Raw genomic sequence first — 131,013 nt, forward strand, 5'->3', positions numbered from 1 at the left:
AAAATAGTATGGATGCACAAACACCCAACAAAACAGCTTTGAGAATGGAGAAGTGGGATGTGGGTGTGTGTGCTTCATAAGCCAGGAAGGGAAATGCAAACGCTGGTTGTTGGCATGACTATGGTCTCCATCTGGTTTGGATATGGGGTCAGCATGGAGAGAAGTACAAATCATAAGCCAGTTACTTTGCTAGGGACCCTGGATGTGTCAGGCATGGTATGTGTGTGTGGAGGAGGGGCCAGGCTCTGTGAAAGGCATCAGCCACCGAGAGCAACATAACTGTAATGGCTTCCATTATGGAGCCCCTATTGGGTGCCAGGCATTACTTTGAGCCCTCATAACAACCCTGATATGATTGTTTTTTTGATGAAGTGACTAGCTCAGAGAGGGAAAGTAGTGGTCCAAGGTCACACAGCTAATGAAGGCTGAAGCTAAGACTCAAACCGAGGCTGGGTGAACTCCAAGGCTCATGCCCTTAGCACTCCCTCCTCCTACGTCTCTCTCTATTTTCAGATCTTGTGCTCCTCAAACCTTCCTCAGGGCACCTTGGGTTTACACAGGATAGGGGCAGATCCCAGCACTGTTCCAACTCCGTCAACAGAGGCAGCAACATGGCCCTGAAATCAAACGGGTTCCCTGGATATTCACTGGGCAGGCTGGAGCTCCCAAGTGAGAAGTAACCATCCATGCTTGATGTTACCCCAAAGCGCCTGTTCCTCATTTGGGGCATTAGTGGTTGTAACAGAAGTAGTAATATTTCAACAACACTGGTGATTAGTTACAGAAGGAGCCAAGTGGCAGCTCATCTCCATGTAAAAAGTGCTGCGGGCCTGTGAGGGCCCCTAGCCTGTGCTCCCCGTGTCAACAGGGTGCATATTCCCTGCCTGGTGCCCAGCTGGCAGAGCAGAGCCTCGTGACACAGACCCCTTCTAACTCACAGAGTTCCTAATGAGCCTTCAGGACAGAAGAAAAATGGAAGAAAGAAACAGGAAAACAGCAGCAAGCAAACCAGGGGGGTGTAGAATTCCAGCCCCCCAACCCCCCCGCAAGAGGGGAGTAACCCTTTGTGCATGCAGGGACGGTCCCAGCTCACCATCTCCCCACAGAGAAGAGTGTGGCGATGGAGTCGGAAGGAGACAAACAAGCCTGAAGGTCCAAACACCTATTTTTAAATTCTGGGGTCTTAGTCCAGCCTTAATTGGATGTCACTTGCTTGTTAATGCAGGTGCTGGGCTGGGCGTGTGTGACTTGGGAAGAGGAATGGGGGGCGATCTGTTTCCATCACATAATCCTTCATCCACAGGAAATGGAGGGACTGCTGGCTTCCTCCCGAGGCCTCTTGGACCAGAAGGCTGGCTTTGGAGGCGTGCACTTTCACACCCTAGGCGTCTACCATCAGGGAACCGTGGGGCAGACGGGAAGGAAAACATCCCGCCAGTGGCTGGGCTTGCCTCCTGCTCTGTGGGAGGGGTGGGATCAGAGGCCTGGCCAGGACACGGAGGGGTGTTACTGTGTGGCAGAGCCAGGAACATATGTGGGTGAAGTGGACGCAGTTTAATTTAGCAAAGGAAGTGTCATAACTGTCTCTTTAGTAACCACAAGGTACAAACTCTGGGAAAAATGACTGCACGTCTTATTTAAAGATATATATATACACACACACACACATACCCATGAGTATGAATAATGCAAACAAGATTCTTTTTTTGCTTCATGCTTAGATTTTTGACCTACAAATCACTGTTCGTGTTTAAGTTTCTTTTGAAGGCACCCATTTAACCTCAAGATTAAAACAATATTCTGCCTTTATTTCCCCAATTTTGAAGCTCCCTAGGTCAAGGCTATGGTTTTTCCAGTGGTCATGTATGGGTGTGAGAGTTGGACTGTGAGGAAAGCTGAGCACCAAAAAATTGATGCTTTTGAACTGTGGTGTTGGAGAAGACTCTTGAGAGCCCCTTGGACTGCAAGGAGATGCAACCAGTCCATCCTAAAGGAGATCAGTCCTGGGTGTTCATTGGAAGGACTGATGCTGAAGCTGAAACTCCAATACTTTGGCCACCTAATGCGAAGAGTTGACTCATTGGAAAAGACCCTGATGCTGGGAGGGATTGGGGGCAGGAGGAGAAGGGGGCGACAGAAGATGAGATGGCTGGATGGTATCACCGACTCGACGGACTTGGGTTTGAGTAAACTCCGGGAGTTAGTGATGGACAGGGAGGCCTGGCGAGCTGCGATTCATGGGGTCGCAAAGAGTCGGACACGACTGAGCGACTGAACTGAACTGAATTGATCTCTTCTCTTAAACCTTGATCATGTCCGGGCTACAGTTTCTGTACATTTCTGCCTGTGGAGAAAGATCTCAGATCAACCAAGTGACTTTATTGATCTAATAGACACTATCAGGTCTACGACCTGTCCGTGAAGAAGGATGCCTGTATTATAATAAGGTGTTCCCTATGCTCCTAGTAAAAAGATAAAGTGCCCGAAGTCAACGCTGAGATGGCCAGAAGTCTGGGAAGATCTGAGCTTCCTTCTCTCAACCAGGGTGCTTGCTCTATGTCATTCTTAGAGACTACCTACATTTAACCTCTTTTCTGTTCTTGTATATTATATCATTAATGCCAATTGCTAACATTATTGAGTGTTTTCCTGAGCTAGGCACTGTGATAAATTGATAACATTTCCCCTATATGTCTTCCTGTTAAGCTGGTATTCTTCTCCCATTTTTCAGATGAGGAAATAGGGGCTCAGAGGCACTGACTGCCTCAGAGGCCCATAGCTCATAGTTGGTGAGGCCTGTGCTTGAGCCTCCACAGCTCTTTTCTTCAAATCCTATGCACTTTTTACTGCGTAAATAACTGTCTTCAGCAACCTGTAAAACAGGTATGGTCATGGAACTCAGCTCAATGTTATGTGGTAGGCTGGATGGGAGGGGAGTTTGGGGGAGAATGAATACATGTATATGTATGGCTGAGTGCCTTTAAGTTCACCTGAAACTATCACAACATTGTTAATTGGCTATACTCAATATAAAATAAAAAGTAAAAAAAAACCCAAAACAGATGTTATCATCCTGTTGCCAACAGAGAAATTGAGGCTGACGGAATGCAAGCGATTTGCCACTTTCCCAAAGTTTTGCCACTGGGAAATAGCAAAGCTGGAACTTGAGTGTTTCGACTCCAAATTCAGGGCTTTTCCTCTGACCCTTGCAGCAGCCCTGGGTTGCTGGTAAATTCAGAAAGGACAGAAAGCCGAGTTCCTGGTTCCTCCAGGGTCCCTTGCCTCAGCCTGTCACTATCTAAAAGCTCTGGATTCAGGTGTTTAGGTCTTCTTAGGCCTTGGGCTGAGCAAGCTAAGTCATGTGACCCTCCAAGGCCTCTTTCATCAAAACCACTTTCCAGTGCAATTTAACCAAAAGCGTCCTCACCTGGGTTTGGCTACATTATTTCTCAGGGTCCCTCTTGGGTTCTTCCCATGAAGATCCCCCTTCAAAGTCTCACTTCTACAGGAGGCCTTCTTTCTGTCTCTGGCTCAGGTTACTCTACTTATGGGCTTCCATGGTGTCTCAGTGGTAAAGACTCTGCCTGCAATGCAGGAGACTATGCAGGTTCCCTGGGTTGGGAAGATCCTCTGGAGAAGGGACCAGCAAACCACTCCAGCATTCTTTCTTTTTTTTAGCTGCAAAAAGCTTTATTGTTTCCATTTGGTCCAAGGCTTGAGAGAGGGCTCCAGGATGTTAAAAAAGCTGCCTAGTGGCTGCAGAGAGGGGCTTCAGGCAGCCCTGATGTTCGGTGGGTTCTTCAAAGGCCACTGGTCTCCAGAAGCTCCTAGTCCTGCTTGAGGGTGAGCCTCTGGAAGAGATACTCGCCCAACCCAGCCTGGGGACCAGCCAGCCTGCGGAGGTTGGTCAGGTGGTCACCCATCTTCTTGATGAGTTTCACTTCCTCATCTAGGAAGTGGTTCTCCAGGAAATCACAGATGTGGGGGTCTCCGCGGGCAGAAGCCAGGCCATGCAGATCCAACAGGGCTTGATTCAGGTTCTTCTCTATGAGAAGGGCGGCTTCCATACCGTCCTGGGTTTTACCCCACTCATCTTGAGATGGCTTCTGCACGTCCAGGAAGAGGGCGCGGCTGCCACGCTGGTTTTTCAGTTTCAAGAAAAGCTCCGCGCCCTCGCGCTTCTCCTTGGCCAACTCGCGAAAAAAGTGACCCACACCCTCCAGAGCCACATCATCGCGGTCGAAATAGAAGCCCAGAGAGAGGAAGGTGTAGGAGGCCCGCAGTTGCATGTTAACCAGGCGGTTGACGGCGGCCTCCACATCGGTAGAATAATTCTGACGAATCTGGGAGCTCATGATTGGTCGGTAATAAGGAGTTAAAAAATGGTGGCTGGTCCCGGTGATCGCGGACAGCTGAGTGGCTGACTCCGGAGGTTGCGACTGGAAAAAAGGTTGGAGGGTAGTCGGAGGCTGGAGCAAGGGGCGTCCCTGGGTCTGTTCCGTCCAAGCACTGTTGAAGCAAGAGACAGATCCGCGGGGTTGCGGAGCGCACTTCCCACTCCAGTATTCTTGCCTGGAAAATCCCGTGGACAGAGGAGCCTGGTGGGCTACAGTCTATAGCAAAGAGTCGGACACAGCTGAAGTGACTGAGCACACACGCTACTTAAAACCTTCTTGTCTGTTGAATTGACTGTTTTCTCCTTCACTTTTCTGCCCTGGGTCCATGAGAAGAATGCTAGAATCCAGATGTGGCTTCTCTAGATTATGAAAACTCCCAGCACTCCTGGGAGGCTCCCCCATCAATGAGGAAGTTGAACACCCAATAGATCCTTCCCCTGCTTCAGGCCCAGCCCCCACTCCTGTTGCTCCCACTTTGGGTTCAGCATCCTGGAAAAGGTTCAGGGTGGTGATGGAGTTAATGCAATCCCATCGGAACCTGTGAGGAAGAGCTTGGCACTAGTATAAACCTCCCCACTGCCAGGGCGGCCCTGTTCTCCATCATCTTCTGCTCCCTCTTCCCAATAAAATGACCCATTTAAACCAGGTTTTTCTTATTAACAAGCTTCCTACTAAATGGCTTCAGCTGTGCTTGCTGATTTATAGGGCTTAGGAAGGCCTGCTCAGCTGTGCCCCTCCCTGTTGGTCAAGGGCCTGAATCATCTTGTCCTGGTGACACGGGGAGGGCAGAAGCCGCCTTCCAAGTGGCAACTCCAGAAAGGGCTTCTTTCCATCTTAATATTTTAATTTTGGAAATGCTGAACACACGAGATTAGAGAAAATAATATAATGGAACCCCTTGAACCATCAGCTTGCCAATCTTGTTTGATTTGCTTCTCCCTGCTTCCCAAACTAACCCCACCAGCTAGATTATTTTAACTTGAATCCCAAACATTTTATCATTCCACTCATTTCAGTATATTTTCTAAGAGATAAAGACTCTCTGTCCTTTTAACATAACCACAATGCCATGAACACATCTAAAAATATTAACAATACATTTTTATTTTTTCCCTTCATTTATTTTTAATTGAAGGATAGTTAGAATATTGTGCTGGTTTCTGCCATACGTCACCATGAATCAGCCACAGGTATACACATATCCCCTCCCTCCTCAGCGTCCCTCCCACCTCCCTCCCCATCCCACCCCCCTCTAGGTTGTCACAGAGCCCTGGTCTGGGTGCCCTGAGTCAAACAGGGCACTCTATTTTAGATATGTTGGTGTATATGTTTCCATGCGACTCTCTGCATTCATTTCACTTTCTCCTTCCAACCCCTGCCCCCATGTCCATAAGTCTGTTCTCTATAACAATCTGTTTTTAATATTATCTAATATCCATTCAATGTTCATATTTTCTTGGTTGTCTCATAATTTTTGAATACTTGATCCATTTAAATCAGGATCTAATCAATGCTCCCAAGTTCATTTGATTTACTATAACTCAAGTTTGTTTTTAATCTGCAATGGTTCCTCTCTTATTTTTCAGAGACATCTTGATGTAGACAAGTTCCCAAAACATATGTACACTGCGCCATCACCAACATGGATATGCTGAAACACCCTTGTCAGCACAGACCTTTCCTATAACAAGGGTTATTTATGTCCTTGGGTATGGCCCTAACCCACAAACCTCTGCCCGCTGTCTCTCAGAGTATCTTAAAAAGGCTGAATTGCACGTGAAAAGATGATCAATGTTGCTAATCATCAGGGAAATACAATGAGATATCACCTTACACCTGTCAGAATAGCCATCACCGAAAAGGACACAAATAACAAACGTGGACAAGGTATGGAGAAAAGGGGACTCTTCTACACTGTTGGTAGGAATGTGAACTGGTGCAGCCACTGTGGGAAAATGTATGGAGGTTTCTCACAAAACTAAAAATAGACCTACCATATGACCCAGAAATTACACTGCTGGGTATATATCTGAAAAACAGAAGCACTAACTTAAAAAGATAAATGTATCCGAGTGTTCATAGCAGCATTATTTACAGTGCCAAGATATGGAAGCAACATAAGTGTCCATCAACAGAGGAAAGGATAAAGATGACATGACATATATATATTTGTACACACACACACACACAAATATATATACAGTGGAATATTACCTGCCCATAAAAAAGAACAAAATTTTGCCATTTGCAGCAACATGGATAGACTTGGAGGGCATTATGCTAAGTGAAATAAGTCAGGGAAAGACAAATACTATGTATCACATATAGATAGTGGTAGATAGATAGATCTATAGATCGATAAATCTATCGATAGCTATATTTATCTATCGATAGATCTATAGTGATAGTGATAGATAGATAAATATAACAAACTAGTGAATAAAGCAAAAAAAAAGAAGCAGAATCACAGAAACAGAGAAGAGACTAATGGTCACCAGCAGTTGGGGGTGGGGGGAGGAGAGGCCATATAGGGATAGGAGATTATACAGCTATAAAAAGGGTTATTATGGCATTATATGAAATCATGTGTGTGAAGCTTTTGAAAATTGTAAAGCACTGCAGAATTGAACAAATCTTTCATTCAATGAAAAAGGAAGGTTAAATCATCTTACCCCAACACTGGTTGCAACAATAGGATTCTACAGTGCTGATTAATACCGACCCATAAACCCCGATAACTCATTTATTAGTACATCGCGACTGAACAACAATAAAGCATTTACCACGGCTCACCAGGGTTGGTCCTCTACCATCTCTGTTTTCCCAGATGAGGAAATAAATAGAGGGATAGAAGAATCTGGTCTACTCTTTCTGATTAGTGGATGTGGGCTTTGATATCAAATTATCTGATGGATGCACCCACTTCTTAACCTCCGAAGGGCCCTGTCTCATGGCACAAGATCTCAGGGCCTTTGTTGAGCTTCCAAGGTCCTCAAGCTGGGCCAGAGGGGAGGGTGAGAAACTGGATCACGAATGTGTCTGCAGTCCTGGGGAGAGGGGAGGACAAGGAGGCGGCAGAGAGGCACAGAGCTGCGGATCTGCTGCGGATGGATTCCCTTTGTCCGACCTGGGCTTGTGCCCAGCCCCACCAACTCCCCAGGGAGGCTGCGAACAGGCCTCCCCACCTCCTCTCTTTCACAAGTCCACACAAACCATCATTACCACATCTCTCAAGCCCACACAAATACCACATCCACATGCCCTCAGATCCACACTACTCAGCTCACAGGCCAGCCCCAACACAGCTCAGGCCTGCAAGCACATACTTGCCCCCGCTCCACACACACACACACACACACACTTCACTGTGCGGAATAAACACAGACCCTGTAGGCGCCGGGTGGGGGCGGTGGGGGACGGGGGGCGCTGGTGTTTTCGCTATGGCTGCCTGACTTCAGATAGAAAGATTGTTTATCATCTATCTATCCATCCATCTATCTGTCTATGTTTAATGAAAAAGAAAGTGAAAGTCTCTCAGTTGTGTCCAACTCTTTGCGACCCCATGGACTGTAGCCCACCAGTCTCCTCTGTCCATGGAATTCTCCAGGCAAGAGCACTGGAGTGGGTAGCCATTCCATTGTCCAGGGGATCTTCCGGACCCAGGGATGGAACCTGTGTCTCCTACATTGCAGGCGGTTCCTTTACCTTCTGAGCCACCAGGGAAGCCCATCTATGTTTAATAGGTCTTTTTTAGTTCTGGAAAAGGCAAAAGCTTTGGAGCTCCTGGTCTCTGTAGGTCCAGGGAGTCTAGAAGGAGCTTGAGAGTGGCCAGGGTGGAAGGGTTACAAACAGGTGAGCAGCCGGCTGGATAAATAGGGCTAAATGGAATCTCTCCCCACCCTCCCCAACCATCTGAAGGAGGGGAGCACTAATCTGTGGTTCTAAGAGATAGAAAAACACCAACTGCTAGCAAGATAATCCAATTTCCTTTTTCCCTCGCTCTGAAGGGGACTGCCCCAGCCCTCCTGCTCCAACTTCATGCTGAGTTTCAGTCTGGCTAGAACTCTTTACCCCTGCAGCAGAATTCATATCAAAGCCTCAGCCCCCCAGGGTTCATTAGGAGGCATTTATTTCTGCATATTCTTGGAGAGCAGGAGGGAGGATAACTTATTCGCAATGCAAATTTCAACTTTCCCTCCCTTCTCACAGGGAGATTTTGCAGGTCATTAAAAATATATGATTGCCTCCAAAATAGCAGGGAGAGCCGCTCTGCTGGGCAGGATCAGGTGCTGGTGCTGGAAGGCCCCTGAATGATGTGGCATGGATGCCAGGCCCTAGCTCCTGTTCCAGCCTCTAGGCCCCAGATCACAGCGATGGAGGTGCAGATGGGACATAGACCCACTCTGTCTTCATTTCTGTCTTGCCTTTTAACTGCTGTGGGGCATCTGAGCTCTCAGTTTCCTCCTTTATAGAAGGAGGAATAAATAAGCAGCTGGACCCAGAGCACATGGTTCAGAGGAGCTCTTCCGGCTAGGCCCTTCCCTACCCCGCTGCTGTCAGGCTCAGTGACCCCTTTGTTCATTCCATTGCTTTCCCCAATGTGGGTTCCTGGGACCCAGGAAAGGAGGTGTTGCTTGGATCTTCTGGGCATGATGAGGGTTTCACTTGATGTTTACAGAGTTGCTGTGGGAATTCAAAAGCCCCAGAAGTCTCTAGGCCTTTGCCTTCGACCTAATTGATCCCATAGACTTTGGTCAGTTACAGGGGGAGGGAGAATCTAAGAGTTACGAGCGTTGCTCAAAGCCATTGTCTCTGTATAAAAGCAAGAGGTTTTAGCCAGGCAGGCAGGAAGCCACTCCTGCCCGAGTCTGAGGCACGGACCTGCGATCTCCTGGCAGGATGGAGATCTCTTTAGGCCTAGTCCCCCTGAGTCTCATTTGCTCTAGCCCTGAACTGCAGGCCTATGAGATGCCCTGCTTGGGACTTCCTGGTCCAGTGGGTAAGAATTTGCCTTGCAATGCAGGGGTCACTGGTTCATTCTCTGGTCTGGCAACTAAGATCCCAAATGCCTTAGAGCAACTGAGCCCACACGCCCCAACTAGAGAGTCTGTGCGCCACCAATGAAGACCCCGCACGAAGCAACTAAGACTCGACACAGCCAAATCAATAATAATAAATATTTTTAAATGTCCTGCTTGTGCATGCATGCTAAGTCACTTCAGTTGTGTCCTGCTCTTTGTGACCCTACGGACCATAGCACGCCAGGCTCCTTTGTCCATGGAATTATCCAGGCAAGAATACTGGAGTGGGTTCCCATGTCTTCCTCCAGGAGATCTTTCCAACCCAGGGATTGAACCCGCTTCTCTTAATATCTCCCTTGTCTTATGTCTCCTGCATTAGCAGGTGGGTTCTTTACCCCTAGCGCCACTTGGGAAGCCCCATCCTTCTTAAGTAATGATAAAGTTAGTTCATAGATCTGGACTCACAGAATGGAGGCTGACCCAGGGCCTAGCTCAAGCCAGGAGTTTCAACCTAAATCAACCTGCACTTAACAGGAAACACCTCTCCATCAAAGCAAGCTGTCGCCAATCACAACCCCCATTTCAGCTTCAGCTGGCTCACCTTAACCTGGAAAATCGGGCCTGAGCCTTATAAGGAAATCCCCCAACCTCCCAGCCAGTCATGCCCTATTTCCAAGTTGCTCCTTTGTTGCCTCTAATAGACTAAAGCCTCACTCTTGACCAAAATCCCTTGAGAAGAGCACTGTATTCCTCCAAGGCGTGGGTCGTTGTCCCTTGAATAAAGGACATCAAACTCAGTACTAAATTGTTTTAGTTTTGTCATTTGACAATAATATGCACATAATCCTTGAGAAGCACGGCTGTATAATTGTTAGAGGAAAGTCATATATTTCGAAAGTTTTAAATTATCTTTTAAATTCAGATTTAAAAGATATCTGGGAAAACAGTTTGGCAATTTCTCAAAATGTCGGTTGATTTGACCCAGTATTTCCACTCCTACCTCTATAACTTAAGGAAATGAAAACACAGGACCCCCTGAAAACTTGCACATGAATGTTCATGGTGGCATTACTCATAATTGCCAGAAAAGGGAAAACAATCCAAATGTCCATCAAAGAATGAATGGATAAATAAAACATGAGTCTCTCTCCTCTCTAGACTCTCACATACACACCTGCCTGCATTCAGGATTTAATTTCAACCATTTGATGAAAAAATCAGTCTTCTCCACATTAAGGGTTGGAGCCAGGTTCTCTCCAGGAGCCTGAGAGGAGAGGTCACCTTCCCAGCGTCACCTCCTGCTGCTCCTCTGAAGTCCTCCCTCCTCCACATACATCTTCTGCTTTAGCATCTTCAGCCTTTTGCATTTCTGGAAGCCTTCCATGGCTTGTGCATCCTCATCGTGGAATACTTTCTCCTGCATCTCTGCCCATGGACCACCTACTGGGCTTCCAGAGCCTTTCCCTGGAAGCAGTTGGTTACTGCCTCCTCATGGGCTGGGAAGCAGCACAGGGCCCCTGGGACTGAGCTCTTCAGGTGCAGAGACTGTGGCTCACTCCCCTGAATCCTGGTGGGATGCAGGACATATGGTGGGTCTCTGGTGATGATGGGCAGAGAAGCCAATAGCACCCCACTCCAGTACTCTTGCCTGGAGAATCCCAGGGACGGGGGAGCCTGGTGGGCTGCCATCTATGGGGTCGCACAGAGTCGGACTTAGCAGCAGCAGCAGCAGCAATGATGGGAAGAAAAGGGAAGAAAGAGGTAGAGGGACAGAAGGAAAAGGAAGATCATTTTGTATTATATCTGTTTTTATATAATGAGATTTAAAAAGAAAAGAAATTAGTTACAAAAGGTCTCTGATTTCTTCCATGTAATTTTTTGTTGGTATCTAATTTAATTCATTAATAAGGTGGAAAAGGAGAAAGGCATATTTTACACCCTAATGAAGTGAACAGTTTTGAGGATTTTAAAAACAGTTATATTTTATAGATAATATTCATTTCTTCCCTATAAAAAAATCATATTTTCTCCCTTAGAATCACCTTGACCCTTACTGAATAAGGGCTGAATATGGAGCTCCTTTCTCTTTGTTCAAGTGGAAAGCGCACACACAGTTGTTGCCTTTCAAATCAGAAGAGGTTTAACTTCTTTGTTTTGGTCCAAACCCATCCCCCTCAACACTCCCTGTGTACAAATGCATCAAGTTTGTGGACTTCAAAGGGCGTTCCACGTGAGTGCTGGAGATATGGGGGTTCCCGAGGTGGGTATGGCCCCTCTTTATTAGTTAGCATTTACTAAGCCTTTATAATCATTAACTAGTTCGAGTGTTGGAGTAGTTCTTTTTTAAATTTTATTGTAATTGATTTACTATGTTGTGTTAATTTCTGCTGTACCGCAGTGACTCACTTATACATATATTATCCTTTTTCCTATTGACGGACTCATTCTTGAAGGCATTGTTGAGAACTGTCTGAACATAGCAGGGGGGAAACTGATCTGCTGGCTGGTAGATGTGGCCCTGTTCCTACGCAGGTTCCTTTATGAGACATGTTTCAGAACTGGGGGCTGTATGGCTCAGAGGAAAAAAACGTTGAAATGATTTCTTGCCCTGACTCTGTCATTAACCAGCTGTGTGACCTTGGCTGCAGCCTCAGCTGTGCTGTGGCTGGCTTCAATCAGAGAAAGCAAATAGGTAGCACATGTGCCATGGCTGGTGCCCTCCTGTCACCAGGGCAGACATCGTTAATCAATCCCAGCCTCTCTCCTGAGCCTGGGCAGGCTTCATAATCCCATGTGCCTACAATTGAGCTGACTGCTGCAGCTTATTTACCATGCCTGGACTAAATGATCTCTTGCCTGTCCCTTCCAAGGCTAACATTCAATAATGTTAAGTATTACAGCTATTCCTTTTGTTGTGGCAACCACCACCAACAGACTCTACAAAATTGTGCTATTCCATTCCAAGGATCACAAAGAATTTCCCTCCTCAAAATACTCCTGAGAAACAGGAAAATAAGCATTCCATCCTAACCGTCCCAGAGGTTGAGTCTGCGTGAAGCCAAGGGGATACTCTAAAATAAGTTCCAAGCAGGGCTGAAAGCAAAGGCAGCCACAGCAGATACCTCTTCCTTTAGCACTGAGGGCCGGGAGCCAGTCCTTCTATCCAAAGGGAATTCCTATAGGAGTTAATGAGAATTTGGTATTAAAATGAATAGGTTGCTCTCATTCACTGCTGGTGGAAATGTAAAATGGTGCTTGCTACTGCTTTGGAAAACAGTCTGGCAGTTCCTCAAAATGTTAAATACAGAGTTACCACATGACCCAGCAATTCTACTCCTAGGTATATACCCAAGAGAAATAGACACATATGTCCACATAAAAACTTGTACATGAATGTTCATAGTACCACTGTTGATAATAGCTAAAAAGTAGAAGCAATCAAAATGTCCATCAACTGATGAATGCATAAATACAAAATGTGCTATATCCATAGATGGAATATTATTCAACTATAAAATAAAATTAAGTATGTATATGCATGAACCTTGAAAACCTCATACTAAGTGAAAGAAGCTAGTCACGCAACACCACAAACTGTGTGATTTCATTTATATGAAATATCTAGAATAGATAGATCTACAAAGAAAGATTAGTGGTTGCCTACGGTTGAGGGGGCTGGAGGGTTTGGGGGTGATGGTTAAGGGCTACAAGGTTTTGGGGTGATGAAAATGTTCTAAAATTGACTGTGGTGTTGGTTGTCCAACACTGTCAGTATGTCAAAAGCCATTGAATTGTATGATTTAAATGAGTGGATTGTATGGTATGTGGATTATATCCAAAAAAGCTGTTAAAAAGCAAAGCTGTCATATTAAAAAAATTTTTTAAATAAAATTAGCAGTTTCCAGTTTTGAGGAATCTTCATGTGGCAAGTTAAAGGTTGTGTTTGTGCGTTGATGTGTTTATGTGTCCTAACAGTGACAACAGAATGAAGTGAAGTGAAAGTCGCTCACTCATGTCTGACTCTTTGAGACCCCATGGACTATACAGTCCATGGAATTCTCCTGGTCAGAATACTGGAGAGGGTAGCCTTTCCCTTCTCCAGGGGTTCTTTCTTTTTTTTTTTTTTTCCAGGGGTTCTTTCTAACCCAGGGACTGAACCCAGATCTGCCGCATTGCAGGCAGATTCTTCACCAGCTGAGCCACAAGGGAAGCCCAAGAATACTGGAGTGGGTAGCCTATCCCTTCTCCAGCAGATCTTCCTGACCCAGGAATCGAACCGGGGTCATCTGCATTGCAGGAGGATTCTTTACCAACTGAGCCACCAGGGAAGCCCAATAATAGAATAGCATCCTACAAAATGTCCTATGGTCTTCCAGTAATTAACATGGCTAGGTACTATTCTGATTTTTTAAGGATTGACTAATGGGTCCCAATCCATACCCAATGCCTTTCATTTATTGACAAGAAATGGGAAATATATATATTTAACCCCCAACATCATGCCTGTCTCCTCCTTATAAGACTTTAATCCCTCTCCTTGGCTTGTAAGATAAAGTCAGAACATATGCAGCTCTCAACAAGCTGCCCTTACTCAACTTAGTAGGGCATCTCCTGACGCCTTCCCTAACACCCTCTGTTCTCTCGTCATTCAGAATGGCGCGCCCTTGCTCTGCAGTCCACCTGAGCAATTCTACACCTTTGTACCTTCAGAGATGAGGTTCCCCCGTCCTTTACACCTTGCTCCATCCACTCTGTTGTTCCTTATCTGGTAAAATGCAACTCACTTCTTAGGAAACAAAGCCTTCTCTGGATCTCTAGACAACCGACTTACACCTATAACTCTGTACAGATCTCATCGTTGACACATTCTTTATGGACTTGTCTGCCTCCTCCCCATCAAGGGCAGGGGTGATGTTGCAGAGACTTATGAAATCCCAGGGCTTAGCAGCATGCCTGACACAGAGTGGGCCTTCAGAGCACAGACAGACTGATAACACTTGATGGCCCTGGGCTCGTGACAGTGAAAGTGCATTATCTGAGTAGATGATGTGCTGGGTTTTTTCTTTTGGAATGGAGGAGAGGCAACGTAATTCAAGCATCAACAGAACCTTTGAGAGTTCGTTTTTGTTCCAGTGATCTCTGATGACTTTTTTTCTGCAAAAATCCAATTGTGTGAAATTATAGACACATTACCTACCCTGACAGCTCAGTTGGTAAAGTGTCTGTCTTCAACGCAGGAGACCCCGGTTTGATTCCTGGGTCAGGAAGATCCCCTGGAGAAGGAATAGGCTACCCACTCCAGTATTCTTGGGCTTCCCTTGTAGCTCAGCTGGTAACGAATCCGCCTGCAATGTGGGAGACCTGGGTTTGATTCCTGGGTTGGGAAGATCCCCTTGGAGAAGGGAAAGGCTACCCACTCCAGTATTCTGGCCTGGAGAATTCCATGGACTGTATAGTCCATGGGGTCCCAAAGAGTTGAACACGACTAAGATTTTCACTTTCACATACCTAGTTAAGGTTGTGTCCTCCTTTTGACACAGTTTGTGGAAGGTGGAGAAGACAGTGGAAAGTCCAGCTTCTCTGGGCCGAATTCTGACCAATGAGGAGGAAGTGGTTGGAGAAGTGATGGAAACGTGAGAGAAAACCCCCATATGGACCTTGACTCACCACCACGGTGGGCAGTGAAAGTGTCCTGCCACATCTGTGCCGTGTGGCCGCCCTGGCAGCTAACCCCAGGGCGTGTATAGTGGTAAGTTTTGTGTGTACTGCTGTGCTAATTGCATATGTGTGAAATCACTTGAGGGTTTTATACACACACATTTATATGTTTTATATACATACACACACACAATATCTATATAGCCCTTGTGTGATTTTAAATTCATCTCCAGGCAACAACACTGGAGTGGGTAGCCATTCCCTCCTCTAGGGGATCTTCCCAACCCAGGGATTGAACATGGGTCTCCTGCATTGCAGGCAGTTTTTTTTTTTTACCATCTGAGCCACCAGGGAAGCCCAATAAATATTTATATTTATTAACATGTATATAATCATATAGTAATGTTACATAAATGTAATAACATTATTGTACATTTAAATTTTTTCCCCAACAGTCTATTGGAGTATAGTTGCTTTACAGTGCTGTGTACAATGAGCTGAATCAGTTACACATATACGTATATTGACTCTTTTTTTCAGTTTCTTTCCCCACATAGGTCATTTCAGAGCATTTTTATAGAGTTGCTTGTGCTATACTGTAGGTTTTATTAGTTTTCTGTTTTGTATATAGTATAGGAGTGTGTGCATGCACTCCAGTGTTCCTGCCTGGAGAATCCCAGGGATGGGGGAGCCTGGTGGGCTGCCGTCTGTGGGGTCGCACAGGGTCGGACACGACTGAAGCGACTTAGCAGCAGCAGCAGCGTGTACATGTCAACCCCAGTCTCCCAGTTTATCCTCCCCGTCTCCCCTCCTCTCTCCATAACCGTTAAGTTTGTTTTTTAAATTAGTGACTCTATTTCTTCCCAGCAGTTTAAAGAGCCTTTCTCTGTGTTGCTACTCCCTTCCCAATCTGCTCTCCAATTTGGGGACAACTGATCTAACGAAGGACAATTCCAGGAAGCAGAGTTTCCTTCTCCCAACCTGAGCATGAGAAGAATAAGTCTCAGTGAGTTGAAGGAATCGCCCAAGCCCCACAGCTGGGGGATGACAGACCCATTCCCCCAACCCCTCCTAGATAAAGTCTCCTGCTCACTCTGCTTACCCTGGCTGCAGGGGAGGGCGCTGGGACAGGGGCAAGAGGTGGGTGAGAAGAGTCTGAGAAATCAGAAGGACACCTATAGTTGTCCAGAGCCAGAGATGCCATGTAAATAATTTAGGAACAAATAGGAACTGATCCTCATCCCCCTTTTAAAATATTAGAACATGCAAGAATAAGTTTTTTTTTCATGAAGCCTCTCTGCTTCATACAGTTCCAGGGATTGAAACCTTATACACAGCCAGCAAGGTCTGATGGAAAAGCTGCCTTCTGTGGTGTATATACAGAATAAGTGATGGCCCCATAAAACATGGATTTCTTTAATCTGTTGAGGGAGCAGCCCGACAAGACACCATGAGGGCACAGCTGTGTTTACTCCAGGGTCACCTAGTGTTATTTATAATAAATGCTTTCGCTTTTGCTCTCTGGTGACCACCTTCCCCTTCCCAGGATATGAAGTACGTTACTGCAGAACCAGACGCTGTTAATGGGCCCACACGGCTATGAACACACCAGCCGGTCCAAACTTTATAGCATCCATCACGGGACACCGGGCTCCTTATTAAAGAGAGAGCTTTTACAGCATTTTCCAGAGCACCATATTTTCTAGACCCAACCCGCAGGGAGACCTCTACAGGGAGTGGTATTGCATTAGAGGCCGTTAGATGGGGTCTGGGCCTCGGCAGTGAGGCAAGAAAATCATCGAATGGTATTTATGATGTGCGGTCCTGTGTTGACACGGTGCTAGGGGCCATATGAGGAAAGGTAGACCATCTTGAGACTTTTCCCTTAGGAGCTTCCATTTGGAAAGTGAACACTGAAGCATACGTAAAAATTATGACCCAATTCACCATGTGCAGTGTGGAGCAAAAATGTAATTAACTTTGATTTATTGCGTGTAGTACAAACCTCGATCTACTCAACCTTTCTGGGCCACCAGAAGTTCTTTTTTGTTTCAGTCATTTAATATCTTATAGATCGGTCTTGGGCCCCCTTTCCTATTTAGGAAGCAGAGTTTACCAATTATAATCTTATCTTTCTTTGATGGCCGAGGATCTTGCGGTGTCAGACTGATGTTTGTAAATGTTCTTTTGCTCCTTGAACTCCGTGGTGGACTGGGGATTAAGGCGACTGGCTTTGATGTCAAAACCTGGCTCCGTTGCTTATGGCTCCGTTGCTTAACTTAACAAACTGGGTGGCCTGGGGCAAGCTGTGGCACCAGGCTGAGCTTCTGAGCCTTAGTGTTCTCATCTGTGAAATGGAACGGATAGTAGTTCCTTGGCTAGGATTAGAGATGATGAGTGTAGATCCTTAATCATAGTATCTGCTACATTTGTTGTTCACTCACTAAGTTGTGTCCAATTCTTTCTGGCCCCATGGACTCCAGCACGCCAGGCTCCCCTGTCCTTCACTGTCTCCCAGAGGTTGCTCAAATTCATGTTCACTGGGTCGGTGCTGCTATCTAACCATCTCATCCTCTGCTGACCTCTTCTCTTTATGCCTTCAAGCACCAAACCAATAAGAGTTCTTATCCATTGCGTCAAGATAGGATGGGATGCGAGTAGAGCTCAGATAGATCTCTCCTACCCTAGAAATATTGACTGCTGGTAATGAGTACTATTATGCCTGCCCAGATCCCCTCCTCAGGGTTTAGCCACCTGTCCTTAGCAGCTGGAAACATCAGCTGCTGACCATTCACAGCTGTGTTCCTAGCTGGGTATGGCCCATAGCCATCAGACACCGTCTGGCCCAAGGTTATACTCCCTCCCAGGCTGGATGACCTAGAGACAAAAATTCAGTCCCATTGCCTCAGTTTGGTACAATTTTGAAGGGCTGCCCCGGCTCCTGAGTTGCCTGTCGGATCAGCTAAGGCCTCAGATGCAGGCCAGTGTCTCCTGCTGTGAGTTTACTCCTCACGGGTGCACTTGCTGAGTGCTCTCCCCAGGAAACCTGCGGCCCCCAACGTTTCCAGTTGAGAGTCTATCTCAATCTAAGATCTTGCTTGAAAGTACATTGTTGATTTAAATTTTTCTTGAGATTTGTATGTCTCTCTTAAAAGTAGAGAAAAATATTAGTAAATTGTATTTTCTGGTTATTTAGGTCTCAGTTATCTGTATTTGTTTCCTATTGCTACCGTAACAAATCATATCACCCTCAATTTAGTGGCTTAAGACAGCACACATTTATTACCTTAAATTGTATAGTCTGTAAGTCTGAAGCGGGTCTCGCCAGGCTAAAATCAAGGTCTCTGTAGGACTCTGCTCTTTTTCAGAGGCTCTAGGGGAGAATCTATCTCCTTGATCTTTCCAGTTTCTAGCAGCTGCCCAGGCTCCTTAGCTCTTGGCCTTCTTCCTCTATTTTCAGGGCCAGCAGTAGTGGATCTACTTAAATTTGACATCACTCTGAACTCCTCTTCTGCCTGTCTTACACTTTTAAGGACCTTGGGATAACATTTAGGCCTACCTGGTTAATCCAGGATTATCTCCCCGTTTTAAAGCCAACTGATTAGCAACCTTAATTCCATCCGAAACGTTAATTCCCGTTTGTCATGTAGTGTAACATATTCACAGGTTCCTGGGTTAGGATGTGGACATCTTTAGAGGGTCATTATTCTGTCTACCACACCAATCAAAGTTTTACTGTTTAACTTGATAAGACAAATGGGAAGCAGAGCAAAGTAAGCCAAGATGGACTTACTTGGGCAATTACAATGTGTATACATTTTGTTGTCTGGGATGTTTCAAGGTTACGAACATCTGGGAAGCAGAGTCTGGTGAGAGGGGGAGCTTTGGGAGGAAGTGGGCAGTAGCATAGGCAAAACTAAAAGTGACAAAAGCTTGACGGTACCTAACTTATGCAATGCAAAAAACTAGAAGGTTGTGCTTTGAATATATTTGAAAGGAGAGTCTGATGTAATGGCTAAGCCCAGTTATGTCTTTGGGCTATGTTAGCTATCCTGACTTATCAAAACTTGGAGGCCAAGAAAGGCTATGGAAGGATGGTACCCTTTGTCTGACATGAAACTGATTGTCATATGGCCAGCCACATGAAAATCACATGAAGAAATTTTGTCTAAATTTAACCAGCACTGTTTGGGATCAAATGCAACACCAGATTTCCAGCAATTGGGAGGCATTTAAATTCAAGGTAGCTCCATCAGTGAGAGAATTGCTGACTTCCAACACTCTTATTTGTGTCTTTAGAGCCCAAGACTCTCTAGTTACTATTAGTAACTGCCATCTCTGGCTTGTTGTTGTTCAGTTGCTTAGTCATGTCCTACTCTTTGTGACCCCACGGACTGCAGCATGCCAGGCTTCCCTGTCCTTCACCATCTCCTGGAGTTTGTTCAAACTCATGTCCATTGAGTCAGTGATGCCATCCAACCATCTCATCCTCTGTCATCCCCTTCTCCTCCTGCCTTCAATCTTCAACCACCTTCAACAGCATCAGGATCTTTTCTAATGAGTCAGCTCTTGGCATCAAGTGGCCAAAGTATTGGAGCTTCAGCTTCAGCATCAGTCCTTCCAATGAATATTCAGGCTTGATTTCCTTTAGGATGGACAGGTTTGATCTCCTTGTAGTCCAAGGACTCTCAAGTGTCTTCTCCAACACCACAGTTCAGAAGCATGAATTCTTCGGCACTCAGCTTTCTTTATGGTCCAACTCTCATATCCATACATGACTACTGGAAAAACCATAGCTTTGACTAGAAGAACCTTGGTTGGCAAATTAATGTCTTTTTTAATATGCTATCTAGGTTTGTCATAGCTTTTCTTTCAAGGAGCAAGCATCTTTTATTTTCATGGCACAGTCACCATCTGCAGTGATTTTGGAGCCCAAGAAAATAAAACCTGTCACTGTTTCCATTGTTTCCCCATCTATTAGGGCTCAGCATCGCAGGACAGAGAGTGGGTTTGAGGTGCATATGAGGATGGTGACCCTTTCCTCAGTTAACTCTTTTGTTCACATTTATAATCCACTAAATAAGAGCTTAAAAGTCCAGGCAAGATGCAGTTGAAAAAGGCTGGATGATCTGATCAGTTTCCTCTGCCTTAGCAGAGCTGAATGTCTGGGGCTTCCAGGCAAGTTACTTGTGAATATATATAAGGAAATCTAAGGTATGTTTTAAATAAACATACCAGAGCATATGTATCCCACATGACTCTCCCCTTTAACACAGTCCCCTTGGAAGATGAATCACTTATTCCAAAGATACTGTTAAATACAATCTGGATCATTTCTTTTTAGACACTTAAGTGCGTACTTTGGAGTATCTTGATGGAGGCAAATGCTTATCCTTTAAAGGTAGATTTGATTTTTACCAACAGTCAAAACTCATTTGTGTCAAAGTCTGGGAAATCAGGTGGATAATCAAATGAAGTTATACCATTTTAGATTAAAGATGAGTCTGATATAATTGAATGAGACTAGTTTTCTCCTGAGGATTGTAGATGGCTCTGAATAAGAACAATGGCCTCATTGATGGGGTTATTTGGCACCTTTCAAAGTGATTTCCTTAAGACATTGTGCACAGTTGAGAGTGGTAACTTCTAGACTTTGTCTTAACGTTTATTACTTCAAAGAGACATTGTTTCTTAGTGCGTAAAAGCACAGATTCTGAAGACAATCCTGGAACCAAAGTTCAGCTCCATAATTTTTCAGCTGTATGACCTCAAGCAAGTCACTTATCCTCTCTGGGCTTCATTTTCTTCATCTGAATAGGAGGCTACCCTCAAGATACACATAGCTTCCAGGGAGAGAGCAGTGTCGCTGCTCTGAAAGCCTCTGGTGATAGCCTAAGTATGGAAAACAGCCTCACTGATAGTGGGAAATTCTCCTGAAAGTGGGCAAAGTGTTTCCATCAGATTGTGGCCAAATTCCAGCGGGGGTGGAGGAGGTGACAGACAGAACCACTTAGTGTTCCTTCTCGGCCCACAAGTTGACACTCTGATCGAGCACTTTTCCTAACACATGTTCCTGGAGAGCAGTTTGTTATCTGGGGTGGAGGAGGCTGCTGGCTGCCCACCCCCATTCCTGCCTGGAACTGCCCCCCACCTCCTCATGTAGCCCCTTCTCACACGGTGACTTCAGAAAAACCCTGAGTGGCCAGAGGAAACACAGCATTGGTCGCAGCTTATGGTCCCGCTGGTCTTCATTTGTTCATTCATTCATTCATCTTATGCGGGAGAGAAGTCAGCAAACAATCTTGCAGCTAAAAGGCCTATGATGGACTGAACTGTGTCTCCCCCAAATTCACAAGTTGAAGTCCTAACTCTCGATATGTCAGAATGTATGTGTATTCGGGGAGATGAGACCTTTGAAGAGGTAGTTAAGGTAAAGTGAAGTCATATAGGTAGGTCCTAATCCACTATGACTGGTGTCCTTATAAGCAAAGGGAATTAGGACACAGATAACAGGCTGAGGAGACAGTGAGAAGGTATCTTCTGGAAGCCAAGGAGTGGCCTCAGAAGAAACCAACCTTGCAGATGCCTTGATCTTGGGTTACTAGCCTCTAGAACTGTTGAGAAAATAAATTCCTATGTTTGTGCTACCCAGTCTGTGATATTTTGTTAGGGCATCCTGAGCAAATGAATACAAGGCCTAAGCTTCATTTTCGGGCCTGAACACAAGGGTCGGGGAGGGTGTGGAGGCCTCCCAGAAGAGTCCTGCACAGGGATGCTTCCAGGAGGTCTGGGTGCCAAGGCCGAGTGGTGCTGGGTATTTGGTACGAAGGGCCTCCTGGGTTTTCCATCCGCACATCTGTGACCAATGCCCTGGCTGTTCCGTCTGTACCCCCTGAGCAGCCTTCTTGACATGCAAGCCAGTCCAAGGCGGCTCACCCAGCTAACTCCACGCTAGACTGACCTGAAAACTAAAAGTGGCTTTCAGACTTCCTGGGAGTGACTCAGACCAGGAGGATGCTCTACTGAAGTGATTAATTATTATTATTATTATTTTTAACAAAAAGAGGCTTATTTACATGATCCTATCTGCTAACTGCTTTTATCCATTCTTTGTTGTTGCTTGAATAAGAACCTGTTAAATGACCCAAATTGGACCGTCTACCTGCCTTTTGAAAGGACAGAGTCACAAACTATTGAGTAAATGTGCTTTATTTTCCAAGAGAGCAACTATATGATCTGGAACTGACCATCCTCGGAGGTGCCACCCGTGATTTTTTTTCTGAAATTCTCCGTCTGTCAGTTTCTCACTTCATGGAAAGTCAGGAGCTGTGCTAGTCATGGTGCTCCCTCAACAAGTCACTGTGAGCACCAACTTTTATGAATACAGACATATTCCTACGTGGTCAGCATCAATTTGTAACCCAGGACGTCTTTGTTAAATATTGAAATGACAATGGCTTCCCTGTGGTGTTATTTCCATTTCCTCATCTGTAAATAAGGAGCTTTAAAGTGATTTCTAAGATACCTTCCCTCTGCCAAGATTGTGATTCTGTTCTATAAGATGGGCAAATGTGTGAGTCTTCTCTGCCCTCACACAGCAAGCCATCATTCTAACCCAAATACCATTTATTGCATTCATTAGCTTAATAAATGCTGTTGAGTGAGGGACTGAATTAATTAATGAATGCCTACTGAGTTCGCAGCCCCAGGGAACACACAGATAAATAAGACAGTTTCTGCCTGTCAGGAGGAGTTCATGCTCTGAAGGGGGAGACAGATGTGTAAACAGATGTGCTGCTCAGTTCGACTTTCTTTTCAGTTAGTTTTACTTATTATGATAATAAACACTTTAATTTATTTCATGCCTTCTCTGCATCAAGCAATCTGACGGGTGTTGTACAATGAGTCCTCATACTCACTTTCAAAGTATTATTATTAAAGGTTAGAAAACAAAGGTCAAGAACCTGTCCACAGATGTGATAAGAGCTATATGAGCTTTCCTGATTCTGGAAAGAAGAGCCAAATGATACCATAACTCCATCTCAGTGAAAGGCAGCAAGCGTGGTTGATTTTATTTTCAATTCATTCGCTTAATCAATGTTTATTGAGCATCTTCTTAGTGTCTGTAAAATTTTAAAACTAAGTAATCTTCTCTCCTGCTCCTGATGCAGATGGTTTTAGCAAAGGAGAAAAAGAAATGTCAGCTAGTGATTACACCAAAATGGAACAGAGTGCTCTGGGATCCCAGAGGAGAGAGCAGCAACTAACTCAGGGCTGGAGTAGTCAGGGAAGGTGACCTTTGAGCTGAGTTTTGAAGGATAGATAGGAATTCATTAGGCAGAAGGAAGAGGTGGGATGCTTCAAGCAGAGGAAACAGAAAATAGAAAGCCTAGTGATGTGAACAGAACTCGGCATCTGGGGAACGATGAGCAACTCTGTTTGGCTGAGCATAGAGGGACTGAATGGGCCTTGAGGATGGAGGAGCCAGATGGATACGTCGGAAGGGTTGGTGTTGAAGGGTCCCGTTCAGAATTTATCTTTTGACTGATGGAGTCTTTCCCCGGGGGGATGGTGACATCATTGGATTTGCTTCAGTGCAGAGCAGGGTTTATCAGTCCTGGCTGCACATCAGAATAACATGGGGAGCTTTAAAAAAAAAAAAAAAATCCTGATGCCAAATGCTGCACATCAGTTCAATTAAACAAGAATTCCCAGAAGTAGGATTCAGGCATTTGGTAGTTTTAAAAGGCTCTCCAGGCGATTCCAATGAGCAGCCAAGGCTGAAAACCACTGGTGTGGAGAATGACTCCAAAGAAGACAGATGTTGTGACCAGAAGGCCAGTTAGGGGACTGCTGGAGGCCTGGAGAACTGCTCCAGGGCCATGGTCTTCCAACTTCAGTGCATCAGGATCACCTGGAAGCCTTGTGAACTTGCTGAGCCCCAGCCTCAAGCTTCAGGAGGTCTAGGGTGAGACCAGAGAACTTACACTTCTAGCCATTTCCCAGGTGGCGCCAAAGCTGCTGGTGCAGGGACCTCACTTTTGAGAACCACAGGTCTGTGGCCAGGCTGTGGGATGGAGAGGAGCAAAAGGGCTGGGAGGTATTTTGGAGGCAGGGAGTGGGGGATCTGGCAACCCGCTGAATGGTGAGGCACTGATACTGACCAAAATGGGAGCGGAGAAGGCATTTTTGTTCTGTTTATGATATGGGGGAGAAGATGATTGGACATGGAGGACTAGACTTATTTGTTGGGAAGATCTAGGCAAAGGCAACCAGGCAGCGGCTGGGAATACTTCTCTAGCTATCTGGAAGAAGTGAGGCAAATTCTGGGACAAATCAGGACCTCAGATTTAACCTAATTCAAGATAGTTATGAACTGTTGACTCTATATTGCTTGAGAGTATATACTACTTCTATTGGAGCCACTTTTTTCTGGTTATGTTTAATCAATAAGAGACTGCGGTGATGTCTTTGGAGCCACTCTATAAAAACAAAGATCCACATTACACAAAACCCATTAAACCTGGTAGTTAAATATACATGTCAAAAGTTAAAACCACCTCCCTCAATTTTTTGGCATTTATCTTCACACATGAATGTGAAAAGTCAAAAAAGCCCCCCAAAACCCTTTATTTCTCTATTATACTGGTAATTTTATGTTTTCCTCTCATTTGCGAGCAGAATCCAGGGCCCTTGGCTGAGCCTCAGTTCTTCAGCGGGTTGGATTTATTGGAGTGGGTTGCCATGCCCTTCTCCAGGGGATCTTCCTGCCCCAGGGATCAAACACATGTCTCATGTCTCCTGCATTGGCAGGCATGAGCTTTACCACTAGCGCCACCTGGGAAGCCCAGCAATGGCCAAGGATGCTTTCCAACTCCAGTGTTCCTCCAGTTTTCCTTTGCATCAGTGTCAGTTTTACCAGAAGGATCTCCAGGAGCTGGTAACACTGGTAAAGTTTTTTTTTTTTTTTTTTCCCATTTGAATTTAACTTTTTCAGAGTACATTTCTATCGAAAAATAGTAAGGCCCTATTGTCAGAGCTCTGTCCTTAAAGGTATTTCCAAACTTGTTTCTTATTCCTTACTTGACAAGTGCTGTCACAGAGCTCCATCACTCCTGGCCTAACAGCTACCAATAAACAGAAAATTATTTCCAACCAGCGAACATGCTGTTTACTTTCCAGAGAAATTGCACTTTCCAATCTGACAGTTGATCAAGGGGTATCCCGCTGCTGTCAGCAGGGAGAATGTTTAAACACAGAGATGGGAGTTTAAACATTTTCTCATTATCACAGAATAAGGGGGGAAAAAACACAAATAAATAAATAAGTAAAAATGGCAACCAGACTCTCTAACCCCCCGCTGGGAGCGTAATGAAGCTGCGTCATGTGACCAAGAGGAGTGGGCTTTTATCTCTGGCCCCAGTACCGCTACTCAAGTGACACCTGTCACATGACCCAACTTCCGTCTTTTATCTGCCTTCCCCAGCCACCCTCGTGGGGAATTGTCTTTTCCAGAGATGTGTGGCCTGTGGTGGCCATTGTAGTGGGTTCTGTCAGTGCTATCAGCCTGGCCTTTTGCATTTCCTGCCTTGAATCCCCTAGATGTCTCCTCAAACCTTATTTAAATATGATAAATCACAAAAACCCTCCAAACCTAAAAGACCAAAAAAAAAAAAAAAAAAAAAATCTCAGGGAGGGCAAAACACATCAGTGATGTTATTATATTTCATACAAGTTTGCAGGGTTTGGAATTTGGAGAGAAACAAATTGTAGAACACTAATCTTCATTTCTGAATGTTTATCAGAGCAGGGGGTTAATAAAACCCAAGTGCACTTTGTTTATGGGCTTCCCTGGTGGTTCAGATGGTAAAGAATCTGCCTGCAGCGTGGGAGACCTGGGTTCGATCCCTGGGTTGGGAAGATCCCCTGGAGAAGGGAATGGCTGTCCACTCCAGTATTCTTGTCTGTAGAATTCCATGGACAGAGGAACCTGGCAGGCTGCAGTCCATGGGGTCACAAAGAGTTGGACACGACTGAGCAACTCACACACACACACACTTATAAGAATGCCTGCAACTTTAACTAGCAAGGCTCACCACAGAGAACCGCAGTCACAACCAACCAGCGCTGGGTGTTGTGGCTTTTCCTCCCCCAGCTTCATTCTAAATCCCAATTTAACTCTTTTACTTTTTTACTTGATTTCTTTTAAAAAATATTTATTAATTATTTATGTATTTGACTGCACCTGGTCTTCATTGTAGCATGTGGGGTCTTTTAGTTGCTGCATGTAGGACCTAGTTCCCTGATCAGGGATCGAACCCGGCCCTTCTGCATTAGAAGCTCGGAGTCTTAGCCACTGGACCTTCAGGGAAGAGGAATAAGCAACCTCTTTTACCTGGTTTCTTCCTGTCCTTCTGGCCTCCTGCATCACCTTGCTGGCTAGAACCCTACAGCTTTGAACCTTTCGTTTCCCTGGTCCTTTTATCTTCCACTTTCTTATGACCATGATGGCAACCAGCCTGACATCCATCACAGCCACCATCCCTCAACAGCAGCAGCACCAGTTAGCTGATTTTTATAGTGCTTACTGTCTGCCAGGCACTGTTTAAAATACTTTAAATGTATCAACTCATTTGATCCTCACAAGCAACGTTGTCACATAGACATTATCATTATCCCCTTTTACAAAGGAGGAAATGAGAGCATAGCAAAGTGTAGTAACTTGTCCAAGGTCACACAGCCAGATCCAAAAGCAGTCTGGCTCTTAATCCTGCTGCACATGGAGGAGTCTTCAGTCTTTCCTCAGTCTTTACCCACGCACTTTTCTTTTTCCCTGTCATAGTGGATACATGTCTCTTATCCTCTTCCAGGCAAACGTAAGCTCTTAATCTCATTTCCTTCAATCTCTGATTCTTCACTGATTCATTCATTATATATTCCACAAATATTTATTAAACACAGATTTTGTGTCACGCACAATTCTAGATGCTTGTGATACATCAGTGAACAAAACATTAAAATCCTTGCTCCTGCGGGACTCATTTTCTAGTAGGGGGAGAGAGAAAATAGAGTTGACCCTTGAACAACCTGAGTTCGAAGCTGGGTCCACTTATATGCAGATTGTTTTTTTTTCAGTAGTAAATAGTTCAGTGCTATAAGATCTGTGGTTTGTTGAATCCATGGATATGGAGGAACAACCAATACAGAGGACTGACTATAGTTTTATTCAAATTTTTGACTGTGTGGGGGGTCAGTGCCCCTAACCTCTGAGTTGTTCAAGGGTCACTTGTAAACAATAAATATAAAACATCAATATGTCATATATAAGGAAAAAACCCAGAGTCAAAGGGGTAAAGAAGGGTGGGGTCACAAGTAAACAAGTGGCTGAGGAGTTCATACATGCAAAAGATATTTATCAAGGACCTACTATGTACAAGGGGCTATTCAAGGTGATCAGAATACATCAGTGAATAAAGCAAAGTCTCCTGTCCTCATGAAGCTTACATTTTAGCAGTAGTGAAAAAAACAATGAACACCATAAACAAGTAAACCATAAATTATAGAGTGTGAAATCCTGTGATAACTTGCTTTAGGAAAACTGGATGGGGTCAGAGGGATTTGTTTGCAGGCGGCTTGGGTGTTGAACAGGGTGGCTGGGGTAGGCTTCACTGACAGAGGGCATTGGAGCAAAGGCTTGAAACTGATAAGAACACTGACTATGCGGATAATTGCGGGAAAGAGTGCCAGACAGAGGAGCCAGGCAGAAGCCTAAGCAGGGAGCACGTCTGTGTATTTAGACTAGCTGCTGATTCTCCCAACTTTTTTCTTTTTCCTTCACTTCACAAAGTGCATAGATCTCTGCTGTGCTTAGAAAAAAAAAGGACCCTCTCAGAGCTTCCGTATTCTACCTAGTACTCCATCTTATTTATCTTTTCATGACGGAGTTTCTGAAAGATATGTCCTGCTGCTACTTTCTTATCACTTCTTCTTTAATCCATCGTATTTTTCTATGACCACAATTCCATGGAAACCGCCCCCCCCCCACCCTTTGAGGTAACCTATGACCAGTAGCCATAAAATCCATGGACTGCCTTGGATTACACCCTCCTGATATTTTCTCTGTAGGCCCCACAGTCTACAGAGAAACTACACTGAAACAGTCTTCTTGACTCGTCACTCGGAATGATTCTAATTGCCTGCCCCGCCCCTCCAGTTTCTAGCCATTACTACCCTGTCTCTTTTGCAGATTCTTCCTTCTCCCACCCTTGTGCTTCTTCTCTTTGTATATGTTCTTTGGGGTACTCATATCTTTGGGACTTCAGGGACATGCATGTAGCCACATGTACACATGTAGCCACTCTTCATTTCGTTAGTCCCAGGTCAGCAGTTCCAATTATCTGATGCACACCTACAACTCAAGATGTCCAGAAATGAGCTCATAGCCTCTTCTGCTGAACTAACTGCTTGACTTAAGATGATATAACAAGTCATCCAGGTTCCCAGACTGGAAGCCTTACAATCATTCTTCCTCTCCTACTGCTGCCTGCACCACTAGACCCCATAGACAATCAGCTGCTGTGGCAGCTTCTTTGGTTGACTGTCCAACAGCCATTCTCCCCTCCTCTCCAGTTAAAAGAAAACTGATTATTCAGGAACTTGCCTCTCAGGAAAGGTGATTTGCTGCTTCAGATGAGTAGCAAATCCTGACAATTGTAAAGCCGTCATCTAATCTCTGTTGCTAGCAGTTTAGGAGTGGGTATGTGACAGTTTGGTCAGTAAGATGTGAAGAGAGTTCTGCTTTCTCTGAAAAAGAAGCAGAGAGGAAGAGGCACCCTCTCTTCAGCTGGGCATTGCCAAATCTACATATGATCCCTGGCGAGCGTGGCAGAATCTTGAAACCATGATAGGAACCAGCCCGAGAATTACGGCAACAAAGGACATGAAGAGAATTAATGAAAGATGGAAGGAAACTGGGTTGTTGATAATGTCATTGACCCATCAATTAACCAATCATTAACCATATACTTCCGGACATCTTATGTGAACTAATATTCTCATGGATTAAGCCATTGAATGGGGTTTTTCTATTCCTTATAGCCCAAACCATCTGTCCCATCTTCTTTTCACCCTTACTCCCAATTGCCTGCCTGGCCAACTTTTATTTGAAGACAAAGATTAACTGTCATCTCCTTTATGACAGGGAAGACTGAAATGTCATTGGACCTTGTATTTATTTCCAGCTAATGTCCCATTCGACTACAAGATCCTTGGGGGAACTTTAGTTTTTATATTTCTATTGTCCAGATGTTTGTGGGATAAATCAATGAATAGATGGTTCAGTTTTATATTTTGGTTCAGTCTGGGGCTCCCACAAGATTTTCTTGTAATACCCAATGAAAATTCTTTCAAAAGAAACAATTGTTTACAAGGATGCTCATAAACTTGGATGAAGTCATTATCTAGTATGTCAGATCACATACCAGGTGCCCATGAACCTACTTAGGGATGGAGAGGAGTTAGAAGTAGAAAATATGAATAGGTTTAGAGAAGAGAACTAAAATAAAACTGCTGTGGGAATTTATTTATGAAAGGCATTGAGAATAACAAAAATGTGTCAGTCAACAGAACCTTCAGGAAAGTCTGAGCACTTCGGTTCTAAGAAATGTACCTTCTCAGAGTAATTTATTTTCTTTCAGGAGGTAACCTCTATTGGATGTTCCCAGATATTTTGTTATAAAAAAGGCAAAAATTTTTGAGAATAACTCTAAGGTGGTATTAGATGTGCACTAAAAATACCAAGAAATGTTAGAAGACAACATTACCGACTCTCATGAAAATTCTACCACCCTATGTCCCGCATGATGCAACGACGCCCTATGTGCCACACTAAATAAAACTCAAGGCAGCCAAATTAATATTTTTTTAAAAGTGTGATGGATAGAGTTAAATTGAACAATAATTTAGATGTGATCTGACTAATTCCCTTCTCTGGGACACCATCCTGTTCCTTCATTTATATCACGTACAAAAGTAAAAGAGAAGTTGCTTAGTTGTGTCCAACTCTTCGCGACCCCATGGACTGTAGCCTACCAGGATCCTCTGTCCAAGGGACTTTCCAGGCAAGAGTACTGGAGTGGGTTGCCATTTCCTTCTCCAATCACCTACAAGTATTAGCATTATTTTTGGGGTCAGTCAAACCTACTACTGGGGCTTCCCAGGTGGCGCAGTGGTAAAGAATACACTGCAATGCAGGAGACAGAGGAGACATGGGTTTGATCCCTGGGTTGGGAAGATCCTCAGGAATAGGAGTGTCAACCCACTCCTGTATTCTTGCCTGGAAAATCCCATGGACAGAGGATCCTGGTGGGTTACAGTCCATACGGTCACAAAGAGTCAGACACAACTGAGCTCACAAACACACAAACATACTATTAATTCATATTGTACTTTAAATATGAATATCCACTAGCCCAATGTCCACTATCCAATATCCACTAAGTCACAACTTTATTTAACTTGTTGACATTTTAAACCTAAAGTGTAAGAAATTAAACCATGAAATTTGGTAGAAATGTATTGGCTTGCTGTTCATTAGCTTTTATTTTCTGTTTAAAAAATTTTTTTTTAATATTTATTCTTCAGAGCAACTTTAGGCTTGGAGGAATAGTCAACAGAAGTTACAGATTTCCTGTATACACCCTGCCCCCACACATGCACAGCCTCCCCCATTATCAACATCCCCCACAGAATGCTACATATGTCACACTGTATGAACCCACACAGACTCATCATTGTCATCTAAAGTCTGTTTCACATTAGCATTCAGTCTTGGTGATATTCTATGGGTTTGGACAAATTTATAATGAATGACATGTATCCACCATTATGGTATCATATGTAGTTACGTGGTCCTAAAAATTCTCTGTGCTCCGCCTCTTCATCACTCCCTTCCTCCTAACCCCTGGCAACCACCAATCTTTTTACTGTCTCTATATAGTTAGTTTTGCCTTCTTCAGATTGTCAGTTGTAATCATGTACTATGTAGCCTTTTCAGATTGGCTTCTTTCACTTAGTAATATTCATTTAAGCTTCTTCCATGTCTTTTCATGACTTGACAGCTCCATTTCTTTTTCCTGTTGAATAATATTCGATTGTCTGGATGTACCACGGTCTGCTCATTCATGTGTTGTGACTGAATGGCATATGGCCTTCTAAAGGCCATATAGAGGTCTTTGGTTTCTAGGCTACTACATTTGCTGAGTAGATGATCCTCAACTGGAATGACATCTTGGTTGTTTCAAAGGTTTAGTGATTATGAATAAAGCTGCTATAAATATCTGTGTGCAGGTTTTTTGTGGACATAATTTTTCAACTCCTTTGGGTAAATAGCAAGGAGCATGATTGCTGATCTAAGAGTGTGGTTAGTTTTGTAAGAAACTGCCAAACAGTCTTCTAAAGTGGCCTCTACCATTTCGCATTCCCACCAATAATTAGAGTTCCTGTTGCTCCACATCCCTGGCAGCATTGGGTGCTGTCGGTGTTCTGGAATTTGATCATTCTCATTCCAGAATGAATGTGTAGTGTACACATCAGCTTTTAGCAATATCTCAGGCTTTTGAATCATAATCCAATGCTAAACATCAGCTGCTTCTTCGAGAGTTGTGTGTTCTACAGATTTGATAGGTATATGATGACTGGAAAGATCATAGACCTTGGAGAGAGCCAAGCCTAAGATCTGTACCTTAACTCTGGTGTACTACTATGGAGGAGTTAGTTAACTTCTCTGAGCCTCAGTTTCCTTCTTCTGTAAAATGGAAGTAATAAATGAATGACAAAAGTACTTACTTTAATGAGTTGTATGAATAAGTTGCGTGCCTTCTCTGATTTTATTATTAATTATTAATAAAAACATTTGAACAGAACAGAACTCAGGGCTGAACCTCACACCACACCGCTGCCAGCCTTTCTCCAACAAGGCCAGTGTTCTTTGAGTACACACACCCCATCATCCAGCCCTCGTCCAGCCCTCAATACAGTTCCTTCTTTCAGGTATATCTGAACAGGCTTTGCCAAATGTCTTACTAAAATCGAATACTCAGTAAGGAAGATTTCTTTGGACTATCTGTATGTAGTTTCATCTCAGACTTTGAGTGCATAGGTACTATTTTTAAATTCTCTCTTAATTAGTTCCTCCTTGTTCTTCTAAAGGCCATATAGAGGTCTTTGGTTTCTAGGCTACTACATTTCCTGAGTAGATGATCCTCAGATGAAGTCATTTGAGTTTCCCCAGCTTCTTTCAGAAGGACCCATTGTAGAAAATGGAACAAGTGTTAGCTGAGACAGATCTCTCATTTTATTTGAGGCTTATGTGTGTGCAGACATGCATGTGTGTCTGATGGTGCAATAGGACTTGAATTACTACTTTGGAACTCTTGGCCTTTATCTATCTATTCAGTATCTCTGCCATCAAATCAGAGCTGAGATTCCTCATCACTTTTGCTATCATCACAGACAATAGAGTTCAGTAGAAGAGGACAGCCTGAAATTTAATTCTAACCAGCAGCTCAATCCAAACTCCTACTGAAGTCTGGCTGGGATGGAGGGGTAATGTGTTTTGATAATCCAGTTAGCGGAGGAAGAGGCGACCCCTAGGAAATCATAACAAAGAGTCTTAAGCAAGTCCTTTTGTTGACAACTATATCCAAGAAACCACCTTCCCTGGAGGCTTTTTTAAACTTTAGCCTAATCCTCTCCTTGGCCACAGAAGTCCTTTTGTTGGGGAAAATCGTAAGTGAACACAGGAGTGACAGGCCTCTGTTAAGCATGAGCTCTGTCTCCAAAGTCTTTCAATTGTTGTCTCCATCTGTCCTGTTCTCCTTCTGGCCCACGGATCTCTCTATCAAATAATGAAATGGATGAAATTATTCAGAAGTCCTCTTCTCAGATGATTTCCGTCTATGTCTAATTTTTGAGCCAATCACTGTTAAATTCTAGGCAAATGACGATAGCAATAACTGTTTACTGCTTTTTCTTCAAGGACTATGTGCTGTTGCCTTGGACATAGTATTTAAAATGTTCCACATCACAGGTGATGGTATAAAACCCTTGGTCCAGTGTGGAGTTAGATTTGAAGCTTCTTAGTAAGCTGAAGCAAATTAAAACTGAAGCAACAGTAAACTAGCCCTGGAAGTGAATGAAGAATAAAAAAATGAAAATAATGAGTAATATCTTACAGATTGAGTGGGGAAATTCTGTGCAATATTATTGCAAAGTTGATGGAATTACATAGATATTGCTAGAAAGCTTGATAATAGATATGAACAGAGGTAGCATCTTATCCTAGTAATAAGAACTAAGAAAGCTTTCCCTAAGAAAGCTGTAAAAATAATCAAAATTTATCTCCAAATGTACCAACTATAGTTACACCTCACCACACCCTAACTGTTCAAAACACACCAAGCTTTGAAACACTATTTGTAAAGTGCTTGGCACATGTTATGTACCCAGTAAATTTTAGTCCCATTTCTCTATTGTAGATGTTAGTGTACATTTTTTCCATACCTGAAACTGACATTTTGAGGATCTTTTCAGAGTCTTAATTTTCAGGCATTGCTGCTAGTTATAAGTCCTAATATCCCAATTTACATTTTGAATCTCCTGAAAAGTGAATATTTTAACATAAATTCAATTTAGTGGAAAAGATTTACAGGCCCCAAGTGTCCATGTGATAACCACTTTTAGTCCCCCACTCTGGCACTCCCAGATTTTGATCATCCCAAGCCATTTATTAAGCAGCTTAATTGCTGCAGCTTTTCCTCACTGTGGTTCATCTCCTGCGGGTTTATCTCCTTACATTAGTACCGAAGGCCCAGGGACATCAGATTACTCCAGTGCACACTCGCTGTGCCTTCTCCCTTCTTCAATTGTTGGCATAGGCATCACGTTTGTCATGCTGCTTTTAATTGATTTTCTATTGTGACCAATTTACACCTACAGGTAACGATTCTCTGACTGTAGTTCAGAGAGGCGGGTAGTCTCCCTACCTTCTGGCTGCTTAGTAAAACAAAATAACAACTCAATAGAGATAATTATTAATTCTTATGCAGCACTACCATCCAAGACCGTTTCCATCAATGCCTTCGATAATTTTGTCAAGGGCAAATCGTTCATGCTATAGAATGTAGCTAAAGAATGTCCTACTCTCATAACTAGTGGGTTTAAAAATGGCATAATTACATAGTAAAATCTCTGCTCTGAAAAATATTTTACTTGGGAAATACCATATTACTATTGTATTGCCCATTGTAATTCCAGTTGTATATTGTCAAAATATAAACTTCAGAATTATAGCTGAGGAAGAACTATAATTCTAAACTTCCTTAATCTCCCCAAAGTTCTAAACACAATGATCTTAGAAAATCTGAAAGGCAGACGTTCTTGATGTGTATATGTCTTTCACAGGAGAAACTGGCAAAGAACTGAATCCTGCTATGTGAATGATGTTGGGGAGAGGGTGGTGCGGGGAGCGTGCCAGTCATTGCCATCTAGACCCCAAAAGTTCTGCTGGGAAGCATGACAAGCTGTAGTTGCCTGAAGTATGACCAACCCTTAGGTGTGTTTGTGGTCTGGGGTATAGCCAGAGTCACCTACAGGGATGGCTGGCTCTGCGCGTGGGTCTCACCTTGACTCCTCTGGATGACTGTCCCCTCTACTCACCATGGAAATGCTCTTATAAGATCTACGAATGCTGGACTATGCTGGCTCTAGGAGTTGTCCCTCCTGGCTTCCTGTGCCTGCCAGCAGAACGCTAGGGTTTGGAAGCTTTGGGAAAAACCTCCACGGCACCCTTCCCCCTCAGGATTGCCTTGGAAGCCTGGGCTGCCCTGGGCTGATGGAGGAGACTCCTGAGAGCAGCCGAGTCGGTGATGTTCGTGGATGGCTCCTGTCTCCCAGGACCATCAGGTCCTGGTGGTTCCCAGAGTGCACCCTGGAGAGGACACTCTGTAACCAATGGTGCAAAAGCCCGTAGCGGTGATGACTGGGTTTTCACAATCCTCCAAAACCACCTCCTAGGTGGGGCTAGACTCTGAGTCAGGTCTTCTCTGGCAGCTGGGGGCAAGCCAGGTGGTAATTTGCACCGACCAACCATCCTGGTTTGTCCAGGACTGTGTCAGTTTTAGCACGGAACATCCCACATCCTGGGGCACCCCTTTGTCTCGAGCAAATGGGGACAGCTGGTCACCCTGACCTCTGATTTTTGTCTTGTCGGCTGACAGTGAGAATCACATAGTTAAGGGAACGTCACATGCCAGTGGAGTCCTGTGTTCCAGTGCATCTGCTCAAGGCCTTGCAATGACATGTAAGGGTCATCTTAGGAGTCTTGTCCCTTCCCTGGGAGGGGGAGCTGATGCACGCTGATGCCACCTCCTCTCACGGCCTGTGGAGCCTAGGCCTCTGTGCCCAGAGGGAGAATGAAGAGCCAGGCACAGGACAGAGGTCTCTGAACCCAGGAACCAGGGCTTCACTGGATAGTGAGTAACTTTCAGTTCCATCCATAAGGACCCACACTGTTGGAACCACTTACCTGGAAGATCTTGGTAATCTCACCCTTTCTTTTTACCAGCATTTGCTAAACCCGGCTGGGTGGTGACCTTTCCGGTAGGAGGCCAAAAGGTCACACATCTCTGGCTTCAGCCTCACTCCTGAAACTGTAAACAAAGATTCCTCTGTAGGGAACAAAAGAGAACAGCACCAACATATTATTTCCTGGGATCTTTCACGGTGTGTTTTTTTATGTCTGTTGTAATATTTGTCACTCAAAGAGATGTCAAAATGTGAGCCCGATTTATCCACCAATAGCTTATACTGACTCACGGATAACTCACTTTACTGAATAGCTGTTAAGTGCCTTATGTTCGATTCAATTCATTTCAATGCATGTTTACCAAACGAACACTTGGGTAAGGCATTAGGCCTGGTGTTGAAGGTGGTAAAAATAGGACTAAAACTGGGAGGCACACACACATTAACAACAAGGGCCAAAATCAAGCCGGGGAGGCCCAGTGACAACAGGCAGTGAGTGTAGTGCTAGGTCAGATACATTTTGGAAAGTTTCAAATTTCTGTTACATTAGATTCATTTGGCAATCTATTTAAGTAGACTCTAAAGTCCAACTTTTGTAAATTAAAAAATGGGGGGGGAGCGGAATATATGTATATTATCCGTTTGGTTAGCTCAGAATGCTGGCAGTTTGCATTTTTATAAATGGGTTAAATGGGTATTATTTGTTTGTTTGTTAAATGGGTATTATTCCTGGGTGCTTATTATGCTAAAGATATGGGCCAAATTCTCTAAAAGTTAACATTTTAAGGGGCTCACCTGCAAAATGGGGATAATAAAACTTCTGAGCAGATTGCTATAAGTTTAAAGAAGATAATACATGCCAAACATCTTGGGTTGTTCTGATACTATATGTGTGTGTGTGTGTACGCTAAGTCACTTCAGTCATGTCCAATTCTTTGTGACCCTAAGTACTGTAGCCCACCAGTCTCCTCCATCCACAGGATTCTCCAGGCATGAATACTGCCCTCCTCCAGCGAGTCTTCCTAACCCAGGGATTGAACCCACGTCTCCTGCGTCTTTCTGCATTGGCAGGTGGGTCCTTTACCACTAGGACCACTGGGAAGCCCATTTATATATATATATAATTTAATTAAATTCCTTTATTATAGTTTTTATTGGGGTTTCCAGAGTAGTGAAATAAGATACACATGCTATACCTTGCTGCTTGTGGCATCTTAGCTCCCTGACCAGGGGTGAAACCTGGGCTCCCTGCAGTGGAAGCATGGAGTCTTAATCACTGGACAACAAGTAAGTCACACACCATATATTTTTAATAACTAGTAGCCACTGTTATTAACTAGTTAACTAGCCACTGTTATTAGCTAATGGCATCAGCACAGATACCATCTGAGAAAAACATCCAGGAACAACAGCCGCATTGTCACAAAAGCACATCGATAAAACCTGCTCAGGACATCTTTCTACCTCGGCACCACTTTTTCAAGGCTCACAAGCTGCACAAACCGGTTGCTCTAAATACTGCACAATTTCACAAAAAGAGAAGCCCCAGCTTTGCTGCACCACAAGCATAAAATGCATCAATATTGTTTGCTGGAAGCTCCTCACACCAAAAGGGGAGAAATAAACCTGCTCTGTCTTGGCTGCCTGGGGTAAACCCTGACTCCTTGGGGTTGGAATTACATATTTGCTAGACTGGAAAGGGGAGGCATCAAGTCTTGTTGATATGCATAATGTATTTTCCCAGGTACATTATAATGTGCAATTTTGTATTCTACTTTCTTTTTAGCTCCTGTTGTAGCATAAACAAACAGTTCAAATAAGCAGTGCATATTAAACTTTACAGGTAACTCTCAAATTGGCTCAAGTCCAAACCATTTTGGGAACTTCCCTCAGGGAGATACATCCTCTTGCCTTGGGGACAGTGACACAAAAATGTCCCTTAAAAGCAACAGTTCCCCAGCAGCAGTGAGGGAGATGGGGGAGAGAGAGAGGGAAAAGAGGGAGGAAGGGAGAGAGAGGAAGAGAGAGACAGAGAGGGAGGGAGGAGCCGGGGAGGAGGATGACAGAGGCGGGCGGGGGGAAACACGTGTGGCAGAACAGTGCTGGGAAAGCAACCAGTTAATCAAAGGGATTCCAATTTGGCCATGGACTGCCCGACTCTCCTTCCCAACTCATAGAAAAAGAAAAAGAAAACAAGAGGGAAGAAAAAAAGAAAGAAGGAAACAAGCAGCTGAGTGGTTCTCCTGTAGCAATCTCACAAATGCAAAACCTTCCATTCGCTGACTGCTCATTAGCTTACTGAATCTGACAGCATAATTATCGCAGCTGCTTTGCGCTTAGAATAAATAAATATAAAAGTGAGTGTTTAAAAAATTTTTGAGAAGGGAAATTCAGTCATCTAGACAGTCAGTAGGACAAGTTTATTTAAAAACTTTTAGATTCTTATGTATTTAGATCATTTCGGAATGAGATAATGAGATAGTTGTCTTTCGGTCTAATTGAGTTCTAAGCTCCTGGCTGTTGGCTGTCACCGCTTTCAAACTTTGCTTTAACTTTCCTTCCTTTAGAAATCTGATCCTGGTGTCTCCATTCACTCTTCCTGGGCTGATAACCTGGTGGAGTCTCAGTGCACTGGAGTGCAGAGAGTGACTTAATGGGATTGAGGGGCTAAATAACCTTTCACAGGAAACAAGATAATCAAATCTCTTCTACTAGCCTGTAATGGCTGAAAGAGAAAGCACAAATAGAAAAGAAAGCTTGGAAATGAAACCATCATTTCTAAATGTCTTGTAATTTCCCTTGTCACGTGGTTTTTGCACTGCTCTTACACATCATCAATCCATCAGCTGGAGTTGCTTAGTGCATTTAATTATTCAGAGTGCACACAGCCTCCGTGACTGCTCGGTAATTTTAGCTCATGTGTATGTATATAGGCTTCATATCTTCAAAGCCCAAAGGATCACACAGTACTTTAAATTGAAGTTGCTAACTAACACGGAGTGCACTTAAAACTCTGACTAGGGGCACAGCACATATGCATTTCCGATTAAAGCAGATGATCTTTCCTTTTAAAATTAATTAGTGCCTATTTATCTTTTCCTCTGCCTCCCTCCTCTCATTCTCCCAGGACCACATTTACATTGAACTCTTGAAATCAGTGAGTTAAAAGCTGTATAAAATAAACATTCTGTCAGTCTGGGGTCCAGGAAACTAATGTTAACCCATTGTGCAGAATGAGAAACTGAGGTTTATGAAGGCCAATAATGCAGGTGATGCTGGAGGAGAAAAGAAGAAGACGTAGGTTCTTTAACTCTCACTTCAGAGCTTGAACTCCCCGTAACATTCGTCTTACCTCATTCCTCTAAACACTAAAGGCGATGTAACATCTACATGAAAGAAAACTGAAAAAAGGAAAAAATTACCCACCATTCCCTTGAACTAGAAGAGCATTTTTGTTTTTGTACTCTACATTCCAGTTTTGTTGATATGCATAATACATTTTCACTGGTGCCTTATAATATGCAATTTTGTATCCTACTTGCTTTTAGCTTGTGTCATAGCATAAACATTTCCATACTACCCCACACTCCTGCGAATTACCATTTAAAATGGTTACATAGTACTGTATGCTGAGTCAATATAATAATATCTATCCAACCAGTTCTTTTGTTAAATATTTAGTTTCTTTATTTTAAAAAATTATAGACAACACTGCAATGAACATTTTTATGCATCTAGGGTTTTTTTTTTTACCCCTGTTCGATTGTTTCTTTGGGTGATTCCCAGGAACCTAAGTATAAGGTTGAATGTTATTTTTATGGCTCCTGGTAGGTATGGCAAAATGCTTTGCAAAGGTTGACCCAACTAAAACCACCGTCTGCAGAGAATCATCTTACCATAACGTCCCCAGCATGGGGAGTCATTAAGTTGAAGGGAAAAATAAGTACTTTAACAGTTATTTGTATTTATTTAATCACTAGTTAGACTGCCTAGTTATCCCATGTGTTACTGTGCTCTTCTCATTTCCTTTGTGTAATTTGCTATTTTATATGTTTGCCCAATTTTCCACTGGATTCCTGATATTTTTCTGACAAAATTGAATAAGTAATAGTAAGGAAAAAATAATAACCACCACTGATTAAGAAATCTTAAAACCCAAGGGTGACTGTATTACTCCCCTCCCCCCCAAAATACCCAACAAAACAAAACCCTAACAAAGACAAGATGACATTAAAGATTAAGGAAGAGATCAGGGGTTTGAGTCTTTATTAAAGATAAGATTGAGTCCTCTTAGTTGTGAGATATTAAATATGTTACCTGGGGGCATGTGACATATTCCCTAGGATGAGGAGCGGAAGAGAGTGACTTGGGAGTCTGACCTACAGTCAAATCTTGCCTCTCCCACTTACTAACTATATAACTTGGAGTAATTGGCCCCAATTTTTTAATATGTAATATTAGGAAATCAGCTCCATCCTTGCCAGTTACTATCTATACTGAATGAGAATTTGTGTCAAACACATAGATGTCCAAGAAATAGCAGATACTATTCTTCTTCTATGGGTGTTAGGGACTCATCCATATAATGAAAATATGGAATAGTGAGTCCCAAGATCCTTTTCTTGTCAAATGGTCTCTAATTCCTTTCTGAAGCATTAATCTTTATTTGGAGATTTAGTTCATGATGCTAACAAATTTAACCAACTTAAGAGCTTGGTAGCACTGGGGAACTTGGTTAACTCAGACTTTTCCTACCAAGGCAACTCTATACAACACATAAGCCAGATCACAGCCCAGCAACTTGTATTCTAGTGTATTAAAATGGGCTGGGGACAGCACTGAGCATAGTAGGTGAAGAAGTGTGTCATAGAGGATACTTTCTAACCTGCTTCTTAAGTACTGATTAGTGGAGGACTTAAAAAATAGACAGAGCGGTCTGAGTTAAATTACAAACTCCTAGAAACAGAATAGGATTGAGAGACTTGGCTTGGAATCTCCCTTCCCCACCAAACCCAACCTCCAAAACCTGACCTGTGGAATAATAAAATATTCTGGTTAAACTTTGACTAGGCTAGACAATAAAAGCAATAAACAGAGTAAGATTTGATATCATTAGCACATAAACAGTTAAACTAAGCTTTCCTAGTACATGTTAAAGAATGTTTAAATTGAATGCCATTGCAAGAAGGCCTACAATGACAAAGAGTAAAACTTAGGATGGAATATGAGTCAGGATTGCACTATTTTAACAAAGAAGACACCTTTGGATGACATTAGATGGCATTCAGAGGAGGATGACTTTCCTCTCCCTGGATATCCTTCCTCTCCATCATCTTTCAGGGCTTCCCTGATCCTCAGTTGGTAAAGAATCTGCCTGCAATACAGGAGATCTCAGTTTGATTCCTGGGTTGGGAAGATCCCCTGGAGAAAGGATAGGCTATCCACTCCAGTATTCTGGACTGGAGAATTCCATGGACTGTATAGTCCGCAAGGTCACAAAGAGCTGGACAGAGCTGAGCGGCTTTCACTTTATCATCTTTCGAGACCTCACAAAGCCATCCTGGGCCCCCAGCTGGAGGTTAGTCTCACCTCCTTTTAACTCCCAGGGCACCTCACACTTGGTCTATGGCTGTTTATCTTCTTGTCTCATTTCCTTAAGGACTGTAAGCTCTTTGAGGACAGAGTCTAAGACTAATTCATTTTTGTGTCCTTCAATCTCCTATCTAATCTTCAAGTGCTAAGTCGCTCAGTCTTGTACGACTCTTTGCAACTGCATGGACTGTAACCTGCCAGGGTCCTCTGTCCATGGGATTTTTCCGACAAGAATACTAGAGTGGGTTGCCATTTCCTTCTCCGGGGGATCTTCCCGACTCAAGGATTGAACCTGAGTCTCTTATGTGTCCTGTGTTAGCAGGTGGGTTCTTTACCACCCAGCCACCAGAGAAGCCCCTCATATCTAATAGACCCTCAGCAAATCTTCCATGAATGAACTGGAAAACAATTCTCCCACTCTGTTAGAAACCTGAGCCTATGGTGGGTTCATAGTCTCAGAGATAAGCAGAATAGTTGGAATAGGTTCAGAATAGAATAATGAAACAAAATAATTAAAAGGTAAAAGAAACAGAATCTATATTGGGGGTTTCTGTATGTGGAGGGGAGGTCAAGGGAACCCAGCTTTGTAATGCGATATTGAGGAACCTTCAAATATATTAAGGAGATATTATTAAAAGAAGGCTGGAAGTTCTTTTATTGGAGCAAAACAAAAAATTTCTCAATTTTAAGAGGGCAAAATGAATAAGGCCTGCTGATGAATTACCAGAGTATAGATAGTAGAGTGATGTGATGAAGTGCTAGTTGCCCAGTTGAGTCCGACTCTTTGAGACCTCATGGACTGTAGTCCACCAGGCTCCTCTGTCCATGGAATTCTCGAGGCAAGAATACTGGAGTGGGTTGCCATTTCCTTCTTCAGGGTAGAGGTCAATGCCTTGCCTACAGGTACCAAAGTATGTGATGACAAAAAGGACTCTGGTAAATTGTTTTTGCAAAATTCCTTGTGAAATATTGCAAGCTTTTACGTTTTAATTTTTTTTAAGATGCTGAAACCTGTTTTAAAAGAGAAGGGGGATTTAGTCCAGGAAGGAATGGGAGAGGCTCAAGCCTGGGATTTGGAAAGCAAAATGGGACCAACCCACGGAAAGAGACAGCCTTTGATGTTCTGACGATCAAGGACCATGGCTTAAGCACCAGACTCTTAAATCACGTGGCATTTACTGCCCGAGATGAAAAAAAAATACTTTTCTGGATCAGTATCTGTGACTCCAAATGGCATCATTCCAAAATTAGTCTTAACTTTCCAAGGGTAACATTTGGAAGCCTGGCAAGAACTGAGTGGAGCCAGTTTCTAGAAGGGGCAGCTTAATGATTTTCTACTCCCCTCACTTTCAAGTCATTAAGCAGCGTTCTTTTCCCAGAGCCCAAGTTCATGCTGAGGGCAAGGGGAATTAAACGAAGAAGCTGAACCTGCAGCTAAGATTAGAGAGTTGCCAAGGGCCTAATTTTAGGTCCTAGCTGCCCCAGCTGACGTCCTGCCCTGCTGGCTCAGCTGTGAGGACCACAAGTGTGGCCATAAGCCGATGGCTGTGTGGGTAGAACGTCTCCCTGGCCATCTGCAAAAGCAATTAGCTTGCTGTTGGGTGTGTTTTGAGAGAGACTACCAATAATTTCTCCTTCCACAAATGTTTCTTCAGGTGTTCAAGAGTCAATAAGGGAGGATGTCAGTGCTTGGCAGAAATTTCCACATGCTTGCCATTCTAGTAACCGTGCTTTTCCACTTAAGAATACTCTCCGAAGGGGAACTAAGCCTAGAATTCCTGGATTTTTGTGGCAAGTGACTCCTTCCCCATCGATTTCTTCCGGGCATAAGCTTACTGCCACACCCTCGGGACAGGGGTATTTGGGACCTCTCAGATTCATGAAAACGCACATGGATGGGTAGGAACAGCCCTGGCGTTCAGGGGGCATATTTGTGTGCCACGCTTTTGCTGGGATGTAGGCTGTCCTTCCACTCCTCACCGTTCCCAGACTCAGGCTTCATGCTTAAATTGTCTTCGTCAGAGGGCAGACAATAAGAGCTGGCATCTCCCAGATCAAAGGGGAAACAGAATATGTTTTAAAGTGACAACTTTGTTATCCTGCAACCGGAATAAAGCCAGAATAATAAAATGATACAAATATAACCCACTAAGTGATTCCATACTGCCACCAGAGAGCAAAATTTTTTGCATAATTATGGCAGGGAAATTCTCTTAACCAAGCACTCGCAAGAGCGTATCTGACTTTTGCACAGTCCTTACGCCTGGAGCAGCCTGCCCCTGGGGTGGAGACTCTGAGTCCCTGAGGGTTGGGAACTGAGAGGACCCGTTGCACCCTATCTGCAAAGGAGGCTCTTAATAAAGGCTCATTGCCATGAACAATGAGAACTAGACTGGCGCTGCCAGGCCAAGAGAGGGCGCCCTTAGAAGACACGGTGGCATCATGTCACACGTGGTGATGGCCACGGTCCTCAAGGTGCCCAAACTGGACTCAGTGCTGCTCTGCCTCCCTCTGTTTTTCTCTCCAGTTTCCGTGGTAGTTGTGCTTCCCCATCTTCTTGTCCGCGTCCTATCTGTCAATCCGTATCTAAACCTGTTTCTGCACACCGCCCCCGCCCCAAGCGTGCGCGCGCGCGCACACACACACACACGCGCACACACACACAATCTGCCCCCCTTCCCCTGTCTCTTGGCGCTGGCCCTTTCATCTTCTCCCTTGGGGATTCGAGATGTCGCTGCAGGAAGTGCTTGTCGGCCGAGGCAGCAGCAGCAGAGCCCTGTGGCTTTGACAAACCTCATTTAATTGGGAGGAAGCCAGGAGAATTTGAAAGAACTGAAACATCCACGAAACTCCTTTTATCAGGCATAATTTAAACTCTGCATGGAAAAACCCCTATATGTATAAAGAAAAGTCAACTTCCCTCCTGCTGGGAGAGCTCCTCATCTCCCCCCTCAGCGCAGGCAGGCTCCTGCAAGATTCCATCTTTTCATTTTTCTAAAAGTGTCAAAGTAGATTTGGGCTCTGTGGCTGGGTGAACAGAGAAGGAATACAGATGGATCCCTCTCCTGTGCCCGCGTGTGCACGCACACACAGGCAGACACACACACAATGGAGCTCCTCTGTTGGTGGCTTTGCTCCAGATGACCAGGAAGAATCAAAACCCGAGTTTCTAACAAACACATCCCGTTTGCACAGTGATTGTTTCCTGCTAATTGCTCTAAAGGAAAAGCTGGTACCCAGAAAACTCTGAAGGTCCTCAGTGGTTCTCAGGACCTAGAATAATAAATCCTGGAGGAGGATTTATTTATATTTATTTATTATATATGTCTCTCCATGGGAGATATGTTGTTAAGTGGAGAGAAGGGGTGTGAATGTATGTGTGCACACCCCCAGTACGTATATTTGCATGAAGTGGGAGTTAGACAAGTCCCAGTCCCAAGAGGAGAAGGCTAAGGAGGGGGGTCTTGGGGCTCAGACTGGGCAGAGAGTATTGAGATGGGAGTGGGGGGTGGGGATAAAGCTTGGGAGGAGGTACCAAGAAGGGAGTAAGAATTGTTAAGTTGCCTGGAATGTCTCTTAGTCTACCCATAGGCCAAGCCGTGTCCCTCCCCTCCTTCCAAATTCCTCTCCGGAGTCACCTCCAGTCTCATCTGTCTTACTGGAGTTATTCTACAGCGGTTCCTCCGAGCACCGCCTTCAGTGCACACATATTCTCTGAACATCTGTAGCTGATTATGCACAGACTTTAGCTGTTTAGATATGATTTGTGCTAATATGTGTACGAGGGTGTCCTGTTTCCTCTTCCTCACCCTCTTTTCCTCCCACTTCACAGGCTCCTTGAGGTCAAGGACAAGGCTCCTTTTTCCCTTAAATTTTATAGCACTTAATATGTTCTTGACACTTAACGGCAACTTAATAAATACTGATGACCGACTCTTCTTACAGGGTTAAGTGTGACATTAACCCCGGTTGTATGATTATGGTTATTTTTGGAAATCCTAAATGACTCACTTTAATAATAAAATACCTCAAGAAGCCCCAAATTAAAAGCTTTGGACAGATGCAAAATCACATCCCAGGTACGGTGGAGCTGTACCTGAAAATCCTGGAGACATCGGTCAGATCCTGCGTCTGAGCCTCTTGGACAGTAGTTCCTGACCACACCCCATCCCAGCTCCCCCCTCTCAATCAGAGCCCCTACAACCTTCCTCAGCTTTCTTTTCTCTGGCTCAGGACTTCCAAAAACTGTTATCACTTGAATGGTGGGTGTTTTGAAAGCACCCCCACCTAAGGAGGGTCCCAGGCGAATAGCCAGGGCCATGGCTGCACTACCCACGACCTCCGCACAGCCCTTCCTGGCCACGTTCTGAGAAACATGAGGAGCGCTCCAGCCACATGACCCCTCAGCAGTTTTCAGATTTGGAGGATGACTTCAGGCCCAGGCAGCAAGGCTGATTTCAGAGTAACTTGTGCTCCCCGTGGGCGGCCAGCCTGGGAGGATGCTCCCCTCTCCCCATGCCCCACCCGCACTTCCTTGGGCAGCATCAGATTACCAATCAAGACAGGCCCAGCTCTCCTCTCCTGATGTATCCATGTCACCTATCATCTTACTCCACGGAAAGAGAAAAGGGGGTTGTCAGAAACTTTGGTTTGGCTTCTCCTGGCAGATGCTAGCAAAAGCAAACTCAAAGGCAACTTTCATCTCTCCTACTTTCTAAGTGTGCGTATAGGGGAAATGTGTGGATGGTTACAAGGAGGCCTGTGTCACCTCAACCCTCAACTTCTGAGTTTTAGAAAGCCACAGACAAAACTTGGGAAAGATTTTGTCCCATCTTGCTTTTCCCAGCTCTAAGCATGTTTCTGGTTGCAAATTCTATGATTCTCCAGTGCTTCAAGAAAACAGACACCAAGACTTATGTGTGTCCATGTATACCTGCCCCCCCGCCACCCAACACACTCCTTCTTCGCTCACCGTCTGGAAGCTGGTGCAGCTGAGTTGGCAGGACACTGAAATAATTGTGAACCAGCGCTTCCTGGGCTGAGACACGGGCTCTCGGAAAGCCCTTCAGCATTTGGGAGGCCAGATCTTCAGCTTCGGGAGCCCTGCCCAGCCTGGAAAAGTGAGAGAGAGACAGAGAATTTCTCCAGAGGCCTCATTTCTGGAAAGTCAAGGGGGAAAGAAGAAAAGTAAAGAAAAGGAGATGGCTAAAAAAATTTCAAATAGAATTTTCCTGGGACTAATAAAGTTGATGGCAATGGAAAAATAACCCCCACGCTGAAACTGTTACCTGTCCTGTGACTCAGATGAAGGGAAAACTTCAGCATTCCATCATTCAGCCCCCAGCCCACCCCCTCCACCATGGCTCTGGGTACCCTGTATACATAAAAGACCTGGAAATTGTAATTATAGAAACAGAAATATATAATTAAGGATTCTTTCTTTGAGGGATACAGCAGCCCCTTGCAAGCAGAAAAGCCCAGTTGGAAACAGGCTCCAAGGGTGGTGAGCACAGAATTCTGGAATGGGAGGAAGGAGAGAAGAGATCCTGGAAGGTGAAACTCGAGTGGGAAAAAAAGCCTTGTATGCAGCATTTTTGAAGCTCAGCTCCCAGGGCTTTCTCTAAGAAGCTCTATTGGTTTCCCCTGAGATATAGCATAAGCAAGAAAGATAATTAAATACCCAAGTTACAGTAAGGACAAACCCTCAAGTTGACCTTATGCTGAATTATAAATTTGGAGTAGAGCAAATCCATTAGTTGAGCAACTACTATGTAGGTGGTTGGATCTGGGAGATACAGGAATCCTATCTTCTGGCAGCTTAATCTAGTAGAGGAATCAGACACTAATTAAATGGTCAGATGCATAAACACAACTGTGAAGAAGGTCTAGATACTTGACTTAGGAGGGGGTCAGGGAAGACTCTCCTGAGGAAGCAGCATTTGGGCTGAGAACTGAGGATCTGGGGCGGGGGAGGGGCAGGTGTTGCAGACCCCCAGGGTGAGAGGGAGAAAAGTGATTTTAGAGAAAGAAAGAAAGGCCAGCTGGTGGGCCTGGGATAAAGAGAAGAGGGGCTTGCTATGAAGCCATGGAGGGTGGCAGGGGCTGACCCTGCAAGCCCGGTAGGTTTTCATGCTTCCTATTTACTTACAAAGTCTGAAAGTCTTTGCTAATCTAGTGCCAATCATTCAAGTACACCCATCTCTAGAGGCCACATACAGGTTTACAAGTGGAAGCACAAGACAGAAAACTGCTGATTCTGAGAGGCAGTTAACTGCAGAAATAATGCCTGACTTTCAGAACTAAGTTGCATTGCCATGCAACTCCCCAAATAAACAAAAACAGATGGGCTTTCTTAATGCTGAATATACACACCAACCTGAAGCCTCAATGGATACCCTTTCCTCCCCAGGTACCATGAATGAGCGATGCTGGAAGCCCTGACCCTGACTCGGAATTTGCCTAATTTTTGCATAAGATTTGCATAAAAACTTTCAGGTATTTGATTCCCATGACATAACACTGTTTCTGCAAACAGAGAACTTTACCCTCAAACTCAAGAGTAATTGCTTCACAGACTTAAGGCAGAGAAGAAATTTGCAAATCCCCAGTCCTTGCAAATTTCCAGGCCAGTTAGGAGAGAAGGGAACCAGAGGTGGAGGCTGATTTAAGGGAGTGTAACCCAAAGGGCTGGCGGATATTTTCTCCATCACGGGTGCCCTGCCCAGGCACAGGTTTTCAGGCCAATGAAATAGGAGTCTGGAGTGGGTTAGCGGGTACAAATCAGTAGGACTCAGTATCAGTCTCAAAGGAGAATTGGGAAATCTGAAAAAAATTTTAGCCAGTCCATTTGCACTATAGAATGGTGGAGTTGGATATATGCCCAAACCAGGGCATCCCTCCTAACGTTAGTCCCCTTTCAATGACAAAACCCTTCTCAAAGCCAAGAGTTTTCTCATGTGATAATCTAGGCCAGTGCTGTCTAACAAAACTTCTGGTGATGATGAACTAAGTAGCTTCAGTCATGTCCAACTCTTTGCGACTCCATGGATGGTAGCCTGCCAGGCTCCTCTGTCCATGGGATTCTCCAGGCAAGAATACTGGAGTGGGTTGCCATGTCCTTCTCCAGGGGATCGTCCCGACTCAGAGATCAAACCCACGTCTCTTGTGTCTCCTGCATTGGCAGTCAAGTTCTTCTACTGCTAGTGCCATCTGCTCCCTGATGATGGAAATAGCCTGTTCCTGCCCCATCTCATATGGTAACCACTACTCACAGGTGCCTAGTGAGCCTTTCAAATGTGGCTAGTGCAACTGAACAACTAATTTTGTCTTTTTGAATTGAAGTATAACTGATTTACAATATTGCACTTGTTTCAGGTGTATAGCATTGTGACTCAGTTTGGGGGGGTTTCTTTTGAAGATTTTACTCCATTATAGTTTATTACAAGATATTGGATATAATTTCTCATGTTATACAACCAATCTGTAGAGTAACTCAATTTTTTAATCTAATTTTAAATAATTTAAATTGAAATAGTCACGTGTGATTAGTGGTTATGGTATGAGATAGCACATCTCTAGACATTACTCCTTACTTTGAGAATCTGAGCAAAGAGTCTGAGCTAAGGCCGCTAGGCTACGGCAGAGGTGTTGCATATGGTCAGAAAAGCCAGAGGGATATTGGGCCAATCCAAGTCCCACTCAGCCTGGAAGGAAGGGCTGGTAGGGTAACTGCGGGGGGCTTGCAGTGATTTTCCTGCCAAGCGATGTTGCCAACAGCAGCAGCATAGAGTGGTAAGATGGTCTGCAGGTTTGGAGCTACCATTATTTTGGAAGCCAGTGGTGAAATGGAAGAAAGCCACAGGACAGAACTAAAGTCCAGATCTCTCTAGCTAGGGGTTAGGGAGCCTGACTATGCTAGCAAGAGAAAGTTTGCACTTCTTGGATGAAATGATAAACAGCAGTTCCCTGGAACCTGTCTCCAAACAGGAGAGTTTCAGGTGATATAGTGCGTTTGAAAATAAGAGTGGAGCGTGGGGATACCCTGGGGAGAATCGTCCCTCCCAAAAAAAGATCCTTTGCTAGTCCACAGTTCTGTGTTCCGACCTATTTTACTCTTTGTGCTCTGATATTCACTCTCCATGGAGGCTTTTTTAAAGCACATGAACAGTAACTATGAAAAAAAAAAATCAAACAAACTTTGACTGGGTTAAACCCTACCACATTTTCAGGGAAGAATAGCGTTCAAACATTCAGTTGGGATGTCTTTCCCTTCTCCCCACCTGCGAGAGTGTGTTTTTCTTTGACATTTGAGCTTCTTTCCCCTGTCTCTGATGTTTTCCTCACTGCCCTTTTTGCCTCCTCACTGAAGCAAAAAAGAACAGAGCCTTGGCTAATTACTCTCAGATCAAATAATACTGGTTATTGTAATTGGTCATTGTCCGAAAACACTGAGTTCTTCTTAGCCCTGAGGTTGCCTGGCACAGCTTAGTTAGCTAACTATTCCGGGAATGTCTCTATTATCTGTTTTACTTTGCAAAAGAAACCAGGGATTTGTTGAAAGCTGGTAATAAAAGTCTGCCCTGGTCTGAGCTGAGACTGCGTAGAGAGGGCCTGGGAAAGCATGACCTCCATGAATCACGTTGCCCCCCTCTTCCAATAGCCGCTCAATGATGTTATTTGGTTTCTCTGTGTTGAAGAATAATAAACCCACTAGGTTTTCTTACAGGCCAACACTCCCTCGTTCTCAGGGCCTTGGGCATGGTTGAGGGGCACAAAACAATTTTAATGACCAAACTCACTGAAAGTAAAATGGTTCATAGAGAAAAACTAACAGACTCACAGGTGGCTGCCTCTTCAAGAGGCATCTTCGTGGGGTTTGGGCCCCCAGATCAAGGTACTCGGGGGCTGGGTGTTCAGTGGACTGAGGCTGAGTGAAATGTCCCTTCAGCCCTCCTGAAAGGTAAGCTTTCCAAGGCAATTCTTACCTGTTGAAGACAGTCTGAAGGCTCTGAGGCTTAGGCAGTGGGAACCATTCTGAAAAACATACACGGACATGTTAAAAGACAAAAACAACCCTAAAATCCTGTTGACAAAAATACTATTAAAATTCTAAACGCTCCTCTTGGCTTGGGGTAAGACAGAATCCAGTCATCAGATGGGCAAACTAAATGAGTTTAAGGGCTTGTCTCCCTCTGAAATTTTATGATTCTGTGGACGGTCACTATTCTGGGTTGAATTGTGTCCTTCTCCCAAATTCATATGCTGAAGTCCTAGCCCCTGATACCTCAGAATTGGATCTTATTTTGACATAGGATTGTTATAGATATAATTAATTAAGATGAGGTCATTAGAGTGGGCTTTAATTCAATATGACAGGGGTCCAAATAAAAAGGGAAGCTTTGGATACAGACATGGACATGTATGGAGGAAGACGAAGACAATACAAAGAGACAGAAGGAGAAGACAGCCATTTACAAGCCAAGAAGAGAGGCCTGAACAAATCCTTTTGTCAGAGCCTCGAAGGAAGGAATCCTGCCAACACCTCAGCTTCAGATCTAGCCTCCAGAGTGTGAGACAATACATTTCCCTGGCTGAAGCCACCCAGTTTGTGGCACTTTGTTATGGCATTCCTAGCAAACTAAACTAATACAGTCACAATACATCTCCTGTGTGCAGAACACGTGTGCGTGCTGGGAGAACACAGGTAATCGTGAGAAACTTTCCCACTCTTACCAAGCTTATAATTCATTTGAGAAAACAAAAGTGCTCCCTTCCAAGAAAATTCACGTGGCAAGTGAGGCGGCAAGGTCTCAAAGACTCAAAAATGGTAAAAAGGAACGGGACTAACTTTATACGTCACTTACAGTAAAAATGGAAGTGAATCCTGGCTAGAATACTCCAACATGGATGATAATAAGATTTTTAATTTTCATTGGAGCACTCCTTACAACATTTACATGGGGACTCATGTTTTTCTTTTTCTTTCTTTTTTTAATTATATTGACTCTGTTTAATCCAAAATGAAATCTGTAAAAGGAGACGATTTTGTATTCATTTAAGAAATACTAGTTAAATGCTTCCTCTGTGTAAAGTGATAAAAGGGGCTGCAGTGACACAAGCTGGGGCTGCTTCAATCCTTTTTCTGACTCCAAATTGAGAAAAGAGTATTTCAACTCTCATCCAAAATGGTATCTTTGCTTTATACTTTCTTTGGGCCTGAAATGTAATCATTTTGGTTTTAAGAGCTTTCTTCTTCCAACTCCTATAGGAATGTATTCCTATAGGAATACACCAAGACTGTTTATTCAACAAAGAATCTAATGTAGCTGGGCAAAAAATGGTTTTGATAACACCAACCTATTGGTGTCTGTAAGTGTACAGAAAAGAACCCTGGAAGACCACTCACCTGATTGTGATAATGGTTATGGGCACTTCCCCCTTTCAGTTCTACACTTATTTTCTTACATTTATTTTTAAACAAAAATCACATATTACTGTGTAACTTCAAAAGTAAGTTCAATTAAAGATGGACTTTATGGAGTTAAGAGCTGGGGAGTGAAAGGCATGATCAAAGAACATGATTTAAGCTGAGTTTTCAGGATCAGATGCAATCAAATGTGAGCCGCTTGGGAGATGGGAATTGACCTCTGTGCATTGCCGCAGACGTCGGTGTAAAACCAGCCACAAGTGGGAAGCTGCCTTATAGCACAGGGAACTCAGCTCAGGGCCCTGTGCTGACCTGGCGGGTGGGACGGGGAACCCAGCTCAGGGCCCCGTGCTGACCTGGCGGGGTGGGACGGGGGGCTGGGGGTAGGAGGGAGGTCCGAGCTGGAGGAGAACTATGCATACAAACAGCTGATTCAGTTCACTGTACAGCAGAGACCTAACACAACATTACAAAGCAAGGATACCTCCCCCCTCAAAGAAAAGTGACCCACTCTGCTGTTATTTTACAGTCCCAGGTGGGCACTAAGGGAAGTCCTTGTCTATACTGGCTATTTACTTTCTCTTCGGGTGACTGTGCCCAAATTCAAATAACCAGTAAAGATCAGAATACCTGGCATTCATGCAGAACGTTCATTTCCAAACCACTTTCTGCTGCCTATTGACAGTTTTCCCTGGCCAAACAAAATTAAAATATGTCCTCATCCAGTCATATCTCAGTTTCCAATCACTGTAGTGAAATCCAGTTCAAAGCTTTCCCATGTTTCAGTTATCCCTTCGACGAGCCCTAGGTTTGGGCGTTTAGTATTTTAATACAACTGCTGGCTTTAGTATTCTTGTTGAGCATGGGTTTGAAACTGCTGCTTCAGGTTCATAGAGACCTTAAGCAAGACACTCACTATGGCCAGCCTGTTTCTGTACCTCAAGTTGGAGGTCATGGTTACCTCACAAGGACCAAGTGATTTGTTGAATTTATGGATATAGTAAGATAATGAATGGAATGTGCTGGCCTCAGCATTAAACAAAATAAATCCTCTTGGCTTTTCCTTCTTTCTCTTCCTTTGAAAAGTGATGGACAATGTAAACTGTATGTAGTTGGGACTCTGACTTGCATTTTGAATCCACACTAATGCCACAAGATCAAACCAGTCAATTCTAAAGGAGCTCAACCCTGAATATTTGTAGGAAGGACTGAGGCTAAAGCTGAAGCTCTAATAATTTGGCCACCTGAGGTGAAGAGCCGACTCATTGGAAAAGACCCTGATGCTGGGAAAGACTGAGGACAGGAGGAAAAGGGGACAACAGAGGATGAGATGGTTGGATAGATCATCGACTCAACGGACATGAATTTGAGCAAATTCTGGGAGATGGTGAAGGACAGGGAAGCCTGGCCTGCTGCAGTCCGTGGGATCACAAAGAGTTGGACACGACTTGGTGACTGAGCAACATGCCACTTAACCAGCGGTGTGACTTGAGGGTGTTGCTCACTGGGTCTTGGTTTTCCCATCTGCAGAAAGGAGACCATTATAGCTCCTACTGCATGGGGTTGTTGTGAAAATTAGAACAATGAGTATAGTATAAGTATTTCCTTACCCTTTGCTGCATTTCTTTCTGCCTCTTTCTCTCATGTGGTAGATTACATCTTTCTCTTTCCTCCCAGGTGTCTCTGCCTCATTGTTCTCCTTGGAAACCCATAACTTGCTGTTTCATTCTACTGAAATTCTAATGTCTTCCAAGCTTGAGCTCTTACAAGCCTGGCTTAATTTCTGAGTCTTTGGTGTGGGCCAGAGGTGTGTGCCTTAGCTGTGTGGTGTAGCAACATGAACATAGCCTGGACTCACACATCTCCTTTCTGCCACTTCTGAGCTCTGGGATTTGGGGGAAATTACTTCACCTCTATAGTTAAGTGACTTAGAAGTTTCTCATCTGTAAAGTGGGAACCCTTTTCCAGTTGCCTGGGAGGATAAGATAAGATTAAGCACTTGGCCTATAGTAGGTGCCCAATCAATGTCAGTCTTATTTCTTTTATTTTTTCTCCTTGGTTCTACCTTTGATTTTGGAGAGACACCTAGTCTTACACAGTGGTCCTCAAGCCAAGCAGCACACTTGCATCATCTGGGAGAGTTTTTAACCAAAAGGAAACCTCAGCTTCACCCCACAGAGCCTGCTTCAATGAGCCTGGGGAGGCTCACATTGGTCCATTATTGTGTCATGATGATATTTAATGGGGTCTTCCCAGGTGGTGCTAGTGATAAGAACCCATCTCCAATGCGGGAGACATAAGAGACACAGGTTCAATCCCTGGGTTGGAAAGATTCCTTGGAGGAGGGTATGGCAACCCATTCCAATACTCTTGCCTGGAGAATCCCATGGATAGAGGAACCTGTGGTCTACAGTACATGAGGCCACAAAATGCTGGACGCAACTAAAGTGACTTAGCATGCAAAAATGCACAATGTTTAATGACCTCCAGATGTTTACAGAGTGGCACTAAATGAGGGAGAGGACACTGGTCTAACAAGGAGGTCAGGGTGGACCACTCACCAGCAACTCCCATACTCTTCTCTGAGGCCCGTTTCCTCAAGTGGGCTTGTGAAAATTCAATTAATCAATAGATATAAAAATTGCAGAACATCATGTCTGATGCCTACTTCACATGTTTTTCAAGGATGTGAAAAAGGAAGCATGATGAGAGAAAAATCAGCCCCTAAAAAGCAGAGGATGACTTGTAAGAGTGGCCCCAGGAGGCTATGACACAACGTTGAACTTCAAGTTCTGTGTCTTGTGTAGACTGGGCTTGACTCTCTTTCCACATCTCTTCTGTAGCTACGTGAGCCCAGATAGAGGGGCTGAGGGGTCCAGGGTCAACCAGGTTGCTGTTATAAAGGCAAGCCCTATGCCTGTCTGTGGCCAGCCCTCCACACTTATGCAGATAATTTGCTGCTGAGTGACCTTGCCTTGCCCCCATTGATTTTTCCCAGTAGTTAAACTGCAAGCGATCAATGAAAGAGTGATCCGCAAACAGTCATTTTCAGTTCAGTTCTGTTGCTCAGTCGTGTCCGACTCCTTGCGACCCCATGAACTGCAGCACGACAGGCCTCCCTGTCCATCACCAACTCCCAGAGTCCACCCAAACCCATGCCCATCGAGTCGGTGATGCCATCCAACCACCTCATCCTCTGTCTTCCGCTTCTCCTCCTGCCCTCAATCTTTCCCAGCATCAGGGTCTTTTCCAATGAGTCAGCTCTTTGTATCAGGTGGCCAAAGTATTGGAGTTTCAGCTTCAACATCAGTCCTTCCAATGAACACCCAGGACTGATCTCCTTTAAGATGGACTGGTTGGATCTCCTTGCAGTCCAAGGGACTCTCAAGAGTCTTCTCCAACACCACAGTTCAAAAGCATCAATTCTTTGGTGCTCAGCTTTCTTTATGGCCCAACTCTCACATCCCTACATGACCACTGGAAAACAGTCATTTTACCCAGTGCCATTTCAAGACAAGTCTGTTTCTCTGGCTTCAGTAACCTCTCAAATCATAGATTTGTAGGTAGCTTATTATCCTTTTCCTTCCAAAGATGATGGTAAATCATTAGACCAGATTCTTCTCCATCTCCCTGGTGGCTCAGAGGTAAAGCCTCTACCTACAATGCGGGATACCTGGGTTTGATCCCTGGGTCAGGAAGATCCCCTGGAGAAGAAAATGGCAACCCACTCCAGTAATCTTGCCTGGAAAATTCCATAGGCTACAATCCATGGGGTTGCAAAGAGTCAGACACAGCTGAGCGACTTCACTTTCACTTTTCTTTTCTCCATCTCCTTCTGCATTCTCTTTAAAGGGGTTCTCCTTTGAGTTCAATTGGTATTTGAGGCAGGAGGAGCAAAGTACATTGCAAAAGGCAAGTTTGAAAGTTGAACATTTTCTTTGAGAAGATAAACAAAACTGACAAACCACTAGCCAGGCTCATCAAGAAAAAAAGGGAGAAAAATCAAATCAACAAAATTAGAAATGAAAAAGGAGAGGTTACAACAGACAATGCAGAAATACAAATGGTCATAAGAAAATATTATGAGCAACTATATGCTAATAAAGTAGACAACCTAGAGGAAATGGATAGATTCTTAGAAAAGTTCAACCTCCCAAGACTGAACCAGGAAGAAACAAATTATGAACAAGCCAATTACAAAATCAAAACTGTGATAAAAAATCTCCCATAAACAAAAACCCAGGGCCAGATGGCTTCAGAATTCATAGGGGAATTCTATGAAACATTTAGAGAAGAGCTAATGCCTATTTTTCTGAAATTCTTCCAAAAAATTGCAGAGGGAGGAACATTTCCAGACACATTCTATGAGGCCACAATCACCCGGATACCAAAACCAGGCAAAGACAACGAAAAAGAAAATTATAGGCCAATATCACTGATAAACATAGATGCAAAAATCCTCAACAAAATTCTAGCGAACAGAATTCAACAACACGTTAAAAAGTTCATACACCATGATCAAGTTGGGTTTATTCCAGGGATGCAAGAATTCTTCAGTATATGCAAATCAATCAATGTGATACAGCATATTAACAAATTGAAAGATAAAAACCACATGATCATCTCAATAGATGCAGAAAAAGCCTTCAACAAAATTCAGCACCCATTTATGATTAAAACATTTCAAAAAATGAGCATAAAAGGAACCTACCTCACCACATAGTAAAGGCCAGGTATGATAAACCCACAGCAAACATTATTCTCAATGGTGAAAAACTAAAAGCATTCCCTCTAAGATTAGGGACAAGACAATGGTGTCCACTCTCATCACTGTTATTCAAAGTAGTCTTGGAAGTCCTGGCTATGACAATTAGAAGAAAAAGAAATAAAAGGAATCCAGATTGGAAAAGAAGTAAACTCTCACTGTTTGCAGATGACATGATACTATACATAGAAAGAAAGTGAAAGTGAAGTCGCTCAGTTGTGTCCGACTCTTTGTGACCCCATGGACTGCAGCCTACCAGGCTCCTCCATCCATGGGATTTTCCAGGCAAGAGTGCTGGAGTGGGTTGCCATTGCCTTCTCCAGGAGCTCTTCCTGACCCAGGGATTGAACATGGGTCTCCTGCATTGTAGGCAGATGCTTTACCATCTGAGCCACCAGGGAAGTCCATACATAGAAAACCCTGAAGAAACTATCATGAAATTATTAGAGCTAATCAGTGAAATCAGCAGTCATGGGATACAAAGTCAATACACAGAAATCACTTGCATACCTATATATTAACAATGAAAAATCAGAAAGAGATATTAAGGAATCAATCCCGTTCGCCACTGCAACAACAACACATATCTAGAGAAAAAATCTACCTAAGGAGACAAAAGAACTGTATACAGAAAATTATGACACTGGTGAAAGAAATCAAAGGTGATGTAAACCGATGGAGAAATATTCCATGTTCCTGGGTAGGAAGAATCAATATTGTGAAAATGACTATACTACCAAATGCAATCTACAGAGTCAATGTGATTCCTATCAAATTACCAATGGCATTTTTCACAGAACTAGAACAAAAAATTTCACAATTCATTTGGAAGCACAAAAGACTCCAAATAGCCAAAGCAGTCTTGAGAAAGAAGAATGGAACTGGAGGAATCAACCTTCCTGACTTCAGACTATACTACAAAGCTACAGTCATCAAGACAGTATGGTACTGGCATAAAAACAGAAATACAGACTGATGGAAGAAGACAGAGAGCCCAGAGATAAACCTGTGCACCTATGGGTACCTTATTTTTGACAAAGGAAGCAAGAATATACAATGGGGCAAAGACAGCCTCTTCAATAAGTGGTGCTGGGAAAACCGGACAGCTACATGCAAAATAATGAAATTAGAACACTTCCTAATGCCATACACAAAGATAAACTCAAAATGGATTAAAGACCTAAATGTAAGCCCAGAAACTATAAAACTCATAGCAGAAAACATAAGCAGAACACTCAATGCCATAAATCAAAGCAAGATCTTCTATGACCCACCTCCTAGACTAATGAAAATAAAAACAAAAATAAACAAGTGGGACCTGATTAAAGGTAAAAGCTTTTGCACAGCAAAGGAAACTACAGACAAAGTGAAAAGACAACTCTTAGAATGGGAGGAAATAATAGCAAAGGAAAAAACTGATACAGAATTAATTTCCAAAATATACAAGCTCATACAATTCAATACCAGAAAAACAAACAACCTAATCAAAAAGTGGGAAAAAGACCTAACAGACTTTTCTCCAAAGAAGATATACATATGGATAGCAAATAAATGAAGATGCTCAGCATCACTTATTATTAAAGAAATGCAAATCAAAACTACAATGAGATATCACCTCACATCTGTCAGAATGGCCATCATCAAAAAGTCTACAAACAATAAATGCTAGAAAGGGTGTGGAGAAAAGGGAACACACTTGCATTGCTGGTGGCAATGTAAATTGATACAGCCACTGTGGAAGGCAGTATGGAAATTACTTGAAAAACTAGGAATAAAACTACCATATTACCCAGCCATCCCACTCCTAGGTATATGCCTGAGGAAACCAAAATTGAAAAAGACACATGTAACTCAATGTTCTATTTACATTGAATTGCATGTACATTTACATTGTTACTATTTACATTGTTACAATAGTAATGTTACAATGGTAATGTAATTGTAATACACTGTAATAGTAATAGTAATTGTAATAGTAATATAAATGTTACAATAGTAATTTACATTGTTACTATTTACAATAGCTAGAACATGGAAGCAACTTAGATGTCCATTGACAGATGAATGGATAAAGAAGCTGTGGTACATACATAGACAATGGAATATTACTCAACCATAAAAATGAATGCAGTCAGTTGCCACCTCAATGTCTAATGAGGTGGACAAACCTAGAGCCTATTATACAGAGTGATGTAAGTCAGAAAGAGAAATATAAATACTGTATACTGCTGCATATATATGGAATCTAAAAAGATGGTACTGATGAATTTATTAGCAGGGCAGCAATGGAGAAATAGACATAGAGAACAGACCTATGGATGGGGGGAAGGGGATGAGGGAGAGAGTGAGATATAGGGAGAGAGCGAGATATAGGGAGAGAGTAACATAGAAACTTACAAACCATATGTAAAATAAATAGCCAATAGGAATTTGTTGTATGACTCAGGGAACTCAAACAGGGGCTCTGTGACAATCTGGAGGGGTGGGATGGGGAGAGATATGGGAGGGAGGTTCCAGAGAGAGGGGACATGGGTGTACCTATGGCTGATTCTTATTGATGTTTGACAGAAAACAACAAAATTCTGTAAAGCAATTATCCTTCAGTTAAAAAATAAAGTGGCAAATAAATAAATAAATAAAAGCTGAACATTTTAATTTCCCAACTGAATGGAGTAAAAGTAAAATGAGGGCCCAACTGTTGCTACCACAGTAAAATAATGCATTTTTCATAAACCTTTAAGAAAGCTCATTTCACAAGTGATTCAAGTCAATAGAGGTTTGTTGGTTGGTTGATAAAATATCACTATGACCATTTGGAGCCTTAGCTCAAAGTGAAACATTTTCTAGTTACTATAGTCTTAGCACAATTACCCTATGCTTATCTTATAGCCCGGTCTACTGATCTACACCTCTGGAATTTCCCAAAACCAATGCATTCTTAAGATATCATATATTTAGATAGTTGATAATGCTGTTAGCCTTATTTGGGTATCTCCAGCAGGAACTTTAAAGTGGCTTTGCAAAAAATCTGTAGCTCTTCTATCTCACCCTCAGCCTCAGCCCATATACACACACTCACATCCTCCCAGCTGCTCGCCCTCCTTTCTCAGACGGCTGGCTTAGAAATTGCCTTAGTCTTTTGCTCAAGACGTCTGAACTTGGCTTTGCATTACCAGGCTCTCAATTCCTCTCTGAGTATCACTGGGACGCCAAAAGTCAGTGCTCTCATGCAGGGCGCTACTTGGCACTTCAATCCGCATTGGAGGCTTACCACTATTCTAGAGAGAGAGAGTGAAAGTCGCTCAGTTGTGCCCAACTCTTTGTGACCCCATGGACTGTCAGAGGTCCTCTGACAGGTTCCTCAATCCATAGAATTCTCCAGGCCAGAATACTGGAGAGGGTAGCCGTTTCCTTCTCCAGGGGATCTTCTCAACACAGGGATCAGACCCAGGGCTCTAGCATTGTGGGCGGATTCTTTATTGCCTGAGCCACCAGGGAAGCCCCACCCACTATTCTAACCGTGCATCAAAACTTTTTGTGGATTCTCTAAGAAAGTATTCCATCCTCAGAAGCCTGTTCCTAAGGTAATGTTCTGTATGGCAGAAGGGGAAGCTAGGCTTTGCTCCTGGTGCGTGGATGGAGAGGGTGGAGGAGACAGAAGGTGTCAGGAGTCTCCCCTCTCCTGGAGGCAGTGCTCCGTTTAATGTCTGTCCACCTTCAAAGTCGATGTTTGAACTATAGCTTGATCATGCTATTCGGTGTTTATGGTATTTAATGATGCATCATTTGGCAACATGTATCATTTCCCCTGTAGTCTCTACAAATGTTTACAGCCCCCGCATGCAGCTGTTGTGTTCAGTGCTGGAAATGCACAGACATGGTACTTGGTACTGGAGGTCTCGCTCAGTCGTGTCCAACTCTTTGTGACCCCATGGAAGGTAGCCTACCAGGCTCCGCCGTCCATGGGATTTTCCAGGCAAGAGTACTGGAGTGGGTTGCCATCTCCTTCTCCAGGTGATCTTCCCAACCCAGGGATCAAATCCGGGTCTCCTGCATTGCAGAGAGACGCTTTACCGTCTGAGCCACTCCCCTAATTTATGATTTTCATGGGATCATGGTCTTTGCCAGACCCTCTGGCTCTTCTTTCTCAGCTTTCAAAGAACCCATTCCCTCTACCAGGTCCTTCAGTATTGGTTCCCATGAATTGCATTGTAGTCTTTCTCTACATACTCTCCCTTGGGCAACTGAATTCACACCTGGAGTTAAAAATACCACTTTAAGCAGATGACTTCCAATTTTGTATTTTTATATTAGACCCTTACAATCACAGGCTTCTATTTCTTTCTTTCTTTCTTTCTTTTTGCTATGCTGAATGGCTTGTGGGAAACTTAGTTTCCCTATCAGGGATAGAACCCAGCCCCTAAGCAGTCAGAACACGGAGTCCTAACCACTGGGTCACCAGGGAGGTCCCCACAGGCTTGTCTTTCTGTTATAATTGCTTTTTAGATATCTCCACTTGGTGGTCTCACAGATAGCTTATACTCATTATGTTCCCCACAATCTGTTCCTCCCTCACTTTGTTTCCTGTGCCAGTAAATGGTACTATACTTCTCTCACCCACTGGATTTCAGTTTCTCTTTCACAGGTCAAATCCAGTCAGCTACAACCTCCCTTGACTGTATCACCCTCTTGCTTTTTAGATTTGCTCCAACATTCCTCATCCATTGCCACTGCTCTGGTTGACACTTCCTACTTATCATCCAGAATCTAGAGCATGCCATACTGACTACCACCAGTTTAACTCTACATAAAGCCTTCCAAGCAATTTTTTCTAAAATTTAAATCCTGCCATATCTCTTCCCTACTAACAACCATCCAATGCCTTCCCTTTGCTTATCAGTCAAATCTAATCCTTAGGATGTTTCCAAATAATTTTCCAATCTGGTTGCTGTCTACCCTTCCAGGTTAATCTCCAGCAATTGTTGTTTTAGTCACTAAGCTGTGTCTGACTCTTGTGACCCCATGAACTGTAGCCCCCCCAGGCTCCTCTGTCCACGGGATCTCCCAGGTAAGAATACTGGAGTGGGTTGCCATTTCCTTCTCCGGGGGATCTTTGCAACCCAGGGATCAAACCTGTCTCCTGAATTAGCAAGTGGATTCTTTACCAATGAGCTACCTGGGAAGCCCCAACCTCTAGTAATAGTCACCACAAAGCCAACATTCTAGCTTCCCTGAGCAATTTACCTGCTTTTACATTTAGTAAACCTGCTTCCCTCCTCCTCTGTTGAGTTCCTTTGTCTGGAATGTCCTTCCCCTCTTGCTCACGTAGAGAAAGCCCACTTCATGATTCTTGAAACCCTGTGCATGTCCCTTTCTCCCAAACAGTCCCTAGATTCCCCAGACAACCAAGGCATTTTTTCCTAGTGGTCCTAGAGGTCCTCAGGGGACCCTGATATAATAATACTTGCCACACTGTATTATTTATTTGTTTCTCCCTCTAGACTGTATGCCTTGAAGGCAGGTATCAATGTCTTATTTACTTCTGAATCCCAGTCCCAGCATCTAGCATTCAATAAATATTTGTTGAACAAATGAAAAACTGATGCTTGGGTGAAAAAATTGAAAATGAGATAAATTTACTAAATCTTATTCTTAAAATGTAAAAGTAATTCAAGACAGCCCACTTGTGATTCCCTCTGTATATCTTACAGAGATCCATGATGCCAGGCACTGGCTATGGGGAAGGAGCCTGTTTTGAACCAGATCCAAGATACTTATGACCTTAAGGCTTTTTTCTTGAACTGGGAAGAAACACAGCAGGATGTTACTTGGAAAAAGATTCTTTTCAACCTGCTTTCTTTCATTTGCAATTTTTCATAATCTTAATTACTTTGAGATCATCCAGTTCCCCCCCCCAAAAAAAAACTAATTATTGAAATAAAATAAATTAAAGATGAGAAAACTAAAAATAAATGTAGAGACTATTAATGAAGATCAAAGTGGGCCATGTATATAACAAATCTCACTGCCTTATTTGGGGGACAGGTTAATAAAGATGTTAATTGTAACTCCCAAGAGCTTTTGCCACACTCCAGAAGTGTGACAGAGATGAGTCTGATGGTGGTTCAGACTCCGTGAACATCGTGGATTCGTTAGTTGCAGTGAGGGGTGGAGGGGTTGCCTGCTGGGGTCCCAGGGCAGGGGTTCCACTCACATTACACTCCAGAAACATGTTGCCAAGCTCACAGATTCTAAAAGCAAATCTGGGTTAAAGGACATAATCATTTGAAAATGAACATGGAAAAATGTTATTGGCTAATGCCAGCCTAGGGCATTGCTTTATTACCAAATTATATTTGCCCTTGGAAATCATATTTGCTTATGGAATTACCTATGAGCACCAACTTGGAGTCCAACAGATTGGATATTCTGGGTCACCCTGGCCAGGTAACCCTGGGCAAAGCTCATACCTCCCCAAGCCTCAGCTCTCTCATCTATAAAGTAGAAATGATAAAACTGCCCCTATCCAATAGGGCTGTAGTCAAGCCAAGTAGAATTATGTATATAAAGTGCCTTGTAGCTTGGTTGCTCAGTCATGTCCAACTCTTTGCGACCCTATGGACTGCAGCACACCAGGCTTCCCTGTTCTTCACCATTTCCCAGAGCTTGCTCAAACGCATGTCCATCGAGTCAGTGATGCCATCCAACCATCACATCCTCTGTTGTCCCCTTCTCCTCCTGCCTTCAATCTTTCCCAGCATCAGGGTCTTTTCCAAGGAGTTAGCTCTTCACATCAGGTGGCCAAAGTATTGGAGCTTCAGCTTCAGCATCAGTCCTTCCAATGAACATTCAGGGTTGATTTCCTTTAGGATGGACTGGTTGTATCTCCTTGCAGTTCAAGGGACTCTGAAGTCTTCTCCAACACCACTGTTCAAAAGCATCAATTCTTCAATGGTCAGCCTTCTTTATGGTCCAACTCTCACATCCATACATGACTACTGGAAAAACCATAGCTTTCACTAGACAGACCTTTGTTGGCAAAGTGATGTCTCTGCTTTTTAATATGCTGTCTAGATTTGTCATAGCTTTTCTTCCAAGGAGCAAGTGCCTTTTAATTTCATGGCTGCAGTCACCATCTGCAGTGATTTTGGAGCCCAAGAAAATAAAGTCTGTCACTGTTTCCATTGTTTCCCCATCTATATGACATGAAGTGATGGAAACAGATGCTGTGACTTTTGTTTTTTGAATGTTGAATTTTAAGCCAGCTTTTTCACTCTCCTCTTTCACTTTCATCAAGAGGCTCTTTAGTTCCTCTTCACTTTCTTCCATAAGGGTGGTGTCATCTACATATCTAAGGTTATTGATATTTCTCCCAGTGATCTTGATTCCAGCTTGTGCTTCATCCAGCCTGGCATTTCGCATGATGTACTCAGTATAAAGTTAAATAAGCAGGGTGACAACATACAGCCTTGATGCACTCCTTTCCCAGTTTGGAACCAGTCTGTTGTTCCATGCCCGGTTCTGATTGCTGCTTCTTGACCTGCATACAGGTTTCTCAGGAGGAATGAAAAGGCTAAGCCAAAGTAGAAACAATGCCCAGCTATGGATGTGTCTTGTGGTGAAAGCAAAGTCCGACGTGGTAAAAGAACAATACTACACAGGAACCTGAAATGTTCGGTCTACGTATCAGGGTAAATTGGAAGTGGTAAAACAGGAGATGGCAAGAGTGAACATCGACATTTTAGGAATCAGTGAACTAAAATGGATGGGAATTGGCCAATTTAATTCAGATGACCATTCTATCTACTACTATGGGCAAGAATCCTGTAGAAGAAATGGAGTAGCCCTCATGGTCAACAAAAGAGTCCAAAATGCAGTAGTTGGGTGTAATCTCAAAAATGACAGAATGATCTTGGGTCTTTTCCAAGGCAAACCATTCAGTATTACAGTAAAGTGCCTAACTCATACTAACTTATGTTGTCTGCTGGGGTCCATTCTGGTCAGAGAAGCACAGTTTCACACCTGAGTAAAGAGAAGCTCTCTCTCAGGTCCACACAGAGGCATTCCCTAGGTTGTGAAATGGGTCAGTCCACTGCCAAACCTTGTTCTCCTTCTGCTAACCATGTTAGCAGATAAACAACAGTTATTTTACCCAGCAAAAGGTGAATAGTAACTTACATGTACTTTCTTGATAAAGCAGGCAGAACAAGGATGATTAGTTCAGAGGATACAGTTGGAACTGGAACCCAGGTTTCCTCACTTCTGGTTATTGATTTCATTTAACGGATATCTATTTACTCTTATGTGACAGTTACATGGGCAAGTGTAAGATACTAGAGACACTGGAAGTGGTCAGGTTTGCATTGCAGAAACCTTTAGTGCTCTTTCCACTGTATCAAGATTTAGGTGAAACCAACAACGACAACACGATTGCCGTCTGTGATGTAGCAGTCCTTACTGGACACCCAACATGAAGATAATAAAGGTCTCCAGGGGGAGAGCCCTGTGGCCACAGCATGGGCTGGTGTCTCACGGTGGTTCAAGGTGAGGAGAAAAGAGCCTTCACCAGAAGGGACAGCCTTATGTGCTCAGACTGACTCAGGTAGGTGTTGGAAAATGGCAGGTCAACTCTTAGAGTGTGTAAATTCAGGCAATGTTTAAGCCCAAGCAAGCAAAAATCAAATCAGTTCTGGCCTAGGAGGTGTGTCTGACATCTAGAAGGAAGTCAAGGGTTTTAAGGGAGCTAAACAGAAAGAAGGGGCTTCCTAGGTGACGTGAGTGGTACAGAACCCGCCTGCCAATGCAGGAGACATAAGAGATGTGAGTCCCATCCCTGGTCTGGGAAGATCCCCTGGAGGAGGACATGGCAACCCACTCCAGTACTCTTGCCTGGAGAATCCCAAGGACAAAAGAGCCTGGCCGGCTACAGTCCACAGGATCGCAAAGAGTCGGACACGACTGAGCAACTGGGAACCCGTGCAAACAGAAAACCGGCACAGCGTCGTCTCTCACGTACCCGTCACTGAGTCCAAACCCCGGCGGGTCACGGAGCAGCTCAATGAACTTCCACACTGTGTTAAAAAAAAAAAAAAAAGGATGGGAACTACCTTTTGTTGGGCACTGCCTAAAAGTTAGACATTGTGGATGTTAACTAAACTTATGGTGCTAATCATTTTGCAATATATATATATCAAATCATTATGTTGGCTGCACAATGAGACAGGGACATAACATAGTCATTAGAAGGAGAACAAGGTTTGGCTTTGGATGGACCCATTTCCCAGCCTAGGAAATGCTTCTGGATGGACCTGGGAGAAAGCTTCTCTTTCCTCAGGTGTAAAACTGTGCTGTTCGGACCAGCATGGACCCCAGCAGACAGTACGCTATGCCATGCTGTGCTTCGCCTCTCTGTCTCTTCGCGACCTCATGGGCTGTAGCCTGCCAGGCTCCTCTGTCCATGGGGATTCTCCAGGCAAGAATACTGGAGTGGGTTGCCATGCCCTCCTCCAGGGGATCTTCCCAACCCAGGGGGAACATATCTTAAATCATAGGATCTTTCTCATTTTTACAGATTAGGGAACTGGAAAAGAATAACTTCCTCAAGCACCCCCAGAGGATGCCAGATGGATCGTGGACCTACCACTCCTGGAATTGATGCCGATAATTGAAATCTCTTATCAGTATCCTTCCCCTTAGTTCAGCCCACTGAGGAACTCCCTTGTCTGACAGTTCATTGAATCGAGTGGATGCTGATGTTCACGGCAAACACACAAAGACATACTCAGACCCCTTTGAGCCCAAAGCATGGTAGCTCTTGGTCACCGCAACACGGACAAAGATCATTTTAAACTCTTAATCATCCTCTGTCCTGTAGTGGTGTTGCACGAAGTGAAACGCTTATGCTGGATTTCAGGTCAAAAGCAAACATTCCCAGGGTGGGGCTAGATTGCTGTGTTTTAATGCTGTCTGATGCCAGTATTCCGTCCATGTTATTTCTTGCTTCCACCTGGTGGTCAAAAACTGAAAAAGCAGACGTACTGAAAATAACTAGGTGTCAGCAGGATCCATTTGCTTATCGTTTATAGGACATCTGAATCTGGGTCCCTGCAGGGCTTTTAGAACTGCTTTCCTGCCTTTTGATTTCTACTAAGTTCTTCCAGTGGAAAGTCTTTCCATGTGGGGCGTTCTTTCCTGGGGCTGAAAGAACCAGGATAATCCCGGATGCTTCCCTGCAGCTGAGCTCATGTCACAAATCAGGCATGATTTTCAGCAGATATTTCTTTAAAAGTTTGAAGGCCTCTGTGGATTCTATTCCCTTCTCAACAGGAACAGGCATCAAAGAGACAGGAATAAAATGCTTTGCACGCACATCAGGAACTAATTGCCAATTTGGCAAATGCATTGACTAATGTCATGCACTGTTATTTCTAAATCCTCTCCTGTCCTTGACCCCCAGTATCTAGATGTAAACTTGGAACCATTAGTGGAGAAGGATAAAGTCTTCTGGTGCCTCAAATGGAATTGAGAGGGATTTAAACTAGGCGCTTTTGAGCGTGGTGAAATGAACCCAGCAGTACATTAATGCTAGGATTTGAGCTCACACAGCGTGAGTGCTTTCAAAAACCATGTTTAAGGAAGCAAACAGAGCCACGACAGACCCTTTCAGGGGAGCAAAAGGAGTTGGATGAAACAATCAATGACACATTAAAAAACCACAACTGGGCTGCAATCATGTGGGCAGAAAAAAAGTTTTTCTTTATCACAGGATCTTTGCATCTAACGAGATGGTGACTGGACAAGGTTCAGAGGCGTAAGGCCTCCGTTTACTTTACCTAAGAAATGTCTAAATATTTAGTTGATTCTCTTAAAAGCCTTATGTGAGCCTCTAGCAAACTGGTCTTTAAGGTATGATCTTATTGGCTCTATACTGCCATTGGCAGAGCTTTTTAAAGGGAATTTCGAAAAGTCAGAAGACATTACCCCTGAAAGTACAAATGTTAACTTTTTTCTTCCGCTCAAAATTAACTCTTTTTAATGTCCTCCAAATATTTAGTTTAGGACCAATACTTTGCCAGTCAATACTTTCTCTTAATTATTCCTGAAAGGTCCATCGTTCCTTGCTGTCGTCATGCAGTTGCTAAGTCGTGTCCGACACTTCTGCAACTCCATGGACTATAGCCTGCCAGGCTCTGTCCGTGGGATTCTTGAGGCGATAGTATAGGAGGGTGTTGCTGTTTCCTTCTCCAGGGATCTTCCCGGCCCAGGGATCTCTACCCCTTACGTACATTTTATTCTTACCAGGTCCAGTTGGGCCCAAAGTATTTGAGACTAAAAAGGGGAGGGTCATTTTCTTGGGAGCGGGAGGGGAAGCTAAGAGGCCTGAGAAAGCTCTGTAAGAATGCCTATAGGGGTCCACCCTTTAAATTCACACTACTGTTGCATTGGCAGACTTCAGTCAAGACCAATACCCAGTTTGCGCTAAGCTTCTGGGATCCTCTGTGTCAAAAACCCAGTGCGTCCCAGACATGGCATCAGTTGGGGCTTTAAGCGTTTTCAGACTTTCTCCAGCATGCCTTCTTTATCACTGCTTCCTGTGGACTCTCTCTAAGGGTCACGGAACTTCTCCCCTCCCCCCGTGCAGGAGGCCAGCACAGACCCCTGTTCCCGCCAGTTTGATTAATGTGTCTTGGCTGATTGTGTGCAAGATGGCAGGCCTTTAGCAAGTGTGACCAGTTTATTGTTCAGCCAATCACAGGCGCCTCAGTTAGCATGTGAAAAGGGGGTGTGTTGCCGGGGAGGGCGAGTGTTCTGGCGGCTGAGTCAAAGGAGGAGCGTTTTGGGGGGTCACGGAGCAACACCCACTTCTTTGAGGGGATGTTACTATGCTCTACTAAACCTGTAAACCTCTTACTCAAAGCACTTTTTTTTCTCCTCCCTCTTTTTTCAAGGAGATCTTTTTTTCCCATGGTGCAAGCAAGGCAAGACTGGCTACTCCGCAGATGGAGTTCACGTCCCAGGGTTTTTAATATTTCACTTTTATATTTCTGTTAGAGAATGATCCTGCTGAGAGTCTGGGAATCCGTGCTCGTCAGAACCCCCTCACTGACACTTGGATATATTGCTCTGAAAGCTATCCCAGGAGAAAAGATTAAACAAAAAAAGCCTACTTTTCAAAGCCTACTTCTCAATCTGCCCACATCAAAATAAGACAACTGGCCCTTTGAAGTGGAAGACACAGAGTTCTCAGCCAGCTTGCTTAAAATGGGGGGTGGGGGTGGGGGAGAGAAGGAAGGAAAGAAAGAAGGAAAGAAAGACTAGGGTATAAAATTATATGCCTCTCTTTCCTCGGCCAGATTTAACCTGGCAAGGGAGTCTGAGTTGATGGTGAGAAAACTGACAGCCCTGCTCATCAGCACCCCAAGAAAAGAGGGGACTGGTCAGAGAAACCTGTCCAGCTGGGTCAGCACCAGGTGTTTTTTAAAAAACCTGTATAAACAGAAACTGTGTTGTTTGTACATAGTCCAGACAAGGTCTGGAAACGTCAGAGTGGACACAAATGGACACTGGATGGTTCTCTAGGCCCTGAGCTCTCCAGCTCCCTCAGCGTGATTGTACTGCTGAATTCAAAGTTTGGGGGCCCATGGAATGAAAAGGAAAGGGATGGAAATCTCATCAAGAATGGTGTTAAGAGTTCTCTGTGATCTGGCTCCCATCCCCTATTCTGGTCCCTTAATCACTGGAGCTCAAGTGCCTGCAGGTAGCAGCAATGGCTTGTGAATAGGCATAGGTGGGGGATGGCTTGAAGGGACTTCTTAATTCACAGAGGGGATGTTCCTGGAACACATATGTGGGTGGTTGCTTTAAAACATACTCCTTATGATTGACCTATCAATAGCACTGACCCCACGCTCAGGATATGCTGGACTTCTAAGATTTACAAGCTCAAGTTTACACATCTTGGCTGTGACTAACGTTACAATTTGCTTCCCTCCATAAGCCTAGCTGGGCCCATGGTCTATACACTGTCCAAGCCCATGGAAGTGGGGTTTGCAAATGAGCACCCTCTCATAAGGTGAGCTGGTGAAAGACTGCAGTTGAGTGATTACAAACCCAACCTCTTAGAGATACAGGAATGTGCCGAATTCGTCTATGCAGGCCCAACATAAAACACAATGCCTGGCGGATAGTAGGTGCTCAAAAATTTTTGACTTATTTGAATTAAATTGAATCCTTACTAGAAAAACAATGCAGAGTATGAACCCTATTGATGCTGGGCCTGGAGAATTCTCTTCATAAATAAAAAATTGCATATTACTTTGAAATGACAACAAAATGAAAAATGCAACATATTTCTCGCTGGTTTATTGGAACCCAGTTATCTTATTTAGTACAGAATCTGGCAGGAAAGCATTTTGGACAAGTTCCTTTCATTATTGTTCTCACCAAGGATCACTGTTTATTGCTGGAATCAACCTGAAACCTAAATACTTCAAGTTTGAAGGAATAGCATATGCTCACCGTGACAGCTTTCTCTTGAGATCATTCCAATTATTTTCTACAACCCATCTGTGACCCTAAACTTCTGCCTGCACCTACGTTAGGAAGCTGAGGGGTCCCATTTTCACCTGGAGAGCAGAGTAGGTAGGGAGGGGGTACAGGCAGGGTGGAAAAAGATGCGACCCAGGTTCTCCTAGAAACTGAAGCACCTGGAGATAGGCTCTGTTGTCAGCTGGACCATCATCTCTCTGAAAGCCTGGTCTCTTTTCTCTCTGTCTCAGACCAAATGGAAAAGGCATTATTCCAAGCCCTGAGGTGAGAGAGTGACATTTTTCTCAAGTGCTAATTATAAATGGCAAACTATTTGTAAATGACCCAAACCCCATCTAGCAATGCATATAGATCATTCACAAAGCAACTGAAATGATTTTAGAGTTGGTCTTTAGCTGCTGTAGGTGTTCCATAACCCTAGTCAGTTCGAGATGACTGAACCCTATGTACAGCTGTTTGAGTGAAAGTATTAGATGCTGGAGGAAAAAAGAAAATTCCTAGCCTCCTATGTCTTTTGTTTTCCACTTTAATTGCTTTTTAAATTTTCCTACAATTTCTTACTCTCATAAAAGTCCCTCCAGGATAACCTCATACCAAAGTTAGCAATGACAACAATTTGGGGAAATTCCATTTTTAGTCATGGGACAATGGAAGGATATCAAGACTGGGAAAGCAAACCCGGGCCACATTCTCCTAATCGTGTACATATCTGAAAGTGAAAGTGAAAGTCGCTCAGTCGTGTCTGGTTTTTTGCGACCCCATGGACTATACCGTTCATGAAATTCTCCAGGCCAGAATACTGGAGTGGGTAGTCTTTACCTTCTCCAGGGGATCTTCCCAACCCAGGGATCAAACCCAGGTCTCCGGCATGGTACATATCTACCTCCCCTTTAATCCTGCCTGTAAGGGTCCAGCTCTGGTATGGCCATGATGTGGTCCTTCATCCTATAGCTCACTGCTTGCCTCCTCTCTTTTGTTTCAATGTCCTTGAAGTGACAACTGGGTAATCTGACCTCTCTGGCATGTCCTTGGGACCATTTCTCAAAAACATCCTCCTTGGAATATTTGCAACACTTCCAAATCCACCCCTAGGAGCCAGTCTTGGAGGACCAAATATGTGACAGAAAATGACAAAGTGTTAGGTCTAGAGACAGTGAATGAATTCTTGTATAATCTAGAGACATCTTACCTGGCCTGTCCTAGGCCCAGGGAACCTCTACTTCCCCTCTAGCTTTCTTTTTATACTTTATGAAGTACAATAATCTAGCAAATAGACTCAATGATAGTCATCGGGCTCAAAAATGAGACCCTCTTTTGAGTTTTCCACTCAAACCACTGGGTGTTTGGAAATGGATGTGGAGTCCACAGTAATAGTCATTCCCAGTTGTTATTCGCTTGTTACTTGTGTTTTACAGAGTTGGAAAACTGATCTAACCTCAACTACTATTTCAATGTTTTCCTCATAAAAAGATTAGTCAGGGAATATAACAGTCTAAAAAAATCTGTCTACACTGTTAACAATTAAAGGAAAATACCTCGTTCGTGTGGCCAGCGCTCTCACACTGGTAACTCACAGAGCTTTTGGAAGCTTAAATCAAGATTACCTGGGTTGTAGTTAGGTAGCTTGGAAACTCCAGGCCAGGTATCCTCTGTGGGGACTCCCAGCACCTATATAAAGACAAAGAAAGATGCGGGGAGAGATGGAGTGGATGGAGCAGGTGTGGAGACGTGGAGGACATATGGGGGAAGAACAGGGAAAAGCTGGATGTATGTCACATTGTGCCAGCTGATGTGGGCAAGAAAGAAATTTTAGGGTTGCCAACATTTGTAGTTTCACAGGCAAAATTGCAGTATATTTCTATGGTCCTGTGTGTCAACTTGACTGGACTAAAGGATGACCAAGACAGTCGATAAAACATTATTTCTGAGTGTGACTGTGAGAGTGTTTCTGGAAGAGATTAGTATTTGAATCAGTAGACAGACTAAAGAGAACTGCCCTCACCAATTTGGGTGGCATCATCCAATTGGTAGAGGGCCTGAATAGAATGAGTGGAGGAAGCACAATTTTTTTGTCTCTGTTTTTGAGCTGGGACATCCATCTTCTCTTGCCTTTGGAGCTCCTAGTTCTTTGGTCTTCAGATTATGGGATTTATACCAGTGGCCCCCTTAAACTGACTTATACCACCAGCTTTCCTGGTTTCCCAGCTTGCAGAGGACATATCTCAGCCTCCATGAAATCACATGAGCTGATTCCCATGATAAATCACTATACACACACACATATATATATATGTATATAAAATTTATTATGTATATAAAATAATATGTATATAATATACATATTATATATGTATATAATATTATATACACATGAGCCAATTCCCATAATATTTTATATACATATATATATATGTGTATAGTGATTTATCATGGGAATTGGCTCATGTGTATACACACACACACACACACACACCCACACACACACACACACACACCCCTCTATATCTCCCATTGGTTCTGTTTCTGTGGAGAACCCTAATACAGATCATATAACCTTACTTAAAGTCATATTCTTATCCCTGAATATCTACAGGCATACCTCAGAGATATTTTGGGTTTAATTCCAGACCACGGCAATAAAGCTAATATTGTAATAATGTGAGTCACACAAATTTTTTGGTTTCTCAGGATATATAGAAGTTATGTTTACACTATACTATGGTCTATTAAGTGTGTAACAGAGCAATGTGCATACCTTCATTTAAAAACTAATGTACACACCTTAATTTAAAAAATGCTAACAAAAAAAAAAAATGCTTCCTTGCTAAAAAATTGCTACCCATCATCTGACAAGCAGCATTGCTGCAAACCTTCAATTTGTTTTAAAAAAGCAGTGTCTGCAAAGAGCAATAAAGTAAAGCACAGTAAAACGAAGTATGTCTACTGCATGTAGTGCGTGATCACCATACACTGGGATGCTATCTTTGGATTTGGAAATAATAGAAAGACGTTGAGTGGCAAAGTGTCCCTTGGCCTTACATCAGATAACTCTCTGTATATATATATATGTATCTCAACAGGGAGACACTTGGCAGTTTAAATTATGCCTCAGCATGGGCATTCAGCTGTTCACCAATGTGCTCAAATTAAAAGGGATTCAGATTACTGACCTTTAGGCAGTGGAATGTTGGCTACAAATGATCCTAAACCTAACTCTAGTGTTTTCTACTGAATTCATCTTATCTGTTTCTCTTCTCTGTGGCCCAGCAGTTTGGAATACAGTATTTGGTTTTTAACTGGTGGATCATAATAGTAACAACATTTGCTTGAAAAAGGGCTCACTTGTGCTTTGAATTACTAAACTGAAGCTTTGCTTTTTAATTGCTATGAAAAGAAAAATCTTTTGGAATTTAAAGTCAAAATACTTCAGATTTTAAACGATTCTGTTACTCTGAGTTCCCTTGTAGACAAAACCTTACCATTCTTTTAAGATAATCATAAATGCTCAATGTCAGTTGGGAGCTAGAATAATATTGTTTTTGTGAAACACTAATAAAACATGAGTAGCTTTCATACACCACTACGATATAGCTCTTCTGGGAAGCATCCCTCGATACAAGTCTTTTTATTAGCATCTGTCATAGAAGAAGCCTAGGGAATCCATTTGTAAAATGCTGTAGACAAATCCTGGCCCAATTGTTACGGCAGGAAGTCAGCTGCCCAACAGTGACTGATTTCCTACTCCGGGTGATCTTACCAACCTCGGGAACGAACCTGTGTCTCTTGTGTCTCTTGCACTGGCAGTAGATTCTTTATCATTGCACCACCTGGGAAGCCTCGACTGATAAAAACTGATGAGGAATCTGGAAGCCTCTTAATATCTACCAGTTAGCTGACTAGGACTCTGGCTGAGAAGTATACTTTGTAGTGCCTGTTAAACTTGTCCTCAAACAAAAGACACCAAAGTGTCATTTTCCCTCATACAATTAAAAAAAAAAAAAAAAAATTAAGCCACCTAGTAGAAGCTTCTTTCTTTGATCCATTCCCTAAACAAATTGAAAAGCTGCTGAGAGGATTATGAGCTTTTCCTATCAGCCACCCTGAGCCAGAGGGAACACTGAGAATCCTGGAATCCATTTTGAAAAACCAACTGGACTAATTCTTCTTTTGTGGGAGAGGGCCAAAGGATGGGGGGTTAATTCTTCTTTGCTAAACTGCCATCTTATGTATTTGCACAGATGTGTGTGTAAACAAGTGGGCAGAATGACTCAAAAATACCCCTACATCTTCTGTTGGCTGGAAAGAAAATGACATGAAGGCAAAGATAATGAAAAGAATGCAATAAAGGAAATAAATAATGACCACATCCATATTTTTCTCTAAGGCGAAAGTTACCAGAATTGTTGGTTACTTTGTATTATTGTGTAATTAAAGCCAACAATGGACACCAACAATTTTAGAATATTGTGCTAAAAGCTTTAAGCTTTGAGATTTTAAAAGTTTAAACAAAAATTCAATATCCTTTATTTGGAAATTTGATGCTCAGTTTTTATTTGAAAATTATTGAGTTCATTTTCACTTGAGAAAATTACTAAATCTCCGCTTCACTGACTGGGAAACCGAAAACCAAAAATAGTTGATTTACCCACTCCCTGAAGGCTCTTAAAAGGCAGTTAGTGAGTGCTCTGTTTGAAACCACCATGGGCTGCAGAGGCTGTTTTCCGCCTTTGTTGAAATGGAAACTGAAGGCATTTTGATTAATGGCTTTAAAGTCTGCATAGTTTATTTTATTTTGATTTTAGAGCTACATCTGGTATTATTTGCTAAAAATATTTATTGAAAGAATTAGATTTCTAAAAAATTGATCAAAAATTGATGACAGCCATTCAGGTGTAAACATACACACACACCTAAGGGTATTTCAGAAAGAAGATAAAATAAAGATTCAGGACTTCTCAAGAATGAGATCTCAGAATAAATGTAAAGAAAAGTTGTGATTAGAGGTTGGGAGAGATCCACTAGTCCCTACATCAACTATCACAGAGCCTGAAGCAGCTTTCCTTTTTTGTTTATGTATACTATTTTTAGTAAAACACAATTCAGGAGCCATTTGTAGTGTTTGAATTTCCAAGCTACTTGGGATGTAATAGTATAATAGACAACACACTGATGAATATGTTTCTTCCTTGTTCTCAGACCATGAAACTATAGATGTGGTAACAAAACTGGGGTCTCTTCCTGCTTGGACAGAAGAAGGGGGGGAAATGAGATGTAATGAATCTGACCTCCTGGTGCCCAGTAAAGAGAGCTAAGCAATATGGAACTATCTCCTGATCAGCACAGTCTGAAGCTCAACAATGAGCTGCTGCGAAGTCGCTTCAGTCGTGTCCGACTCTGTGCGACCTCATAGTCTCTAAGCTTGAGAAATGACTTCAGAAATGGAGGAGGGGGAGACTTAATAAACAGAGAAGAATGTTATAATTAAAAATGATAGGAGCTACAATATTCTCATAACACTTTGTTCAAAGAGGTCACAATTTCAGGAGTCAGAAAACCAAATACACCGGAAGACACTAAAGACCCAAGAAGTTAGGTTGTGAGACTTGCTTTACCTCCTAACCTGAAGTTAGAGCTGAGTTCTGAATTCTTGACTCTAACATCATGCCAGTGTTATTTCTAATGTGTTTACTAGTTTTAAATTGGTAATGAGTTGTCATAAATGTCAAAATAAAGTCCTTCTGATTTACTGCAGTGTGATAAGCATAATGTTAGACATGAACATGGCTTCCTGGGTAAGACCTGTGGGACCCATGTGTTAAGATGTGCTTGTTTTGGTTGCATCACTCATGTTTGGGTATTTTATGTCCAGATACAAGCCCAAACTTCTCACTTACTGAGTTATTAATACCTAAAACAACCTTCAGATGGCCAGGGACAGTCACCAAGACCAGTCCTGGAAACCTGAACCAATGCCTAGAAAACCATCAGATTCTGGGAAGTGTCGTAACTCGTTCTTTCTGCTCTATGCTCTAAGGGCTGCACTAAATGCAAAGAACTATAAAATGATTGCCTTAAGAACACAGTTCATTTAAAAACAGGAAATCATGCTTAAAAAAACCAATTTATATACAACTTTTCAAATATCCTAATGGTATACCTTATCTCACTGTTATAATTGCTATTTACTATCTAGTTAAACATACATCTTTTGCACCTACACATAGTTCATGTTTGTTTTGCACGTATTTACTTATGTACCACCCATCACCCCACCTAGACTGGACAACAGTTGAAAGCACAGATGATGCATTTTTCCTATTCTTTCCACTTTTCCAATGTCTTGTAACATCTTATAAGATAATGAGTACCCAATGATATTGCTTCCTGATTAAATGAATGCGAAAAACTTCTTAAGTGTGTAAAAGATCACTGCAGGGTCAGATCTAGGCAGTGTTAATTGTGCTTCCTCTAATGTGGACAAGAAACTAACAGAGATAATAGAACAATTAGGTTAAATATTAGGAAATGCCTGTCAACAGTTTGGTTGGTCTTTGAAACATCGCTACAAAAATAATTTCTCCGAGAGAGAAAGACAGCCAACATTTGTTGAGCACTTACGTCTCATGGTGCTTGATATTCATGTGGTCTTTTAAAATTCTCACAGCAAGGTTATAAAATCATTATCACTAGCCCCATGTAACAAAAGAGGAAACTGAAGCTCAGAGGGACTATGTAACTTGCACACGTTCATGTAGCTGAAAAATGGCTAGAATTCAAATGTTCAACTTGAAAGCTGTTATTTACATTAGGCTACCTCCAGCTTAGATGATGTTATGGAATCCAATGATACTTTTGGAAGGTAGCATTTATCGGTCTTGCAGGGAAATTTTCAGAAAGAAAAATCTTCTGGCTTGAAATGGCTTTTAGTTTGTGAATGTTTCCCAATTTGTCCTGTGTTCCTCCGCTATATCCTCCATGTTTCCAAAAGAAAGCTTAATGGCAGTGATTAGTCTCTGTAAAATATCTGAATTTCACGAAGGACATTTTATTTTAGCATTCACAAACCACTGTGTTTTCTGGGTCATGAATCTGTAGCACTAGCCTGGTTTGCACAGAATATCTTCATAAATATGAGTCATTGGCCCTCCAGACACTAGCAGCTAACTCTTACCTTTTCCTAAAAGTTTCCTGAGGATTATCCTCACCTTCATTTGGTAAAATTCAACTTAAAAAAATGATATAAGCGTTTTTCACATGAGCTTTAACAAATATTTATTTACTTATTTTTATTTATTTGGCTGTGCCAGGTCTCAGGCGCAGCACAATGGATCTTTTGTTGTGACATGTGAGATCTAATTCCCTCAACAGGGATCAAACCTGGGCTCCCTGCATTGGAAGCACAGGGTCTTAGCCACTGGACCACCAGAGAAATCCCCAGCTTCTTAAAATTTTTAATAGATGAAGGACTCCGCAGTGGAAACATAATTCAAAAATGAAATTTTATATTATTCCTGCAAGGCAAAATGTTTAGTGACATTAAATCAAAATCATGAAGAGTTCGAGGAAGTACGTTTCCTCATCTGCACACAAAAATCCCTCTTTGCATTATTTCCCAAGATACCTGATTGGGAGGCTGTTAGCAAGAATGCTCTAGATGCTTGCTTTAAACAAGCAAACTTGAAAGGAAGCAGAATCCAGGATACAAGGAATACCCTCCCCACCCCAGTTTAAAGTATTTGATACATGCTACAATACGGATGGACCTTGAAAACATTATGCTAAGTGAAACAAGCCAGACACAAAGGACAAATACTGTATGATTCCACTTACATGAAAACCTAGAAAGGGCAATTTCATACAGACAGAATGTAGATGAGAGGTTACCAGTGGCTAGGGGCAGGAAAATAGGGGGCTGGTTGAATGGATACAGAGCTGCTGTTGGGGAGGATGAAAAGTTTTGGAAATGGATGTGGTGACGTTTGCACAGCAAGGTGAATGTATTTAATGGTATGAACTGTACTTTTAAAAGTGGTTAGAATGGTAAATTTTATGCTATATATATATTTAACCACAATTTAAAAATCATCAGAAAAAGAGAGCCATATGTAAATGACTATCGCTGTTGTTGTTGAGTCGCTAAGTCGTGTCCAACTCTTTTGTGACCCCATGGACTGTAGCCTGCCAGGATCTTCTATCCTTGGGATTTCCCAGACAAGAATACTAGAGTGGGTTGCCGTTGTCTTCTCCAGGGGATCTTCCTGACCCAGGGATCAAACTGTCATCTCCTGCATTGGCAAGTGAACTCTTTACCACTGAACCACCAGGGAAACCCAAAACTATAAGCTACAAGGGACATAAAAATGAAGTACATAATGTGCAACTGCATGCGTGTGCATGCTAAGTTGCTTCAGTCACGTCTGACTCTTTGCAACCCTATCTATGGATTATAGTCCGCCAGGCTCCTCTGTCCATGGGATTCTCCAGGCAAGAACACATACTGGAGTGGGTTGCCATGTCAGCCTTCAGGGGCTCTTCCCAACCCAGGGATCGAATCCAGGTTTCCTGCATTGCAGGCAGATTCTTTACCACTGAGCCACCAGGGAAGCCCCAATGGTGCAACTGAGGGAGGGATAAATAATGAATAAAGAAGTGGAAACTCACATACATAAGCATCCTGTCACCTTAGAAATCTAGATTTGGAGGAGCAGCATAAGTAGTATATTTCTCTCACACTAACATGGAAAGCTAACATTTTGTTTTATCAGGGCTCTGTGAAAATTTAGTGTTTCATCTTCAGTTGACAAAGATCCATGGCCAAATATGTGGTAGAATTAGACCTGGGGGTTGCAGGGAAGGGATGTGTTTAATTAGTAATGGCAGAAATTGTCCTGGGATGTTGAGGTAATAGTCATCGGGAGCAGGAGGATTCAAGGGCATCCATTGGACCAAAGGGGTGGGTTCCTGACCACACATTCCCCAGGTGCTTGAGCCCCTGGCAAACACCACAGTTTCCACAACCTCAAAATATGGCTTAATCTCTCAAAGCAGATGGACTGCTTCATTTGTTTCTAATGCAAATTTGGTTCAAAGTTTTATATGCATATATTCTTTTTTCCTAAGAGGAATTCTTCTCTTACCTCCCAGATCTTCTCCAGCTGTTCAAGGATGTTGGAAACCCCAGGAAACAAGGGTTGACCCTGGAACATTTCAATAAAGATGCAGCCTGCACCCCTAACAAAGGAAATAAGAGTCAACCCAATACTTTCAAGGAAACCATACATGCAAAACTGAACTACTAGCATTTCTTCTCTTAAGAAATATTTTGAAGATAATTAAATATGGGCCATGCAATATGAAAAGTCTTGGCAGAAAAAGTCCCTATGTTAAACATAGATAAGAACAGCTGGCAGCTTTTTGCTAAAATGGAATGCATTGGGCATTTAGGATCACAGTACAGATAGCAAACATTTTAGTTCATTCAAGCTCATTAACTATTTTATGAGAGACGGAGAAAGTACCGAATCTCCAAACTGAATACCTTCTTTCACTGAATCTAAGGAGCTATCATTCTAAGAAGCATCATTATTGTATGTACTTTTAAGAAACCAAAAAAAAAACCAAAAAAACAAAAAACCAAAAAACCCACAAGTTAAACTATGACACAATCAGAATGTTTCTTTTATACTCACTGAAAGGGCTGTTACAAATTTAATCAGACAGATTATTTCATCAACTATCATACTTGTACAATGAAAAATGTTAAATGAAGGAAATTGATTTAGGTACTCGTCAAACTTTCTCACATTCAGCATTTGACTCAGACTGTTTAATGTCTGTGTTTATTCATGATATTGTCCTTTGATGGTATTGTCCAGGAGTTCGATGATATAGCATTTCTTAAAATAATCCTTATTTCTTAAAATAAAAGAACTAAGAGTTATTGGTGCTGGGCTCCTAGGCTGACCTTGCAATTACAAGTCATATTTTTGACTCCAGCTTAAAAAATATTGCTAAACATGTCTGATTCACTTATTCTCCACAACCATTTGGTTCCTAAGAGTTAAAAAATAAATAAAGATATAAAGCTCTCCTGTCTTCAAAGTCACTGACTCCCATTCAGCAAGTTTTGATGCTGACATGTTTGATGTCCACACACATACAAGGATAACTGTAGTCACAACTGCAGCATGGTTGATGGCTATCCTAAGATGTTACTGACTGAAATGCATCCTGATTTAAACAGAGAATGCACATTTTAAAGGACTTCCCAGGTGGCGCTAGTGGTAAAGAACCCATCTGCCAATGAAGGAGACACAGAAGTCATGGATTTGATCCCTGGGTTGGCAAGATCCCCTGGAGAGGGCATGGCAACCCATTCCAGTACTCTTGCCTAGAGAATCCCATGGACAGAGGAGCCTGGCAGACTACAGTCCATAGGGTTGCAAAGAGTCAGACATGACTGAAATGACTTAGCACTCAGGCACGTGCATCTTAAATTGTCTTTCCTGCTTAGTCAAACTGGAGGGTAATTCCTAAGGAACAGTAAGAAGTAAGATTTTGCTAGTAACACACGTTTTTAACTCTCACAAACCTTTTTTGAGAATGCTTCAAGGGGCTGCCCTTGTGGCTCAGCTGGTAAAGAATCTGCCTGCAATGCAGGAGACCTGGGTTCGATCCCTGGGTTGGGAAGATCCCCTGGAGAAGAGAAAGGCTACCCACGCCAGTATTCTGGTCTGGAGAATTCCATGAACTGTATAGTCCGTGGGGTCACAAAGATCGGACAGGACTGAGCGACTTTCACTTCACTTCAAATAACTGATTACAGAGATTATCCCCATGGTCTAATACTTCCTGATTTTTGACTCCAAATCTCTTTTACTGTAACACATAATTTTGCAAACTCCCTTAATCATCTTGATGTTTTGCTGTAGCATGATAAAGAAGAAAATTTAAGTAAAACATTTTAGTATAGATCATCATATTCAGTTCAGTTGCTCAGTCATGTCCAACTCTTTGTTACCCCATGGACTGCAGCATGCCAGGCTTCCCTGGTCATCACCAACTCCCGGAGCTTACTCAAACTCATGTTCACTGAGTCAGTGACGCCATCTAACCATCTCATCCTCTGTCGTCCCCTTCTCCTCCCGCCTTCAATCTTTCCCAGCATCAGGGTCTTTTCTAGTGAGTCAGATCTTCACATCAGGTGGTCAAAGTATTGGAGTTTCAGCTTCAGCATCAGTCCTTCCAACGAATATTCAGGATTAATTATCATCATATTATTAAAGGTTTATTATGAAATTAATTTTAAATGGTTTTATTATTATTCATATTAATGTAGTAAAGAATCTGCCTGCAATGCAAGACACCCAGGTTCCATCTCTGGCTTGGGAAGATTCCCTAAAGAAGGGAATAGCTACCCACTCCAGTACTCTTGCCTGGAGAATTCCACAGACAGAGAACCCTGGTGAACTATAGTCCATGGGGTCTCAAAGAGTTGGACACAACTGAGTGACTAATACTTTTTCATGATAAATTTTCACTTTTCCATCTGACTGTAGATACATGGTATTTAATTTATCTTGTGTAGGAGAAAGAAGATTTCCTGATAAACAAGCTTAAGAATAATTTTTATGTTGTGTCTAGTTTGGGGAGAGAATATATATTTTTAAAAATATATAAATTTAACTATATCTTACCATTTCAAGAGACAATTTTCATGATTTAATATTTGGTTTGCGTGTAAAATAATCTGTTAACTTAGTCTTAGAATTTTGTGTACATATAAATAAGAGGTATCAGACTGAGTTTTGCAGGTTTTTATTCTTCCCCTCAAACAATAGGTTGTCTTTATCCCCAGTTGCTAAAAAAGTAATTGGATAAAATGTCCACTGTATGTGTTTTACTGATTTCTCATGTACAAGAGACATCTTGATGTGTGAAAGAAGCATTTTGGGAGTTCCCTGGTGGTCCAGTGGCTAAGACTCCACACTTCTGTTGCCAGGGCCTGGGTTCAATCCCTGGTAATGGAAATAGGGTCCTGCAAGCTGTTTTACGAGGCCAAAGAAAGAAAACAGAATTTTGATGAGATGAATATCTCTTAAAAATCTGGTGAATAGTATCTTGAGGTGAATTTTTAGAATTCAGTTCAGTTCAGTTCAGTTGCTTAGTCATGTCTGATTCTTTGCGACCCCATGAACTGTAGCACGCCAGGCCTCCCTGTTCATCACCAACTCCCAGAGTTTAACCAGATTCATGTCCATCGAGTCAGTGACGCCATCCAACCATCTCATCCTCTGTCATCCCCTTCTCCTTCCGCCCTCAATCTTTCTCAGCATCAGGGTCTTTTCAAATGAGTCAGCTCTTAGCATCAGGTGGCCAAAGTATTGGAGTTTCAGCTTCAACATCAGTCCTTCCAATGAACACCCAGGACTGATCTCCTTTAGGATGGACTTGTTGGATCTCCTTGCAGTCCAAGGGACTCTCAAGATCTTCTCCAACACCACAGTTCAAAAGCATCAATTCTTCGGTGCTCCACTTTCTTTATAGTCCAACTCTCACATCCATACATGACCACTGGAAAAACCATAGCCTTGATCAGACGGAACTTTGTTGGCAAAGTAATCTCTCTGCTTTTTAATATGCTGTCTAGGTTGGTCATAACTTTCCTTCCAAGGAGTAAGCATCTTTTAATTTCGTGACTGCAGTCACCAGCCCAGAAAAATAAAGTCTGACACTGTTTCCACTGTTTCCCCATCTATTTCCCATGAAGTGAGAAATAAATCTCAAAAAAATCTGGTCCCATGGAACCAGATGCCATGATCTTAGTTTTCTGAATGTTGAGCTTTAAGCCAACTTTTTCACTCTCCTCTTTCACTTTCATCAAGAGGCTCTTTAGTTCTTCTTCACTTTTTGCCGTAAGGGTGGTGTCATCTGCATATCAGGGTACTGATATTTCTTCCAGCAATCTTGATTCCAGCTTGTGCTTCTTCCAGCCCAGCATTTCTCATGATGTACTCAGCATATAAGTTAATAAGCAGGGTGACAATATACAGCCTTGACATACTCCTTTTCCTATTTGGAACCAGTCTGTTGTTCCATGTCCAGTTCTAACTGTTGCTTCCTGACCTGCATACAGGTTTCTCAAGAGGCAGGTCAGGTGGTCTGGTATTCCCCATCTCTTTCAGAATTTTCCACAGTTTGTTGTGATCCACACAGTCAAAGGCTTTGGCATAGTCAATAAAGCAGAAATAGATGTTTTTTCTGGAACTCTCTTGCTTTCTCGATAATCCAACAGATGTTGGCAATTTGATCTCTGGTTCCTCTGCCTTTTCTAAAACCAGCTTGAACATCTGGAAGTTCATGGTTCACGTATTGCTGAAGCCTAGCTTGGAGAATTTTGAGCATTACTTTATTACTGTGTGAGATGAGTGCAACTGTGTGGTAGTTTGAGCATTCTTTGGGTTTGCCTTTCTTTGGGATTGGAATGAAAACTGACCTTTTCCCGTACCATGGCCACTGCTGAGTTTTCCAAATTTGCTGGCATATTGAGTGCAGCACTTTCACAGCATCATCTTTCAGGATTTGAAATAGCTCAGCTGGAATTCCATCACCTCCACTAGCTTTGTTCGTAGTGCTACTTCCTAAGGCCCACTTGACTTCACATTCCAGGATGTCTGGCTCTAGGTGAGTGATCACACCATCCTGCTTATCTGGGTTGTGAAGTTCTTTTTTGTATAGTTCTTCTGTGTATTCTTGCCACCTCTTCTTAATATCTTCTGCTTCTGTTAGGTTCCAATCATTTCTGTCCTTTATTGAGCCCATCTTTGCATGAAATGCTTGGTATCTCTAATTTTCTTGATGAGATCTCTAGTCTTTCTTATTCTATTGTTTTCCTCTATTTCTTTATTATCATTTTAAGACTCTTTACTGGCTTGTTTTTAAATATTCATATTCTTTTTACTTCTTGTCTTTAAAGCAACAGATACAAAAGGTGTAAATTAAACAACACATGGAGAATAATGAAAGTAATAGCAAACTGTCAAATGTTTTAAAAACATCCTGGTTGCTAGCAATGTCAGCTGTGAGACAACCCAGCTGTAACACTGAGATGGTGAATACCATCAAACGGTCTCCATCCACTTCCCTTCATGCTTTCTCTGTGCATTCTTGAAAGGTCTCAAACCATTTCAATTTGAAGTGAAAAAGAAAAACCACACACATATATATATTTATGTATCTGTGGGTATAAAATACAAGTGATTATTTATTAACTGACACAAAATAGAAATTAAAATATACAGGCTTTTGAAGATTTGAACCAACCTTCCATGCAGTACCACAACACCTCCAGAAACCCCAGGAGCTCACAAATCACCAGAAGGGTTGAGGGTGTTCTAAATGAGATTCAAACCATAGTCATTGCTGGTTTACCGAGACTTCCTCCCCTCAAAGGGCTTTCATGGCTAAGAAAGAGCCTGTTGCCTTCTCATATCCTTTTACAACGGTGGCTGTGAAGAACCAAAAAGGAAGTCCTTTTCACTATACAATTTCTTAGTTTCCTTTATTTCTCACCACTAGGACAGTGGGCACAATTATGTAAAATGTACTGGAGAAAGCTGGACTTTGAGACTATTGTGCAAGTACTACAAAATAACACGAGATGTTTGCATAAAAGACTAAAATGCTAATATTGGTTGAAATTCCATTTATATCTGCATTTGTGTGGTTGGTGCCATATAGGCATTTTCTTGAGTCTTTCTTTTTAAGGTTCACTTAGGGGCAGGTTAAACCTTCCTCACCTACCAATCTGGAGTCTAAGGTTTTTTATAAGGGCTTCCCTGGGGGCTCAATTGGTGAAGAATCTGCCTACAATGAGGAGACCCAGGTTTGATCCCTGGGTGGGGAAGATCCCTTGTAGAAGGGAATGGCTACCCACTCCAGGATTCTTGCCTGGAGAATACCGTGGACAGAGGAGCCTGGCAGGCTAATAAAATATGTGTGTGCATGTGTGTGTGTGTATGTGTGTGTGCATGTGCAACGCACTTAACACTTAGAATACTTACAAGACAAACAAAATTCCTAAATCAATTGTATTTCAGAAGCTGGACTATTTGTATCATAAATATCAGTGCATTGGAAAGAAAATAAGTCTGTGCACCTTAAGTTTGAAGAAGGAAAGATTTTTTTCAGGTCAGTACTGTTCTTTAAAAAATGTACAACTCACTTTCTTATTTTTTTCATTTATTCCTCAGAACTGTTTTTTTTTTTTTTAATTTGCTTTGTGAACAAGTTGTGTGACTTTCATAGTTTTTATTTGTTTCTTAAGCAAGTTGTGTGGCTATCACCTATTTTGTCCACCCCAGACTAGTCTTAAAGCAAACATTTTAAGTATTCTGAACATTCATGTCCAGATAGGGAGCCAGCTCCTATTTCCTTTTATTCCTCTGTTTTGTTCTTAAATCTTCATTCCTGTGGCTCTTCTTACCCTACATATCTTTAGGCTTCTCAGAGGATTTCTGCTGTGTGGAGATACCCTTGGGGCAGCCCATGTAGATGAAGGGAAACTTCACACGTGGGGGAAAAAAGCCCTGGTGACATCAAACAGTGAATCCTTCCAGAAGGGAGAGATGCACTGGGTCATTTTATTGCTCCAACTGTGGTTCTTCAGTCAAGTTAGAAGAAACAGCTAACATGTTTTCTGCTTTTTCTGGCTTTCTTCCTGGTCTTTTCTCTATTCTGAGCATGAACAAATTCTTCCCATAAGAGAGAAAAAGATTCCTCAAATTCTTCAGGCAGTCTCTGGAGAAATAAACCATCTCAGGAGTTTTAGGTCTGGGGAGGTGCAAGGAGTCTATAAGAACTTTGTTGGGAGAAGTGAGTCAATATTTCACTTTTCACTATTGAAGTTAATTCAGAGCAGCCTGATATATGGCAGCGACATGATATTTCTATTTGCTTTTCCCTGGGCCACTCTTTATATTTGGAAGTTTGCAGCAAGAGATTTGACCATAAAGAATCTCCCAGGCACTGATAACTTTCTGTAGTTCTAAATCCAGCATCTGCCTGCAGTTAGTTTTGAATAGAGGACTTGACTATCAAAGGAAATTCTTCTTTAAAACCCAGCTTATCATAATATGGATGAGCCTTGAAAATATTATGCTAAGTGAAAAAAGCCAGACATGGAAGGACAAATACTGTATGATTGCATTTATGTGAGGTGCTAGAGTGGTCAAATTCACAGAGAGAAGAAGTATAATAGTGGTTGTCAGGGGCTGAGGGGAGGGAGCAGAGAGAAGTGATTGTTTAATGGGTACAAAGAATCATACTGGGATGATGAAAAGTTCTGGAGGTGGGTAGTGCGGGCGGTGGTACTTGATGCCATTGAACTGTACATTTGAAAATAGTTAAAATGGTATTTTTTGTTAGATATATTTTAACACAATACAAAAAGTAAAAACAAAAAGTGTAATCATCCTAAAGCATTGAGGGTTTTTTTTCACTGAAGTTGCTAATGGAATATTTTCAGGTCTGAAAAAGTATCAGACAGAGAGGAAAAGATGATGGGAGATTAGAGGATGCTAGTTGTAAGTGCTGGGAATAACTAATGTGTTTTACTGGTATATTTTCCATTTTCTAAGTGTTTGCTTTGGGCCATGGACTCTGCTGCTCCCAGGGTTTATCGTGAATGAGAGTCTCTTGTAATAATTAGTTTCATTAGGACAAAGGCTCTAATGCTTAACCACTGTCGCCTGCCTCCCTACAAAAGCATTCAGTTTGTACCCTATGGGGCTGCATGGTCTTTTCTTCCATTGTGAATTGGAAATCTTTTCCCTGCTCATTTTCCTCACCCTGAAAAGAAAAAATATAGAAGAGGATTCCCAATGTAAACACCTAATATCTAACAGTTATGCAGAGTGAACCATTATAGTAAATACTGAAAGATAATAATTATTCTATTTCTACAATACTTTTTGAGTTTTACTGGACAAACAGCAATCATCAAATTAATAAGGTAATGACAATAATTTTAACTTATGACTGAGTTTTTATTCTGTAAGCATCACATCGTTATTCATGATTAAATTAATGAAACACTTATCAGTGGAATAACATACACTTTAGTATACTCAGTGAAAACTAGGGGATACATAGTTTAAGAGAGGTTTAAAGAGCTGGTAGATGAAGAAATTATCCAAAAGTAGCACAGAGAGTTAAAGAGACTGAAAATATGAAAGAGAGGATAAGAGCCAAGGATGATAGAAAGTTAATCTTTCATTGGAGCTCCAGAAAGAGAGACTGGAATAGAGGCAACACTCAAAAGAAAATGGCTGATGGAAAACATGAATTCATGATTAGAAGAAGCGCAATATACACCAAGCAGGGTAAGTAGAAAGAAGTCCACGTTGGACACATTGTAGTGAAAACTGCCTAACAATGAAGGCAAAAAAAAGTTTTTTATAATATCCAGAGAAAATGGGAGCTCACCTGTAAAAGAGAAAGACAATAAGGCCAAAAGCAAACTCCCCTACAGTCAGGCTGAAAGCAATCTTCACAAGAGTCCCGCTGGAAGATGAAGCTGGGGAGACACCTCCCGAGGTCTGAGAGGAAATAATGTCAATCCAGAGTTACATCCCCAGCAAGGGGACGCCTTTAACAATGAGAGTGCGTCTTAAGAAACAAAAGCAGAGTTCGACACCACCAGGCCAACACTAAAGAAAGCTCTAAAAGGTTTATGTCAAAAGAGGAAAATTATTCCAAGGTAACATTTTAAGTGCATGAGGGAATGATGAACAGTTTTAAATTTATTTTCACTTGATAAAAATAGCTTCAAAGTAAATAAAGCAAAAATGAATAGAAATATGACAAATCAACAACTTCAATATATCTTTCCGTGATAGCTTAAACGGACAAAGATTATATAAAGAAACTGTGAATAACACGAGTAACAACCTTGAAATTTTGAACATATGTAGAATCCTGTACCCAACAATTTGGGAATACACATCCTTCTCAAACACACAGGAAATAACTGAAAATACTGACTATGTACTGGGCCAGTGCTTATAACAAAGCCAGTGCTACCTCATTCTCTTTGGTGAAACACCAGGTTTTTCTCAACTTTTTTTTTGCTAACCTTTAATTTTGAAATAATTTCAAAATTAAAGTTACAAAATTAGTATAAAGAATTGTCTTGTATACTTCAAACAGATTCCCAGTTGCCAACACTTTGCCTTTTTGGTTTTATCATTTTTTCTATCATCCATCTATCTATTATCTATTTTTTTCTGAAGCAGTGGAGAGTAAGTGGCAGATATCATGGTTCTTCACCCTTACATACTTCCACATGTATCTTCTAAGAACAAAACCATTCTTTTACACAACAACAATGCAATTATCAAAATCAGGAAATTTAATACTGATCTCAATCTAATCTACAGTCCCTATTTAAGTTCCACCGATTGTCCCAGGAGGGTTCTTTAGCTCCTTCTCCCCCAGTATCCAATCTAGGACCATGCATTGTGTTTAGTAGACATGCTTCTTTAGTCCCTTTAATCTGGAACATTTCCCTAATTTTTTTTTTGTCTTTTCAAACATTGACTCTATACAGGAACAGAAAATACCACCCCAAAAATATGCCATTCTGGTATAAGGATTAGTATGAGCTGAAGGCAATTGACAAAAAGCAGACACAGGATGAGCTTTTGCTTCTCCTAGGCTGTCTGAAGGTGTGAAGTGACTTCACACTGACTCAGTCAAAGTGACTGAGCTGTTAGGTGCTCAGTCCTGTCTGACTCTTTGAGACACAGTGGACTGTAGTCTACCAGGCTCCTCTGTCCACGGAACTCTCCAGGCAAGAATACTGCAGCGATTTGCTATTCCTTTTCCCAGGGGATATTCCCAACCCAGGGATTGAACCTGGGTCTCCAGCATTGCAGGCAGATTCTTAACCATCTGAGCCACCAGGGAAGCCCATAAGGGGTCCATGTCCGTAAAATCCCCTTGTGAAGATGACCCCTTTCCCAGCCCCGGAGGGGAGAAAAATCTTATCACCAGATGCAGAGATGGCACCAAGAAGAATGTATGTAAACAGTTGTTGATAAGTCACCCTTATCCATCCCTAGGGTTCCCCATACACATACTTACCTTCCCACGGCTATCACCCTAAAGAGTTCAGAAGCCCCTTTCCTTTGTCTTGTTACTTCTCTTTACAGAGGAGTATATCATCCTTTGTCAGAATGGTATAAAAGTCTCCAAGTCTAGCTGTTTCTTTGGGGATTTTCTCTCCTTTTTATGAAGCCACTTAGCCCATGTCACATAAAACTTTTAACATAAAATAAAACATGTATGCTTTTCTTCTGTTCATCTGTTTTTTGTCAGCTTGTTTCACAGACCCATCCACTGAACCTCAGAGAACAGAAGAAAATTTTTTCTTCCTCTACAACTCTTTGAAGGAGTACAGTCTCGGGGCTTCCCTGGTAACTCAGTGATAAAGAATCCATCTGCCAGTGTGGGTGACACAGGTTTGATTCCTGGCCTGGGAAGCTCCTACATGCTGTAGAGCGACTAAGCCTGCGTGCCTCACATATTGAGCCTGTGTTCCAGAGCCCTAGAGTTGCAGCCGCTGAGCCATGGACCCTATAGCTCATGCTCCACAACAAGAGAAGCCACCGCAACGAGAAGCCTGCCACACAACACAACTAAGCCCTCCACACATCACAACTAGAGAGCAGCCCCTGCCCACTGCAACTAGAGAAAGCCCAGGAGCAGCAGTGAAGACCCAGTGCAACCAAAAAAGTAACTAAAATTATTAAAAAATAAAATGAAGAGTACCGTATAGTTATGTCATAGGATGTTCCTCAAAATGAGTTTATCTGATGCTGCTTCATGATTTGACTCAGGTTATGCTCTTTTTTTCAGGAAAGCCACATTCGTGATACTGTCTCCTCTGATTCATATTTGGAGGAAAACGATGTCAGTATGCTCAGTTGCTCAGTCATGTCCAACTCTTTGTGACCCTATGGACTGTAGCCAGTCCCATTATTAATGATACTGACTCTAACCACTTGGTTAAGGTGGTGTTTGCCAAGTTCCTCTGGTATAAAGTTGCTATTTTTATTTTGTTATAAGTAATTTGTATAGAGGTACTTTGAGACTATGTAAATAAATATTTTATTTCTCATGAAAACTTCCCCACTAGTTTAGGATTGATGATTCTTGTTTGAACTGATTACTACTATATATATTACAAAATAGTGATTTTTCTAATTATATCATTTCTTCCCCAGTTATCAGTTGGCATTCTACTGTAAAAAGGAGCTTCCCTTCCTATGTGTCTATGGATCCATCCATCCATCCATCCATCTACCCAGCTATCCATCCATCTGTTGTTGCTCAGTTGCTAAGCCGGGTACAACTCTTTGTAACCTCATGGACTGCAGTAAGCCAGGCCTCCCTGTTCCTCACCATCTCCTGGAATTTGCCCAAGTTCATGTCCATTGCATCGGCGAGCCATCCAATCTATCCATCTATTATCTATCTATCTTCCATATAGACATATATTCTTATGTTATTCAGTGTTAAAATACATTATTCGCACTATTTATTAGGATGCTCAGAAGGTATCAGCTTTGGCCAGTGGGTCTCTTCAAGCTGCTTCCCACATCCTTTTGACATATTCCCATAATTTTTTGACTACTTTATTAGAATATATTCTGGCCTACCAAGATGTTCTTAGCTCATCTTAAACTTTTCCTGCCCCAGTCTTGGTACTGGCTACTTCTCCAAAAAGGCCTAGTTATTTTCAGTAGGGAATGGTATTAAGAAATAATATCTGTGTAGGAGACCCACACTTATGTAAAATACAATAATAATTTTTTAAAATGTACCTAGCAGAATCAAATGCAAATCCTCTCTGACAGACCGCACTTTATTCAAGGCCTTAAAAAAAAAAAATCCCACAAATAAAATTCCAAGGAGAATTAGCATATCATTGTCAAAAACAACTAAATATTTATGGAAAAAAGATACCATATGCAAGAACCAAAAGAAACAATAAACAACAGAAATCAACTTACAAGAAAAGAACATTTACTTTAGATATGTAAGAGCTTAGAGAGAAAATTATAAAACTTTACTAAAAGGTATTATAGATGAACTAAACAGATGGAGAACTATACTGCTTTAAAATTGGAAGACAGTATTATAAAGGTGTTAACTATCCTCAAAATGTCCTATAATTTCAATGCAATTCTAAAGAAAGTCCCACTAGGGTTTTTACATTCAGCAAAATTTATGTGGGGAACCAAAGGGGAAAAATAGCTAAGATACTCCTGAGGAAGAAGATGAAGTAGGTGGTGAGACTTGTCCCAGCAGAAATCAAGTGTTATTAGAAAGCTACAGAAATTAATACACAGGAACACTGGTACAGTGACAGATACACTGACCCCAGTCGAACAGAGTAGAGAGCCCAGAAACAGACCTTGCATCTTTAGAAACCTGATACATGAGATATTTGGCAAGGCGGATCACTGAAGAAATTGGGGTGAGACAATTGGTTAGCACAGAGAAAGTCAATTTCCCGTATATTAAAGATTTGAAGTGAAAGGAAAAATTTTACAGCTTTATAAAAGGATGTATTAGATAATATCACTTTGGTCTCTGGGAGAGAAGGATTTTTTAAACAAGGAACAAAAAGACTAACCATAAAGGAAAAGACTGCTAAGGTCAGTAATATTAAAATAAAGCACTCTTGCTTAAAAAGACAACATTAAGACAAAAATAGAAGCCAGGAGCTGGGGAGGCTTCTTGCAACACACATAACTGATAAAAGATTAGTATTCAGAGTATAAGAACTCCTATAAATCAATAAAGAAAGAAAGGGAGAGACTGTCAGAGACATAGAGACCAAAAGAAAATAAATGAAAGACACACAGAGGTATTTCATAGGAGAAAACCCACAAATAATCCATGAAAAGACTTCCAACCTCATTAGTAATTAGGGAAATGCACATTTGATCACAGCATGCTACCATTCTTCCCACAAGATTAGCAAAAATTAAGAAATCTGATTTTATAAAGCTAGTGCCGATGTGGATAAGGGACTATGATACACTGCTGATGCATAAATTGTTACAACCACTTGGAGAACAACTGGATACTGTTTCATGAAGTTGAACATTCATATACCCCAAGACACAGCAAATCTACTTTGAAGTACTCTAGAAGTGAAGTGAAGTGAAGTGAAGTCGCTCAGTCATGTCCGACTCTTTGAGACCCCATGGACTGTAGCCTACTAGGCTCCTCAGTACATGGAATTTTCCAGGCAAGAGTACTGGAGTGGGTTGCCATTTCCTTCTCCAGAAATCCTTAAATATAAGTACCAAGCATATTCAAAATAGCAAAAACAAAAACATCAAATTAGATAACTGAAATGTTCATCAACAGAAAATAAAGTGTAACTTAGACAGACATGGATGAATCCTATAAATACACAGAGTTGAAAAAAAGCAAATCACAGAAAACTAAAAACAATTTAGTACCATTTTTATAAAAACTCAGAAGTAGGTAAAATAATATTTTTAAAATACATAAAAATGTAAAAGTATTATTTTAAAAAAGGTGAGGGACTGACAAGAAGAATAAAAATTCAGGGCAGAGCCTCTCTGGGGGAGAGGCAGGCTCTGGCGGATGGAAAGGGGACGCAAGCAAATGTGGAAATATATTTTTTGGCCACGCCACGCAGCATGTGGGATCCAAGTTCTCCGAGCAGAGGTCGAACCCATACCTCCTGCACTGGAAGAGCAAAATCCTAACCACCGGACCACCAGGGAAGTCCAATGTGGCAATACTGACCATGTTCTGGTTGCTTTGTTGGGTAGTGGGTTCATGGAGTTCGCTTTATTATTATTATGCTTCTTAATCTACATCGGGTTTCTCAGTCTTGACACTATTGACATTTGGGGTTGGATACATCTTTGTTGTGGGGGGCTGCCCTGAGCACTGTAAGATATTTATTAGCAACCCCAGGCTTTACCCACTAGAAGCCAGGAGCACACCGCCCCTACCCAAGTGTGACAATAAGTGTCTCAGACATTGCCAAAGTCCCTGGAAAGTAAAACTGATCCTGGGGAAGAATCACTGATGTATATATTTATGTATTTTGAATGTTTTAAATGCTCTATAATAAAGCAAAGTTTAAAAGTGATGAGCAGAAGTTTCACTGTCTGTGAAGCACAACTAGGAAGTGATCATTAAGAGCTGAGAAAACCAGAGCCCGCTGAAAGCCTCTGAAGTGACGGCATGGAGCTGCGAGTGCTGAGAGTTTCAGGGGGGTTTTGACTAGCAGGTGATATTCTGAGAAATGGTACCGGGTGTCGGGAAATCAATGACTCCAGATACACTGGAGGAAATTTTCTCCAACTTTTCTCAAGACTTTGGGAAATTCAAAAGCTTAGTTTAGCCTCTTAGTGTTTTTTAAACAGGGCCTTCAGTGTATATAAGACCATCTAAAGAATTGAAAGAAGTCTGTATACTTTGTTACCTTTGAGGTGCTGGCTGTGACTAAATTCACTGCACAAATGACTGGGATATTTCCAGGAATCAGAAGCAGACACCGTAACACTGAAGGTCTGGGACGTTGAGTGACTGAGATCCCACACTCACCACTGCACCTCTTTAATCCCAGAGCCTCCCCAACAATGTGCTTCTACTTGACAGCGTCTGTCTGGTTTCTTATATTCACACCACAGTCCCCCTTAACCCTTCATGGGAAGAGTATATTGCCCTTATTTTAAAAATAAAGAAACATAAACACAGAGAGGGTACATGGTTTTTTGAAGATAACATAATCCAGAGGAACTGATTAGAAGTAGAACGGGCATGAAAATCAGGTCTACAGGATCTTGGTATTTATGTTTTTTTTCCACCAGGCTCTGAACTGTGTTTGACCATGCGTAGACAAGCAGGTGTGTGTGTGTGTGTGTGTGTGTGTGTGTGTGAAATCTGTGGTTTGGGAGCATATGTATGTTTCCCTGGGGACAAAGGCAAAGACAAAGGAAAGAGCTAGAAGAAGGAGCATTGATAAAAAAGGATGGAATCCAGCAAATGCCTTGGGCAAGACCTCTATGAGCCTCAACTTCTTTAACTGTTAAAACTTATTGTAAAAATCAAATGAGATATGTATTGAAAGTACTTTATATTTCTGTATACAAACGTGAGTGTCACCATTAGAATATTTGTGTGTGCACACTCAGTCATTCAGTCGTGTCTGACTCTCTGCAACTCCATGGACTGTACCCTGCCAGGCTCCTCTGTCCATGGGATTCTCCAGGCAAGAATACTGGAGTGGGTTGCCATTTCCTTCTCCAGAGGATCGTCCCAGCCCAGGGATTGAACCTGGGTCTCCGACATCTCCTGCATTGGCAGATGGATTCTTTACCACTGAGCCACCTGGGAAGCCATTAGAATGATTATCTAAAATGTAGCACAGTTAATAGAGCAATCTTCATGGGTAGGATGACTCACATTTTCTTGGCACTTGCTCTTACCATATGTCCAGTTCAGAGGAATATTCAGTGGCTCCCAGCAAGGCATCAGGAGGGCGGTACCAGAGAGTCACAACTTCTGAAGAATATGTCTGGCTGGGAATGGACTTGGCTCGAGCGAGACCTGAGTGAAGGGGGAGAGCACAGAACTTGTCCTGAGACTTCCTGGAGAGTCACAGTGATGCAGTCTGCCAAGGAGAGTGTAACTGGCAGAGTAAACAATATTTTAAAAATAATACAAAAATGTCAGTGCTTTTAATAGAGCTACTTGACTATCTTGATTCTTGTATACTTCTTCATCACATTAATTTCTCTAAATTTAGCTTACTTTGCAGCTACATGTGGCCTTCCTGGCAGCTACGTATTGCAAGGCAACTAAATTTTTGCCTATTTGATATGAATAAAAGTGACATGTGAACTTCCTGGAGGAGTTAAGTGTTGGTCCCTTTTCTCCTTCCTCCAGGCTGTGGTGAGGAGGAGGTGGCTACCATCTTGAAATATGCCAACGGGCAACACTTAGGGTTGGTGGGGTTCCATGACAGAAGGAGCGTGAACCAAGACATTTTGGGGCTTCTGCAAAGCTCTGACTGCCTAGGTCAGATGTTATATGAGAGAAAATTTTAAGCTTCAAGCATGTTTACACCTCTGTAATTGGAGGTTTCTGTAACAGCAGGGGAAGATCAATTCATGACTAATATGACCACCCTCCATTTCTGCAGTTCAGGAATCCCCAGTTTAGCAGATAAAGGGTAGGGACTGTTAATCCACATTAGCTAGTTTGGCAGGAACTTAGATGAGTCATTCTCAAGTGCTCCTCTGCAAAACAGTACATTTGTCAGTTAGCTATTTATCTCATAGAATCACATGATCTATAGCTGTATGAAATCTCAATAGATGAGTCTACTCTTGTTGGGAATTTGATAAACGAATGTCTGTTACATGCTTACTGCAGCTATAGCAGCGTCATTTGACATCTGCCAAACAGTGAAGAGGGTCTTCTCAGCTTATATGGAACCAGTTTTTCAACAAAAATTTATTGAGCACCTGTGATGGTGCCAGGCACTAGGGATATAGTGATAAGCAAAAATGGATCCAGGCTGCCCTCATAACACTTATAGTCTAGTGGAGGAGACAAAACCATCATATAAGTATATATGTATGTGTATATGTACAAACAGTGATAACTGCTAAAGTGGAAAGATACAGTGACACTCAGGGTAAATCTGCATCACTTTGATGGGAACGAAAGCCTCAGGTCCCTGGTGGCTCAGTGGTAAAGAATCTGCATGCAATGCAGAAGACTCGAAAGACATGGCTTTGGTCTGTGGGTCAGGAAGACCCCCTGGAGTAGGAAATGGCAACCCATTCCCGTATTCTTGCCTGGAGAATTCCATGGACAGAGAAGCTTGGCGGGGTACAGTCCGTAGGGTCAAAAAAGTTGGACAGGACTACGCGACTGAACACACACACACACACACACACACACACACACCATGCAGTCCCATCTGTATAGATACATAAGTGTTCTGGAGCCTCCATTCCAGCAAGAGTCCATCCTACAGTCTGGGGTTGACCTCTTTATCTGGCCATCCTGGGATAACTTTGATCTAGTCTGATGGAATTTGTACATCCACCCAGATTTAGGGAAACGTAAGAAGTACCATTCACTCTACAAAAGTCTTTGCATCAAAAACAGCAGTGAGGTAATAGGGGTGCCCACATTTTAGGATCTGATTAGACTGAGGCTTGATGGAACCCTGAGAAGCGATCAATCTCCTCCAGTTTCTTGCCTCACTCTTACTATATGGTTGTTTGATATCCTCAAAAAATGTCATATTCCCTGGTCCCCACTTTTCAAAGGCCGGGCCTATTTGATGCTTTAAACACGTGCACACAAAAGCATCATTGTTCATAGCCCAGAAGGAGACTCAGGGGGTGACTTACCAAAATCAGCCAGTTTGAGCTCTCCCAGGTGACTGATGAGTAAGTTCTGAGGTTTCAGGTCCCTGTGAAGAACGTGTTGGTGGTGGATGTATGCCAGGCCCCGCAAAAGTTGAAACATGAAAAGCTGGAAGGAATGAACACCTTATCTAAGCAGATTTGAGCCACTATGTGTTGATTTCTCCTCTAAATCAAAACCAGTCATCTGAAAGAATATAGTAAAAGTGTCTCTTAAGAGACCAAAGAAAAAAAAAAGGAAGATTTTACATTCAGACAGGAAAAAAAAGGACAAGGAAAATCAAATAAGTAGACCATGTCCTAAACAAAGGGATTCTGGTTTTTCCTGACATCTCATTTCTTTGATACTGAAGGAATTACCCTTCCTTAAAAATCTACAGTGAAACTTTGAAGTTTCCTTTGGAACACTAGTTATTGATTTAGATGTGAAAGATTTAATTTTTTCCCACCAATGAACTTGGCATACAAGATCAAAGTTGACCTGGAAATGATATTCTAAGGTTTACAACTGCTTAAGTTTTCCAGGCTCTCTGATATAAAACCCTTTTAAAAACAGAACACAGGGAGACCAGACTGGGAAGTATATCCTTAGATGGTGTTAGGAAATAAAGGAACCATTATCTTTTAAAACATATTTTTAAAGTCTTAAGTTCAAAGTGAAAACAAGGGAAATATACAGTATAGATTCAGAGGGAAAAGACACCAAAATAAATTAGACCAAGAAAAAAAATCAAAAGAGAATAAGGAATAAATAGTAGAGAGAAGAAAAAAAAAGTGGGGGGAAGCAAAAGGAAAAATACACCCTGGATCCAAATTTTAAAACATTGCTGGTGGTTACAAGGCACAGAAACCAAAGACGTTAGTAGGGTCCCACCAATAGAGAAGCCTAAGGGAAAAAAAAAAAGAATGCTTAGTATTCCAAGTATCTTTTGCTGTTTTCCAGTGCAGCTGGCAACTGAGAATGCAAACACCAGTGTTAATGTTTACAAAGACTTATGCCAACTGAGAACATGTTCTGGCAGTTTTGAAAAGAAAGAGCCAGCCCCAGCATTTCTGGGACATGGACCTAATGGAAGACACAAAGTTGTGTGGATAAATTCACTTTTTCCATCACATCTTGGAAACTAGGAACTTCAGAGATGCTTTTATAGAACCTGTAATGACCTAGCAAAGACTTGGACACCCTGGAATCAAGCTGATATGCGCCATGGTCTGAGCACAGAGGATCCTGGAGAATTTGCCTCCCATGGCACAGCTGTGGTTGTGTGGGTTCCATACAGGTCCCATATCAAGGTCCCCAAGCCACTTAAGAAGGTGTGCATGTGTCGGTATAGGACTTCTGTGCCTTACAGTTGAGTGATGGTAAAAATGAATAACAAGTGAATAAAAAGTGAATGGTAAAAAATGGATAACAGTGTGTGTGTTTGAAGTACCAGGAAGAGAAAGAACTGGGATGAGAAAGACTCACAGAACCAGCAAACATCTGAAGTAGGAGCCTCAAGAAAATCTTAACATTCTTAAATGACTTGGGGACCTTGATATGGGACCTGTATGGAGCCCACACAGCCACAGCCGTGCCGTGGGAGGCAAGCTCCCCAGGACCCTGCTTCTCTCAGACCAGACCATGGTGCTCATCAACTTGATCCCAGTGTACCCACCCTCATGTAAAAACCCTTGTCCTTGGATTTCCATGCCATCTTCCTCTACCCCTCTTCTCACTGTCATCCATACAACTCTCCATCATTCACTCAAGACTTGGACACCTGGATCACAGCTGTTGTTCCCTTGATGTCAGTGCTCACGTGAATATGTCCAGCCAACCTCCACACTCCAACGATCTGCTTCTCCAACCCACTTCAGCCCCTTGTGCCCATGGTCACACACTGGGTCCCACCATCGGATAGAACTGTTTGTCCTCTGAAATGTGAAATTCCTCCCCCTAAAAAATGGTTTCTGCTACAATCACTTTATTCGTAATGTTTTCACAGTGCTCACCAATGTCTTTTTAAAATATTCTTTTATTTGGCTGCGCCAGGTCATAGTTGTGGCATGCAGGGTCTTCAATCTTTGTTGTGATGTTTGAAATTTAGTTCCCTGAAAGGGATCAAGCCTGGTCCCCCAGCATTGGGAGCTTGGAATCTTAGCCATTGGACCACTAGGGAAGTCCCACCAGTGTCCTTTACTACAAAAATCCAATGGATGTCTTTCACTCCTCTTTACAGGATCTGGCTTTGTTGCTTCAGTTTTCCTTCCTGATGCTCTTTCTCCCACTTGGTACCAAAATCTCTTAATTTTTCTCCTATTTCTTTGAATGTGCTTTCCATAGGCTCTACTTTCTCTACTGATATCTAATGTGGTGATATTCCTCAGGGCTCCATCGTTGACCTTCTGTTATCACCTTACATGTTCCCCTTACCCATCTTATCCACTAACATTTCTTCAGTTAACTACTGTATTCTGATAATTTGAAAGTCTTTAGCTTCACTTCAGATCTCTTTCCTGAACTGTTGGACCCATATAGTCTGAAGTTCAGACACCTCAAACCTTTCCTAAACTGTTGGGTCATATAGTCTGAAGTTCAGGCACCTCAAAGCCGGTATACCAGAACTTAACTCTTTGTGTCCCTCTAGAATCTATTTTTCCCATTTCTCTATTTCAGTGAATGGCACCATCAGCCACATGATTAATTAAAGCTAGAAAAGTACTGCTGATCCTTCCATCTCCCAACAATTCTGGTGAAGTAATTAACTGCCGTATGTCCACTTTCTTCCACTACCAATTCACATCTACACCACTGTTGTCCTCATGTCCTGGTCAAACCCTTCTTTGTTATTGTTTTCCACAGTCCTTCCCGTTCATATCTTCACTATCCTGATTTAGGCTTTTATCACTTCTTACCTAGAACCTTGCCACTCGAAGTTTAGTCCTCAGCCAGCAGCATCTGTATCACCTTGGAGTATATGAGAAATGCAAAGCTCAAGCTTTGAATCAGACTTACTGAATCAGATCATTAGCATGCTCACTGAAGCTTGAGAAGCACTGGGCTAGCCCACATTGATAACCTCCTAACTGAAATCCTTGACTCCAGCCACCTCTCTTTAATCTATCCCACAGACCACAATTACATAAGTTTCCTTCTGATCATGCCATTATTTTTCAATCAAGCCCCTTTAATGACTCTACTGTTTAAGAAATAAAGTCCATATTTTAGAAAGTAAGGCTCTCAGCCACCTACCCAATCTATTCCCCCAGACTCATGTACTCCATGTCACTAAGACAGTATCTGTTTCAGGCCAACAGGACCAGAGATTCAGGATGGCGCTAGTGGAAAAGAACCTCAACCAAGAATCTCTTTGAGCAATGGCAAAAGCTGGTTCTAGAACTTCAGGAAAAATATTTCTTTTCAAACTTGAATTCTAATTCTGCAAAATAAGGAAGTTAGACCAACCCAGTGTTTTAAGGTTTTTTTTTTCCTTACTGCATTGCACAATAAGAAATAGATATGCTTCCAGTTTCCACATTCATACATAGATATAAGCACAGTTTCTAATGGAAAAGAAGCTGCACAAAATAAAACTTGTTCTTACTAAGTGTTGCATACTATAATATTTTCTATTCCTTTCTCAAGAGGGTTTCCCAGGTGGCACTAGTGGTAAAGAGCCTGCCTGCCAGCAAGAGATGCGGATTTGATCTGTGGGTCGGGAAGATCCCCTTGAGGAGGGCATGACAACCCACACCAGTATTCTTGCCTGGAGAATCCCATCGGCAGAGGAGCCTGGTTGCTACAGTCCATAGAGTCCCAAAGAGTCAGACATGACTGAATCGATTTAGCATGCAGATATACATTCCCTTCTCACCCATTCCATTTCATTTTTAAAAAAAAATGCTGGTTGCTGATTACCAGTTGATTTCATAACCCACTAATGGACTAGCACCTGGAGAGTGAAAAACACTATAGTCCCTTCAACCCCAACAGTCCGTGTGGCTCTGGGATCTTCTTCCTTGAACACACCCTCTACTTCCCTGCTCTGAACCTTCGCTGAAAACATTCCTTCCTCCTCTAGCATCTTCCCCTATTCCAGCCTCTGAAAAGCATTGCAGCTTGTAAGGTCTGGCTTATCAAAACCTCTTAAAATGAGAAGATATCTTTTACTTCTTTGCACATCTGCAGCATTAGGTCTTATTTCTTACTTGGTATTATTCACAGATGTCCTGGAATAGTGGTGGTGTCTATCTTACCTCCTGTTTTTGGCTCTACATCCTTCCAGGATAGGAATCATGTCTTCTGCATCTTTCTGTCCTGCTAAACACTTAGCATAGTGCTTGCTACAGGAGTCCTTCAAGTCTGAAAATTTTCCATCTTTCTCTCAGTTACTCCTTCTCCAACTGTTCTATTTAATCAAACCTCTGGCTCCTTGACTCTTCTGCTCTCTCCCTAGCTATCAGTAACCTGCCTGTCTTCACTTCCTTCCCTCAGATTGGACTCAGTTTAGAAGCCCCTGACCATCCCTTTAGCCTCTCTCTTGATAGTCTCCAAATATGTGACCCAACTGTCTTTTCCTCTCACATGTCTGGCACAGCCCCAATTCTCAATCGGTCCAACTTTCTACTTTCTCTGCTTCTCTATATGAACTAAGTGCTGCCATTAAAAAAATAAAGAAGAAATCCCATGATCATGCAGATGATTTAATGGAGTCCATCCTCCTCAGAGTCCTTAACACACTACTAGACATTCCTTCTTGGTCCCCCTTGTTAGTTTTCTATTTCAGTTTCCTCTGAATATTTTTAAATGTTTCCATTCTCTTCAAAACCCTGTCTTCAAACCTTCCTTTGCCCTTGCCTCCATGACTGGAGTCCCCTAACTATAAGTCCTCATAGTATTCCTAATTAACATGGCCACAGCCCTCATCACCTTGCTTCTCGCTACCTATCTGGTTCCAAATACGAACAGGAGTACGTCAAGGCTGTACATCGTCACCCTGCTTATTTAACTTATATGCATAGTACATCATGAGAAACGCTGGGATGGAAGAAGCACAAGCTGGAATCAAGATTGCTGGGAGAAATATCAATAACTTCAGATATGCAGATGACACCACCCTTATGGCAGAAAGTGAAGAACTAAAGAGCCTCTTGATGAAAGTGAAAGAGGAGAGTGAAAAAGTTGGCTTAAAGCTCAACATTCAGAAAACTAAGATCATGGCATCTGGTCCCATTACCTCATGGGAAATAGATGGGGAGACAGTGAAAACAGTGGCTGACTTTATTTTTCTGGGCTCCAAAATCAGCTCAGATGGTGACTGTAGCCATGAATTATAAGACGCTTACTCCTTGGAAGGGAAGTTATGACCAACCTAGACAGCATATTAAAAAGCAGAGACATTGCTTTGCCAACAAAGGTCCATCTAGTCAAGGCTATGGTTTCCCCAGTGGTCATGTATGGATGTGAGAGTTGGACTGTGAAGAAAGCTGAGTGCCGAAGAATTGATGCTTTTGAACTATGGTGTTGGAGAAGATTCTTGAGAGTCCCTTGGACTGCAAGGAGACCCAACCAATTCATCCTAAAGGAGATCAGTCCTGGGTGTTCATTGGAAGGACTGATGTTGAAGCTGAAACTCCAATACTTCGGCCACCTCATGCAAAGAGTTGACTCATTGGAAAAGACCCTGATGCTGGGAGGGATTGGGGGCAAGAAGAGAAGGGGATGACAGAGGATGAGATGGTTGGATGGCATCACCGACTCAATGGACATGAGTTTGGGTGGACTCCAGGAGTTGGTGATGGACAGGGAGGCCTGGCATGCTGTGATTCATGGGGTCGCAAAGAGTCAGACATGACTGAGCAACTGAACTGAACTGAATTGAAGTCCATATATCTTACTGAAAATAAGAAACACAACTTACTCATTATTGAAACCTTAGGATTTAATATGGTACTGAGTACTCAAATATATCTTGAATGAATGAATAAATGAACACATAAATATTAGTTAAATGAATGGATACATCATATACAAATCTCATATGGTTATGTTAAGGGCCAATCAATTAATGCCAATAAAACCTTAGAGAATGAAAAGTATGACATACAAATGGTTTCTAAAATTTATAACAAATGTGGAATTACAGTTCGTTAAGAGTTTAATATTATTTCTATTCCAATAACTGGAAAAATGGAAGTTGGTCCCACATGTAATAGGATCTTATAGAACAGGCAAAAAGATAACTGATAAAGAACCAATCAAGGTAGTTTGCTAGCTCTAGCTGGGAACTTTAAGTGCAACATGAACTTTATCACAGAGCACAGTAGTCTGCTATGAAGAAAGTATTTATTTTATGATAGCTTAACTTCACTTCTTTCCTTTTAAGGCAATTCTTTTTAATTGGGTTATACTTTTAAAGACACATTTGCTTGATGGTGATGACTGACACGGTTAGGTTGCCCAGAAAGCAGCTGGACTTGGCTCCATATCTTTAGGGTAGATTTTTTTTTTTAAACTTTTATCTAGAATATCAGTGGTGTCTATCTTCTTACCTGGTATCCTGGGCTTTCAGTGTGTCATGGCAGTCTGTTTCAGAATTCTCCTGCTGTGGGCAAGCCAGGGGGGAGTCCCGGCCCTCAGAGTACTCACCCTGACATTATGAGGATGGAGCCCTCCTGGGTGCTGAGACATATATTGAGCCAAGTCTGTGTGCTACACAAAACGGAGGAGAGAGTGAGGTTAGTGGTGGTTGGTCAGGGTCACAAAGCAGGCCACAGACTGGACTCTCAGAGGGACTACAAAGCTCAGGATTTTTGAGAATAATGTGCAAAAGGCACACAGCAGGTTTTCTGAGACACCACTGTTAAAGTTAAATGCAGTGTGTCTTTCTAATTAGCTGCTCTTAGAAGGAACCCTGTTTCTTGACACAAGAAAGGCTCATTTTATTTAATTTTTATTATTTATTTATTTATTTATTTTATTATTTTTTTCCCTATTTATTTATTTATTTTTTAAATTATGAAAGTAAGATAACACATTTACCGGAGACATTGGAAAATACAGAACAAGGTTACATATATTTCCACTATATATTATAATGTTTTAAAGTAGATAAATTAAGATTTTTTTAGTTGGAGTATCAATATCATACTTAAAAATTACTAGAATGAATATACTGAGAAGCAGTAGGATATAGCAGACCTGATAAGCACTGTCAACCAATTCAACATAATTAAGATTTATACAATTTTCACACACCACTAAGATACAAATTCTATTCAAATCTCCATAGACTGTAAACTGGAGACACTGGAACATATCCAGGAACATAAAACAAGGTGTAAAAATTTCATGGTCTAAAGGTATTGAAATCATACAAGAGAGGTTCATTTTAAACAACTGCCACTGAACACAGTGATGTGGGGATATTTGTACTCTCCAAGTGTCCTGAAAAGTAAGTCAGGTACACATATCTTATTCTTTCATTCTGCTAATATTTGAATGGCTTTTATCTTTCAAAAATACAAAATGATTTATTCTTTAGTAAACTTGTATGGAGTTTTTTTATGTGGTTTATGTCATTATTGTCAATGAAAAAATTTGTGGTCTCTCCTCAGATAGTGATTAAAACTAGATTTAAAAATAAGTGCAAAAGTTTTATTTAGGAGGCAAATTCAAAATGTTTATTCTTGTTGGTGAGAGGGGAAAAGGCAACAAAAATAGTGGGTAAAAAAGCATAAGAAGAATAGTGAAATTTCCAATAATGAAAATTTCCACAACACTTTTCACATGGTTATGAAAGTTTGGTCAGCCATAAAATATTAACAGATTCCTCATATGAGCACCAGGCTTTTCCCTTACACTTTGTAAAACGCTGGGACAACTCACCACATATTCAAATACGAACGTCAGTGTCTCTTTGGTGTGTATTATGTCATGCAGCAGCACAATGTTGGCATGTTTCAAACCCTTCAGGAGTGAAGCTACAAAAATTAAACAAAAATTTAATTAAATCATTGATCATGAAAGTACTGCTTTAAAAATATCAAGCACTATTTGCTTTTTAAACATTTCAAATCAAGCATTCTGATTTTTCAAGCCTGGAAAAAATTTCTTGTTGTGAAATAACTAAAACTATTTTTAAAACTTCATTATTTAGTAAATGGTCAGTCATTGCATTTACATAACTTATTTTTCTTACAGGCCAGAGCAGTTGCAAAAAAAAAAAAAGATTCCATATACCCAATCAATTTCACCAAAGTACTCAGAGCACTTTGAACATGCCTTTCTCTGGAAAGCTTATCAACTCTGCTTCAGAGCTACAGGAGGGGAAGCCTGGAGAGACAAAGGCCACTGGAGGACTGGGGAAAGGGATGTTCTGCCTTCCAGAGCGAGACTTTGCAAGATGTGACCACACTGTGAAATTCAAAGTCCCACAGGAGGTCAGCAGGGCCTGTGGATGCGATTGATGGAGGGCAGGGATAAGAGCATGGGATGAAGGATTGCCGAAGCATAATACAGACAGTGGAGGGGATTTCCATTTCACAATGGGAGAGTTGAAAACCTGTGGAAAGGAGGAAATTCAAAGTTAAAAAAGAGGAGAGAGCTGAACTTGGGGAGCCCAGATGAGTGGGAAGGGCTGAGGACTGGCTCCTGTATCTTCAATAACAGGTTATCATTAGGTCACTAAGGCCCCTCTGGGCTTCCCTGGTAGCTCGGCTGGTAAAGAATCTGCCTGCAATGGCAGAGACCCTGGTTTGATTCCTGGGTCGGGAAGATCCCCTAGAGAAAGGATAGGTTACCCACTCCAGTATTCTTGGGCTTCCCTGGTGGCTCAGATGGTAAAAAATCTGCCTGCAATTAGGGAGACCTGGGTTCGATCCCTGGGTTGGAAAGGTCCCCTGGAGGAGGGCATGGCAACCCACTCCAGTATTCTTCCCTGGAGCATCCCCATGGACAGAGGAGCCTGGCAGGCTATAGTCCATGGGGTTGCAAAGAGTCAGTCATGACTAAGCAACTAAGCATCACTGACTCAATGGACATGAGTTTAAGCAAGCTTTGGAAGATGGTGAAAGACAGGGAAGCCTGGCGTGCTGCAGTGCATGGGGTCACAAAAGGTCAGACACGACTGAGTGAACAAAAACAACACTTCACTCTTTCACCTTGCAGAGGTCTTTGTCTATTTCTGGCTTTTTCTTATATATGGACTGAAAATAATTACTCCATAATGTTTTCTACTAGAGAATGATCTTAAAAAATTCTCAGCTGAAACCATTTTATAACTTAACGATTTGGAATTATAGTGCTATAGAGTATATGAAAGAATCAGAATTGACAAATATACAATATTGTATATTTTCTTGAAAATGTTTCTCTTGCATTTACTTAATATTTATACAACATGCTTCATAAAAAGATTTCTATTTTTATTTTTTATTTTTACTTTTGCAAAAGGAAAAAATGCTTGAGTTAAGCATTCCTAACTTTACCATAATAAAGTAGAAAGGCTTTAGAATAGAATAGAATGGATTTGAATATGTAATGCTTCTGATTACTAGCTCTGTGACCTCTGACCAGTTATCTAACCTCTTTGAAGTTCAAACTCCTTCATCACTAAGACAAAAATCACATCTTACCAACTAGAGTTGATGTAAAGGTTCAAAAAAAAAAGATTGAGGTGGGGGGAAGATTATATTATGTGCCCAGTCCTCAAAAAAGATTAGTTCTATGAATGCTTCCTAATGAATGCCACTAATGGGCTGAAAGTCCTGGAAGTGCTTTTTAAACAAAGTTTCTATTTTTACAGAAAGATATTTAAAATAATGTACATTATTAAGACATTGATACATAGGTTAATAAAACTAGGGAACATGTTCTTATATAAAACCTTCACATTAGCCTATTCCAATGAAAGTGTTATCTCCTAGTTGCAAAAACAAACATTTAAAATATAGAGCCCATTGGGAAAGATTCTGTAAGTTTCAATGAAGGTGGCTAATCTTTTTAACTAGCAGAGGAATAAGGATGGGCAGCATGCCTATCGTGTCCGCTGCTGTGTGTATAGCAGCTGGCAAAATACCTGGCCATAGTGGGTGCTCAATGAATACTCGTGGAATGACTGCAGGAAGAGTGTATGGATTTTGACTCAGATTTTGCTTGACTCACAGCTCTGTACTGCAATCATAACAATATCTACCTCCAAAGGACTGAAAGAGGTTAACACATGAAAAATATCTGGCACATGTATTAAGGTATATTTCCCTGAGTGCTGTGCATGCTTTTGCTAATTTCATTACATTGCATTACATGTTACAATCAAATAATATTCCAAATGACCAGATTAATAAATTGCCACACGCTTTCTACCTATACATATAGAGACTGCACATACAGTAAAACCCTACTCAGTCAATCTTTGGCTGATACACTGTTAGAGCAGCCAAACTTCAGGAAAAGTAATTCCTACTGCAAGGCTTTTTAGAGAAGTCTGCATTGCTCATTTAGTTTTTCTGCACGTGGCTTTCGGTTGCCTTTTTAGCTAGTGACCCTGGATTTTAACTAATGAACTCCAGCTGTTCTTCTTTTGTCTTCCAGCCCTTCTCGTTTAACCTCCTGTCTCCCTGGCCTCACATCCTTAAAGTTCTTACAGGAAAAATGGGACACTGCCAAAGTTTTCAAATGAGGCCTCATGTCTTCTTGAGGAGAGAGGGCTCCTCTATCAAGGGCTCCCAGCACTTATCCTGGTGGAAAAAGAAACATGCGTTGTTGGAAACTGGATGCCGGACAACCTCCAGTGTGTCAAAAAAAATCCTTTTGTGGTTTTTCATATTAAACAAGCAAAACATTCAGTAAGGTAAGTCCATAAAACAAACCAAGAAAGTCCACAGTTGAATACTAAAAGTAATTGCAAACACCTGTGATGGAGAGGCAATTCCTCAGTAAATAAGAAATAAAGGAAACATTTAGCATACAGAACAATGCAGATCCAGCATTTCTGAACCATGCTGAGAACCATCTGTTAGCAAAACCGGCAAAGTTTTCACTGTTAAAAGTCAAATGTCAACCTGAAGGAAACTTGGCTGTGGAGAAAATCTGAGCAAGGCAGGCCTGTAGCAACAGGCAAATGCACCTCACAAAGGAAGGAAGAGGTGTGAGAAGAGGGTGAACCTGGGCCTAGAGCCCACGCCTTATGCTGGTTACCTTGGATGTCTATTATGCTCAGAAATACTCCTCAGCCTGTGCACACATCTCTTTCTAAATCTGATCATCCTTTCATGGGGACCACTAATAAGTCCATCAGTAAATACAGCGTCCATTACATTAAACACTTAAAAACACACTTTCCTCCAGAATGCACCTGATCCTACCAGGTTGAAGCCCCGGCTAGCCGGATAGCCATTTGGTCTTTCTACTGAAATTCAGAATGACACATTTCCCAGGGGCTCTGGAAGCCGTTTGAAAATGGCATCAAATTCAGTTATAAACTCATTTTCTGAATTGCTTTTCCCAAGCCTGTTTGCATGACCCATCCTCCAAGCACAGTTCAAAATCTATTGACTCTATTAGCCATACTGAGACTGACTGGTTGTCATCTCAGTTGACAAAGTCTTTTTTACCTTCATTATAACACTGCTTACAACCTGAACCATCTGCTCTATTACAACTGAAAAGATACACAGCAAAGATAAGATCTTTCTTCTCGTCTTTCACAACACCCTGCAGTATGCTTTGTGTACAGTATGTGCTCCATAAAAAAGGGAAGATGAAGTTGTTAAAAGGGGAGAAGAAAGACCAGAAAGGAGCCATTTCTCTAGGTTTTTGATGAAAAGAATAGTAATTCTATTATCATTTTATTTCAAATGGCTCAGGTAAGAAGGCTAATAAGTTGCATTTTAATGATTTATTTTCACTGTACTGGCTTCTTGATTTTTAAATTATAAATTTTTAGTTATCTTGATAGTGAACGAGACATCACTAAAAGAAAGGAACAAAAAGATAATGATATTTGCCAACATGTTGAACTCTGAAGATGAACCCTGTGATTAGTGTTTTATATGCATATTGTCATTTAACCCTCATAATAATTCAAAGAAATAGGTATTGGAGATCAAACCAAATCTTAAAGGAAATCAACCCTGAATATTCATTGGAAGGATTGATGCTGAAGCTGAAGTTCCAATACTTTGGCCACCTGATGGGAAGAGTCAACTCATTGGAAAAGACCCCAATGCTGGGAAAGATTGAGGGCAGGAGAAGAAGGGGATGACAGAGGATGTGATGGTTGGATGCCATCACTGAGTCAATGGATAGGAGTTTGAGCAAACTCCAGGAGATGGTGAAGGACAGGGAAGCCTGGCGTGCTGCAGTCCCCAGGATCACAAAGAGTCAGACACAGCTGAGAGACTGAACAACAAATCCTCTTTCTGCAATAGACAGTCTTAAATAGGAAAAGTAATCCTCCCATGGTCACAGCACTAGTAATCTGTAGATCTCTAAGTTTCAAGCCCCAAGTCCTACCGACATCAGACTTCTCATCTACTTGTTCTACCAACCTGAGGTTCAGAGAAAATATAGGCACAACACTAAAAATACATGTTTTCCCAGAGAGTTTTTCAAATGCTATCTAAAGAACTTATTTTCAGGTAAGTTGCTTACCGAGGATTTGTAAGTATATTAATTCTCTCCTTTGTATGGATCTTTCTAGGGTTATGTAGATATGGCCTTAGCACGTAGCATGGGACCAAACTCACAGATGATATTTAGTAAATACTCATTGAATTCATAGTTTTGGTCAATTAATATAATAGTTTTGAATTCTAATTTCTTCAAGAGTAAGTAATAAAATGACTTGGAAAACTGGTGTGAAGAATAAAATTGCAATTATAACATTACTTCTATAAATATCAAAAGCTAGATGCTGAATGGATAGATTCAATGTGTTTTTATCGAATCAAAAACTTAAAACATCTCTTGGGTCCATTCTACTGTTCTTACCTTCCCGGATGGCTGTAAATGGGACTCCTTCCTCTGCATTCATACTGATGACTTTTAAAGCCACTAGTTGTCCATTTATCCTGGAAGAGTCGGGGTCGGGGGGAAGGGCCCACATTTGTCAACATGGCTCATAGTAGCAATTTGTACTAAAGATGGCTTAACAAAGGTAACTTTCCTTCAAATTCTGTTCCAGCATATAAAATGTACAATTTTCTCAAAATAAAAAGTTTTAAAAGTCATATGTATGTATCAAACCATTGTTTTCTCTTTACCAAAGTGATATATATTCATTTCAGAAAATATGGAGAATATAGGAAAGCACAGAAGACAAACCCAACAAAGCCATCCTCATATTTCGATGTATATTGTTCCTTTTATTTACCATTGTGCACTGATTTGAGCCATCCTTATTTTTCATCTTAACTATTGTAATGAACTCCTAACAGTGTTTCTGCTTGTATGTTTGTACCCCTACCATCTACTCCCAATGGCAGTTCAGGGAATCTTTTTAAAGTGAAAGTCAAAACAAGTCACTTTTGTGCTCAAAACCCAACATTGTCTCCACATCTCATCCTGAATAAAAGTCAAATTCTTAAAATCGGATCCTAGGTGCTACCTAACCTGTCCAGTCCCACCATTCTCTCTCTCTTCATCACCTCCTACTCTCCAGTTATTCATTATTCTGTTTGCTGATGTAAGCTAAATGCCAGAAAACAGAGAAGATTTTAATGCAAGTGTAACTATACTGTTTTTTTAATACAGTGGATTTTATATCATATTATTAGTTTTTTTCTCCATTTAACTTCTAGTCATTTTTGTATTATGTGATATTTAATAATAACATTTTATCAGATAAATATGCTATGATGGATGTGTTTTGCCAGTTCCAAATATTTTAATATTGTCTCTAAATTTTGACTATTGTAAAAATACCCTGACAATCATATTTGTTTGCATTTGCAGGCAAGTCTTTTCACACAGCCTCTGTTATTTTTCCAGGGTTGAGGTAGAATTGCTAAATCAGAGTATGCAGCACACAAGTTTTTATTGTTTTGCACACATGTTCCCAAATTTTGTCACAGAGTGGTCGCACCACTAACTGGTCATGAGGCTGGCCATTCTAGCACCCACTCACTGACACCAGACAGATTCTTTGCTTTTTGTTGTTGTTGCTTCAATATTTCATTTTTTAGACCAGTTTTAGATTTACAGAAAAGTTGGGAAATAGTACAGAAGGTTCCCATATACCTGACATCCATTTTCTTCTATTGTTATCATACTTATATTAGTATCATACATTTGTTGAATTAATGAGGTAATATTGATACATAATTATTAATAAAGTCCATAGTTTATTAGAAATTCTTTAGGGTATTTTTGCAGTAAAATTGTATTGCTTGTCGTGGGTTGCACTGTAAATTGGTAAAATTTGGGAGAGTATAACTAACTCAGTTGGTAAAGAATCTGCCTGCAATTCAGGAGACCTTGGGTGGGGGAGATCCACTGGAGGGGGACAGGCTACCCACTCCAGTATTATTGGGCTTCCTTTGTGGCTCAGCTGGTAAAGAATCAGCCTGCAATGCAGGAGACCTGAGTTTGATCCCTGGGTGGGTTGGGAAGATCCCCTGGAGAAGGGAAAGGCTACCCACTCCAGTATTCTGGCCTGGAGCATTCCATGGACTGTATGGGGGGGTCACAAAGAGTCAGACATGACTGAGCGACTTTCACTTTTCAACATGATCATGGGATTCTGTCATAACTCAGTATTGCAGCGTATGCCTGCAATACAGGAGACCCAGATTCTATTCCTGGGTGGAAAAGATCTTCTGGAGAAGGAAATAGCAGCCCACTCCAGTATTCTTGCCTGGAGAATCCTACAGACAGAGAAGCCTGGCGGGCTGCAGTCCATGGGCTTGCAAGAGTCAAACACAACCTAACAACTAAACACCACCATAACATGATCACACATATGAAAAGCCATGAGATCATCATCCTCAGGATTTTTCCCAATAATGTTAATTAACAAAGATTTTTAATAATTCCAAGTAATGAAAGACATTGTCTGTTGTGTTAATTACAATAGAGAAAAAAATAGAAATAGCTGAAATGTTCAACATTAGAGAAACAGTTAAAAAATTTGTGGTACATTAGTATAGAAGAGTATTTTGCATTCATAACAAAAGTTAAGTCCAGAGGCATATAGAAAGAAACATGAGGCTTCAGTGGCTGGGTGGTAAAGAATCTGCCTGCCAATACAGGGGGAGATACAGGCTTGACCCCTGGGTCTGGGAAGATCCCACATGCCACAGAGCAACTAAGCCTGTGGACCACAACTACTGAGCCTTGCTCTAGCACCGAGGACCACAACTACTGAGCTACACATCTCGAAAGTACTGGAGCCTGCATCCCCTAGAGCTCGTGCTCCCTAACGAGACAGGCCGCTGCAACTAGAGAATGGCCCCTGCTTACCGCAACTTGAGAAAAGCCCACGCAGCAACACAGACTGAGTATGGTCAAAAATAAACTAATTAAATTAAAAAAAAATAAAGATTTATGATAATATGAAAAATAGAATACATAACAGCACACACACCGTATTTGTAACGAAATAATCTATGTGCGTGTGGAAGACAAAATGCACAGGTGCATATGGCTATGCTAAAGGGATGGAATGATTATACAGTAGATGATTTTTAAGTTTTAAAAATTCATTTGCTGTTGTATGTTGCCTTTTAAAATAGCATTTACAAGTTTATTACAACTTTCCAATTTCATTTCAAAATGCTTTCTCACAGAAACTATTCTTTCTAGATATGTATAAATTTATGAAAATCAATTTACCTCTCTTAGTATTTTCAAAAACTGAGATATATAGCATTGTATATTCATATACAATATATATATACATTGTATATATATAAACCCTGTAAGTTTAAGGTATGCAACAGGTTGACTTGATACATTTACATACTGCAATATGATTACTAGGATTTCTTTAGTTTTTACCTGATGTCCTTTTTCTATTCTATGATCTCATCTAGGACACAACATTGCATTTAGTTGTCATGTCTCTTTAGGCACCTCTTGGCTGTGACAATTTCCCAGACTTTCCTTGTTTTTGATGACACTGACAATTTAGAGGAGTACTGGTCAAGTGTTTTGTAGGATACCTCTTTATTGGAATTTTTCTGATGTTTTTCTTATGATTAGACCATGGTGATAGGTTTTGGTTTTGTCACATCATATTAGAGGCACATGCTGTCATCATAATAGGTGACTTTTGGTGTGGCCGTAATCACTTGGCTCAGGTAATATCTCTCAGGTTTTTTCACTGTGAATTTATTCTCCCCCAATCCCTTTCCATACGATATTTTGGGGGAATGTCACTCTCAGTAGCCCACACTTCAGGAGTAGAAAGTTATGCTCTGCCAGCTTGAAGGTAGAATAGTTACATAAATTTTCTGGAAATTGCCTCTTCTCTCCCATTTATTAATTAACCAAACTACTTATTAATAGCAGTTTGAACTCATATATGTTCATTTTATACTTTGGGTTACAACCCAATACTACTTTATTTTGTTGCTCAAAATTTTCCACATTTGTTCTTTGGGAGCTTTTTCAGTTGGCTTCGGGGTCCCTTTGACATATTTCCACAAATGTGGGGCTTGTTTATCAGGTGCATGTTTTATCTTCTGTTTTGGTCTTTTTAAAAGGTGAAAAGGATGATTCCATTTTAATTTCTATTCCTTTAACTACTTGTGGAACTGAATTTTTATAAGCTTATTGGTCTTTTATGTTTTTTTGTAGTTCACCTATTTGTCCATTTTGGGGGGAAGTATTTTGCATATACCTCTTACCAGTTTCTTTTGTTTGCCTTATCATTTCTTTGAAATTTTAAACTTTAAATGTCTTATGACATTCAGTATTTTCCAAAATGCTTTACTCAGAGAATAGGTCTGTGAAGTTTTCCCCACCCCCTATGCTAAAAATTTTCTGGTCAAATATGAAAGTGAAGTCACTCAGTCATGTCCGACTCTTTGCGACCCCATGGACTGCAGCATACCAGGCTTCCCTGTCCATCACCAACTCCCGGAGCTTGCTCAAACTCATGTCCATCAGGTTGGTGATGCCATTCAACCATCTCATCCTCTGTCGTCCCCTTCTCCTCCTGCCTTCAATCCCTCCCAGCATCAGGGTCTTTTCCAATGAGTCAGGTCTTTGCATCTGGTGGCCAAAGTATTGGAGTTTCAGCTTCAGCATCAGTCCTTCCAATGAATATTCAGGACTGATTTCCTTTAGGATGGACTGGTTGGATCTCCCTGCAGTCTAAGGGGCTCTCAAGGGTCTTCTCCAACATTACAGTTCAAAAGCATTAATTCTTTGGCACTCACCTTTCTTTATAGTCCAACTCTGACATCCATACATGACTACTGTAAAAACCATAGCTTTCACTAGACAGACCTTTGTTGGCAAAGTAGTGTCTGCTTTTTAATATGCTGTCTAGATTTGTCATAGCTTTTCTTCCAAGGAGCAAGCATCTTTTAAATTACATGGCTGCAGTCACCATCTGCAGTGATTTTGGAGCCCCCCAAAATAAAGTCTGTCATTGTTTCCATTGTTTCCCATCTATTTGCCATGAAGTGATGGGGCCAGATGCTGTGATCTTAATTTTCTGCACGTTGAGTTTTAAGCCAACTTTTTCACTCTCCTCTTTCACTTTCATCAAGAAGCTCTTTAGTTCCTCTTTGCTTTCTGCCATAAGGTGGTGTCACCTGTGTATCTGAGGTTATTGATATTTCTCCCAGCAATCATGAGAACCCCATGAACAGTGATTGTGTATTAGATCTTACTAATACTTGGATTTGTGACTCTTTGGGGCTTTCCAAATCATATTTCTTTGATCTGTCTTTTCTTATACTCATGCTACACTATTTTAATTATTGTAGTGTTTGAACATATTTCAGTTCAGTTCAGTTCAGTTCAGTTCAGTCGCTCAGTCGTGTCTGACTCTTTGCGACCCCATGAATCGCAGCCCGCCAAGCCTCCCTGTCCATCACAAACTCCCGGAGTTTACTCAAACTCATGTCCATCGAGTTGGTGATGCCATCCAGCCATCTCATCCTCTGTCATCCCCTTCTCCTCCGGCCCCCAATCCCTCCCAGCATCAGGGTCTTTTCCAATGAGTCAACTCTTCGCATGAGGTGGCCAAAGTATTGCGGTTTCAGCTTCAGCATCAGTCCTTCCAATGAACACCCAGGACTTATCTCCTTTAGGATGGACTGGTTGGATCTCCTTGCAGTCCAAGGGACTCTCGAGTCTTCTCCAACACCATAGTTCAAAAGCATCAATTTTTTGGTACTCAGCTTTCTTCACAGTCCAACTCTCACATCCATACATGACCACTGGAAAAACCATAGCCTTGACTAGATGGACCTTTGTTGGCAAAGTAATGTCTCTGTTTTTTTTTTTTTTTTGTCTCTGTTTTTTAATATGCTATCTAGGTTGGTCATAACTTCCCTTCCCAGGAGTAAGCGTCTTTTAATTTCATGGCTGCAGTCACCATCCGCAGTGACCTTGGAGCCCCCAAAAATAAAGTCTGACACTGTTTCCACTATCTCTCCATCTATTTCCCATGAGGTGATGGGACTGGATGCCATGATCTTAGTTTTCTGAATGTTAAGCTTTAAGCCAACTTTTTCACTCTCCTCTTTCAGTTTCATCAAGAGGCTTTTTAGTTCCTCTTCACTTTCTGCCATAAGGGTAGAAAGTGCATATCTGAGGTATTGAACATATTTAGAATATATTAAAACTCTAGATTACAGAATCATTAACATCTTTGTATTACTAGATTTTTTAATCTAAATATCCTTACAGAGTCCCTGGAATGATCTACAAGACCCTACACAATGGCCCTACTGTATCTGCAACTCCTCCTACCTTCAAGTATTTCCACCCACTGCCTCCAATGCCAGGCATGCTCCGGCCTCAGGGGTTTGCTGCTTGCTGTTCCCTCTGCCTGAGGTCCTCTTCCACTACACACCCACGCAGTTGATGCCTCACCTTTGTCAGAATCTCCATTCAAGTATTCCCTTCTCAGTGAGCCCGCCTCTCATCACTCTGTTTAAAATAGTAATTCACCACCCCATGCCGGCACTCCCTATTCCTCTTCCCTGTTTTATTCTTTTCCAACATTTTCACCCTTTGACAAACTTGGTCAAAGAGTTTGTTTATTGCCTCTCTTATCACCACTAGAACATACAGTCCATACTTATCACTTTTTTCCTCCAGTGAATCCTTATTGGCTAAATTAGTGCCTGGCACATAGTAAGTAGGGCTTCCCTGGTAGCTCATGGTAAAGAATCCACCCTGCCAATGCAGGAGATGCTGGTTCAGTCCCTGGGTCAGGAAGATTCTCTGGAGAAGAAAATGGCAACCCACTCCAGTATTCTTGCCTGGGTAATCCCATGGACAGAGGAGCCTGACAGGCTACAGTCTACGAAGTTGCAAAAGAAATGAACACGACTCAGTGACTAAACCACAGCAACAACATGGTAAGTGCTTAATAAATACGAGTAGAATGAATGCCTTTCTGGCTTTTTCAAGTCTTTTATGTCCTTTAGTAAATCTTATATATAAATCCTGATCATTTTTTAATACTAATGACTTTTTATTGTTATTTTAAGAATAATTTCCCCTACAACATTTTCCATTAAATGGTTATTGCTAATACATAAGACAATTATTAATAAGTATATTTTTATTTTTATAACTGATGACCTAGTTGTTCTATCTCACTATTTCAAGTTTCTTAGATGATTCTCTTGGGGTTTTTTAAGTAGACAATTCTATAATCCATAAAAATTATATTCAGTCTTTTTTCCTTGTTGCATTGGCTAGAATGCTTCTGATAATCTTTAACAATAGAAAATGATGAGCAGTCTTGCCCTATCTCTAACTTAATGGTGATGTCACTAGTATTGAACAAAGAAAAAGTGTATAAGTTGTTGATCTGAAATTACTCTACATCGTAATGAGTAATTATCATTCTACTCCTATTTTGTTTAGAGTTTAAAAACTAGTAATTGATGTTGAATTTATAAAATGCTTTCTTGACATCTATCTTTATGATATGTTTTAATTTGTTTTTAAATTATGAATATAATGCTTTTATGGTAAGAAATACAGTGAAAAGTTTGAGTGATCTTTCTCCATTCCAGTTTCAACAACTAAAACTAGCTACTTTTCAATAGTTCCTTTTAGATTTTTCCAGATTCCTCTAAGCACGTACAAATTTATACATGAACAGTGCTTTTTTTCCTAAATGAGATCATATATTGTTCTGTAACTTGCTTTTCTTCATATATGTCTATCTTATACTCTAGATGTTTGCATACTATTTCACTATATAGTAATAATTTAGCCAGTCCTCCATTAATGGATATTGGTAACCAGGTTTTCACCCCTTCTATTATAAATCTTGCCGCAATTAATATACGGTTACATACATCTCTGTGAACTTGGACAGAGTACATATTTCTAGTGTATTTTTCATTCTATTACTAGGATGAATCTTTTGAAGGAAATTTTTTATATTCTTAGTTCCTACGATAGTCTATGGAAGTGAGTTAAATCTTGTTTCTACATAATATATCTAAAATGGCATCTCCTCCAAACTCCCCTTTAACAAGTAAAAACAATACCACAAATATTAAGATATATAATAAATACTTAGTTTTGTAGTATTTATATTAAATTTTTAAAAATTAACATTTAACCACTTTGAGCCATTATTTTTCTCCACTGCAGTAACATAAATTAAAGAAATCAGACCTTCTTGACTATCCCACCTTGAAAAAGCAGTGAAGTTCATGACTCTCTCAAATATGTTTAACACAGTTTTTATTAACCAAAATGGGTATCCGCTTTCTGGATTAATAGTCTTTTTTATTCTCCAGCCATTTTTGTGTAATTTGCAAGTGTAGAAAACCCAGGATAAATCAATCTTTGCATATTAGGTCTTACTTTGTAGAAACCAACTTCAGTATCTTCTAAAAAGGCAAAGTAGAAGAAGGAAGGAGCAAACTCAAGGGTGTTAGTGAAACCGTTGTCGTGTTTCAGGAAGGATATGTGACACCTTACCCACTGTACTCCCCACCAAGTGATGGTCAGTAGTTGAGAAAATTTAATTTGAATTGAATCAAAAGGAGGAAAGGCTGATAAACATCTTAGTGGGCTGATTTTAATTGGGGCAAGGAAAGTTTGTCTTCTTTCAAGGCTACTTCAGTCATTGTCTTTCCCTATTGACAGTGGGGTCTTGTATAGGTCCTGAATTACTGCCATGTGTCAGCTGGCTTCATAATGTAAAATCCTGGGGGTGAGATCCTCATCTCTAAACTCTTTCCAAGCTAATGAGTCACTTACCTGCTAATCCCTTTGTAAACTGTAGCATAAGAACCTTCACCCAGCTTCTCCAAGTTCAAATAAGATGAAGCTGCCCCAAAGGGGAGGCTCTTCCTCTGCATAAGGGGAATGAGGAGTGAGGAGTGGGAAAGAAAAGAGCATTTTTTTAGTGCTGACTATTCCCCCCAGAGAAATTAGACAGCATTGCAGAATGTGCTTGGGAAGGTCTGCTCAGTAATTGTCTTGGAAAAAAGGACCAGCCTTCCTAGACAAGCACACATTAAATTCCTCTTGATCAACCTCAGCTGCTCACTCACCCACTGAAAACCTTGCCTCAGATCTTCTTCCTGTAAAGAATCGCTGTTACTCCTCGGCCTTTTACTCTTGAACTTCCGGGCATGCACAGCCTGAAGTCCCCTGGGGTGAAATGAAGTCATGGAATATGATGCTTCTTTTAGGTCTGTTAGCTAGAGAAAAAGGAAAGTGCAGGAATAAAATTTATGCAAAGTCAAGACAACGGCTAGCTTAAACCACTTTTTCTTAATTTGCCTGTGTTAATTCTTCAAATCTTTTCTAAGCTTCCTACACCTCCAAAATGTACCTTTCTTGAACATCAGTTCCTTTGAAAAAACAAACAAAAAAACCCATAATGATATCAACTGCTAAAACACAACATTCTTTCTTTACCTAAAAATCTGTCTTTAAACACTTAGGTTAACCTAAATTTCTCTGATGGATGGGTTCCAATTTTTCTGTTAAACCTAGACTTTTCTTTTTCTTGTCCCTTTAATTTATCTCTTTAGAGGAATAACTTTCTTGTACAGCATTGCTGATAGCCATGAGCTAATTACTGAAAATTTTAATCCACAGGATACCAAATAGTGCAGCTTGTTTTTTGAGGTTCAGCTCGCTAATTTAATACTTTAGAGATTTAAAGAGAATAACTTTCTTGACTGCAAGGCAAGCGAGTTTCATGCAGCCCAAAGCATGAAACACATGAGCATGCACATGTGCATGCACACAGCTCTAGGGTTATTTTTCCCTTTTGGCTTAAAAGAGAATCCCCGAATTTGATAGCAACAGCCACACATTCTTTGTGACTTTAATAGAATTTTCTTTTTATTGCCTTAGTTCTAGTGCAGGAAAATCAGACCCTGCTACAGAAAGGGAGCCTCTGGACTCTGTTTATCAATAGAGGAAGATGCTCCTGGGATAGGAATACCTCGATTGCAGCCTCCGTCGTCACAGGCGCACTCCTCTGACAGCTGGGTGCGTTGCCTCCCTCCCAACAGCGATGGCAGCTGCATCCAGGCTGCAGAGCTTTTGCACACAGCTCTTGACCCATAATCTTCTAGGTCCAAGGAGAACACCGGCGCTTGAACCTCTCTCCCTCTGTCTCCCCTGTCCTTGTTCACCAGAGGTCAGCAGCGGGGGAGCTTTCATGTGACTCGCATAAGAGCTCTGTCTGGAGCAGCCTCATGACTTCAGCAGTTTTTCTTGATCAGTGCAAGAGAGTATATCTCAGAAAGGCAGCCGCCTGCATTCATAGGTGCACAAGGGACTCCAAGACAGCTAATGTTGGATAGAATAGACTTGGACACAACTCAAGTTCTTCCAGCCACAAGTTAGTGCCACTGGTATACACCTTTTTAATGAGTTTGCATTGCTTCTCCATGTTACTGAAAGTATTTATTAGACTTTCCTGGACATGTTGAGGAGTATTTTTTCCCTGCCTTTTATGTGAAGGTATTTTGTTTTTAAGACTTCAGAATAAACCTAACCAACTTTTAGTAGTCAAAGAAACCACAGAACCCTAGGAAGGCAAGAGAGCTGAACATATCTATTCATCTCTTTGCCTTCAAGTAACAGTGTAACTAATAATCCCAGAGGGGTACCCATTCATTCACGGATTCAAAAACTATCTAGTGAGCACCTGTGATGTTCTTAACAATGTTATCCCATGGTGGAGAGACAGGAGTTTGCAAGAAATATTTTCTCTCCCTCTCTCCTTCCCTCTCCCGGCCTCCTTCTGTCCACATAAGTGTAATTAACATTTACTATCAATATATTAATATGGTGACATGTCAGGGCACGATCTCAAGCTAGTTTGCAGTCTTTGAACAGAACTTTTTTCTCTCATAGAATCCTAAAGGTCATTGCCACTATAGCGTGCTAATTAGAGTAGGATGGAAAATAAGACACATGCACATACACACATGATCACTGAGGAGAAAATAGGAGTCATCTCTTTTATCACAACAATATTTACATATATTTGATATCTGAATCTTACAAGAATAATTATAATTATTGTAATTATTCAGATAATTTAATTATCAGCATGTGTGAGGCTTTATTTCAAAAATGCCACAAGAGACCTAGAACAGGTCAAGCCAACAAGTCACTCAAATTAGAGATGAAAACAATAACAAAAGCAGACTGGTTACACTAATACAGAGAAAAGAACCTTTGGTTAAGTGATTAAACCTTTGCGTGATAATCAACACATAGTGAAAGAAGCTAGTTTCTCAAAATGTTTAGAATCTAACATAATTCACTTATAATACTTAATAATTTTATCAGAAATTCTGATTTCTTCCTAAAAAATCATGAATTTTGTTATACAAAAGTTATATCCCAGACAAAATTTGAGAAAGTTATCCTTTATCACCCTCTAATTATCATAAGTTTTAGAATTTTTAAAAGATTAGTATTTTTATTAGCCTAGGGGTTAATCCACTAAAGTCTCAAGTTGCTAAACTAGAATAGTCAGGTTTTTTTAAGGTTTAAAATGGTATGTTTAGAAACTGGAAAGGGCTACTGAGGGAAATTGTGAAATACCCTTTACAATTTTAAAAGATAAAATAATTTATGGTCTTGTTTAAAGTCAAGGAAAAAAATGTTAGATGCGTTAAGATGCTTTCTAGCTCTGTGTCATAAATTATTTTTGTACCAAAGACTTCTGAATATAGATAGAAAACTTGGATGATTTCATTTAAAATTATGAATCAGACCCAGTTCATGTGCCACTCCAGGCGGGTCAGACCTACCACAGCGTCTGGTTGGCTCCTTAGTGGCAGAAACCCACCCTGCTGTCTTGAAGCATGGCCACTCTCCCACCTCGTGGTCCAGAGAGGTCCCCATCAAGAAGCTGCCAAGGAGGAACCCCTGTGTCTGGTCACCAGTCTGAATGGACCAACAGAGCCTCTGGCTTCTCTGGCAACTCTGCAAGGGCCAGGTGACAGAATCAAGGAACACAGGACGCCCCATGCAGGGACTTCCACGATGAAACCAGCGGTGTTCCTTGTAGAGCGGAAGCCAGCTCAGAAACACGTCCCATTTATGCTCTCCCTTCCCTGCTTCACTTCCTTCCCCTCTCATTTCCACTTCCCTGGGATTGCACGTGACCCCTCCCCATCAAAATTAAGTGTTTGTATATAAGCTTTTGCTTGAGGTTCTGTTTGCAGAGAATCCATGTTGACAAATGGAAGCCATTTTTTAAATTAGCAGTAAAATGATAGGTTTCAGGCTAGATTCCCCCACCTACGATTTTGGAGTCCTTTTTTCTCTCTCAATTGGTGTGTATTTAACCAGCTGTGTTTAGTTGAGTGTTTGTACTTTTTCTAATAATATTGCATTCTATCTTTATTTCATTTAGCCAGATTATTAGGAATTTTGGTCTAATTATAACATTTCTAGAATATGTAGATTATCATAAACATTCAACAGATATTAACATGAGAAATAATATGAAGTCTGTGTCAGAAAAATTTAAAATAATCCACATAGGTCAAATGGAATGCAGCTATAATTTAAAAAGTCTCTATGTAATGAAATGCAGTGATCATCAAAATAAATTGTTAAGTGGAAAATGCTTTTGTGTGTTACCTTTTGTGGCAAAGACTTGTGGGGAAATAAAGTATAGTAAGTTTTACTAATAGTTGCAATATTACTGTTACTATTTTAAAATTGTTACTGGTGTATTTCAGGATTAAACATGTAAGTGATTATTTAATGTCATTAGAAACCAAACTTTTCAGCTTAAGAGAAAATAAACATCAGATTGAAGATATCAAATAAAAATTATGTAATCTTCAATTTGATTTGGAAATATTGGTATAAATGTTTTGAATTTGATTATGATTTTTTTCTCTTAAAAAATAGCCTCTCTCAACCAAAAAGATATAGATACAATGACAACTCAATAGCAATGAGCACTGCTGGTGCTCGATTTGTGATCTCTAAATACTATTTTCTATTAAAAAGAACCAAAGATCCATGGAGGAGTGGTGGCTGAATATCTGGAGCGTGAAATCTAGAAAGTTATCAAGAAATTTATCAAAGGCTAATCTTAAGTCAATGAAGTCACGGCAAAAAGGACATAGGAGCCAACCTGAAAGAGTCTCATTTGGTTTAAGAGGGGACGATTTGAAAACCAAAAAAGAATAATGGCTACAAAGGATTGACACACAGTAAATACATAAAACCCATAACTTTATAGTTATTTGAAGTAAAAAGGACCACTTGAAGGTTTCTAGTGCAGCAATTCATTACTCAGGATATTGAGAAATAAAGGGGAAAATCAAGTACTTTCTTTATCTCTTCTATACAGATTATTTTTCCAGGGTTATCAAGTAGTTAACGGGGGGAAATTCTTCTTCATGGAAGAATTCCAACTAATAAATCCAGAAGAAATGACAGAAGTAAGAAATTCACTATTATGCAGTCCCAAATGCAATAATGGAGAAGGCAATGGCAACCCACTCTAGTACTCTTGCCTGGAAAATCCCATGGGCAGAGGAGCCTGGTAGGCTGCAGTCATGGGGTCGCAAAGAATTGGACACAACTGAGCAACTTCACTTTCACTTTTCACTTTCATGCATTGGAGAAGGAAATGGCAACCCACTCCAGTATTCTTGCCTGGAGAATCCCATGGGCAGAGGAGCCTGGTAGGCTGCAGTCATGGGGTCACACAGAGTTGGACACGACTGATGTGACTTAGCAGCAGCAGCAGCAGCAATGCGATAATACTTCAAAGCAGCTATCATTAATGGATGTTAAAACGGTTAGGTGAAAGATTTTTTTATAATGTTTGTTCGGCCACACCAGGTCTTAGTTGTGCACTCAGGATTTTCGATCTTTGCTGCAGCATGCAGGATCTTTAGTTGTGCTATGCAAGCTCTTAGTTGTGGCATGTGGGATTCACTTCCCTGACCAGGACCTCCTGCTTTGGGAGCATGGAGTCTTAGACAATGGACCACCAGGGCAGTCCCTAGGTGAAAGATTGATAAGGAATTCTGCAATGAAGGGTCAGGTAGACACCGTCTGTGTCCTCAGATCAATCTTAGCTCCACTAAATTTGGGACATCCAGACATTGTGTGCCTCCTGATGTGATGATACAACAGAAATTGCACAGCATCACTTGTAATGTATTTTTGACTAAGGAAAAAAAATTTAACCTGAAGCCAATAAAATATCTACATCTAAAACCAGATTGCAAGAAACACAGAGAACAGAAAAGTTACATAATGCCACAAGGAAACAAATCCCTAAATCAGAAATGTCAGTAAACCTGATTTCTCTTAAAGCAGCAATGGCAAAAAAAGAAAAAGTCAAGAGACAGGACAAACTAATGAAATATGTAGACCTTATTTGGATCCTGATTTGAATAAACTAACTGTAAAACAGTTTCTTTTTAAAAACTAAATTAACTGTAAAACAGATTTCCCCTCCAGCTTTACTGAGGTATAATTGACAAAAAATTTGCATGTAATTAAGATGTACAAGGTGATGTTTTGATATATGTATACTTTGCAAAATGTCTACCAGAAACAAGCTAATTAACATATCAATCCCTTCACAACTTTTGAGTGAGAACAATTAAGGTCTACTCATAGCAAATTTCAAGTATACAATGCACTGTTGTTAACTATAGTCACCCTGCTGTACATTAGAGCTCCAGAATGTATTTATCCTGCATATCTGAAACTTTGTACCCTTTGACCAACATTTTCCCATTCCCCCCACTTCCCAACCCATTAACAACTGTAAAATGACATTTCTGAGACAAATATGGATATGTAAATATGGTATTAGATGACATTAAGAATTCATTTTCAGTGTTGCATGATGATTATGTTTTTAAAACAATTATATGGTTAAAGATGAATACTCAAGTATTTGCAGGTAGAATGATTTAATTTCCCTGCTTTGAAATATTTCATAAAAATAATGTTGGGGATAAAATACCCCAAATTGGTAAAAATGTTGATCATTGGTTAAGCTGAGTGATGGCTATAGGGAGGTTCATTTCTGTGTGTTTAACAGTTTTCTAAACAAGACAGAAAAAGAATAACAGTTTTGAAAATACATTCGCATGAAATGCATGCATTTTGATTATTTATTTATTTCCTTATATTCCTGCCTATTTTCAACAAGGTGGGGGCTAGGGGGAGGCTTTAGGTAAAAGTAGAGTAGTAATAGAAATGGCAACAGTTACCATGTCAGGGCTCACTGTATGCCAGACTCCAGGCTGATCCTCCAACTCCGTGACAATGAGTAGGTACCAGTAGTATCTTCACTTAATCATGAGGGAACTGAATCTTACAGAGTTTAATTAACTTTCCCAAGATTAGGTTTGGGTTTAGTCACTAAGTTGTTTCTAACTCTTTGTGACCCTATGGACTGTAGCTCACCAGGCTCCTCACCAGGAAATCTTCTGGGATTTCCCAGGCAAGAATACTGGAATGGGTTGCCATTTCCTTCTCCAGGGGATCTTCCCCATCCAGGAATTGAACTTGAGTCTCCTGTATTGGCAGGTGGCTTCTTTACTACTGAGCCAAGAGGGAAGTACCCTTCCCAAGACTACTAAACTACAAATAGTAGAAAATATCTAAAAAGCAGCTCAAAGACTACTAAATTCACCAGATTTTATTTAATGAGGACACACTGATAATTGTATTTGCATAAAGAGCACAAAATCTCTCTGTTTGGCCTCATTATTAATTCTTAGGCCTGCATTTAAACTGGCTTCCCACGTGGCGCAGTGGTAAAGAATCCGTCTGCCAATGCAGGAGATGCAAGAAACTCAGGTTTGATCCCTGGGTTTGGGACGATCCCCTGGAGCAGGAAATGGCAACCCACTCCAGCATTCTTGTCTGGAAAATTCCATGGACAGAAGATCCTGGTGGGCTATAGTCCATGGGGTCAAAAAGAGTCAGGTACGACTGAGCGACTGTGCACACACATATTTAAATTAGTTATTATATGTAGAATAAATCAGTAATAGGTAAGTGACTCTAGTTTGTTATCAGGAGGCATGTGACATCATCTTCGGTCCCAGTACAAGCTAGAGTACCATTCTGGAATCTCTTGCCTTAGTTCTTCCTGGAGTTCTTTGACCTGACACTTCCACATGCTGAGAGTGCTGTCTGCTGACAACAGGCAGAACTGCAAGTTCGTGGCATCTGGGTCTCCTCTGCACCTTCACGTGCATCTGTGATCTGTAATTACATCATACTGTCATTGCCTATTAGAGTGTTGTTTGTTTCCTCATGCTCGGTTTTCATAAGGAAGCTGATGGTGTAAACCCCAGTGTTACATTTTATTTCTACTTTCTTCAAGAAAGAGTAAATTTTAAAACTGATGAATTCATGAGGAAGTTTGTGGAGCAAGATGGCCATTTTCCAAATTTCACAAGTTCTCACTGATTTAAGAAGACGACTTTGAAGCTCAGGAATTTCAGCTCAGTAATGCACAATGCCCCAGTTACAGTTTTCTAGACTTAAATTCTGTTCTGTGCTCCTGACTCTGACACTATTGGACTCTGCCTCACATTCAGGCTCTCCTCACATCCTAGCTTTCCCTGTTGTGGATCAAAACGGTGAGCTACAGATAGAACACTGAAGAATGCTGAGCAATTCCATATGTGCAGACCCATATTCTAAAACCACCTGAAAGCAATGACAGGTTAAGAGACATTTCACAAGTAGGAAAAAAAAAAATCTAATTGTAAGGTATTCCTGTGACAGAATGGCTTAGCTTGTGAAACTACCAAGTTACACTGAACTTTTTACCTAAGGGGCTTTCCTGGTGGCTCAGATGTTAAAGAATCTTCCTGCAATACAGGAGACCCAGATTCAGTCCCTGGGTGGGGAAGATCCCCTGGAGAGGGGAATGGCAACCCACTCCAGTATTCTTGCCTGGAGAATCCCACTGACAGAGAAGCCTGGTGGGCTACCTAAAGAGGTATACCTAAAGAGGATCCTTTATAAAAAACTGCATGAATCCTTGGGATATTTGTAGATGAAGGGAAAGTAGAAAGATACTATTTCCAGTATGAGCAAAAACTAAAATCCTGCTTCTAGAGATTAGATGCTTCCCTGTTTCCCTGTTATATATAACTAATGCATAACAAATTTGAATTTGTTATGATTGCTTATTTTGATTTCTTGAGTCTTGATTTATTAAGGGAAAATTCCAGAAATGACTTGAACTGATAATTTAGTGCCAAATGAAATGGGGGACACCAAAAATATTATAATTTTTAAGAGGAGTGATTTCACATTCTTTTTATAAACAGTAGATCTGTATTCATGCCATAATCAGGTTCCATGAAGAGGCAACTGTTCATATATTTAGTCTAAGTCTTCAGGCTAAAGGGAAGGGGACAAAATGACAATAATAAGGCAGACACATGGTTTACTTGTATTTACTCATAACAATCCTGTAGTCAAAAGTATTAAACAATTTAACCAAGGCCACACAAGAGAAGATGGTTGAGTTCAGTTCAGTCACTCAGTCATGTCCAACTCTTTACAACCCCATGGACTACAGCATGCCAGGCTGCCCTGTCCGACACCAACTCCTGGAGCTAGCTCAAACTCAAGTTCATTGAGTCGGTGATGCCATCCAAACATCTTGTCCTCTGTCATCCCCTTCTCATCCCATCTTCAATCTTTCCCAGCATCAGGGTCTTTTCAGTGGGTCAGTTCTTCGCATCAGGTGGCCAAAGTATTGGAGTTTCAGCTTCAGTATCAGTCCTTCCAATGAATATTCAGGACTGATTTCCTTTAGGATGGACTGGTTGGATCTCCTTGCAGTCCAAGGGACTCTCAAGGGTCTTCTCCACAGTTCAAAAACATCAAAAGTGCTCAGCTTTCTTTAAGTCCACCTGTCACATAGCTACATGACTACTGAAAACACCATAGCTTTGACTAGATGGACATTTGTTGGTAAAGTAACGTCTCTGCTTTTTAATATGCTGTCTAGGTTGGTTATAGCTTTTCCTCCAAGGAGCAAGCGTCTTTTAATTTCATGGCTGCAGTCACCATCTGCAGTGATTTTGCAGTCCCCCAAAATAAAATCTGTCACAGTTCACACTGTTTCCCCATCTATTTGCCATGAAGTGATGGGACCAGATGCCATCATCTTAGTTTTCTGAATGTTGAGTTTTAAGCCAACTTTTTCACTCTCCTCTTTGACTTTCATCAAGAGGGCTCTTTAGTTCCTCTTCACTTTCTGCCATGAGGGTGGTGTCATCTGCATATCTGAGGTTGTTGATATTTCTCCCAGCGATCTTGATTTCAGCTTGTGATGGAACCAGGATTTAAATAAAAAAAGCACAGCTCTGATGTCCATATTTTAAATCTACTTGACTATTTTCCTTCTTGATCTAAATTAAGAGCTGGGAGATACTGTCACAGCAAAGACTTTCCACATCTGCTCTTGGTCTCCATTTTTTATTAGGCATTGCCACCTAGTACAGGCTTCCCTGGTGGCTCAGTTGGTAAGGAATATGCCTGCAAAGCAGGAGATCCTGGTTTGATCCCTGGGTTGGGAAGATTCCCAGTGGCTAAATATGGCTACAATTTTTAAAAAATTTGTTCTGACCAAGCACTTCATATACATTATCTCATTTAATTCTGTGACAAAGATATTTATTCTCCAAATTTTAGATGAGAAAACTGAGAATTTCCCAAAATTTCTTAGAGTATAAGTGTCAGAATTAGAATTTAAACACACTGGTATTGATTCTAGGATCCATGCTCTTAATTACCTCTCCACACAGTAAGCACCCAGGTGGTATGGGCATCCTTTTCCCTGACACTCAGGGGGTCCATCAACTCATCACACTGTTCTCTTGTACATGGAGGGAATTATGCTTCCTGGTATCCAGAAGGGTACCCTAAACCACGTGAAAGAACTTCCCCTCTGACAGGAAACACGCACCCTTGAAAGCAGAGCCCGAGATGTCTTCCTCCTGTAGCCTCCACAGCCTTCTGCAGCTCCTCCCAGTAGCCCCTCACAATGTCAGTGTACCACCAGAACAACTAATCCACTACAGAAGTGCTCATGCTGCTGATTAAATAATAATGGTAATTTTATATAGCTCATCACTGTTAATGTCTGTGAAATGGATTAAAATGTTCTCGTAACCGTCTTTAACACTGCCCTAAAGTTTCTTGCTCTGTCAGAATAAAATGGTCTAGCCTTACAACCCATCATTTTTCATGCTGAAGCACAGCACCCTCCACAGTACTAAAATTAGTAGTTTTAGAAATGCTTGAAACCCTCTCCTGCAATTTACTATCGCTTTAAAATATGTGTATATTATGATTCTATAAATACAGATAAACACAACTTACAGAAACCTGAGTGGTCAATTTCTGATGCCCACAAACTCCGTGGCGGAGTCTGAGACCTCCTCTCCCTGCATCCATCCCAGGATGCCTGATCCCCTCTAGTCCTTCTTTCTGGAAAGCAACCAGCCCTGTTCCAACAGCACCACTAGGTGGCCAGGATGGAAAACAGGTTAAAAGAACTTTTCTTCCCTCCAAACTTTTTTCCTCAAGAGAATGCCCCTCCCCAACCCCAATCTCTCCTCCACCACACACTCACCTCAATTTTCTTTGGACTTCGTCATTTCACAGCCAAGGTGATTCCACTTTCGTAATCTCTCTCAAATTTACACACATCCTTTTTGTTTTTGCTGTAGGCTTAGAAATCTTCTTAATTAATTATTTTTATTGGAGTACAGTTACTTTACAATATTGGTTAGTTTCTACTGTATAGTAGAGTGAATCAGTTATACACACACATATGTTTCCTCTTTTTTTGGATTTCCTTCCCATTAAGGTCACCACAGAGCACTGAGTAGGGTTCCTTGAGCTAAACAGTAGTTCTCATTACTATTTCATGCATAGTATTAATAGGGTACACATCCTTCTTTAAAAAAATTATTTCTTTTCCTCACCCAGTTAGTTCATAAGCTTTTCTTAATCTTCCAACTGCCTTTATTACATGCATAAGCCTAGCAGTTACTAGGATGGAGTACACCATATTTGGCTCCAACAGGAGCCCCAACAGGTTGGGTGGGTTTATGAGGTTTGATTGACAGGGATATGCAAGAGATTGGCAATGCAAGATTTTATACCTATCATTCATCTATCTATCCATCATCTATCTATGTTTTTCCAAACTATAGGGCTTTATTAACTTTTTCCAATTGATTATAAGATATGGGAGGATAGTTTGATTCATGTTTGTATAAGAGTGCAGGTTTTTCCTGTTGCCCAGGCTCCAATATGGCTGGCAGGGGTGCTGCTTCCCATTCTAGAACTCCACAACTTCTTTTTTTTTCTTACCTTTTTTCCCATTTATTTTTATTAGTTGGAGGCTAATTACTTTACAATATTGTAGTGGCTTTTGCCATACATTGACATGAATCAGCCATGGATTTACATGTATTCCCCATCCCGATGCCCCCTCCCACCTCCCTCCCCACCCCATCCCTCTGGGTCTTCCCAGTGCACCAGCCCCGAGCACTTGTCTCATGCATCCAACCTGGGCTGGTGATCTGTTTCACCCTTGATAATATACCTGTTTTGATGCTGTTCTCTCAAAACATCCCACCCTTGCCTTCTCCCACAGAGTCCAAAAGTCTGTTCTGTACATCTGTGTCTCTTTTTCTGTTTTGCATATAGGGTTATCATTACCATCTTTCTTAATTCCATATATATGTGTTAGTATGCTGTAATGTTCTTTATCTTTCTGGCTTACTTCACTCTGTATAATGGGGTCCAGTTTCATCCATCTCATTAGAACTGATTCAAATGAATTCTTTTTAATGGCTGAGTAATATTCCATGGTGTATATGTACCACAGCTTCCTTATCCATTCGTCTGCTGATGGGCATCTAGGTTGCTTCATGTCCTGGCTATTATAAACAGTGCTGCGATGAACATTGGGGTGCACGTGTCTTTTTCAATCTGGTTTCCTCAGTGTGTATGCCCAGAAGTGGGATTGCTGGGTCATATGGCAGTTCTATTTCCAGTTTTTTAAGGAATCTCCACACTGTTCTCCATAGCGGGCTGTACTAGTTTGCATTCCCACCAACAGTGTAAGAGGGTTCCTTTTCTCCACACCCTCTCCAGCATTTATTGCTTGTAGACTTTTGGATAGCAGCCATCCTGACTGGCGTGTAATGGTACCTCATTGTGGTTTTGATTTGCATTTCTCTGATGATGAGTGATGTTGAGCATCTTTTCATGTGTTTGTTAGCCATCTGTATGTCTTCTTTGGAGAAATGTCTGTTTAGTTCTTTGGCCCATTTTTTGATTGGGTCATTTATTTTTCTGGAATTGAGCTTCAGGAGTTGCTTGCATATTTTTGAGATTAATCCTTTGTCTGTTGCTTCATTTGCTATTATTTTCTCCCATTCTGAAGGCTGTCTTTTCACCTTGTTTATAGTTTCCTTTGTTGTGCAAAAGCTTTTAAGTTTCATCAGGTCTCACTTGTTTAGTTTTGCTTTTATTTCCAATATTCTGGGAGGTGGGTCATAGAGGATCTTGCTGTGATTTATGTAGGAGAGTGTTTTGCCTATGTTCTCCTCTAGGAGTTTTATAGTTTCTGGTCTTACATTTAGATCTTTAATCCGTTTTGAGTTTATTTTTGTGTATGGTGTTAGAAAGTGTTCTAGTTTCATTCTTTTACAAGTGGTTGACCAGTTTTCCCAGCACCACTTGTTAAAGAGGTTGTCTTTTTTCCATTGTATATCCTTGCCTCCTTTGTCAAAGATAAGGTGTCCATAGCTTCGTGGATTTATCTCTGGGCTTTCTATTTCTGTTCCATTGATCTATATTTCT

At 41.6% G+C, this 131,013-nt stretch overlaps 2 protein-coding genes across 2 annotated transcripts; both read right to left on the reverse strand.

Moving 5' to 3' along the window:
• Nucleotides 1-3,677: 3,677 nt before the first annotated feature.
• On the reverse strand, nt 3,678-4,558 carry LOC122426323 (ferritin light chain-like). The gene has a single exon (XM_043445161.1). The coding sequence runs from the start codon at nt 4,353-4,355 to the stop codon at nt 3,828-3,830; it is 528 nt and encodes a 175-aa protein (XP_043301096.1). The 5' UTR covers nt 4,356-4,558; the 3' UTR covers nt 3,678-3,827.
• A 27,856-nt stretch (nt 4,559-32,414) lies between these two features.
• Nucleotides 32,415-119,212, reverse strand: CDK15 (cyclin dependent kinase 15). Its single transcript, XM_043445400.1, has 14 exons — nt 119,090-119,212; nt 118,185-118,334; nt 117,889-117,983; nt 109,468-109,547; nt 104,362-104,456; nt 103,123-103,185; nt 96,477-96,600; nt 94,536-94,656; nt 79,128-79,221; nt 71,595-71,658; nt 50,236-50,284; nt 46,224-46,363; nt 35,661-35,802; nt 32,415-33,259 (listed from the first exon to the last, which is right to left on the reverse strand). Exons 1-13 carry the CDS (start codon nt 119,210-119,212, stop codon nt 35,693-35,695), a joined length of 1,308 nt encoding a protein of 435 aa, XP_043301335.1. The 3' UTR covers nt 32,415-33,259; nt 35,661-35,692.
• Between the last annotated feature and the right edge of the window lie 11,801 nt (nt 119,213-131,013).

The sequence above is a fragment of the Cervus canadensis genome, chromosome 24, assembly GCF_019320065.1.
Source record: "Cervus canadensis isolate Bull #8, Minnesota chromosome 24, ASM1932006v1, whole genome shotgun sequence".
NCBI lineage: Eukaryota > Metazoa > Chordata > Mammalia > Artiodactyla > Cervidae > Cervus > Cervus canadensis.

Bases quoted from the DNA above. Each gene is read 5' to 3' on its own strand.
- LOC122426323 (XM_043445161.1), bottom strand. From the start codon at position 4,355: ATGAGCTCCCAGATTCGTCAGAATTATTCTACCGATGTGGAGGCCGCC.
- CDK15 (XM_043445400.1), bottom strand. From the start codon at position 119,212: ATGGGTCAAGAGCTGTGTGCAAAAGCTCTGCAGCCTGGATGCAGCTGC. The intron at 94,657-96,476 runs GTAAGTCACCCC...CCCTTCACTCAG, and splicing joins GCTCAAACTGGCTGATTTTG to GTCTCGCTCGAGCCAAGTCC. The intron at 35,803-46,223 runs GTGAGCGAAGAA...TGTTCCCTACAG, and splicing joins GCTGCACCAGCTTCCAGACG to AGGAATCTTTGTTTACAGTT.